General features: G+C 40.8%; 1 protein-coding gene, 1 long non-coding RNA gene and 1 pseudogene across 5 annotated transcripts; 2 read left to right on the forward strand and 1 right to left on the reverse strand.

Annotated features, from left to right (window-relative positions):
- The first annotated feature begins 19,198 nt into the window (after positions 1–19,198).
- LOC119003534 (uncharacterized) lies at positions 19,199–25,420 on the forward strand. Its single transcript, XR_005069982.1, has 3 exons — positions 19,199–19,603; positions 20,699–20,874; positions 25,326–25,420. It is a non-coding gene; the product is annotated as an uncharacterized LOC119003534 (long non-coding RNA).
- On the reverse strand, positions 21,096–86,938 carry ABCA8 (ATP binding cassette subfamily A member 8). Of its 4 annotated transcripts, none has more exons than XM_037069974.1 (40): positions 86,721–86,938; positions 72,852–72,953; positions 71,553–71,626; positions 70,817–71,021; positions 67,446–67,607; positions 66,295–66,398; positions 65,467–65,693; positions 63,716–63,857; positions 63,224–63,409; positions 61,809–61,956; positions 58,814–58,982; positions 57,034–57,092; positions 56,203–56,313; positions 55,272–55,447; positions 54,693–54,812; positions 54,306–54,444; positions 53,308–53,398; positions 50,053–50,192; positions 47,718–47,837; positions 45,068–45,266; positions 43,640–43,806; positions 43,256–43,389; positions 42,630–42,767; positions 40,482–40,586; positions 37,195–37,368; positions 36,880–36,993; positions 35,109–35,228; positions 34,249–34,314; positions 33,678–33,769; positions 32,582–32,702; positions 31,428–31,545; positions 30,684–30,775; positions 28,307–28,467; positions 27,765–27,840; positions 27,593–27,687; positions 25,770–25,889; positions 25,430–25,570; positions 23,518–23,597; positions 22,147–22,202; positions 21,096–22,009 (listed from the first exon to the last, which is right to left on the reverse strand). In XM_037069974.1, exons 2-40 carry the CDS (start codon positions 72,877–72,879, stop codon positions 21,911–21,913), a joined length of 4,869 nt encoding a protein of 1,622 aa, XP_036925869.1. In that variant the 5' UTR covers positions 72,880–72,953; positions 86,721–86,938; the 3' UTR covers positions 21,096–21,910. The 4 variants fall into 4 exon arrangements, with proteins under 4 accessions (XP_036925869.1, XP_036925868.1, XP_036925870.1 ...); XM_037069973.1 differs by lacking the exon at positions 86,721–86,938 and adding an exon at positions 80,442–80,745; XM_037069975.1 differs by lacking the exon at positions 71,553–71,626.
- LOC119003554 (mitochondrial import inner membrane translocase subunit TIM14-like) lies at positions 26,505–27,266 on the forward strand (annotated as a pseudogene).
- Positions 86,939–104,473: the final 17,535 nt, after the last annotated feature.

Below are 104,473 nucleotides of genomic sequence, written 5' to 3' on the forward strand. Positions count from 1 at the left end.
AAAGAAGGAAATCTTACCTTTTGCCATAGCATGGATGGCCCTGGAGAGTATAATTTTATCTATTTTTTTAATATAAATTTTATTTATTTATCTTTAGAGGGGAAGGGAAGGAGAGAAGGAGAGAAACATCAATGTATGGTTGCCTCTCATGAGTTCCTGCTGGGAACTGGCCTGCAACCCAGGCATGTGCCCTGACTGGGAATTGAACCGCGATCGTGTGGTTCGCAGGCCCGTGCTCAATCCACTGAGCTACACCAGACAGGGCACCATTTTATCTATTTTTAAGCATATAGTTTAGTAACATTAAGCTTGTCCCAACGCCGTGCAACGGTCACCACCATCCAACCCCAGAACTCTTTTCATTTTGCAAAACTGAAACCAACCACCATTAAACACTGACTCCCCATGCCCCTTCCTCTGTCTCGAAGTCATCTTGAAGTCGAAGGCATTTGGGATCCCATGCAACGTGAGATTGGCTTCTTGCTAGCTTTGTGATTGGGAGTAAGTCCCACACCCTTGCCAAGCCTTATTTATTTCTTCTTCCTTCTCGCTCACCTACGGGGTTGCTATGGGATTCAAATATGCTGTAGGAGCTCTTGTGAATCTTAATATTCTTTACACAGTGTTTATAGAAGCAGGAATGTAACCACACAGAAACTTCATTTCTTTAATAAGAACTTTTCTCTTTTCTTCCCTTTTGGTTCAATTTGGCCTCATCCCACACCCTGACTCATCCACCTCCCTTCTTCCTTGCAAGTCCACTCCCTTAATCATCAGGCCCTCTGGGTAATGGAGGCCCTGATCAGCACTGAGCAATTTCAGGAACAAAGCCTGTGGTCTGTTGACCACAGAGACAGAGTTTCAGTCAAACTAGAGATAACATCTAGGCCTCAGCTGTTTTTTTGGCTTCAGAACAATACTACCGACCACATTCTTGGGAAAGCAGAAGAGGCACCCCCACGGCTGGCATCAGAACCAGATGCAATGATCAACCAACCCCCACCCTGGTGCTGACCAATCAGTAAGCCAACGACTGTGACCGTGACCCTAACTCCCAGTTCCCTATGTAACCCATCCCCTAGAAACCTTCAGGGAGCCAGATTAAAACATTTTTTTATTTATTCACTTTTGAAAGGGAGAGAAACATTAATTTGTTGTTTCACTTATTTATGCTTTCATTGGTTGATTCGTGTATGTTCCCTGACTGGAAATTGAACCTGTAACCCTGGTGTATTGGGATGATGCTCTAACCAACTGAGCTACCCAGCCAGGGCTGGAAGCCAGCATTTTTACCATTAGCCCATCCATGCCTCTGGCCATGGTGCCTCTCTTCAACCCTTACTTCCTTGGCTGTAACTCCTGCTCGTGTCTTACTGGGCTTTGACGTGCACAGGAAAATGGGCCTCTTTAGTCCAGTAACAGGAAGTCATATGTAGCTATGTGAAGTATTTGAAATAAACTAACCAGAGGGGCTGTCTGATAGACACTAAACTTCATTGTCAAATAGGTTGCAGCCCACTAAGTGTCTGTTCTACTCCTGCCAATATAGAGATTTCAGACACTGGCTGATTGATTGACTAATTGAATTTTTCAGAATAGAAGACCACTGTTCAGAGAAGAGTAGTAACACAACCAAGATCATAAAACTAACTAGTAATTAGCCCAGCTGGGATTAAAACCCAGGTGGGCCTAGGATTGAGCCCATGGTCTCCCTGTTTCACAACAGAGCCAAGGGGGGTGTACGATATACTACTACCGAAAGGATCCCTCACTAGGTTTGCTATGCCCACCGCCAGAGAAAAGCTGTCTCTCAATGCCAGAGATTTGTGAAAAGGAAAGGAAATATTTATTTAAAGCTATACAGACTTAAAGTAGTGACCCAATGTCTTCATTAAAATATTAAAGTCTTTTAGGACACCCACAGATGCACACAGTCCTTCCTTCTCCCTCTGCCCTAATCTGTGGTACCAGGAATAGAAGGAATAACTCAGGAATAGAAGTAGAAGTCCATGATTCAGGCTCCCAGCACCATCAGCTGTGTCGCCACCAGGATCTCCAGTTAATCCAAAGCCATGTGACACCTTCTCATGGCTCACCAACAAGAGTCCTTTCACCCCTTTTCTTCCAGGCAAAGTCTCTCCTGTTTCCTAAGCCACGTGGCAAAAGGAAGCACCCTAAAGCCACATGGTCCTCACGCTCGCCAAAGCCAAAACCGCAGGGTGCCCACTCTGCCAAAGCCATGTGGATCTCTTTTTACATGGCTGCTGTGCCTGGGTTTCAATCCTTGCACCAGCCTTCCTCTGCACCCCCATTTCCAACTCCTCCTACAATTACACCTGCCAGCATTCCTGTAATCTTCCAAGTTTACTGGGCTGCCATTGTAAGTCTGGGCAGGTGTGGCCCCATATCATGGAGCCGATCTTCTCCAAGCTCCCACACAAGCGCTGTAACCACGGGGAGCTGCCCCCCCCCCCCGTTACATCTTGAGTGGAAGTCACTTCCATCCCTTTAGCTCAAAGCACAGCCACCGCTATTTAACATATCTATGAAACCAGTTGAATGTTATAGATATGTTAAATGACCATGCTAGAGGTTAGCTGCAAAGTTGTTGCTGTACAAAATAGCTCTGCATGTTCTTGTTCCATTTGTCCCTTCCCCCAACTCACATGTGCGCCGGGGAGGAGGGAAGACATCCTATATACCTTTCTAATATTTCCTGGCCACCTTGAGTTCTGGACCCCATTCCAAATCCCTATTTGGGGCCCCCCTCTGGGCTTCACCCTGTTACATGCCCACCACCCCACCATGCTTGGACACTTACCAAACACTGAGTGAGAGGAGAGGGGACCTAGAAAACCCAGTCTTTCTCCTCAATTTCCTCACCAATTTATCAGGAAGACAAATGATAGATCCTTAGTGCAAACCAAGGAAGAAAGCAGAACAACATACCATCAAATGTTTCCTTGCCCAGTGTTAAAAACAAAAACCAAAACGACAGGCCCCAAATGGAGTCATTTGCTCCTCTGACAGCAATCAAAGACTTATTTGCATTTTCCATCCCTCCCAGGAATGTGACCATACAACCACCAGCGTGAGATTTCCTGATAAGCACTAGTGAGGTAATCTGCAAGGCAAAACCCCAGCACCTTCTCCCCCAAAAGAAGATGGTCAGGCCTGAAATAATCTCTTACTTTCTCTTGTTAATGATGCCTGTGTGCCCCACCCTCCTGCCTACAGCAGCCCTCTGCTTTGTACCACCCCTGGGAGGCCCTCTCTGTTGGTTAAAATGGGATGCTGCCCCATTGATGAGTCACTCAATAAAGTCAATAAGATCTCAAATTTACTTAGCTGAATTTTTGCTTTTTAACACTAGACCCATGAGAAGAAGTGTGTCATCAGTGAGAATTTAAAGGAGAAAAATACATTGCAATCCAGACAGAGCCGACAAAGCTTTTTGATAATTAGACATTTGAGGTTGACTTTGAAGAAAACGTATAACTTAGGTGGGGAAAAGAAAAAGATAATCTGGTCCATGAGAAGCCAAAAAGTATAAGAGCTGATAGTAATTCTTCAGTAATATTAACAAATAGTTGCTCTAGGTGCACTACAAAGCTAAAGCAGAAAACATAATTCTGATGTTAATGAGGTTTTAATTCTGGTCAAGTAAGAAAAAAATGCTGTTCAAAAAACCATTCAGGATCCCATTACATTACTGATTGTTTTTCTTGGAGGAACAAAGTCCACTTCCTAGTGGCTCACTCTGAGAAAAGGGGAATTCTGGTCCTAGAACAACCTGCAAGAGATGGCTAATATAATCATTATGGTAACAATATGGACTCATTTTCACTTTCTTACCTCCATTCTTGCCCCACGTCCCCTGGGAGACACTTTATGAGCTTTGAATAAACTAGGAACTTCCTAGTGTCTCTGATTTGCTAAATGAAGAAGCCCAAAGAGGCTTGTTCTGCATAAGAAGGAGCTTGAGTGTCAAGGGGGAAGTGGGGCAAAGACCTGAGATATGAGAGTGGGAGCCAGGAAGTGCATGGCTGTGGGGACATGGTGATCGAACGCGAATCCACCCTGTATAAGATCATTTTCAGTGCCCTTTTCCATCGACTCCCTCTTTTACCCACTGTTTTCCCAGTGCCCAGCCTTTGAGAGTGTGGTGACTGCACTGTCTGCTCAGCCTGGTGTCTTCTCCAGCAGTGTTTAATGTTGGTCAACATTTGCCAGAGACACAAAGACAAAGAAGCCACACTCTGGACCTCAGTTGGATCATATTTTGGTGGTACAAATCGAAAGGGGTCAATAAATGAGGATTATTACTGAAAAAATTCCTGATGGCCACATTTGGAAAAACATGTACCATATTTTGCCATGTATAACATTTTTAACTCATAAGCATAAATAAAAGAATTAAAAAACATTTACACAGTTATGGAATCAGTACTACCCTTGTATAATGTGCATCCTTATTTTACTCACACAAATTTGGGCAAAAAAATGCACATTATACATAGCAAAATACAGTAACTGTCAAGGGTATGTAAGTACAGAGGATGCTATAACAGAAATATTGGTCACAGACATTTTAGAACAAAGACTAACAGCAAACAATAAATGCTTTCCCTAAGGAATGCTCCCAGAAGCCTTGGTTACATGACCTGAGGGCACCGATATGATCCTGACAGTGTTATTTCCTTCAACGCCTTTTAATTTTGTTCTCACTTTCCTTAGCTGTACAACATGACAGGCCATATTTTCTCCTTCCCCAAACAAAACTTTCTTCAAGTTAATTTTGAAGCAAAGTGGGATGATCGCTGTGTTCAACTACCCTGTTTAATCAAAATGACATAAATTTGGATTTGCAAACTTTCAACTAGCCAAACTGGCTGGAGATGGAGATTTACTTATCACTTCCACGCAGCACTGAGAAGCAAAATAGGAACAGGAGGGTAAGACCTCTGATGTTTCCAGCCAGTATGCATTAGAGATTTTTCAACAGCTGCAGGAAGTCAACAACTTAATAAGAAACATCACAAATACTTAATCCACCCAGGGTGACCACAACACTAAATTCCCAGATCAACAGAAAGACGACCAAAATGTTTTCTGACCCAAGCAGCATGAATCTAAGCAGATGCTAGCCTCTTCCTTTCAAAACAGAAATTAAGGGCTCAGTGCCAAGATGAGGCTACTCTTGATTGTGTATCAACTTGGTCAGGTGTCAGAGGCTAAGTAGTTCATTTATTTCCTGCAAGATGGAGACAACATCTAACCGTAAATAATTTCTGAAATCCAATAGGACAGCCACAGAATCTTGTGCTCTCCATATTTCTGTTCCCTTATTTGTATTCCAGACCACCAATGTAAATGGATTCAAATTTTAACAGTGAATATTAATTGTGGATCGAGTGAGTTCTAGATATTTTCTGTGCAGTGAAGTATCACGTGGTATTACCTTAGTGATACAAAAGAGAAAGAGTAAGTGAATAAGAAAGACTACATGAATAATGATAAGAAAATTGTATATATTAGGATTTTTCTAGCTTGTGATAATTGGAGTAGCTATATTTTCTGGGAGCTACTGGGCCACTCATTGAGTGAAAACTAGAGATAAAACTTAAGAAGGATCATATCTGATAGTGTAATTATTTTTACTCCCTGTCCCACATGCTTTGGTGATTTGAGAATTATAAAATTGCATTTAATAAGACAGGCTGTAAGAACATCCGTACTCTCCTTTGATATTATGGCCAGTTAGGGGAAAGAGATGGTGAGGAGCAGAGGGGCAAGGGCTTCAGGGAAGAACTATTAGCCCCTTCTTTGCTTTCCTACATACTAGGCACATTAATGATAGCATCTAGTGTGTAAATATCTATCCTCCCCGGAGGACATGTTTTTATTGGTTTTCCAGAGAGAGGAAGGGGATTGAGAGGGAGAGAGAGAGAGAGAGAGAGATCAGAGCATTGCTACCCTTCATCATCCTGACTGGGGATTGAACCCACATCCTAGGTATGTGCCCTGACCAGGGATTTAACTGGTGATGTTTAGTTTTGTGGAATGACACGAAACCTACTGAGCCACAAAGATCTGGGCATGTCAGTGTAATTTGATGTCGTGATGTCACAGGAGGTTCTTGGTGATTGGGACAAAGACTTGAACCGAATACCCAGGGTTTATAGCAGAGATTGACCTCATGGGCTGGGGGGATTCTATTCTTACAGGGTGAATCCTTCCTGGCTAGTTTTGGTGGGCTTTTACTATGCATGAGGTCTCCCATGATTTTCCTTGATTGGCCCCCAAGGAAGGGGGTCCCACAGTGTTATCGAATGGACAGCCCTTCTCCTGGGGTCCCCCTGTACTAGGTCCGCCTTGCCCATCACCAGAGAATTATAGCTCTCCATGTTAGAGATTGGTGAAAAGGAATTATTTATTCAAGTTATACAGACTTAAGAGTAATGACTTAATGTCTTCATTAAAATCCCAAAGTCCCTTAAAACATCCACAAACACACACAGTCCTTCCTTCCCCCCACTTTGTCTGGTCTGGGGTACCATATCTCAGGAAAAGAAATAGAAGTCTGTGGCTCAGGTAGCCCCCAGTTCTTCCCAGTAATCCGCGCTCGGCTGGTAGGCCTACCTCGGTTCCCAGCACAGTCAGCTGTGTCATTGGGATCTCCAGTTCTTATTCCAAAACCATGTGACACCTTCTCATGGCCCACCAACAAGAGTCCTTTCACCCCTTTCCTTCCTGCAGCATCTCTCCTGCATTCTTCTGGACTGCTAAGAGAGAGCTCTGCATCGCTGCTACATCTTGCTTTCTAGCTTCCTAAGCTGCGTGGCAAAGGGAGACCCAAAGCCATGTGGTTCTCTCCCATCAAAGCTGCATGGCAATCCTCTGCCAAAGCCACGTGCTGATTCTTGTCATGGCTGCCGAACCTGGGTTTAAATCCCGGTGCTCATCTTTCTCTGCAGCCCCATTTCTGACTCCTCCCACAACTAGCTACATTTGCTGGCACTCCCGCATTTTTCCAGCTTTACTGGGATGCCATAGTAAGTCCAGGCAGGTGTGGCCCTATGGCATGAATCATCTCCAAGCTCTCATGCAGGCTCTGTAACCAGGGGGAGTTGCCTCCCAGTTACATCTTGGGTGGAAGTTACTCCCTTCTCCCTGGCTCAAAGCATGGCCACAGCTATTTAACATACTGTGAAACCAGTTAAAGGTTATAGATATGTGAAATGACCATTCCAGAGGTTAGCTGCAAAACTGTTGCTATGCAAAACAACTCAATGGCCCTACTCCATGTATCCCATCCCCCAGCTCAGACTTGTGGGGGTGAGGATATCTCATATTTTTAATATTTCCTGGGCACCCTGAGTTCTGGACCCCATTACAAATCCTTCTTTTGAGGTCCCCCTGGCTGAACATGATCCAAGTCCTTTTTCCTATGAATGATACCATTTTAGTTAAAGGCCATTTAGGAAGGCAGAGGGGTATGGGTTCACTGACTCTTGCTGCTCCCTGGCTTCCACCAGGAAATCTTCAGATTTAAACACTCCTGTGCCATTTACTCTCCAGTAAGTGCATTTCCACATCACACAGGTTACAAATTCCTCTCTGTAGGGCGAGAGGAATTTGTCTTGCCTTGACTATATTGTCTCTATTGACTATACTTTTCACGGGGAATGCTCATGGCTATCCTACCCACAGCTCTTGATGCTTAGCTCTCTGTGATTCACATAACATGATTCTATCCCTCGTCCCCAAGTGGCCCAAAGCTACCTGAACACCAATGTCATGCAGGCGCAGAGTGAGCAGTGAGTCACAGGTTGGGGGAAAATAGATGTGTAGACTATTGTTGGCTTCTTAGGGCCCTCCCTCCAGTCTTTGCACTTTGGAGGTCAGACAATGATTTGGGCCAAGATTATGCTCTGGACCAGGGGTGTCAAACTCATTTTCACCAGGGGCCATATTAGTCTCTCAGTTGCCTTCAAAGGGCCGAATGTAATTTTAGGGCTGTATAAATGTAACTACTCCTTAACAGTTAAGTGAGAGCTCGATTCTGCCGCTGGGTAGAAACTAGGTGCTGGGCCTGATAAGACAAGGCGGAGGGCCAGCTTTGGCCCATGGGCCTTGTGTTTGCCACTTGTGCTCTGGACACTCTGAGCCTGTAACTGCCCCCCGTCCCGTGTGAGCTGTGTGAGCTGTATGTGAGCTAAGGAATGCATCCGAAGTGTTCAGTAGGCTCTCAGGACTCCCTTAGCTTTCCCGTTGTTGCCGGGCTATCATGGCACTCATAGGGACGTAGACAGTTGTGCACATGTGGTGAGCTTGTTTTCTCCCTCATTCTGTGGCCTGCTGGCTTCTAGCATCTCTCCACTAAAGTTCTAGCTGCTCTGCATTGAGTTCCCTGCGTTGGGCAGCAGAGCTGTGGGTCTTTGCTGCCAGCTCTGAACTGAGTTCACCATTTCCCTCCTCAGTAAGGCTGCAGGCCCTGCTGTCTCAGCGTTTGTGGAAGGTGCGGGGATCCCTCCAGGCAAACTCGCCCCCATCCTCCCGTGTATGGTAACACTTTTTTCAAGGGAGTCATGTTCACAGTTTATCTTCTTTTGGTCATTTTTAGTATCTCGAAATGGTTGTTTCTAACCATTCTGTCCGGTTTTATACTTGTTTTCTGTGAAGGAGAGTCTTCTGATCACCTCATACTGCTTTTACTGGAAGTAGTAAGTAGTCTTACTATCGCTCTGTGGTCTGTGAAAGACACATACATTTTTATGTCAGTTCTTCTCATATGCCAGTGTTTATGTTTGTATAGGAAAAATGAAATTTTCCCCAATAGCATGTCACCATTATGCAGTTATTGTCCTGCCTAACTTCAAGCACTATTTTTTACTTCCCTTTTGTTTTGTGGAATGTTCCAGACTAATACGTCTTTCTCCCAGAGGTCTTTTGCAGCTGCAGTATTTTTAAATGTTCATTTATTGTGAAATCTGGCCAGTCAGATGAAATATTCCTTTGAGATACAGCTGCAGTCATTTTTAATGATAAAAAATTATTCAGTTCTCATTTAGAACCATTTGCAGAAATGGAATATCATTGCACATTAGCCTAATTTTTCATCCATCCCTTTTCTCCTCTCACTGAACGTTTTCTTGGTGGTGGTGTTGTTTTATTTTTCTGTTCTTTTACCCTTGTGTTAATAGTTTGGTGGTATTTTATCATTATTGTTGGCCAGCTCAACTCCATTAATCAGTATGAGATGACATGAATAACTAAGAACAAACAAGAAAATTATATTCAATAGTTCTATCATTTAAAAAATCCTTGTACATTTAAGATAAAGGCACATTCCTTGCTAAAATCTATTGAATAACCCACATTATCTTTTCTGCATCTGATACTTTAACTGAGAAGGGATAGATAAATCCTTCAAGTCCACGGGGCTCTCAATTTTTAAAAAATCCAAGTTCCCTTTCATTGTGCAAAATATTCTGTGTTTTTGATGTTAGGTGAAATGTAGAACAAACCCAGTACAATAATCTTGTCTAACTTAAGGATATCTCAGTCTATCAGTTTTATATCTTTGTCCCCCAACTGAGGAGAAATAATTCGAATACCCTCCATTAGAACACTCTCCAACTTTATATTAATTCACAAATGCAGTTAGATGTTTGAGAAAAACATTTTAGCTGTCTTGACTTGGTGGTATCAAAGTTCTAAATGCAAGAATACACTGAGGTGGGCAGAGAACTCTGCCCACTAAAGTGACCTGTTGATAGAGGGTGCAGCCAAGAGGGGGCCCTCCAAAAAGATTTGGAATGGTGTCCAGAACTCAAAGTGTATAGGAATATTGGAGAGACACATAAGATGTCCTCACCGACCTCCCCCAGATGTCAGTTGGGGGGAAGGGACAAATGGAGCAGGGCCATTGAGAGTTGTTTTGCATAGCAACAGTCTTGCAGCTAACCTCTGGAATGGTCATCTAATATATCTATTACCTTTACCTGGTTTCGTAGATATGTTAAATAGCTGTGGCCATGCTTTGAGCCAGGGAGAAGGAAGTGGCTTTTACCCAGGATGTAACTGGGGGCTGATGCTCTGAGACAGCGCCTGCCTGCGTGAGAGCTTGGAATGGATTGGCTCTACGACATGGGGCCATACCTGCCCAGGTGAAAAGGGGGAGCCACGTTGTTTTGGAACAAGGCAGATGCAGCAGTCATTGGAGGGAGAGCCACGTGGCTTCAGCAGAGTAAGGGTCCCCTCTTGCTCAGGTAAAAGGGAGAGCCATGTTGCATTCACCAACCGCGAGAACAAATGTCAGAGACGTTCAGGGTTCCAAAGATGTTACTTTATTGGCCAAGTTTAACCTGCGCAGGGGCGAACTCTCCAAAGTGTCTGGAGACATGGTGCCCACAAGGGCTGCAAATGAGAGTCGCGCCAAACGCTTACAGGCTTAGGGTTTTATGGAGGCGCGCAAGCAAGCTGGATACAGAAGCAGATGTGGCGGTTAGCGGTTGGCTCAGGGGCACAATAGGGTTACTGATTATTGGTGAGTTAACTCGTGCACTGGCTCGTGCTCCTTTACTTGATTAGTTGAGCTTGTGCACAGGGGTAAAATCCCCCCCCCAGTAACTGTCCAGATGGCTATCTGCCTGACTAACCTTTGCTCTTAAACCACATCCTGGAACACACCCTGCTCTTCAGGTGTGTCCCGGAGCCTCTTTGCGTTAGTTAGTAAAACACCTTTTGCTTCCTTACAGCTATGTTCTGGCTAGTTCCCCTTTGCCCTCAACAAGCCATGCGGTTTCAACAGAGTTAGGACCCCTTCTTTCCCAGGTGAAAAGGGAAAACCATGCAGTTTTGCCAGAATGGAGATCCCTGCGGCCAGGTGAAGAAGAAAGACACGTGCTTTTGGTGGAGAGGCGCACGCGGCTTTGGGGTGCTCCCTTTGGCCGAGTGGCCTGGAAACCGGGAGAGACTTTGACTGGAACTTGGTACAAAGGACTCTTGCCAGTGGAAGGTGCTGCATGACTTTGGATTAATTGGAGATCCTGCCTGGACAGGCAGGCGACACAGCTCACAGTGCCAGCGACCTGAAAAACGGACGTGTGCTCTTTTCCTGATTTACGGTACCCGGAGTTGGGACAGTGGGAGAAGGGAGCGCTGTGTGTGTGTGTGTAGGTGTATACCCTTAAAGACTTTCATATTTTAAGGAAGGCATTAGGCCTGAATAGCATTAAATAAACATTTTGTTTCCTTTTCACAAATCTCTGGCATTGAGAGATGTCTTTCCAATTGGCGGCCGACAGAAGAGCCCAGTACACCGTCCTTGGGAGGGGCCTCTGTCCTGGACCCTGTTCAGTAACACTGTGACGTTACTATTAACTCTATAATCACCTGTTATGGCAGCCCAAAGGCAAAAAACCAGTATTAGACGAAGCCCTTTTAAAATACTTGCCCAGGAGTTTCTGGAGCTTACAATTAAGAAGCGTGGCTTAATAAAAATAAAACAAAAGCAATATTATTTTTGAAGTCCTGGTAAGCAGAAGTAACTTGCATGGTGTTTTCGAATGGGTGTTGAATTACGATATTTACCCTAAATTGCTCTTCTCACTAGTCTTAAAGGCTCCAGGAGCTTAACGCACTTTCCCTGATACCTTTTCTTCAAGCTGCTCAAACAGTCATCCTTCCAGAGTTCTGGCAAGTTTTTGCCACCTCCCCAAACGGCAGCAGGGCAGCGCTGACCTTCTCCAGCTCAGGGTCTCTTGGCATCAGCCTTCTCTTCCCAGAGCTCATTTCCTCCCACTCTGTGTTCTTTGCCAACATCGTTCTGCCCTGCTGGGATTTCTTAAAGAAGTCAGGCACATCAACTTTCTGAACCACAGAACATAGTTTCTTCAAAACTTCCCATTTTTGAGTAAATATGCAGCACAGAGTCTCAGAAATCTGTGTGCACATGGAAGTAGCAATTCCCCTGTGTTTGTTTGGAAGCGTCTCTGCTATTCCCCCTTCCAAGAAAACAAAGGAAGTGGCTGTGCCTAACGGAACCCACAGGGTTGATGACAAGCACAAACTGGCTGTGTCACTGCTTAGACAGCTGCAACTCAATCTCCAGAAGCTGTGGTTTGCGTTTTGCCACAAGTCCACTAAGATATATTGAATGGCCACAAACCATGGCCATGCCCATTACATAGAAAATAACCAAAGGGCACACAGGTCTGAAAAAAGTGACCCTAGGGATGTTTCCCGTGTCCTCTTCTCAATACCCTCTCCTTCCATTTTCTAGGCAGTTAAAATAATTATCTTACAGTTTATGGGTCTTGGTATTCTCCACATTGGAATGGGAATGGGATAAACCAGTTCACGGCTCGCTACCGTTTCACCTGCTTTTCATTCTTCCCTGTGATGACTTGTCGTATTCCAACTCATCCTTTAGGACCTGAGTTTAGGGAAACCTATCCTGGAATTTTTTTTTTGCTTCAAACTTTGCACACCCTCCCAAGAACAGCCAAGAGTTAATTCTACAATTCTGCTATCATTTTGGCTTTATGTGATTGTTTGCATTGCATTTGTCACATTCCGTTTTCATTCCAGATTCACCGAAATGATCATGGGGCTCTTGAACAAGATAGACTTACATTCCAATTTTAGCTCTGCCAACCGTGTGATTATGAAATGGGATGCAGAATGAGGAGTCCCCAAAGCCCCCACGGTCCTTGGTTGGAAGATGGGGAGAGGAGACAATACAGCAGTTGAGATACTTCTCATAACAATGGCAAGCTGATGGTTAGCTAATAGCTGTGTTACCACCACAGGGCAACTGTTGTATATATGACTTGCAGAATGTATGGTGCCTCCTGCACAGCCAGGGGCTTGTACAGCACCTGCGCAAGAGGCAGGGAGGCAGCCCCACCTGCAACACTGAGTCACACTTGCCCTTGTAACAGGGCGCGGCCAAGAGGGGGGCCCCCAAAAAATTTGGAATGGGGTCCAGAACTCAGGGTGTCCAGGAAATATTAAGATATCCTCATCCCCCCCACCCCCCAGGTGTCAGTTGGGGGAAGGAACAAATGGAGCAGGGCCATTGAGAGTTGTTTTGCATAGCAACAGTTTTGTAGCTAACCTCTGGAATGGTCATGTAATGTATCTATAACCTTTAAGTGGTTTCATAGTTATGTTAAATAGCTGTGGCCATGCTTTGAGCCAGGGAGAAGGAAGTGGCTTCTACCCAGGATGTAACTGGAGGCTGGTCCCCATTACATCGCCTGCGTGAGAGCTTGGAGTTGATTGGCTCCACGCCACGGGGCCACACCTGCCCAGACTCACAATGGCAGCCCAGTAAACCTGTAATAATATGGGATTCCTGGCAGGTGTAACCAGTTGTAGGAGGAGTCGGAAATGGGGCTGCAAAGGAGGACTGGCACGGGGATTTAAATCCAGACATGGCAGCCATTGAGGAGAGAGCCATGCAATTTGGGGCAGAGTGAGGACCCCCTCTTGGCGAGGTGAAAGAAGGGGCCACGTAGTTTTGGCAGAGTGCAGACCCCCTCTTTCCCAGATGAAAGGGAAGACTACACAGCTTTGTCAGAATGGAGATCCCTCCAGCCAGGTGAAGAAGAGAAACACGTGCTTTTGGTGGAGTGTGGACCCCTGCAGCTTTGGTAGAAGAGGCCCACGTGGCTTTGGGGTGCTCCCTTTGGCCACGTGGCCTGGAAAGCAGGAGAGACTTTGACTGAAAAACTTGGTGCAAAGAACTCTTGCCAGTAGAAGGTGCTGCATGACTTTGGATTAATTGGAGATCCTGCCTGGACATCAACACAGCTGACAATACCAGTGGCCTGGAAAAACGGACGTGTGCTCTTTTCCTGATTTACGGTACCCAGAGTTAGGACAGGGGGAGAAGGGAGCACTGTGTGTTGGGGGGGTGGGTGTATACCCTAAAGGACTTTGATATTTTAATGAAGGCATTAGGCCTGAATCGTATTAAATAAACATTTTATTTCCTTTTCACAAATCTGTGGCATTGCCCGATGTCTTTCCTTTGGCGGCAGCTGGACGAGCCCAGTAGGTATTAGTATACCTTCCTTGGGAGGGGCCCCTGTCGTCTGTAACAGTTTTTGGCATCCCTCGGTGGGCCAAGTATTGCTCCCCCTCCTTGGACCTCTGTTCGGTAACACCCTGACTAAAGATGGCAGCCAAGAGAATGTAAACAATATGGGAAACCGGCACATGTAGCTCAGTGTGGGAGGAGTACTTCGGAATCCCTTTAAACTAAGGGTGGGCAGACAGAGAGAGGCTGGTCTGCTGTGAGGGCTGAGAGAGTAGGTAGCAGCTGTGCTGGTCTCTAGTAAAAAGGACAGCCACGTGAGAGATTCAACTATGCTGCTAGTAGTGAGATAGGAGCCATGTGGGCGGAGTGGGTGTAGGGGCGGAGAAGGTCCGATGTAGCAGCTAGGCAGTTTGTAGTCAGGATTTGCCCAGGTGGCCTGGTGTAGTCAGAGGCACGTGCTGCTGCTCTGATGGTGCCTGTTCTAGCTGACTCAGAAGTCATCAAGGACTCTGCCTTGCAAAATGCTGACTCTTGGGACACACAGAAAGGCCACACTCATGGGACTTGTGCCTTTCCTGGACTTCACCACGATCCAGTGCAACATGGCACATGCTTTCCTGGACTATTACATGGAGGCTGAGGATAACATACCCCAGATCCCGAAGGGGAGAGCTGCTGTGTGAGGATGGCAACTTTGAAACTTAGGAGTGTACTTTTCAGAGGGACTGTGAACTCTGTGCAGCCAGCTTGAGACAAGAATATGGGGAACTGTTGGGCTTGGCTTTGGCTTTAAGCATTTTGGGGAGCAAGGGAAGTGCTGGGTCTTGGGGAAGAACAGAGCTCTGAGCAGGAGTGCTCCCAGTTCCCCCACCCCAAGGTTGGAATCTTATAAATAAAAACCTGTTTCTCTCAACACTGATTGTTGGGTCATGCACCAAGGCACCACATGAATGGGCCCTTGTTTTCTCAGTTACAAATGTAGGTGAGTTACTCAAACTCTGACACTGAGTCCCCTCCCCTGTCAAGTGGTAACAATCATCCTTTTAAGGTAGTAATGTGAATGCCTAGTATATGAGAAGATGCTTAGTAATATGAGTCCTCTTCTTTCCCCTTCCTGATAGTGTTTTATTTATTGTGGTATTCCTGTAACTGTGTCAGTGTTTGGCACAAAGTATATAGTTACTAAGGAAACGCATCAGTCCTCTCTGTGAGGTAGATTGCACATCATGTATTTTTCATCTTGAAATAAAGCAAACCACCCATCTCGTTTGACTGATTTTCTTAGTCATGGATTTTCTATTTATAGTTCAATTTTTCAGACTTCTTTGGACCTTAGAAGGTCCCAGATTGTAACCAGAAGAATTAGTCACTATTGCTCAAATGTCGATGATCTTTGGTCAAACAATATTCAGGTTCATTTTGGCCCCACATTTTATTTTAGAGCAAGAACAGTTTTATTTCAGAGTAAGAACAGTTTATCTTAAATAATCCCAAGCCCCCAACATCTTTTGTTTTTAGTTGGAGATGGTATTTTAAGTAATGGCTTGGCCCATTCGGTGAGGTTCCTCAGTGTTGGGCATCTCCCTTGTATACGTAGTTATTTGTGTTTCTCCTATCGACATTTTTATTATGCGATGGGGTCTAGCCAAGAACCTAGAAAGGTAGAGATAAAATTACTTTTCTTCCCCTACACTTCAAATAGTGATCATCTAATGGAGAAAGACCTTTGGAGACAGGTGATTATATTTCACAGTAATAAGTGCTAAAACAGAGAGAAGCAGGGGGTGTATTTAGGTAGTTGATTAATTTAGTAATTACTTAGTGGTTGCCCTATTATGGGGCAGGTACTGTTCCAGTCCATGGGAAAATATAATAGTTAATGAGACAGGTAAGATCCCAGCACTCAACAGAGGTTGTCTTTAACTGGGGGTATGGGCGCAGTGCGGGGGAGAGAAAGAGTTTATTCTCAAATAAATAAATACATCAACTAGACAATTTAAGAAGAATAAAGCAAAACAGATAGTGAGAGGGCCTGGGAGTGACTTCAGATTTGGTGGTCAGGGTGATGGTTTTGATGAGTAGACAACCGAGTCCCATGAGGCATTAGAGGTAATCAGGAGCCAAGCAAGTGGATGTCCAGGAGAAGAAGGGTTCGGGGCATAAGGAAAAGCAGATGCAAGGTCCTGTGGGAGGAAAAATCTTGGCGATTTTAAGGAACAAATAAAAAGCCCATGTGGCTGGAGTCTCAGAGAAGTGGGAAGAAGCCACATCATAGAAGGATCTATAAACTTGAATGGGGAGTTTGAATTTCATGTTAGCGCAATGGTGGATTTTAAAAGGGCCGTGGTGATGTAACCACAGCACCCGCCCAAAATGGTCCTACCCTATTTGACGAGACACTGAGCTGCTGTTCAGAGACAACAGACCGAAGCCGCATGATGTGCCCCTGAAGCATGTGCAGAGTAGGGAGCTTTGGTCTCCCACTGCACTCTCAACTGAAGTCCCATATTCCCTCCCCTGCAAAAATACCCCACAGGGGCTGAAGGACCGAGGCGTAACTGGAACTTGAACACTGACACCTTTCAGAAGTGGAGGGTCTGTTGTCCAGGAAGATCTAGTACTGAGGCCTTTTACCATAAATGGTCAAGTTCCAAGGTCTTCCGATGAAAACTTGTCCTGTCAGCACTTCTGTGTACCTGTTGCCCCTAACCCCTAAAATCCCCTCAACCTAGACCAGAGAGCATGATGGATCTGAGGTACCAGTAGGTCTCCCATCTTCTCACTTGGGAATCAGTAAACCTTTCCTTACTCCATGCTCTGATGTTTTGACTTTTGGCCTTTCGAAGCACAGGACATACAAACTTGGGCTCAGGAACAGTGACATGACATAATTTGTGGCTGCTGCATGGAAAAAAAAGGACAGAGTGCAAGATTGGAGGCAGGTCTCCCAGTGTGGAGGCCAGTGCAGAAATCCTGATGAGAACACCCCAATTATGGTGGTAACAGTGGATGGAAAGAGGTAGATAGATTTAGGATAAAGGTTGGAGGAAGGTTCAGCTGAGGGGAAGGAGGGAAGGGAGAAATCAAGGCTGGCTCCTAGGGTGTTGCTATTTACTGAGATGAAAAAGGCTAAGGGAAATATACTAAGACTTCCTTTTTAGACATGTTTGGTTTGAGTTGCAAACTAGTTATCCAATTGCAAGTTGTTGGCTCTATGAGCAGAGCTCAAGGGAGAGGCCAGGGTTGGAGATATGTGAAAGTTTTGATGCATTTGAAAGATTAGATTCCAATGTTTATTCCACCCTCCTTCCTGGAGTTTCTAGTATTGGAGTTTTAAAATGCTGGAGTCTCCTGTCCTCCACTTCAAGACCACCCCAACCAGTCCAGGGAGTCAGACTACAAATAACGAAGATAAAAAGAATCACTTGCATGTTTTATGCATTGTTTTCATGAGTTCTCTGATGATAGCCAAGCAGCTTCAGCCTACTTAGACCCTGGCTACAAGCCACCTTTCAGTCTCCAAACCAAGACTTGAATCACTCAGGCTTCCAAAGGTTAAGATCTTAACTTCAGTCTCTATTTAGCTTAAGTCTCATGTAACTCATTCTTTGAATATGAGAGTAGGATGAAAATACATATTTTAAATTACCAAGGAAAAAAGTAAGGAACTTTGGACTTTGTAAAAAGAATAGTAATCCTCTTCCCTTCTAAATGCTGCTCTTTCCTCTGTATTATGTGGTGATGATAATTTCATCTCTCCCCTCCATACTTTCACAGTGAAACAGGGTACAGAGTGAGAGGTCCCGGAAGCAGAGATGTTCCCCCACCGCCCATGGTTGGCGGAAAGGGAGAAGGAGATGATGTGGTTTAAGATGCTCTTCATAACAATGGCAAGGTGATGGCCATGTCTTTCCTGAAGGGAAGCTGTGCTGCCACCTGGGTAAAAGGTCTACGTGACTTTCAGAATGCATAGTGCTGAGTATGAAGTCATACTCTGGGTCAGCATTTAAAAATGAGGGTGGCCAGCCATGGGGGGGAGCCATGAAACAGAGAGCCATGGGGTTTGAAAGGATGTAGAAGGGCCCCTCCACCCCCTACCGTCTGCCATGAGGCCTGGTGTGAAGGGAGGTGCCATGGAATTTTGGATTAAGAGCTGGAGTAAAAATGAGGAGGTCCACTGGGAAATCCGCCTGGAGAACATAGGGGCATGGTAACTAGAAATTGAGGGAACCAGCCTAACCAAGCACAGATTAGTGGGAGATTGCTGGAACACTGAACTGTGACCAGGAATGCTGAGCCGCAGACTTCTGCTTCGCTGAAAGATGGTACCTCTGATTGGTGTATTTGGAAACTGGCCTGGTTTGGCAAAGAAGGATAGGACTATGTGTTTTGGGGTGTTTTAAAAGAAATGGGACTTAACAACAGAAACCGGCCATTATTCTGAATCTGTATAACCTTTAAATATAAGTCCCTTTCCTTTTTCACCAAACTCTTGCACTGGGAGTCATGCTTCTTGGTGGTGGGCACTAAGACCCCACAGCTGTTCCAGAACAGCATAGACTGGGATTCTGTAACAAAGCTGTGAATGGTCTTCTTGTCTGAAGTAGACAAAGGATGTCTCTTGAGGCATCAGTTCCCACTGTCATAAAGATATTTCCCACCTTCCCTGTTCCCTTTCACGTCTCTCATTCAACATAACATATTATGTGGCTCCTCTGAGATCTTGGAAGATGGTTCATTTCTTTTTGTAATTGTGAAAAAAATCTTCCCCCACAGTTTTAATTCAACAACATCTTGGAAAAGATTTTGGAAGTGTCACAGACCTAGAAAGGAGAGGAAGCAAACATGTGAACAGAAGAGGAATCAAAAGCACAGAAACTGGAATAAGAGGGAATCTGGGACAAGGAGACAGAAGCCATGTTTCCTTGACATTGTACATCTGGTTGAGAAATGAAGATGTTGGTCATTAACCAGACATTTCTGCCATGCAAACCAATTTATCTTAAACATTTCCCTCGAATATAATTGTGTTTGGTTTCTATACAACTAGAGAAAAAGCAAAACAAAGAAAGTTAAAAGAATATTATGTAATACCAGTGAGATGAGGATTTAAAAAATGAATGGATAGAGCATGACTGACCATAAGGAGCAGAAAGAATGAAGTTTTGCACAGTGATATAGTTCCACCTTCTGTGGTGTATACATGTAAGTGGCTGGGACCTGTTGAAGGTAAAATCTACATAGTTAATCTCTGCTTCTAGTTCTAGGTTTTCTCATTGGCCTCAGAAACGTCAGCTACTGCCATCTGGCCACCAAGCATTTCAAAGTTTATCATCCTCTAGGTAATGCCAGATTTGTGATAATGGATTTCCTTTGTAGATTGAAGGGCACCGAAAGTTTTGCTTTTTGCGATACTGATTTTAAGCCGTTAAGAAAACAAAGACTAAGAGAGAAACTTTGACCCTCTCCCTTTCCCCGCCCAACAGATTCAGATGATAAAACCTGCTTCAGGAAGGAAGTCTTAAGATGTCCACCTTAACCTAACTTGAAGTAAGTATGGTAAATGGGGAGGCTTCAGGCAGGGGGACCTGTTTGCGAGAAACCCTGGGTCTCTTTGTTTCTGATTCCCTAGCAAGAATTTGCCTGTGCTGTGTGTTCCACTCCTTCTTCAACTACCTGTAGCCCCCTGTTCTCACTTCTGAAACTTGATAATCCATTCTCCCCCTTTTCTCCTTTGTCTAAAATAACATATATACCCAATGATGTTGCCTTGCTGTCTTTGCCATTGTCATGCTAATGTCAATTCCCCATATGCACATATTAAAATTTGATTTTCTCCAGTTAATCTCTTCTCTGCTAATCTGATTATTAGCCCAGCTAGAAGAATTTAGAAGATGGGAGGAAACGTATTACTTTTTTTTTAGCCCCTACACAGATATATCATTTGAAGCCAACAGCAGACTTTGGTCCCACATGGAACCACATAAAGAATTGGGCAGGCTTGTCCTTGCCAGAGAGCGGATGAAAACCCAAGGTCAGGTTTGACACAGTTGTCAGTTTCATTTTTTCCCAAAGATCTGGTTGTCTGATATTAAGGCTGGGTCAATCCATAGGCTGAATAAAAACCCACTTGAGAGCTAAAACTCAGCTTGTCCCAGGATCTCTCTCCCACTCACCTGCCAAAAAGCTTAAAAAACACCCAAACCCAACCCCCACCCCTCTGAGCAAATTTGTATTATTTCTTTGGGTTATAAGGTGAAGTCTTCCATTAAAATAAGTCTGTTTAGTGTACTATTTACAGATACCTCCTCTGGCAATGGAGGAATTTTGATGTGTCCTTGAGAAGTAAGGGATTAGGAGAAAGGAGGGGGCTGGCCAGGTTGTGACAGCCTCTTGGAGTCCCCTAGGCACTGGTAAGAGCCAGGCAGCAGTTCGGGGCTTTTGTTGCCTTTGTCACTTTTGGTTGTGACAGTGACCCTCTGCCGTGGGTACTGAGATCTCCCTCTCACAGATGAAGAAACAAGGTCTGCACGGACAGTAACCTGTAGATCCAAGACTGAATTTAGGACATGTGCTAAATCCCTTTGCCACGCAGCTGCATTCACTGAAGGTAGGAACTGAGTTGGATCCTTCTTTTCTTCCCAGCACAAAATGAATAAACAGACCTCCCAAGAGCCTGGGCAGTCAGTCAGGGGAGAGGCGCCCGCCAGAGCAGAATTATTTGGGATGCCAAGAAGTTTCTGCAAGGGATGAAAGGAAGCACTGGTAACAAAGCCCAGAGAGTCATCTCACCACTCAGAAAATCGTACAGTTCATGCATGGTAAGCTCAGCCAGTAGTTTTGGGTGACTTTTGTAGGAAACATTTCTGCTTGCCACCACTTTTTACTTCCTTAATCATGGTGTGGTCTTTTCTTCTTTTAGATTTTGGTAGCACATCGATTAAAGCAGCAAACTTGCTCTTACATTAGAAATGATTTTCAACTGGGTTACAACACACTTGTAAGTTGGAGGCCACTGAGTTGAAGAAAAGGACACATGAAATTAAAAAAAAACATTTCTAAACTACACATACGAGATTTATTTTATCTTTTCTACCAACATGGTCATTTGACCTGTTTATAATGTTTGTCAGCCTTCTGAGATGAAGTTGCAGATACCCATAAAAGATCAGTTACAATATAAGCAACTGTAGTAAAGATTTAAAAATACAATGAAAATAGAATTTTGCTGGTTTATAAAAATAAAGTATAATAAATTCCTAATAGCCATTTTGTAGTCTTCCAGTCTGTGTCTACATGATTGATAGTGTTACCAGAAGATACGTTATCAAATATACTGATATCAGATATGACAACCAAAGGTGTTTTAATATTTTTAGTCATAAGAAAATACATTACAATTTATTTCACTAAGTATGGTACTTTTTGACACACAGTCGCTTAAGTTATTACTAAAATATCAGCTGTACAAAGTAAAGCCGAAGAGTAAATATATGCATTTCTCAATCTACATTAGAAAAAACTTTTACATTTTTGACAAAAAAATTTAAAGTTTGCATATCATATTCAGAGACTGAAACTATCTCATGGAAATAAGTTTATTTATTCAGCATTAGGCAGAAAAACGGGGTGAGAGAGACCTGCAGAAATAACAGAGGCCGGGCCTGGGAGGCAGGCGCAGCCGGGCCCTTAGTGCCTGCTCTCAACTGCGCTCGCCTAGCGCTCACGCCTCACCACCACACCCAAGCCCTGCCAGGGCCTACCAGATAGGTTCTAAAAGTAAACACTGATGCTCTAAACGGAAATGTCTTAATAAACAGCCACAGGCTCGAATGGTGACACAAGGTATTTGGGGCTTCATGGCTCTTCCTGCAGGAGGAGCTTCTGTCTCACAGAAGGGCCAAGTTCCTCATCAAAATTCTCCAGCTCCTGCTCCTTGGACAGCTCCAGGAAAACCTGAAAGGGCAGAAGAAATATAGAGAGAGAGAGGGGGAATTCACACTGCCCCCTGTAGTTCCAAGAGAGTGAAAAGTGTATCACTTGTTGTACGTTTATACTCCACGGGGGATATAAAATCACTAAAACCGACTCACCTGCTCCAGGGTAGACTGCGAGAGGCTGTACTCCTCCAGGTCGAAGCTCTGTTTAACTGCAGAAGGATGGACATGCATTAGGGGTTTATACGTTTTTCTACACAGGTGGTCTTAGAAGTCAGCACAGAATACAAATAGCAATTTTTTAAAACATGAAATAAAAAGATTACGACAGTAATCGCCGATGTTTAAGTACAGCATCCAGCTAAAAGAACTCCAATGCACTCACAAAGGTTTGAGGAAAAGGTGCTGGTGTTATGCCTGCATGTTGCGCAGGTTTGGAGATCTCTGTTTAAGGGAGGAAGCGGTGCTGAGGGAGCCTCCTTCCCTGCAGGTGAGCCAGCACCTTCCGCACCGGAAGAGGTGGAAGACAGACACATTTTGAAAAGGGTCACATCAGAAGATTATAGAAAAAGATGTCTGTGGTTTTCTAGGGAGCAGGTCATCCTCAATCAGCTTCTTTCCATCAATGCAGTGTGAACCAAGTCAAGCTGAAGTCCCTTCTCTTTGGCCAAAGTGGACTGGAAAGGGTAGTTAGAGCCCCAGTAAGAGCCCAGAAGACTGGAAACACACCACCAACAGTACCAGATGGGAAATATACCAACGAAGGTACTAGGCTACTACTGGCCACCGTGCCAATCTGGGGAGTGCTCACACTCGGGGACACTCTGTTCTGGGAATGGAAAGAAGAGGTGTCACTGATCACAGATGCTATCAACAGGAGTAAGAAGAGTCTTCTAGAACCAAGAGACTTGAATCTCTTCTTGAGGGAATGTGATAAGCAAGCAAAGAGGTCGCTGAGCGGTGACAATGAAAGAATGCAAGGGAGGAAGTTCCAGCTAGCACAGAGGAGTGTGGCAGAGGTCATGGGCCCGGATGGCAAGGACAAAGTGAGTCTGGTGACGACAGACGCAGTGTGGTCAATTTCAAAGTGCAACAGACATAAGGAGATAATCTTAATGACCAGACAAGAGGACAGTTTCTTAACATAGAGCCTAAGACAAAAAAAATGCAAGTCCACATAAAATTTAATTTTAAATATGTAAGCATCAATAGTCAAAAAAAAGTATTCTTCTTAAATGCACATATGACTGAGTTTTGATCTAGCCTGTACCAGTTTATATACAAAAAGTCATGGAAAACCCCCAGAAAGCAAGAATAAAACTCCAGAAAGCAAGAATAAATGTCCCATTACCCCAACCCCACAAACACAATTCCCCCACTTCCTTGATATCACGCTCCTAAAATTCCACTTGAGATTTTTAACTTTTAACACATTATATCACATTTAGTTTTTGTCACGAAGATGGATTCTTTTATCATTTGAAATGATCTGCTTTCAGGCTCTATTTCAAAGCATACCACTCTTACCCCTCTCTAATTTGAAGAACGCTTGGGCTAAAGGTCGCACGTCTTCCACCGGCAACTTGTAGACCATCAGAGATGAGTACCTGGGAGAGGAGGGGAGACAGGCTGACACCACCTGTGACAGGTGTAAACAGACTCAGACATCTCCCTGGTCTTTATTTCTCTAAGTGTGGTTTGGTGTAGGTGAAATACAGGGTGAATCCATAGTAGTGAAAAAGAGGCAGCTCAGCAAGAAAAACAGGGATGGGGAATCAGACTCAGACAGTTTAGTACTCTTGGTCCCTTGAATGGAGATGAGCAGGTACAGTGCAAATTGCCAGAGTTACCTTCTACCGTACTTTCTAAGCTCCACACTTATTCCTCAGCTTTGTCCTCCAACCAGGCCCTGACCCATGCAGTTTCTTCACGTTTCCCAACTCAGGTGGAAATCTAAGTCTATTCTCCGGAGAATTCATACTTCTCCTACCTGTCCCCACCACCTCCCCCTCAAACTACTTTCCTGATGCAGGATAACATAATTGAGTCTCTGATTAGGAGACTAGAAATCTCTAGGAATTCAAGCCCCAAAGAATGTCCAACAACTATTTTTAAAGTAATTTGTTTCTTGGATAAATTTTTCTTCTCATGAGGAAGATTTAGACTTCATTTCAGAAGGTACTATTCCACACCCTGGCTAGCGTAGCTCAGTGGATTGAGCGCGGGCCTGCAAACCACACGATCGCGATTCAATTCCCAGTCAGACACATGCTTGGGTTGCAGGCCAGTTCCCAGCAGGGGACACATGAGAGGCAACCATACATTGATATTTCTCTCCCTCTCTCCTTCCCTTCCCCTTTAAAAATAATAAATAAATAAATCTTAAAAAAAAGAAGGTACTATTTCACATACTTATGGAGCAATCATTCTCATCCATTCTGCTCTTCCCTGTACCTCTGTGACATATTTCTAGTTAGTCTTGGGCTGCACGTTGAGTTACAGCATTGCTTCTATATTTATATTCCACTGTAGATTTATATTTTTTGACCTTGACATTGTGACTTACTTCTCTTCTCCGTTTTCTCCCCTAACTCATAAATTATCTATCTTCTGAAGTAAACTGTAGGTGTTAAAAATGACCCTAAAGTTGATCTTTGCACTTTTTTAGTGTACTACTTTTACGAGGATTGTTCCACTATCAGATTCTACGTAAAATCAGAAATATTAATATATTTGAAATAATCAGCTTTACATCCCTATTCTGCCACTTGTTAGCTATTATGTGATCTAACCTATCTACCGATTTCCTATTTATAAGGGTAATAATTCCATTGATTAATGTCCTTGTAAAGGCCAGGCTCTCACAATGCCCCCCTTTTAAAAAGATTTTTAAAATTGTTATTCTATTGCAGCTGTCCCAATTTCCCCTACTTTGCCCTGCTCCACCCATCCCACCCCCAGACTCCCCCAGTCAATTCCCACCCTGTTGTCCATGTCCACGGGTCGTTCACACATCCTCTTTACATAGTCCCTTCCTCTTTTTTCCACCATTATCTCCCTCTCCCCTCCCTCCTGGTCACTCTCAGTCTGTCCCTGTGTACAGGCATGGAAACATGGGACAGACTGACAATGCCCTTTTGAAATCATGTAATTTTTCACTGGAATACAGAGGCCACTTTAGAAAGTCTCAGTGAGGATTCAACAAGATAACCTAAGACCAGGACAGTACCTGGCACACAGTAGGACCACAACATGCAACGCCAGCTTTTACATCAGTTCTTCTCTAGTTTACTTTCTGCAATATCCAACAAGTAAATATCATTTATTTCCTTTAGGTTTCCTTTGGGGCCATATGCGGATTCAAAGGATTACAAATCAATGAGCCTGACAAGGAAAAGTTAACTTTGGATACCAGATCCAAGCCAGCCACCATCTTTACCTTTCCTGCCGTGCAGCCTGGGGGAAAAGTCTCAGAATTTCCGAGTGGAGGGGCTCCACCTGCGTGGGAGTCTTCACCTTCATCTCTAGCAGGTAATCCTTGCCAAATTTGCTCTTCAGGTGCTGGATGGAACCGATACATCTGGAAGGAAGGAGGAGGTCATAGTAGAAAGAGAGAAAAGACGCAGGATGCAATGTTTGAGACTGATGATTCACTGCTAGCGCTGTCTCAGGACGTCACTGGTAGACCCTGGTGATGTGGCTCCAGTTATTCCCAGTGTCCTCTCTGCCCACAGACAAACTCTTCCAGCCGTGCACCTGGGGGTCAAGGGCACACCCACCTCAGCCTTCCAGACACCATGATGGCCACGCGGTCACACACGGCCTCAGCCTCTGCCATGTAGTGGGTGGTCAGGAGGACGCCCCTTTCCGTGTTTTTAACGATGGTCCGGATCGCCTGCCTAAATTGCCAAGAGAATATTTGCAATTAAGGAAGTCATCGAATTAGTCAGAGAAGAGGATTTTCAAGTGGCATGAATGTGAATAATTAGCAAAAAGAGATTAAGCAAGGGCAGGTGGGAGGAGGAATGGCAAACCAGGTGACAGCTGTTTCACTGGAGGCAGGCGTTAGAAGAGGGGAGTTCACAGAACACAGTATTTATCATGAGGTTGTGTTGAGGGAGAAACGCTGAGTAAGAGACTCTGTGAAGAGGCTGTGCAGAGGGAGACAGAGCTGTCATAACCTGGTAGGAAACAAGTGCACAAGGAACACTCAGGACAACATCAGGAACCCTCGTTCTGCCTGCACCTGTGCATCCTAATGAGAATTACCATCTTCATGAGAAGTATGGGACGCTGTGTGATTGTGTCATAATGGGTTGCAGAGATGCAGCAGACCTACCTGAAAGATCAGTCGAGCGATTACAATACTCAGACTGAGCATGCTGGAGGCCTGGCAGTGATTATTTTTCCTTTAACGAGAAACGGTTAGGAAGTGTTATCTGGGTAAGATTTTTTTCTTTTTTGGCAAAGTATTGGTTATACTAATGATAGAGAGGTTTTATCAGTAAGGGACAGTGGTCGCCTTGCTTCCTGGTAGAGCTGTGGGGTGGTGGCTGTGGCCTCTGGGCCGGGTGACCCACGCTCTTGGTGGGGGCCACGGCCAGCACAGGTGAGCAGTCGCACTGACCGTCGCTGCTGCAGGATTTGCTGGCCGCTGTGTTTCACAAGCCATGAAGCACAGGGAGCCTCAAGTCAAAGAAGCTTTCCCAAAGCCTACCGAAATCTGCCTTCAGTGGTGGCTATTACAAAGGTGGGTCTGAACCCGAAATGACAAAATGGGAGGCAGCGTTAGTACCAGGTCTAAGTTCTCTTGCCAATAAAGGGGAAATAAGAGATGCTCTTAGACAAATTATGCTTTCAAATCCCCCAGACAAGGGAGAATCTCCTTATATAGAAGCCAAAATCAGTGAAGCTAAATATTTACTAAAAGATCAAGCTGAAAAAGGAAGTAAATGGACGATGAATTTTAAATTCTTTTTAGTTATGTATATGAGCACCAGCTTTTTATAATAAGATGTTGTGAAGCTACAAATTTTAAAGATGACTTTGCAGAAACTAAGTTAAAGCCTTGGTATAAGCTCCTTCTTTATATTTGAGGATTTTAAATCAGATTATAGAATATTTGAATACTAATGCTTAATAATACAGATCAATACATACTATGGAATAGAACATGACGCAGTTGGCAAATAATTTGGTACCTACTTCAAGGCAAAGTGAACGCGAAAGTCGCAGCTCTCAAGAAACCTCAATCTAAAGGGAGCCTGATGAACTAACTGGTAATTAAAATACACTGTGATACATATCATGATGGCGTCAGCACAGGTTGTTAGAGTGGACTCATCTCATTGGGAGGAAATGCTGTCAAGGTGCAGAGAGCTGGCTCAGCTGCTTGGGACTGGGAATTTGAAAGTGAATGTAGCCATATCTTTGACCTGAGGAATGGATGTAATCAGTATATCATCGACAAAATTCAGATTCCATACATTAAAAACTCAATAGAAAAGTAACAGTTTAAAAGACAGTTTTTTACAACAGTAAAACAATTCACGGATTTCCTGCAAGGCATCCACGCTGGCCCTGACCAGGTCGGGTTACGCACCACATCTGCTGCTGCCCCTCGGGGTCCATGCCCGTGGACGGCTCGTCCAGCAGCACCACCGATGGGCTTCCCAGCATGCTCAGCGCGAAGCACAGCTGGAACGAGAGGAACAGCAGCACGTCTGGCCCCGCCCTGTGGGCTTCGCAGAGTGACCCCCGAGCCCCGCCCCTACCTTTCTCTTGATTCCCTGGGACAAGGCCCTCACGGGCTTCTTCTGCTGGTCCTGCAGCTTGAGCGCCTCCACCAACCTGCGGGAGACACAGTGGAGCCTTATGGGTGTCTCAGCGACGAGGAAACTTGATGGCAGAACGGGACCACGCAGGACCAGGATGGGGAGCAGGGTTCAGAAGTGTGGTTTTGAAAAGACGCTGGGTCGTGTTAAATACGACTGGTTTGACCCCACCCCCCAAATTAGTTTAAAAAAAAGAGTTTAAGCACATCTCATGATATCTGAATAGCTGTCTTATCATAGCTCATACTTAAATTTTAGTATTTTTGATAAATTAACCCATGAATCCTTTTCCATATTTTATATGAGAAAATAAATAACACTTTAAAATCGGGGAAACCAGATGCTAATTGCAAATCTACCCATTGCAGTCCGGATCAGTGCTGACAGTCTCAGGCAAAGTCCTGAGTTTCCCAGAAGGTTGTCATTCTGAACTGTCTCCGGGACCCCTCGGGTAGAGAATGGGTGCGTCTCCCCCCACGCACCGTGTGATGGCGACTTTGGCGTCCGCCTTCCTGAGCCCTTTCACCGCTGCGAACACCTCCAGGTGTTGCCTCACGGTCAGGTTGGGCCACAGGGCGTCCTCTTGAGGGCAGTACCCCAGGAACTTGGGGATGTCCCCTTCGCTGCTGCCTTTTAGAAGCACCTGCGGAGAAAGGTTCACTCTCAGACTCTGACCTGCATTGCTTCTCTGAGTTTCCATAACCCCTTTCTCCCCACAAACTGAGAAAACCTAGAGAAATCCTTGGGTCTCACTGACTTGAGTCACCTGCAGCCATTATGCATTGGAGGAAGGCTGTGGTGTGTACCTATGTGAAAACAAACAATCGCACAGCCAAATCTAAGCTGAAAATAAATATCTCACCATCCTGGTGCCTTGCTATCAGGGCCAGCCATTCACATCCAATTTTTAAATCACACTCAGAAAAAAGTATGTCCATTTAATGACTCACTATTGAGCTCCACTCCCTGCGGAGGTAACAACTCCTGCGCTGCCTGCTTTGGGTGCAGTGAGCAATGGAAGGGCTAGAGTCTCAATGACTTGGTGTTTTCATTCTACTGAGCAGATCAGGCAGTAAACAAGTAAAGAAATGAGTAATCAGAACACTGACAGATTGCAACTGGTGCAGTGATGAAAATATTCAGGAGGCCAGGGTGGACAGTAGCAGGGGAAGTGACTTTGAGGATGGTGACTGGAGAAAGTCTGATGAGGGACTATTTCGGCAGAAGGGTGACAGGGCACCTGCAGTGGAAAAGGCCAGGAATTTGGGGCAGGGCAAAGCCCTGTGGAGAGATGATGCTCTATATGTTCTTGGACCCTAGGCAAAGGTAGGGGACCTGGAGCAGAGTGGTCCAGGGGAGAAGGGAGAAAGGTAACAACAGGGACTTGGAAATCAGCTTCTGACCAGCAAGAGAGGTTTCCTTCCTGCCACGGTGCCATGAGAGGTCATTGAGTATTTAAGCAGGACAGTGACATTGTTTATAAAGATGACACTGGCCCTAATTAAAGCTGATTTCATGACACCCAAATAGTTGTTGGCTTTATAATTAAGATCTCACTTAACCTTTAAAAATGTTTCATTCTGATACATCAGTGAATGGTTATCTCTTTTTTGCCCATGTTTAAGGAGAAATAAAATACTGTTTTAGGGTTCATGTGGTGATTGACTCAGAAGGTGGTCTCAACTGAACTAAAGAGTCCAGTTGGGGTCAGCTGTGACCACCAATGTCCCTGAGAGGCCCCCTTCAGGAATGCCTGCTCTCACCTTGGCTTCAGAGTGACTGGGAATATGTTTTCTCCTTCCTCTGTGTTGGGATACACCTGTCAGTCATGTTCCTGGAGGTCTTTCCCCATGTGGGCTTGACCACCATGCCCTTTCCCATGGTCTGGTTCCACAGCCTTCTGCCTTAAGATTCTGTCCTTCATTTCCCTTGGACGTACTTTCCAAGGGATTTCTTAAGGAAATCCCTAGTTTTGTCAAATCCCTGGTTTTGATACCAACATGTTAGGGGATTTCTTATTTATCTAAGGGATAGACAAGGTTATCTATCTTCTGCCATAGAATTTTGGGGAAAAAATTTTATAACTCATGTTTTCCCCCTCTGATAAACTGAGCTCCTTTTCTGTTTGCACGGCCTCCTTATGCAGTTGAATTGCATGCACAATTCTGTCGACTTCATATCCCTGCTATTTGGCTTGAAGGCATTCCCTGAAAACACTCCTCCAAGAGAGTGGATTTGTACCAAAATACGTGTTCCAGTAATCAAGAACTTTTTGAAAGACAATGGATATGATTGCTTAATAAAGTTTTTTTTTTTCCATAAAAAAGCATTTTATTGCTCTGGCTGGTGTAGCTCAGTGGATTGAGTGCGGGTCTGCGAACCAGAGTATCGTGGTTCGATTCCCAGTCAGGGCACATGCCTGGGTTGCAGGCCAGTTCCCAGCAGGGGATGCACAAGAGGCAACCATACATTGATATTTCTCTCCCCCTCTCCTTCCCTTTTCCCTACAAAATCTTTTAAAAAGCATTTGATTCATATTGGGAGGACAGTGCTCATTGAAAGTGCAAATCCATGGGTTTGATGGTACTATAAATAGAATGTATATGAATTTTGAAATTGACTTCTGACCTGAGACTGGACAGTCCCACTAAATGCCTTTGAAAGCATGAATAATTACCCCCTTTCAGTGATTAGTTTTGGTGTGTATTAAGGGGATAATGTGTGATGTGTTACTCTGCCACAGGAATCACTTCAATCATCTGATGAGTCAATGGGACTTCGCTGTGCATACTATTTGAACATCTTATAAACTTTAGTTTGAGCACCCCTAGGAAACTATTCTCAACAAAATTCACCTACCTGTCCAGCAGTTGGTTTTGAGTCTCCAGTTATCATCCTAATGGATGTACTTTTACCAGCTCCATTGTGTCCTAGTAATCCTAAAACCTCACCTGAAAAAAGAAAATGGTTACACTTAATACATATTGATTTTAATAGTAAAATTAAAAAAGACACAGTCTGAAGTTTCACTTTGTGACAAGTGTTCTATGGGCTTTATACATAGTATTTCATTTAATTGTCACCACTCCCTTGAGAGGTAGTTACCATAATCCTTTATTTCATATTTGGGGACAACAGCTCATAGAGATGAGGTTAGCTGCCCAAAGTCACACTGATGGGAAGTGACACTACCACTCTCGGGAGCTAGGTGTGTCAGACTCTGTCTCCTGTGATCCCAAGAAGTGTACAATAATATCACAAAGTGAGGTCACCTATCATCTGTGGGCACATCTGTTAATTTTCTTGTGAAAAATAATGGACATTAGGCAATTCATTGTGTTCATTAAATAGAAATGTCATGGTTGCAATGGCTCATTTCAACAGAATGCTTATGGTTTCCACGTAGATGTGCCTAAGCCCCTCTCCACAGGCATGAGTTAATTAACTTCCTCAGAGATGAGCCATGTGGCAGGAGCTGCCAGGGCCACCTGCTGATGGTTCTGTGTATGAACCAAGAGGTGGTGTACAGAATGATTCACCTCAGGAAACATAAAGCTGTAAGGAGGGCCCTGAGCCCAGAGTGGAAGAGCCTCCATGCCCAACCTTTTCTAACACAGAAAGAGACATTTCTTGTGGCGATTTTCTTCTTCGTCTTAGAAAAGCAGCATTTCCTCTTCCCTACATACTCCTTGCGTAGACAGCTGGCAATAATGACTGGTTTCTGTAAATGGCAGGAAATTGTGTCAGGCCTTCATACTGTCTATTGACCTGGAAAAAGCCCTATCCTCCCAATGCGCCAGCCCCTCCCTCTATGAGCCTGCATCAAAGAAGACTTTCTACTAGGTGACACATTCATTGGATATCCTCCTGTCTTAGCACTTCTTTTTGGAGAGAAGAGACTATCGTTTTCCTCTCCTACAAAGGCATTTACTTGGGAACACATTAAGTGGAACCTTGATTCTCGAACTTAATTTGTTCTGGAAAATTGTTTGAAAAAGCAATTTGTTCAAAAACTGAATCTTCTTTGTTTGTTGTCTGAGAGACATGTGACTGATCATACAGGTATTGGCATGAAAGGGTTGTTGGCTCAAGGGTCAAGAATCAAGACCCAAAGTTTTGTTAGACCACCAAGACGTTTTTTCCCTTGAACAACTTTATGGAGAACTGTTCGAGAACCAAGAGATTCGAGAACTGAGGTTTGAATGTATTTTATGCAGTCAGCCCATCTCTCAGAAAATAAGCAAAGAGATTTGAAGAAGCACCAAATAACCCTCGAAGGACAAAACAGCATGCTGTGGACTGGACTTTGCCCTGAATTTTTGTACAGTGTAGTTTCTCCAAGGAGCAGTGATTTACAGTACTTCGCTCAGTTTCTAAAATTCACAAGTTCTTTCTTGGCTTCTGTAATTTTAAATTCACTCCACTTTTTTGTTTTATATTCTATGAAAGACAAAGCAATCGAACATGATTTTTTTGGATTCTTACCCAAGGATACGTTTATTGATGAGAGAGAGAGAGAAACAGATCTGTTGCCTCTTGTAAATGCCCTGACCAGGGAATCAAACTCTTAATCTTTTGTGTGGGATGACACTCCAACCAACTGAGCCACCCATATGTAGATGTGAACTTAATCAATAGTTGTTAAAATCAAGGTATGAATTAGAGAAACTCAAAGTCATTTGAGAGTTGTAGGCAGGCCACTTTAACTGACAAACCTATGTATTATTTAATGAAATAACTACTGTGTATGTTTTTACCTCATCAAAGTTGGTGGAATTCAAGGCGTTCATTGTTCTCACTCTTTCCATCTGCACATCTTCATCCTCTGCTCCTGGATCTTCTGGGTTTGGGCATGCGTTGCAGCTTCTCGGAGAAATTCTGGGAGTCAAAATCATCCATTAACAATTGATTTGGGGTTTTCATCCTGTATCAAGAACACTGCATTCTCTAAATCTTAACTCTATTTAATGACCAAAACTTCCTACATAGATTTCATTCTACTTCCCTATGGAAACATTATTTTTAGAAATACCAATAAGTAACTTAGTACCTGGTATATGACAAAACATTTTGCTATCATAGCTTAAGAAATTTTTTTTTCTGGGCAGCCCAGTTTTAACACCAACATGTTAGCATTATTATATTTTCATAGGGAGATAAGGTCAGAATATTTGGAATATGTGCTAGAGTCACTCTACTCTCTTCTTATTCTGTCTCTCTTACTTAGAATATAATCTCATTCTATTGTCCCTTCAAACTAATGTCCCATATTGCTATTAGAAAATTTCTTCTTTTATCTTGGAAGTCTCCCATCCAATGGTCTGTGATACTTAAGGATAGAACAGATGTGGTGTGGGAGACCCAGAGGGACTAAGATGCTTATGGTCATGTTCTTGAATAGTGAAAAAAAAGTGTCATGTTTTGAGTTCCATTGATAACTGAACCAGTCTATGGTCCACTGGTTGGCCTTCTTACTAACATAGGAAAAGAGCACAGTTATTACTGTCTTTGACTTATTGATCATTCTGTTCTTCCTTTCTGGACCAATAGCGTTCCTTCAACTGCTGATCTGTTCAAATTAACTGCTAAACTCGCCACGTGTGACCTTCCCTAGTGTTCCTCTGCACAGTGTCAGAGAGAGTCCTTACTCTTCAATGTCTCAGATCCATTTGCTCCATTATTAATCATATTTGATTTGGGTACCTAGATCTCTACGATTTGTATTGACACAGGGTGTCTACTTTAGTCTATTCTAGCACTTGGCATTTCTTTATTAATGGGTTAATTTATACATAAAAATATTTAAAAATATTGATCACTGAAATGAGAGAATCCAATTTATTTTTTTCTAACCGAAAGAAGGGATCCTTTCTCATTGATTTCTTTCCAAACTTCCATTCCAGACATCGAAGAATAAAGAGGAAGATGATAAAATGAAGAAAAGGCTAGGAGTAAAGAGATGCACAATTAGAAACACTGAAAGAACATCATTTCACTAAATTACTAATGAAAAGAACATCATTTCACTAATTTACATTAGAAGTAAATTAGGAATAATTGGACTTCGGCAAAGATGCATTTGGCAAAATCATTACCAATTTCCAATAATCTATTCATCAAATTGTAAAACTAGCAAATTCACTCTCAGTGTTGTTTACAGACACATAGGCAACAAATATAGTTATGGGATACCATTACTTTAAGTCATTTTCTCTAATAGTTGTACAGAGTTCTTAAAAATTGGGAAGCATATTATCTGGTTAGTTGATCTTTATAAAAATGTTCTATTTTACACAATTCTATCTCTATGGGCTACAGATACCCATATATCCACCTTAATAAAAAGCTTTCCGTGGTTATAGGAATTAAGATGGTTTAGTTTAATAAAAGCCATGAAAAATTGTAAAGAAGAATGTGTTCTTACAATTAGGAATACCAGAAAGGGCTCTATACCTCCTGATTTTTCACGAAGCATAGAATACATTGCAAGCTGCAAAAAGAAAGATAACAGTTAGACATCGAAAGTTTTGCTTTGTGAACTTTAGCAATATGAATGTGAATTGGCCCGTTGAACAGCCCTAGAGGCATGTTCTCTGATTTCACCCAGAGTATTGACTAAGTGTCCATTCTGAAATGTGTAGTAAGAGGCTGTCTTCCCTCCTACCAAGGTCTATGAGCCATTGTGCTTCAATTTGAAGCAGTAGAATCTAGCAATTATTCATCGCCTGCTAAGAGAATCTTGGGTGTCTATGCTAGCCTCTCCAAACACTGAGAGAGAAGCAGAACTTATCTTCATCACACATACCTCCACACACCTTCCTGTGCCCACTGTGCCTTCTAGAAGGCCCCTTTCTTCCCTTTCCCATGGACACCTCTTCACTCCCGTACTGTACCTTCCTTCCATTTGTAGAAGTACGGGTACCAGTCAGCTAGGAAAAAGGGATTCTATTCATATTGAGAGCTTCTCTAGAATCCTGAAATCCCTAAGATTAGGAACATTTCATTTGCCTCCTTCTAGAGCTGAACATGCCCAGGAGTCTAGAAAGCCCAGAATGTAAAGGCTGTTCTATTTCTCGCCATCCACTCTCCTTCATCCCTGCCCATCAGTGAGGGCCAACTCTTCAATTACAGTTCAGCTGGAGTGTATTGTCTTATCTGGGAGAGACTCGGTTGGAATCCACGAAGTACAATCTTCAAATACCATGCCCATTTAACAGACTGCAGAGTCCCAACCCGGAGCCCAGCTTTCCCCACTGGTTGTGAGTTCCAGGTGGTGTTACTTACATGCAAAAATATGAATATACAGATAAGTAGTGTGCTTTGTGGTACTAGAAAGACAGTAATATACATTGTATAAGGTCCAAATACACCCATCATCGTTATAAACACACAGAAGTTGGTGACCTAAAGAAAATACAAATACGTATGTTAACCACTCTGAACTTCAATAGATGCTCCAAATTAAGATGGCTCATCTTGGATCCGTTCCTAATCTACACTCCATCCTCAGAAAACAAGCTGAAATCAGCATCTCTCACTGACATTTTCTTTTGGTGATTTAGCTGCATTCCTGTGGTCTAGAGTATCATGAATGAGACATCACTGGAAAAATCTAGAATCTAATACATAGAGCATCTTATTACAGAAAAGGAGAAAAAGTGGTGTATATTGTTTTTGGAGATAAAATTCAGAATGGTAGATAAGCAATAATCATAGGTAAAAATTGCAATTAATATCTAATAGGAATAAAGCAACAATAAAAGGTAACTTCTGTTAACTAAAGCAATGGAGAACTCAAAGCATTTAATTATCTGGAGTGGCTTGGCAGAAGTACTAAAATACAAAATTCAGGGATAACAGAAAGTTTTAAGTATATCTGATGCTCTCAGACTTTTTCTTCTAAAGTATGGCAATGCCTCCTTAAAAGTTTTGACACTTCAAATTTCTATCTGTTACAAAACATCACTTTTATGGCTTCCAAAAAATATTCTTCCATTAAGAATATTCTTCCTAAAAGTGTGTCTTTGAGCATATTTTTTTTTTCTGCACTACACACCACCCTGGCTTCCCACGGTCCACAGAATAAATTCTTGGGCACATTACTTAAGGCCTGTCATGGTTCCAACCATTATGTTCACCATAACTAGGCGCATGTGCAGGCTGCAACTTGCTTTCTGTGGATATTCATTGTCAGATTATTACCAGCAGCTAGGTCTTTCTCCTAGCCAGGACCTTCTCCCCTTTGGGTTTCTGCTTATTCATTGTTTCCTGTTTGCACCATCACTCGTCTCCAGCTGTTGGAATTTTACTCCTCTTCAGGGTTCACTTTCTAAAGGAAATCGCTGCTCTTGTCTTTACGAATGACTCTCTCCCCTTTTCTGATTTAATAGCCCTCTTTATTACTCAGTTGCATTAGACTTTTAAAGATGGAAGGCATCTCAATCATCTTTGCCTTATCTCTGTTTCAGTAAGTGGCTGTTTACTCACCCATTTACCCTCTGAGTGCTCCTTCAGTGTTGAAACTGTCTCCTTTTCTCTGTCTTAGTTTGTGACATATTGTTGGAAGCCAGCGATAGGTTTGGTGAGTTAACAACTTGCTTTTTGGCATCCCAAATGACAGGAAATTAGAATAGATGCTTATAGATTACATATATTTTTCCTCCTAATTTATGTAAAGTAATTGTTGCTTTATGGAATTAATTCTTAGAGAGTTAGGGAACTTGTTTCTAGTTTTAACTATGCTAGTGACTTGTGTAACTTCATGGAGATCTTTGGAGGTATTCCTTTTTCAGTGAAAAGAAAATGCAGATAGTGTCTAGGTTTCCTTTTACTAAATATTTTATGGTTAGAAAGAGTTTTGGCCACTTGTCAAGAAAGACAGGGTAGAAATAGGAAGAGAAAAAGGTGCAGAATTTTGAAAATGATCCATAGATAACGTAAACACAAAATATTGTAGCCTATAATACTAATTTATCCTATTGAGGGTGAATTTTTAAAGTATTAGCTCAGAATCCTATGTTAAATATATAAAATAAATGTCCCCAAACATACTTACAATAAAGAAGCAAAGAGACCAAATGCCACTGTTTTTTCTCCCCTTGCGACAGATGAAGGAAATTATGTAGGTAAAGAAGATAAGGGACATGGCATAACCAATGGCACATGGGATCTGAAATGAACAGAAGTGCTATGTTTAGTGAAAGGCAAATGCCATCTAGGAAAACATTTCAGGTCCAAAACATTGTCATAGCACAGGATTTTAGTTACTAATAATTCCCGACAATGCGAGTGTCAGTGAAAACAGTTTGCATCTTTAAAGTTTCTAATTAAATTGTACAATGACCTTTGTTCTATGAATATTGTAACTTACTTGGGTGATCTGAGTGAAACTGAAGAAGATACGCTCTTGAAAGACCAAAATGAAATCCATTGAATACATGAAAAGGAACATCAGCCAGTACAGTGGAACGTCAACCAGCGCCTGCCCAAACCAGTAAGCCGAAGGGAAGAGCCCCGAAATCCGTAGCTGGGACCAAGCTCTGCTCTGATTAGGAGAGAGCAGAAAAATACAAATGGTACTTAAATGTGAGGTTTAAGAAAATGTGGGTTATGTAAGAAATATCAAAACAAAACATCCCTTTGTAATAATTCTGCATCATGGCTACACATGTTATCTGGACCAAGGGAGATGAATTGTTCCCAGTGTAAGCAGTCAGTTTGCTGCTTTAATAAACAGCATTGATGTTCATCAGACTCATAATAGAACACATGGGAAAGGAGATCTCAGAATAATCAAGGCATCAACACTTGGGTAAACAGGGTGGTGATTAATGGCTTACGGGTCAGGGTGGGATGGTTTATCTGGGCAGCTTTTTATCAGGGTTGCTTCTTTGACTCAGTATGAACTGTGCTCTTGCTCTTTTTCCTAGTATTGCATTTAAATATCTACTTATATATATGCTTTAAAATATATGTACATTTGCTTTATTCTTTTAATCAAAGTAAAGGATGTATTAGGATAGTTTTGCGATAGCACACATTCAAATATTAATTGCCCATCCAAATATTTGTATGTGTGTACATAAACACAAATTCCTTCACAAATATAGAGGTATTTTATATTCCTTGTATTCCCTTTGTATTTATTCTCTGAATAAATTTCTAAGTTACATATTTTAAAAACAACTTATATGGTGATGTGGTTTGGAGCACAAATTATATTTTAAACTTCATAATTTTGAACATGTTTTTCTTTGAAAAATATTTACATTCATTTGTTGACGGTCACTGATCAGCTAAATAATGCTCCTGTCTGAGACATAGTTTGACCTAAGGATTCATATCAAAATCCCCACACAGATCCACTCAGGTGGTAGAACTGAAAAGGATTTGGTGATCTACTCAATATGTGGGTGAAGCCCCTAGAGAAATGAAGGATGTTTTCAGATGACCAACAAGATAACTGATGCATTGTGCTGACATTTATGGGGACAGAAAATAGGCAGGGGAACACGTTTAAGAATGTCATACATTTACTTCGGGAAGGTGAAATTTGAGAGTCTGTGAGGCCTCCAACAGAAAAGTGGAGAAAGGAGCCTGGGTCAGCATTGAAGGTGAAATCACCAATTAGAGGTCTGAGCTAGAGTCCAGTCCATGAGTGATGAGGCAGTAGAGGGCATTTGAAGCCCTAGTGTCAGATGAGCTTGCCGGGGAGAAAATGACATTTGACACGAGAGTCAAGGGGTTGAGACCTGAGGATTTCCAAAATTTAGAGATGAGATAGAGAAATAGGATACTTCAAAAGAGGGAGGGAGGGAGAGGGGGGAGAAAGAGAGAGACAGAGAGAAAGTGGCCGCAATGTTGGGAGAGACATGGTGAAGTAAGGACATCACACAGCCTGCAGACAGAAAGTGTTTCTGTTTTCCATGGGTGACATTTCAAGTTGGGAGTATGTTAATGCTAAAATGACTAATTGTCCCATCGGGCCAGTACATGGCCTTTCCCTAGATTCCTGGAGATTCTACACAAGAAAGGGAACATTGCACAGATAATACTGTTTCCTTGGGCAACAGGATTATTTTGGGCAGGAAGTGACATTAACGGAGATGGTAGTGAGTAAACAGATGCTTATGCAAGGTTTCATGGGTTTTGCCTCATAGAGTTACACAAATGAAGCTATTAAAGGGTATCCTATTGAAATGTGTGAGTAACGCTAATGGCCTGTGTGGATTAGTCACATAAGCTTGCCACCCTGTGATTACTACTCAAAATTTGTCTCCACTTCAGAACTACTGAATCAGAATCTTCATTTTACCAGGATGCTCTAGTAGTATGATTTGTAGATGCATTAAAGGGTCATTTGGATTCACGAAAGAGCGTCTGTAAAAGGAAATTTATAAATAGATTATCAATTAAACACTGGGATTTTCTTTTTATTTCTCTGAGTCCTCGACAGTTTTCAAAATATCATTTCCTTTTGTTTCAACAATCTCATTTTTATTAACTGTATAAAAATGTAATTTTTGAACAGTAAAAAGTACCCATATGAAGTACACAGTTGTGTGCATTCTGATGAATGTATATGTTACTATATCACAATCATAACCAAAGTATAGAACGTTTCTATTCCTCCCTCCCACCAAATTCCCCATGCTCCTTTGCGGTCGGTAGCCTTCTTTGCTGTTACAAGAAACCACTGGTGCTCTCGGCCATTAATAATTAGTTTACCTTTCTGAGTGCTTCATATAAATGAAAAAAATTAGTGTTTACTTTTTGTGTCTCATTTCTGCTGGTAAATTTATGAGCTGCCCCTTCTTTTGTATGGCTGAGTGGTAGTCCATTGTATGATTCTACCAGAGTTTATCAGTTCACAGCTTGATGGATGTTTGCGTTGTTCAGGTAGTTAAAAATTCTTCATGTTGTTGACATAAATCTTTTACTGACATAAGCATTGTGAATATTTTTCTCTGAGTCCACAGCTTTTTATTTTCTTAATGGTGTTTTACAAAGAACAAAAGGTCTTAACTTAGATGAAGTACAAGGTATCCTATTCTTGTGTGGTGTATGCTTCCTTTGTCCCAGGTAAGAAATATTTGCCTACCATCAGACCTATGATTCATTTCAGAATAATTTTGTGTATGGTAGGAGGTGCATGTTGAGAACATTTTTTTTCATAACAGTATCAGGTTGCTTCCATACCATTTGCTGAAAGGGCTAACCTTACCTCATTTGAATTCCCTGACAGTTCTTACTGGAAATCAGTCGATTATATATGGATAGGGTTATATCTGAAATGTTGACTACATTTTACATATTTATATGATTATCCTTATTAATTCAACACATTCTTAGTACAACTAGAGTAAGCCTTGAAGTCAGAAGCATACCTATTCCAACTTTCCGTTTTTTCCAAAGTTATTTTATTTTCAGTTCTTTTCAAGCTCACATAAACGTCAGAAGCGTTCTGTATAGTCTAGTTATCTATATATTTATGTTTCCACTTATAAAACTTCCTTTTGTTTTTACAGCTGAGGATTTATGTCTGAATTGGCTGCTCAATGAAACATGTATAAATAGCCTCTTGAAAACGCCTGTAATTACATTACGTTCAACATGTTCTCATACAAAGTAAGGAAAGTTGCAGTTACTCATTGTTACCTTATAATCATCAGTGCTAGACATGGCAATGTAAGGAGCACAGCAGGATAACAAAAGCAACCAGGACACAGAAGGCATCAGGAATCCCAAAGAATAATTCAGATCCTTTTGAAAAGACAAAGAATATAATGAGCTGAATGAACAAATTCAAAATTCATTTTCTGGAATGCATTTTAAAAAATATTAAACAGATTACATACAATCCTGCCTTATGCCCCTGTTGTTACCAAACTCTCTCACTATCCAACCAGTTTTGAAGCTTGACTTTTGGCTTGATTCCCATGTTTATGGATAAAGAAAGTGATTCAAAGAAGGTGAATGAATTGCTAATATTACAGAGTTGGAAAGCAATGAGAGTAAGATCTTTCATTTTCTTACTTTATGCTTTTAAGTGGAGTCTGATGCTAAGTAATAAACAATGATAATTCACAGATGAAACATTCAGTTTTCGAACGGATCTTTATAATTGTTTTAAATGTAATAGCTTACTCAAAGATTGTATCACATATTTTATGAGCACAAGGATAGTAAGTGGTCTTTTAGGCACAACGCGAGACAAGGTAAGTATTGGATGAGGATTCAAAAGCAGAGATGAGGTACTAGCAGGGAAGTGAAATCTCCAGGGAAGACTCATGTCCTTGGTTATACATACAGCTGCTCCTGTTTACACCATCTTTAAGGACAGAATATTCACAGACCTTCTTGGAAACAGTCATTGTTTCATGATTCACAGAGTTGGGTTTGAGCAAGCACATTACTGAAAAGATGTCGTAACCAGAGTCATTTTTAGCCTGGACACCAGAGACACACTTGCTATGTACAGAAAGGTGGGACCGAAATGTATCATCAGACTCTTCCCACAACACCCGCATGCTGGGTGGGTTTAGTTCTCTGTGGCAAATCCATTGCCTTTGGGCAGGATGGAAGTGAGGTCTGAAATTACTGGTGTAACGAGTAGGCAAATTAATAGAGTATAAAATGAATTGCTGGAGATGCTGGGCACATGAATATGGGTTAACTGAGCTGGATGGTGTCATCATACTCACCCTGTCTAAACAGGACATTTTTACAGATGAACACCCCAGGCAATGTCTCAGTTATTATATCCTTCCTCAGAAACCAGAACATTAAAAATGCCTTCCTAGTTATGTAGGAGGGGTATTAAATAAAAACACACTGTATATTCTAAAATTAATTAATATTTGATGGGTGACTGAAATTTTTTGCTTTCCTGATTACATTTCTTACATACCCTTACTGAAAGGAATGATTTCCTGAGCACACAGGGAGAGATGTTGTGAGAAAATAACTCAAGGTCTTTCTGAAGCATGCGAAAATAATGGTGGATAGGTCCATGGTCCATTTTATATATGTACGGGTAGATGGCTGTTAGCCATAGACATTATCATAAAACCTTACAGGTGAGTGGAAAATGGATAATTTTCTGATCTCTAATATTGATTTTTGTGTTTAACAAGTAAGGAATTCAGGACTTTTCATGTTCTAGTCCCTCTCTGATACAAAGGGTATTATATGTGCTAAAAATATATGCCAACAGAATGCTTTAAAAGGAAGAACTATATTTAGCGAATAATCAAAAAAGAATAATTACAAAGTCTGATAGGTATTCTGGTTTCCAAACCTAAAGGGCTCTGTACATTCCAATCACCCGGGCTTTTTTCAGAAACAGAATTTTTTTTTTACCTTTATGAAAAAGCTGCTTTGGTCTAGAGTGGGCCTTAGGAATTAATACCTTTGACAAAGAACTGGGGTCATTCTAATGTAACCAGTCTTCAGCTCTCGCCTGAATTTGCTCTATTTTTTTCTTTTGTGGCATTTATAAAAGTAATAGTAAGACTTCTATTTTTTCCTCTCTCTTTCCTTTCTTTCATTATTTTTGTAGTCACAGTGCTGCATGATTTCACTTTAATTTCCTCATATTCTCTTTGAAACTACATTTTGTTGGTTCTCTTTTGCACTAAAAAAAAAAAAAGAGAAGCTTTGAAAACCACATGGATTTCCCAAAGCATGAATCCAGATGCTAATTTATCACGCAGTAGTTTCCTCAATGAGCATCAAATTCCAGTACTTAAAAGCGTCATTTGGGAGATTCTCGATAGAGGAGAGTCACTCAGATTATCTACTTACCCCCTGAAATGTAGTTCTGTCTGTTTGGATGCTTGCTGACGGCTTAACCATTTTAAGTAGCCCATTACTAACAATATGCATAAGAACTGGGAAGCAATTCAATCTTTTGACATTGCAAGCTAGTGAAAATCTGTAATTCTAAAACATAGAAAGCAAGGTTATAAATTGTTAGAAATCTTCATGTTTTTTCTAAAGAGGCCAAAATTCAATATTTTATTTTAAAAAGTCATGTTTTTAAATAGTGTTAAATAATCAGAACAAAAATGAACACTGTGTAAATAAACCAAAACATGTGTATAGGCTGTACATAATTTTTAGGACACCGGTTATCTGTCTTACGGCTAGAATCAAATATTATTATGGTTTAAGGATAAAGCAGATGTTTCAGAACATATGTACTTGGCAGTGGGTACTGTATAGTATTTATTTTGCTACTGTAGACCATTTGTGTTGGTAGACAGTGCTTGGTCTATGAATTATTTATCATACTAGTGACTACAATTAAGTAGTGAATGAAAGCCATATTTGTTTTTCACTGTGTCTCCTAAATCAAAGGCCTGAGCATATTGATAGTTTATTAGCTCTGCACACCTTGGGGGAAAATTACTACATAAAGACCAGCATACCTTCTCGTGACCAGACACTATGATGACTCCATTATAAGATGGATCATCTAGGCCATTCCCAGTTCCAGACACATCCACATTCAGCGCTATGTTCTGATGCTCCACGGAATGTATAAAGTCATCAATGCTTGCTCCTAAATGGTAGTTAAATGTATTAGGTATCACAGACACTAAGAAAACCAATGTCAAGTTCTGCAGTGAAATTAAAATTAGAATTAAAAATTTTAAATTAAAATTGTATATTTGTCATCTCCCAGCCTCAAAAATTGATTTGAACACATGCTGAAGAAGTAAAAAGGTTCATTTTTTTCTCTCATATTTGTTTTCTAAGTCATACCCTGGACAGAGAATGTTTTGGAAATGAAGTATTCACCATATTATTACCTGTTTTATTGATGATTAATAATTGAGTGAGAGGATCATGTGGTTGTTGTCCAGGAGCAAGGAAGTATAAATGAGGAGTAAGTTCCCAAGTATAACTGCTTGTATATAATTTAGAGATGATGAACTCCCAAAGAAGAGGTATAATTGCAATTCCTAGAATCAATAGCCTACACAGGAGAAAAGTGCCGATGTGAATGAATGCACAGTCATTTCCTAACCTTTTAAAACTGTCTAGGCAAATGATAATTGAATGAGATCAAGCAATTACGGAAATTAAACATATAGCTCATGTTTATTTATTTATGGAATATTTTGATTTTTAACTTCTAAATTAGACATGATAAAATATAGATATATCCTTTTGTTAATATCTTGTTCCTCTCTAGCCATTAGCACAATTCCATGGGATATGAGTCCTTTAACTGTATGTTCAGATTCTGCATCTTCCTGGGGTTCCAGTGTGGTGTTAATTCATCAACACTTCATACTCAACTCCCTTCATGTTCAGTCCTCTTCACATAGTCCCTATTGCTGTTAGTGATGACCGCATGATTTCCTGACTCTCCAGGTTTGAATGTTCAATTATTTTTTACTCTTTATTTTCCTCCATATAAGTTGAAAAATTTTATTATGCTTTCATTATATCTTATTTTGGAATCTTTCTCCATTCCTAATTTCTAATTTTACAATATTACATCTCATGTCAATTCTTGCTAATTGGCCGGCATCTCTCAAGACACTTCCACAGCGTTGCCAGATTAATTGTAAAGATTCTTCTTACATTAGGCTAACCTCCTTATCAAAGATTCTCAGTGAATTCTCATTACTTATTTATGCAGCAAGGATTTATTGAGATTCTATGATGTACCAAGTTTCCTATTCCTTTGATGCTTAATCAATGTATTCATAGACAAAGCACTGACGGACAGCCAAAGTTCTGTGGACACCAGGGTGCTAATGAAAAATGCTGGAACAGTGCCCATTACGCATGCAGCAGGTATGGAAAGGGAGCTATTGGCACTTAGTAGGGGTGGAGGGAAGCCATGAAATCTAGTTTAGAGCAAGTAGGATATAATGGGAGAGTCAGGACTTCCTGGGAAGAGTCAGCAGCATGATTAGACCACTGGCATATGAATACTGGAAAAAAAGATTTATATTCCAATGTGTCCCTCGCCAGCCACAAAAAATTGAAAGGAGAGCCAATATTACATTACTCTAACTTTTCCCTAAAATTGGCTCTGAGATAGTATACCTTCCACCTGCTACTCTGCTATTAAATAAAACAAGGACCATGAACTAGACTGAGTATTGTACTTTATCTAGTTTTGTAGATGTAGACATTTATTTTCATTTGTTTTCTCTTGTTTTTAGACTTTGATTTCTTTTAACACATTGACTGAACAAAAGCTATGGCACTCTGATACTCACAGTGTTAAAAGGGCTTTTCTTTCATGCTTTAGCTTTAAGAAGCGGACCTTTGCAATTGCAAGGATTTGCTGTCCCCACAGAGCCACGCCACCTACTGTTTCTCTCATCTCACTAAGTGAAGAGGGAAAAAGTTCCATCTCAACAAGTCTTTCTGTGTCTCCAGCTCCTTCTGCTTGTGCTTCTCCCAAAGTGGCAATATCTACAAAACACAAAATAAGGCCCTGGCTGGCGTAGCTCAGTGGATTGAGCACAGGCCTGTGAAGCAAAGGGTCACTGGTTCGATTCCCAGTGAGGGCACATGCCTGGGTTTCAGGCCAGGTCCCCAGTAGGGGACACATGAGAGGCAACCACACATTGATGTTTCTCTCCCACTCTTTCTTCTTCCCTTCCCCCTCTCTAAAAAATAAATAAATAAATAAAATATTTTTTAAAACCCACAAAATAAGTAATGCATAAAACCCCATTTCAGATCAAGCTGACTATAGGCATTTGTTTTACCAACGACATCACAGGTAATGTCTTCCACCTAACTGTAGGCATTGTTTGGTATTATTGGCTTTTGCCATGAATTGAATAAACAGTGGGAAGTTTCATTTCTTGAACAAAAGGACTGGAAAGGTCTTACATAACTTAGATATAGATAATACATTAAAGAGGTTAAGATAAGTATGCAAGATCATCATAGTGCCTAGGTGTGGCTTGGAAACTCAGTAATGAAAACAATTATCTTAGGTATTCATCTGGTGAAACAAGAAACTGATGTGCTACCAACTGGGGGTTAACTATGAATTAAACTACAGCAATAACCACATTAAAAATAAATGGACTAAACAAACCACTATAAGAAACATTGTAAATGTAAGAGTAAGCAAAATTTGATGATATGCTGAATTTAAATAAAATGCACAAAGAAGTTGATTTTAGATTGAAAGTACAAGTGGGTTGAAAAAGTTGTTTAAAGAGACAAACACAAATTGCATTAAAATTAAAGCAGTTGTGTTAATACTAGACAAACTGGGCTTCAGGATAACTGCCATAACCACAGTTTTAAAGGGGCCATTCGTAACGATAGTGAAGGCAATTAATCAAGAAGACATGCTAATCTTAAATGCATATGTGCTTAATAACAGACTGGAAATACATGGAGTAAAAAACTTACCTAACTGAAGGGAGAAGAAGACAAAAATAGACACATCTAGAATTATAGTTGGAGATTTTTACCACCCCTCACTTGTAAATGATAGAAACTACAGGCAATAAGAAAATCAGCAAGGGCATAGAATATTTGAACAACAGTATCATCCAATTAAACCAAGTTGATATTTATACAACGTGCCTTACAACTGAAGTTCTGTAAATATGTATATTTATAGCACAATATCACCACATTGATCAAACCAAAAGTGACCATGCTGAACTGCCCTGCCAGAGGGTATACATGTAGAATGTATACATGTACTATATATACACATACCATATATACTATATATATTACATGTAGTATACACACACACACTATATATACTATATATTATATATAGCACATGTATACATTTGTATATATACACATACACATATACACATATATACATACATGCAGTTCATGTATACATTTGTATAAACACACATATGCATTTGTATGTATGTGTGTAAAAATGTTTTTAAATAGAAAATAAATATTCACCAAAATAGTTGAAATACTAATTTAATAACACACTTGTGAATCTTTAAGTATGACAGTAATGTCTCACTAAATAGGGCATGCCAATAGAGATTGAAAAATTATTGAAAATAGCCAAATATATATTTTGTATTTGAAAAGTATAATAACTAAAAAAATTGTTGAAAAATAAAAGCTCAACGGATTTCATCTGGTGGAAGATATGATTAATAAACATGACAAAAGGTAAATGGAGATTATTAAGTCTAAGAAACAAAAAGAAAAAAGAATGGAGGAAAGTGAAATTTCAAAGACATGTGAGACACTATCAAGCACACTAACATACACTACCGCATACAATAATGGGAGTTCCAGAGGACAGTAGAGAGAGAAGTGGGCAGAAAGTGTATTTGAAGCAATAGTGTCTAAAATCTTCCAAATGTGATGAAAAAACTCTAATCTATACATACAGGGAGCTTAACAAACACCACACAGGATAAATGCATGGGTGTCTACCCCCGAGGACATCTTTGTTGAATTGTCAAAGTCAGAGTCAGAAAGAGAATCTTGAAAGCAGAGAAGAAAAACAAGTAATCATACAAAGAAATCCTCAATAAGATGTACAGATGACTTTTCATCAGAAACCATGGAGACTAGCAGGCAGTGTGATAGCATATTGAAAGTGCTTAGAGAGGGAGATTTAGAGTAAGTGTTTTGTCTGAAATTGTCCTTGGAAAATGGGATATGATGATGGTTATGAGCCTTGGGTAGAAGAAAATGGGCCACCTTTAATTCTAAGGCAATTGGCAGTGGAGGTAACAAATGTGGCAGGGATGCATTTCACCTTAATAAATTCTTGTCTAAGAATGGCCTTAATCATTGAACCCAACATTTTGTAATCATGTCTTTGGAATGGTCTCTTCTAGAAGTATATACTGCATTCGATGTTATGAACATATTTACATGATACTTTTCATGCATTTTAGTTACCTGGTTCGTCAATGGTTGATTCCCCTTCTAGTTTCAGGAACACCTCGTTCAGAGTTGTCATAGAAACACCATAAGTCTCAATCCCCAGGTCAGAATGGAGATCAAGATCCTCATAAAGTTCTGAAAAACACATACACAGTAGCAAATCAAAACAACAGAAATCACAAGTGAACTGAGGACAACTTTTTAAACTCAAAAGCACAAATAATACATAAGATTATACTTATAATAAGTCAGGAATTTTAAAAACTAACATTTTATGATAAGTAACATTTTCAAATCTATATTACTCTTTTGGTATTGTGTTACAGCCCATACATTAACTTCTTTTGATCAAATATTAATTTATATTTCTATTAAAATTTCATTTTAGTTTTTTTATGACTTGCTTTTAAAATTTAATTAATAGTGAAACTTCAGATTTTTCAACTCTAAGACTAATTAATTGAAGAGTCTTTTTCAGAGAACAGATACAAAAGGGACCCAACAAAGGGATAAAACTAATTTTGTGAGAATTAGTTGGATTGTGTAGAATCTTCTTCAGTTCAGAAAATATCTGTCGCAGGAAGTACACAGGATATAAATCATTTTTAAAAACTACTGCTTTTGACTATAGAAGAAAAATTCACAGGATCTCATAGACAGAGAATGAAAAAGCAACTCAGAATCTTCTTGGAAATGTAAGAAATTGTCACAGCATTTTCTCTAGCAACTCTGTATCCATTTATTCTTTAGTTCATTTACCAATGATACTTTTGCATCCATCATTGTTCTTAAAAGAAGAAACAATGTCCCTGTCTGCATGAACTTGAATTGTAATTTTTAATTAAATGAAGTTTAAATAAAAGTCTAATTTAAAATCCTGGTATGATCACAGAACTCCTGTGGCTTCAACCTGGAGCTTGTCCCTGGGCAAAAGGATATGTCGAAAAGCTTTCTTGAAGTTAAATTTGTTGGGGTGACATTGGTTTATAAAATTATCCAGGTTTCAAGTGCACAGTTCTATGATACATCATTGGTATGTTATGTTGTGTGCCCACCACCCAAAGTGAAATCTATTTAAAACTTTGTCTTGATGAGTGTCATATACAGAGACATGGAGAAGTAAGATTTAAACTGCTAATAAGTATTATGCGTCGTTCTTTCATTTCCCTAAAATTATACAAACCTCCTGTGAATGCTAACTATTATGAAAGCACATTGATTAGGGCTTGATTAATGTTTTGCCTGATGGTTCTAAGGACTAACTTGTGTTGTCACCATGAAAAGTGTATTTGAATGACTCTGTGAGGGTAATTTACATGTCCTTGTTTCCCACACATATGGTGGGGTTAACTATTTTGACCATTCAGGGCAGGCCCTCATCGGACTGCATTATAAGAGAGCAGACTCTTTGAGTGATACACACAACTAGGAATTTTTAAAAATACTAAGCTCTTTAGATAATTTTAGATTCACATGCAGTCATAAAAAATAATACAGAGAGATCTGTCTACTCTCTTCAGTTTCCCCCAGTGATAGTGTATTAAAAAGCCAGAGTGCAATATCACAGCCAGGGTACTGTCATTAATGTAATCAAGATCTGGGACACCGCCATCCCCACTGTGATCACGCTAGCCAGTAAGAGCCACATGCCCCTGGCTCGTCAAGGAGAGAACTGATGAGAACCACAGCTGCCTTCTTCTCCCTTGGGATAAAAGGGGTTAATAGAAGCCTTTGGACTCTCTGACCAGGCTGATGGGTGGGGACCTTCTCTAGCTCCATCCTAGTCTGTGAAGACTGGGAGAGGTGCCTGCTCTAACTAATGCACACACATCCACCCAGCAGTCAAAGGAAATGAAAACTCATCAGTCAAAGATGTTCTAACAAAGGAACAAGACAAATCTCTAGAAACTGACCCCAATGAAATGAAACTACTTACCTGATGGAGAATTCAAAACAGCTCTCAAAAGTAAACTGTTATTATGCATTGGCTTGAAAAACCCAGAGTTCTCACAAGTCTTGTCAAGAGAAGAACAAGCTATATCATGGGGTTGTTTAACATAGTAAGCCAGAGGTTTTCAACCACTTCTATTTATGAGTGATTATGAATATTCTGCTGTACAGTATAAAGGGAATGAAGACCTAAAAAAGCACCTTAAAATGCTCAGGCCTAATGCAACCATTAGAATATAATATTTCCCATTGTAGATAAAATAGTCTAGTTATTTTACATCATGTTTTAAAAACCTGGACACATTGTAAGTCCTCGGTAAATGTTAGTTATAATAATTATCAGTGATATTTTTATGAATAATATTTACATATTTCATTTCATGATGCTCATGTACATTACCTGGAAATTTATTTGTTGTTTCCAAGGGCAATGTATAGACAAGTTTTCCTTCGCTTTCTGCTGATAATTTGGCATCAGGGATGTGCTCGGTAACAAGGGATGTTATTTTTTCTTTAACACACATTTCATTCAACTGCAAACTGTGGTTCAAAAAAAAGATGTATGTTATTTGGCATCATCTTCATTCGCATGAAGAAAATTATTAGTCTCTATGAGACAAAGAAAACTCAAATAAAATCTAATGCAAGAAATAGGTCATCCAAAGAAGAAAAATGAAGACAAAACAATCAGACTATATACATGTGATGGGGGAAATCAAAGAATGAGCTAACCAGAATTACAGGTCAGGTTATTCAGAGATGATGCCCAGAGAAGGTCAATATCGATTCAGGTCATTAAGGGGAGAATAGTTACCAAGATACCAGGGATACAACACAGCCAAGTCAGGACACTGCAAGATGGAAAATGTTTAGGATTTTTCAAAGGGAGTTTAAGTTGGCTGAACAGGATTGTGGGACTGGGTAAGAACAAGGGACTTTGGATAGGTAGGCCTAGGCACAAAACAGGTTCAGTTCAATTTAATCATCCAATGTAAATTTGTGAAGTTCTTAGCATGTGATAGAAATGATCCTAAATGCTGAGGGTACAATGGTTAACAAAGCAGCATTGTCCTCATTGTCCTGCTCTTGTGGAGTTTAATTTCTAATGGGAGTGACAGAAAGAAAAGAAGGAAACCAGTGGATAAGTAAAATAATTACCAATAGTGGCTAAGTGTTATGAAGGGAACAGGGTTACAGGCAGAAACAAATTATGGATAAATGTGGGTTTGGATTGGTGGGATAACTAATTTTTCAGTTTAGTGCTAACTTTAGAGCTTTGATTAAGAACAAAGTAACATTGAGAAAGTCAGTCTACCCATATGAAAAAACACCAGTGTAAAACCGTGTCCAGCTGGTTCAGTTTGTTGGAGCATCATCCCAACTACAGGTTGTAAGGTTGCAGGTTTGATTCCTAGTCAGGGCATATACCTAGGTTGTGAGTTCGATCCCTAGTTGGGGTGCACACAATAGGCAAACAATTGATCTTTCTAACTCACATGCATGTTTCTCTCTCTTCCTTCCTCTCTCTCTAAACAACCAACAAACATATCTTCTAGTGAGGATGAAAGAAAAATACTCAATGTAGAAAAACAAACAAAAAATTAACCAAGGTTATGAAGTATACAGTAGGTGAAATAAGGGCAGTAACTTGACTTTGGAACTTGGTTTTGCCACTTGAAACATGTTATTTAACCTATTTGAACAGTTTCCTCCTTAGTAAAATGGAATAATGATTGCTAACATCTAGGGTTGTTCTAAGAAGTGGATATTAGTGATGCTTGCACTTAACAAGCCCTTCAAAATTGTAGCTGTTTTATTTGACCAAATGCTTGAGTCGAAATTATTCTATTTACACATAAAGTATTATAAACATGTAAGAACAGCCACTTTTAGAAGCAGTGAAATCTACTGATGGAATGAAACAAAAAAATATTACAGTTGTTCTCCATGATGATGTTCTCAATTCACGAAATATTTCCTGGCCACGTAGAAGAACTTGTGCTGAGTACTAGGGAAGACTGCATGAACAGTACAAGTTTAGCTCAGAAAAGGGTGTCAGCAAACTTTTTCTCTAAATAGCTAGATAGTAGGTACTTTAGACTTTGCAGGCCAGTAGATCTCTGTTGCAACTGCTCATCGCTGCCCTTGTAACGTGGAAGCAGTCCTGCCCAATATCTAAATAAGTAGGCGTGGCTGTGCTCTAAACTTCATTCAGAAAAACAGGAAGTGGGCTGGATTTGGCCCATGGGCCATCCAAATTTAGGAGAAGAAATAGGGCAATTATACAAATTATTGTCCAGGAGACTCACGACTTGGTCAGAGATCCCGGCCAGCATTTTTTAGTTTGAGAACACATTATGTGGCCATGCAGTGTGCCGGTCACCATCTCATTTATTTTTCTACAGCCTTTATTTGCAACTAAGAATTATTACTCCCACTTGTAAGTGAGAAAACTGAGTTTCAGAGAGTTTATTTAATTTCCCAGGAGAGATTAAAATAGAGTGCCTTAAAAAATCAAAAGATTGGGACACTACACAGAGATGTAAGATTAATAAAGGCTACATGAGGTGGCAATCAAATAACTCTCTAGGACTTGAATAGGTTGAAATAGGCCCAAGAAAATGCCAGATTCGGGAAATAGTTTCCAACAGTGAGAAACATAGGCCATGCTATGGCCTGTGCAAGGAACAAGGACCTGCTCCTTCCATACCTTAATGAGAGGGTATGGAACTGAGCAAGAGCAAAGGATTTGGAGTCAGGACAGTGGGCCACACCAACAACATTTGGTTATGTAGTTTGGACCCTGGTCGGTAAAATCAAACCACCGGAGATTTTTGTTTGCTTTGTCTTGTTGTTGTCATACGTTTGGTTTGGTTTGGTCTTTAAAGTGTAGATGGTATAAATCAGAGCTGTATTTTAGACCAACTGACCAATTCTTGTATAAATTAAAAAGTAAAGTATGTATTTGGATCGTAAACTTGAAATTAAAACCATACAGGTTCCATTCCTGATGCTTGCACTTATTTGCCTAGGGAACCTATAGTTGCACCTGTAGAATAAAGGTAATAACAGTTCCTACCTCGTAAAGTAAAAAATTTAAGTATATTTTCTCTGAATCAATCAGTCAATAATAGCTAGAATATGCTACTATTTAAAATAATGATAAAAATAAAATGAGGAAGTTGGAGAGGAGAGAAAGCAAGAAAGAAGAGGAGAAGCGAGGAGAAGGAGAAGAAATAAAGGGCCTACTTGAGAGATTATGTTAAAATCCTGGTTGACAGACGATGAGGCTATAAAATACAATGTCAGTTGAAAAAGTTCCCTCAACACATATCTTCCTTACCAAATAATGTTTGTAGGATATATTTCCTATCACATTCATCTAAACTTTTTTTGTGAGGTTATCTTTTATTCTTGATCTCTACAGTCTACCAATCAATAGCTCTTACATACACATCCTAACTCCATATATCCATGTCTCTCTGTCTCTATATATCTGGGTATTTATCTCCATATAAGTATAGGTGTGAATGTGCCTATGTATATACAGACACCTGTATATAATAATAAAAGGTTTCCCTGCATGTTGTAATGTGTTGCTTCAAGCATCATGCCTTGTTTTATCTCATTCTTTAGCCGTATCAAGTGGCTGTACCTTAAGTGATATCCAATCCCCCATTTCTTCTTTAGAAACAGGGACGAGCCTGCGCACTTCAGCTTCCCTTTGGAAAGAAACACTTTCCTATCTGAAAGGGAAGAAGCAAAGAAGAAAGCTTGTTGAAAAGGTGCCCATCCTTTCCCAAGAAAAGACAAGTCATTCATTGTCTATGTGACCCAGCTACAATTCAGCAACTTCTACATTTTCAAATGTGGGCTTCAGAAAAGACTCATGGAAGAAAACTGTACTTGAACAATAATTAAAATAAATAAATAAACAAAGGACTCATTGAAGTAGACATGTTTTAATCTTATTTATAGACTTTTGGCAGTTTTTCCTTCCAACCAGCCAGGGAGGTGATGTGTATAACTTCTAACATAGAATATAGGGCATCACCACAGCAGGCATATTAATGGACCGAACATCAAAATTATTTTAATATGTCAAGTCAATTTATTTCAATTTTGAGTTAAAGGATTAATGCTTTTGAATATAGACTCTAACTTACTTCGAAAGAAGTGGGTCTCCTGGCACAGTATACCCCTGTAGAATCCAATGATTCAAAATNGGCAGTTTTTCCTTCCAACCAGCCAGGGAGGTGATGTGTATAACTTCTAACATAGAATATAGAGCATCACCACAGCAGGCATATTAATGGACCAAACATCAAAATTATTGTAATATGTCAAGTCAATTTATTTCAATTTTGAGTTAAAGGATTAATGCTTTTGAATATAGACTCTAACTTACTTCGAAAGAAGTGGGTCTCCTGGCACAGTATACCCCTGTAGAATCCAATGATTCAAAATTCTAGGAGCTACATGGAAGTCTTTGGAAGTAAGAGTCTCAGGCCCAGTTTGTATCATTACCAGCTTGTCAAATGGGCAGACATAACTAGATGACCAGCCTACACAACACAGCTGCTCAGCAATAATCCATGTTTTTCGAATCTCATAAAGTCTCCATCATGATACGTAAGGGAAACCAGCAATTACCAGCCAGGATGTCGGCCTCATCCATGAACTGAGTACTGAAGAGGATCACATGGTCCATTTTCCGCCCCTTCAGCAAGTTCCACACTTGATGCCTTGAAAAGGGATCCAATCCAGCAGTTGGTTCATCTAAGAGCAAAACCTGCAGGAAAGCGGTGTATGTAAACAGGTTTTCCAACGAGGCATATAGTTCTCCCAGAAAACATGCTGAAATCATACTGCTTATATTTTAAAGGGCATTGTGTTTAGGATTTTGTTTTTATACTTAATATCCCATCATAAATATTTTATCACAGATCTCCTCGACAAATAAGAGGTTTGAACTACTATCCAACCCCAAAGTTCCACTTAACAAAATTTGAATTCATCACTAAATTTCCTCTGACTTACCTGGGGATCTCCTAAAATGGTAATCCCAACGGTGAGCTTCCTTTTCTGTCCACCACTTAAGTTTTGAGCAAGGACATTCTGAATATTTTTCATTTCCAGTTCCATCAAAACTCTTTGTATCTAACCAAATGACAACAATTGTGTCACAAACCAACAATTTCTTTTTTTTTAATATTTAAAATTTGTAAATAAAAGAGTGTAAAGTATAACAGTTGAAAACATGGATACTTAGCCAGACTGACTAGGTTTCAACACCATTCCACATTAACTAGCTGTACAGTCTTGGTCAAGTTACCTGTTCTCTTGAACCTCAGTTTCCACACATGTAAAATGGGAATAATAATAGCACTTACCTTCTAGAGTTGTGAGGATCAAGTGAATTATTGTATTTAAAGTTAAGAGTAATACTTAGCATATTGTACATTATATATACATGCTAGATATTATCTAATTATATTTGTCTAAATTTCATGCAATGATCTTGCTCAAAGAAAATTTAATAATAGCATAAAAATTCAGTGGAAATAGAGTTAACAATTTCATTTTGACCAATATATTAGTTCTAACATATTTATGTACCTCTTCTTCCACTCCCTGTGGCTGAATTCCTTTTATTTTAGCAAAGAGTCTGAGATTTTCTTTCACAGTAAGGAAGTCAAATTGCACATTGAATTGCGGGCAAATTCCAGTGAGCTTGCTGATATTTTCTAGGTCAGCCATTTCTGAAAGTTTATTGTTATACACTGTGACTAAACCTATAACAAAGATTAAAAGTTAATATCAGACTACGTTTAAGATTTTTCTAAATGAAAATTCACTATATAGTTATTACCTATATTCTAGATACATGAGTTTTTTCTTCAAGGTTTAGACAGTACAATTCAGGCTATATATTGTAAACTTCCATTTTAGTTGTGTGGTATATAGAGGGGAGGCAGGTCCTTTCTGCAGCTTTTCGCATTAGGATATAGGCTATTTATCCATCCCTCACAGTTAGGTGTGGCTCTATAACAAATAAAATTTTAGTAAATGTAGTATAAGCAGAGGCGCCTCTACCCAGGGATTGCTGTCTTTTTGCTTCTGAGATAATGGATATCAATCACTGGGTGATGAATCCCTACCCAGCTGCCTGGAGGATGAAATGCCACGTAGGAAGAGAGATGCTATGGTCCTAACTGGAGCACCATGCACATGAGTGAGGCTATGCTAATTTGTCCAGCCCCAGCCACTTTAGTCCAGACAGAGAAACTGCCAGGCAACACAAAGAATCATGAGAAATAAGCAAATATTTTTATTTTAAGTCATTCGTTTCAGGGATGCTTGTCTTGCTGTAAAAGCTAACAGACACAATGGTAACTAATGGTAAAAACTGCATACCTTTATAGCCTAGTACTATATCAGTTGACTTCCATTTTTCCCTGGTAATCTGTGTTTGTGACTAATGATCAAAAGAACTTTATGTTAGCAGCTGATTTATTTGTCAACATGATTTTGGAGAAAAGCCTCTTACCTTTGGTGGGAACTGATAACCCACTAAGGATGTTTAACAGTGTCGATTTTCCAGCTCCACTGTGACCAAGTATTGCAGTGATTTGGCCTTCATATATGTCAAATGTCAGATCTAAAAAGGAAAAAGTAAAGGAAAGAAGGATGGAAGAAGGGAAAGAAGAAAAAGAGGTAGGTAGAGAAAGAAAATAATTAAAATTACAAGTTGATTGTGGAGGGAAATTTGCTTTTTTTGTTTCTTTGAATGGCTATATTTTTAAATATGAATGTACTAGGTTATTAAACTCAAAATTAAAAATATACCCTTTAACAAATTGGTATGTTGATCCTGTTTTGAAATTTTGAAATTACTTGTTTTAAAGCCAGGAAACATGTCTCATACTTCTAGGCTCACTAACATTGCCTGATTTATGGTAGGTGGATGTTAATATTTACTGGCTTAAAGGATAGATTAATAATTCAGTAAATTGTTATGCAGATAAAAATCCTTTGATGTATGACTTTTTTCACACAAAGTAAAAAATAGCAATATCAACAATAGCTCTGGAAGTACAGAAGAAAAAAATTGAGTTTATAGAAAACAACCCAGAATAGCCTTAGACTACCTCAGTATTACACAGTATATCTTTCAAATATGTATATATAGCTAAAACATACTGCAATTTCTCTAATGTTTATACCGTAGGAATAAAAAGTTGGAAAGGAAATTTTATCATATGGCTAAATAACTAACTTCAAATCTGAAAAGCACCAGTAATTTCTCACCGTGAGTAAAATCAATCAGTCTATCAATCAGAAAATTAAGATCAATATGACAACTAAATATATTTTTTACCTTTTAAGGCTTTTATTTTATCAGGCTTTCCTTTATATTCTTTTGTAACATTTCTGATTCTAAAATAAAGAAAAGAGACTTTGAGTTATGACCACGTTCTTCAGTTTGTAACTCTAAGTTTGGATGTAATTCTAGGTTTGGATAAGCCTTCTCTTCCTGGTGTAGGAAGACCTGGGATTTTACTCTCGTGCAGTCCTGCCAGTGTGACAGAACCAGTGAGAGGATTTCCTCCTGGCCCTGGCTGCACATTAGCTTCACCTGTGAAGGTGTTAAAACCTGCCTGTGCTTGGAACCCATCACCAAATCTTATGATTCCAATAACTGAGATGTAACATGACATTATTATTGAGAACCAGAAAGCTAGACCAAGAGATAACATGGGCATCAGTCACTGATGGACTCCTGTGAACTACTGACTCGGGTTGGGGATATCTTTGGTTATATATTGAGTCAAGGTTGGGGTGGGTAAGGGAAAGAGGCTAAGGTCATACATAATACGAGAGCATAGGTTTTACAGTTCTACCTAACTGAGCTCATCTCATCTATACCATTTAGTAGCTCTGTTACCTTAACCAATGTACTTATTCTAGGTAAATTTCAGCTTTTGCAACCTGGAAATTGGGAGTGCTTCAGAGTTATGTTGGAGGGGGGAGTGAAATATTTCATCTTGCATGCATAGTGCTTGGTTCTTGGTAAATAATTCAATGATGATTATGGTAACAGGAAAGAATGGAATTAACACATTAGGTGCTATTATAGATCTGGAATCCTAGACATTTTATCTATTTTGTTTTATCGGGTGAATATATAACCCATAAACTGAGTCAAATATATGTTTCTTATTTTATCATCTATTCATCAGACAATTCAGGTTCCGTTCATATGAACTGTTCAGATTTTCTCACTTCTGTTTTAATCCCATTTTACTATCATTCTATAGTATTTATAGTTAGGTGAAGTGCCAAGGAGACAGAAAAACTTATAACTACATCACATAAAGCCATTGCTTTGCTCCAAGCTGATCTGCTGGAGGTGAAACCTACCTTTGGTCACAGGATGAATATAAGCATGAAAGATACATATGGAACAGATGAAAACAAAAAATATGAAATGGTTGTAGAAGCTTAGTAGGCTGGGGTAATCTGAGACAGTTCACAGAGGCCTGACTGACCTATGCTGGCCACAGATGGATCAGTAAGATTTGAATAGTCAGGGATGTTGAGAAATTTCTTCTTCTTTTTTAATTTGGAAATAAAATGACCAGATTCAAGCGAAACATTCTAAAAGGCACATCTCCCACAATTCACTTTGTGATTATCTCTGGGACCTTTTTCCTTCTTCTTCCCTGCTCTTTTTTAGCTCTTGAAAAGGCACTAAACAGAAGAGAAAAGAGATATTTGAAAACTGAGAGAAAAAAATAGGAAGTATGATAAATGAGGCTGAAGACAATTATGAATAAATGAATCCAGGCAAGAAATGAGTGAGGCAGAGGCTGAGGTTGGAGAAGACAACAGATAAAAGGTTGAGAATCTAGACAAGGGTTTTGTCGAAGTATCTTTGTGGGTGAAATCTCAGTTTGTATTTAATGTAAGCGTCAACAACATAACACAACCAAGGGTAAAGGAGTATTTCTTTAAACTTGGCCTGGGAAGCGACGGACTAGCATGGATGAGGTTAGGTGAGAGCCATCTACGGGGTACGAAAGAGAGCTTTGCTTGTTTCAGGGGCGAGCTAGTAGCTCTTCAGCCTTTGGCCTGTTTTCCACTTGCAGCCTTATTACCTGATAGCTTCTTTCCCGTGGAATTCTGGAGACACTGGTTCAAAAGAGTCAGTAGATGAAGGATCACAACACACTGCGTCGTCGAGGGCCACGTGACCAGCATTACGTTGTCGTGACCAAAAGGAGGACTTCAGGAAAAACAAGGGCGAGTGTTGATGTCCATGTTCATCTACATAGCCAGGAAACAAATACGGCGTCAGTCACCACGTTAGGGGAGAGCGGCACCTCAATGCAGCCTAGCAATGCAAACTTTTGCCGGTAAACCTGAATCCATGGCTGACACAAGGAAATACATGTTTTGATATGTATAACCTCATAAGGAAAAAAAAAATCATTACGATGTCTCTCCAGGATGATAATTGTTCTCAAAGAAAGAAACCGAAGCTGTGACTTTAAAACATTCCAGAGGAACTTAAATCAATGTTAAGACCCTCTTAACCTCAAGAAAGCCAGATATTGTGATATAAGTGCAAGATACGCTGGGCATGCTGAATTCTATCTAGGCGTCTGGGTATTACTACACTGGCAAAGGAGGAAGAAAGCGAGAAGGGGCTATTGGATGCATAAAACCAGTGTTCTGAGAGAAAAGGAAATAGGATTTAACAAAAGTCAGTGACATACTGTAAGAAAGGGAGACAATGGGGCAAAAGGATTTATTGAAATTTAACACAGAGAGGAATTTTAAAAAGCTAACTTGTATTTATGCTTTATCTCATCTCTAAATTATAAATTTCCTCTGAAGCAAACTGGTGATCGGCTTTTAGAAGATATTGCCTGTGAACTTTTTTCTGGAAAGCAATCCATAGAATGTTTGCACTTAATTATCACTTTTGTTTTCCTATGTGTTAAGAGACATTATGAAATGGAAGAATTATATTTCTCTAATATTCTATAACTGACCTCAACTGTAAAGATTGATAGGTTTTAAACTTCTGTTTAGTTTTTATATGTTCATTCATTCATTCATGCAATAAATATATACTGAGCACTCTCTCAATACCTGGCATATGGCATATTATTAGTTTGTACCTACCTTTTCCCCTTGATTAGGAAGCCTCACCAATAAAAGCTGTAATTGGATACATTCTGTCATGAGTGCTTAGAACGTATGATCACTCGTGATCGTGATCATAACTGATCATGATCTTATCGTTTTATATACTAATTTTCCTTTCTATCACTCATACTTCTTATCTTTAAAATTTTTTTAATGAAGTCACCTCATTCAAATTCAGGCTTAATTAAGTATAGGCTTAATGAATGGATGATACAAATAATTCCAATGGTATAATAAATGTATGAGCCCAGCATTGTAGATCCTGGCATCTATTTCCCTGGACTCTTCTCCAAGGCAGAGATAGTTATTGTTCCTAAGGGATTATCTAAAACAGACACAACACGATCCAGTCGCCACTTTAAGACCTTGCTCTGTGTCTTCCCTCTCACTCTTTCCCCTTCTTCCCTTCCTACACATGTTTAGTCAGTGATGACATTTTGACCTGCTCACTGTGCTTATTTCATTAGTGAGTTTCATAATTTTTCCAGCTTTACTGAACTATGATTGACAAAAAATGTATATATATATATATATATGGTATATGATGTGATGTTTTGTGAAATAACTACCACCAACAAGCTAATTGACATATCCATCACCTCATATAGTTTCCCTTGTTCTGTATGTGTATGTGTAAGGTAAGAATGTTTGAGGTCTATCTTAGCCAATTTCAAGCATACAGTATATTAACTATAGTTACCATGTTGTACATTAGATCTTCAGATCTTCACCTTGTAATATTTATGACCTTTGACCATCATCTCTTATTTCTCAACCCATCCCTACCCCCAATCCCTGGTAACCACCATTTAACTCTCTGTTACTGTGAGCATGACTTTCTTAGATTCCGTCTATAACTGAGGTGCCATGTTTGTTGACGTCTGGCTTATTTCACTTAGCAGAATGTCCTTTAGGTTCATCCAGGTTGTTGCAAATGACAGAATTTCCTTCTTTTATAAGGCTGAATAATATTCTACTATAGGTAGTAGATAGATAGACAGACTGACAGATAGATAGGTGATACATTTTCTTTACCTCTTCACTCACTGAGGAACACTTAGGTGGTTTCTGTGTCTGGGATGCTGTGAATAACACTGCAGTAAACATGGGACTACAGATACGTCTTTGAGATGGTGATGTTATTTCCTTTGAATATATACCACAAGTGGGGTTTCTGGATTATTTGGTATTATAAAGGTCCTTGGTGTTCTGTTTTGAATAGGAAATGCAGAGGTAAAAGACACAGACTCTGCCTTTGATTATAAAAGGAGAGAAAAAAAATAAACCAGCATTTCAGCCACAAATATTTCCTGAGTCCCTAGCATGCACCAGGTACTTAAGTGCTTGGGGTCCATCTGTGAACAAAACTGACCCCTGCTTTTGTGAAATTCATATTTTTTATGTTGTAAGGTGATAAAAATGGAAATTTATCACCTATTGACTATCCTATTGTGAGACTACACAGAGACGTTTAAAAATATAGATGTCCTGGTCCTACCACTAATTAAATAAACCAGAATCTTTTGGAGTTGATCTGGGATTTGAAGTTTTTTAGGGTTCCCTGGGTGGTTCTGATGTACAGCCAGGGTTCAGAAATGCTGGGTAAAGTAGACAAAGCAGCAGCAAATTTCCATATGTGTTAAGCCAGACCCACTTTAGAACTAGCTTCCTAAGCATCTCTTCAAAAAGAAACAAGCCACACACTTAGGGGAAAGTTAGGAATTCTATAAACAAAATTCAGCCTTTACTTCTGACCAGTCAAATATCAAGAGAGAAATAAAGAACTAATTTGCTCAGTGGCAATGAACTTGCTCATGTCAACGACCTTGATGCACACAGCAGTTCTTAAAATACATAAACCAGACATGTGTCAGGAAATTCGTTTTAGGAAATAAAATTGTTGAAATGATGCTCAATTTTAATTGTATCACTACTCACTTGGCAAAACTTTTTCAAAATAAATCATCAGTGCCAGATAGAGGAAAATATCAAAAGCCAACATAAAATTTGTTGCTATTATTCGATTTGAGTAGTCCGATGAATCAGGATGTGCATTAGAATTCAAATCATAGTCCACACGAAGGAGCTGAAAGTTAAAAAGGACTTCATTAAAGGAAGTTCGGTTTATGACACATTTTAAACAGGTTTACCATAAAAATAAAATAGCTACTCTTTGCCCCATACTGGCCACACAAAGAATAAGACCTGAATAAGACCGCCTACTTTACAATTCTCCAATCCATTGGAAAGCATGCACATGCCACCAACTATAATGCAACTTAGTAACTGCGATGGTTTAAAAAACGTTCCAAATAGAAGGGGGGCATCAGGAAGAGATGGGAAAGTGTGGGAAAGGATGACATTTGAGCTGAGCCTTAGGTGAATTTTTACCAGCGAGAACAAGGGGGAAAAGTGTGATGCTCCTTGAAAATGGCTCGTGAGAGAGAGTTTACCTCCTTGGAAAAATCCCTGGTGTGTTTAAGAAGAATGAGTGTCAGAAGGGGGCTGGCCTATAATGTTCAAGAGAACATTAAGGAGTACTTTTTAATTAACAGTCCTTCTGTGAAGCACTAAATAATGGATATGAAATGACTGGCATCACCACTTAATTGGAGGGATGGCAAAGTGAGGTCAGTGTGAGACTCACAAAAAGAGAGATGACATTTTATGAACAGGTATGTAATTTATGACTCAATGCATTTTCAAGGCATTTTTAATTTTGAATTTTCTTTTACTTTATGGTTTTCATGATCATGTGTGCTGGTCAATGACTCAGACAAAATAAGAACTGGATTTGTTTAGTATTAGATTTGTAACATCATGCTCATATTTAATTAGTAGCTGAAGAAAAAAACATTGTAAAGAATTATACATCAGCCTTCTATTTTTTTCCACACTCACCCCATGGCTTAGTTTAATGGAGCAAATACTTCTAAGGCTTTTAAAAGCTTCACAAGAGTCTCTAATAGAGTTTTATACCTTATAACGCTGACCATGAAAATGACCACAGACAATTAAATTCCAGAGAAGAGACAGATATAGGGTTAATACATAGTAAAGCAATAGTTCATTTTTATTTAAATTAAATTTATTTTATTTTATAATCTCATGGTCTGAGATTTGACTTACTCCTATGCCTCAGGGCACAGAGCATTATAATGATTGTGTTTAAGGTAATTATTATCTCACCAGGATATTGTGTGAAGACACTGACCTATGATTGTATAACAAAGCTAACCAAGATTTAACATGTTGGTGTCTAGTTTTAATAAAGTAAATAGTGTAACACAAAAAAATTCGAGAGGAAAGATGGTTCAGAAAGGTCATTAATAGACAATTAGATGGCTTCTCACCTGGACCATTCCAAGCATGAAGGCAAACGGGCTGAAACACCCTAACAGCCACTCCAAGGATGCAGGAAGATGTCTGTATAACACCGTGAATCCTACACATCCCCAAAAGACGGTGAGAAGGAACACGACCAGGCCAGTGAGAAAGGATTTCTTTATCAAGACGCTCATTAGAAAAGCCAAAGCTATCTAAAATGAGAGAAGATGTAGTTGGTTTACATTTTTCCACAAATTATTCCTAGCATAGTAAAATAGGAAATTGAATATACAAAATCAGAGTTATATAATATTATTAGCCTATGTATGAAATGCAAAACAGTAATCTGAAATGTGCACTACAAATTGGCGTTACAAAACACTACAGATCAAATGCCAGTCTACAGACTTTCTCATGCAAACACAGCAGACAGAGAAGTAAAGGGATATGGAGACTTGAAAACCAACATTTGATCCTTAGGGTAAGAGCTGGAGGGGAAAAAATATTCACCAACTCACCAAAGACAATCCATAGAGGAAAAAGTGGGTGAAGACCACCATGAAGCCAGCCCGAAGTAAAAACTGGACAGATTTTATAATAAGCGCCAAGAAAAGGCTAGTAATGAAGATGAAGCCAGCATAGAGCAAACCCCAGGAGAGCCTGAAATGGGAACAAAATGTTATTTCAGTATTTCATGTTCAACTGGAAAGGACCTACCATGGATTCTAATATCACTGATTCATTCATTCTAAGCATACCTTCAGTTATCCAGCAGACATTTATTGAGAGTTTAGGATGGTAAATACTAGGTAAATGTTTTAGAAACATTCTTTTCCCTAAAATTAATTCCAGAAACACGCACATACACAAACGCACATTATTATGAGAAAAGGAAAGAACAGGCTTGTAGTCTGATAGATTTGTTTTCTACATTTTCTCTGCTGCCTCCTTACTCTGTGACCTTGAATACACTCTGTAACCCCCCTAAGTCCTGGTGTTGTTCTGGACACTTGGAATAACACTACAGCGAGGACTCGAACAGGTCATGTCTGTGTAGGACCCTGACTGAGTAAGTGGTAGCTTCTCAGTGAATCCCAGATCCTTTTCTCTTCTCTGGGGGTGAGAAGATTCCTGAATTTCCTTGGAGATAAAAGATTTCTTTCTTGTATGTAATTCTATCACTTCTTTCCTCCAACGCTGTTTTGTCTTTTCTCTGAGTGTGTATACCAAAGAGTCTATGTACTTGCCTTTCGCTTTATTCACTTTCTGTGAAGCTAGGATGGTTTACTTTCCTTTATTCAATTACTTTACCTTGTTTATTAATATTCTTTGAAGAGCATAATGAAATAATGTTAAAAACAAAAACAAAATGGCAGTTGAACCAACAAAATAATAGCCAACACCTTTAGCAAATATTCTGTGCTGGATAATGTTTAAGGAACCTAGCGAATATTAAATCATTTATTCTCACAGTTCAATGCAGAAATACCATTATTTTCCTCATTTTATAGACAAAGACACAACTGAACAAGGATGCTAACTACGTTTCCAGTCCAGGCATTTTGGCCGCAGAGTCCTTAGAATTCATTGTTTCACTATACTTCCCTTTATTGACTATCAATTTGATAAAGAGGTCAGTTTCGATTTGTAGGTTTTTCTTTGAGCCTCTGAATTTGTTTCCATCTGCGTAATTCACCTGGCTCTCACACCTCTCTGTTATTTCACTTCCTCCTCACTTTGAACATCACCTCTCCGCCCTTTCAGCCTATTCATAAGTTCTCACGCAGGACCTTGTCCACACCTGGAATTACTAAACTTCTTACACTTTATGTTCAAGTTACCCTGCCCCTATTTACCATCCTCTTCTGCCAGTTTGCTCCCTCAGGTATATCCGTCACCCCTGATCTCCAGAGAAAGAGCTTCTGATTCTTGATCTCTTTTTTTTTCCCTTTGAATCTCATCCTGGCTTAAATCCCACTTCCGGCTTAGACACCAATGCCTATCATTTCTCCCACACTCTCACCTGCAGGTTCACTGGCCATCTCCCATTACCTCCGTTTTGCAATCACCCAGAATACACAAACCTGATGTTCTTTCCTCAGTCAGAGATGTACAGGCCCCAGCCTTAGCCTGGTAAGTGTCACAGTAAGGACAGTTTATTCCAGTCATAGGGAAAAGGTAGAAAATCATTGTTTCAATAACGATGCTTTAAAGAAGTCCACTTTCCCTGAATTCCTACATTTATTTACTTGTGCTACACTTTACTCACCAGAATGCTGCATTTTGAAGACCCATCATCGTCATCAAGCCCTTCATCCTTTTCCTCTCTCTTGTAACATTAAGAGAGGCATAGTAAACAAATGGGGAAAAGGAAACAATGCAGAAGAAAATGAAAAAATCAACCATTAATCCATCTTGACTAACGTAGGGATGTATCTTCATATTCTTTCCAGTAACTGACATCAGTTCCTCCATCACTGAGTGATTTGTTGTGACCTGAAGAAGGACATTGATACTCACGTTTGTATATTCATGGATGACAGGCTCTGTTTTCTTTCATCCTCTCTTTCCCTGTGACCACGTAATGGGCCTGTGTGCATCTGAGGCCAGCCCACCTTTTCACTTCCATGTCCTCCCCCTGGCCCACGTGGAGCCTCCACTCCAGGCATCCTGAACTACACACCGCTCCCATCATTTGCGCTGTGTTTTATCACTTCCCTACCTAACATTGCCTAATGATTTGCTTGACATGTCTCTGCCAGCAAGCCTTTACCGCAAGCTTCAGTTTTAAATGTCATTTTAATTAGGAATGCTTAGCTTGTTTACATATAAGGACATTATTAACATCTCTTTGATAACCCACTCTCCTCTTCTAGGGATTTTCTCATTACTAGAAAATTTCTTCTTTGAGGAGACAATTTCTCTTCTATTTATGTATCTTCCTTGTGGCACATAGAAGTTAAGTAAACTCTGTTGTAAAGAAGCCATTGAGTAAAATGAAAAAAACAAAGCAACCAATTTATGTTTTCTTTGATGAAGTTTTTGATACCATTAATCTACATTGAACATTAGCTTGCATTGGCTATTTTGTACTCACTTCTATAATAGCAGCATTAATGACAGCCTGAAGAGTCACTATACCATTTTTCCAGAATTGTGTAACTTCACAGTGAACGTCTCCATAGGATTCATGACAAGGGGCTTTAAGGGAAAAGGAAGCATAATTATATGGATTGGTTCAATCCTCATGATAGGAAACAGTAAACTTTACAAAGGCCCTACATTACAGCTGTTCTTATTTTGACTCAGGACTTGTGAAAGCATAAACTATAGTAATGAGTCTTATAGAGGGGCAGGGAGAGAACGCCTAGGAAATGGTACGCCTCGAGTGATAATATACACGCTAACTTGCTCACATTCTCGTTGTGCTTCTTTGCCTCAACAAGCTGAGGTTGCGTTTTTCTTTAGAAGATTTATAACCTCTTTTGCTAGGCATCCCAGTGCCTGAGCAACCCAGGTTCACTTCCTTTCTATTTGTTGCTGGAATTTCTCAGCACAGGCAGTTGGGGTGGATGAGAATCCCAACCTCAAGGGAAGGTGGAGTGAGAGCTACAGATTCTCCATGTCATCCGAAGGCCATGATAAGACAAACAAGCTTCCTTTTGTTCTTCCTTTGTCAGCAGGTAATTTTTTTCTTGTCTACTCTTTCCCCGAGTATATAGCCTCTCCAGGTTCCCAATTCATACAGGAATCTTCACCTCATGTAAACTCACTTGTCCTCAGGTAGCTACTGAAACCTAAACCTCTGGTTAGTGAGATCAGCAAAATGATAGGGCGTTAACGAATCCTTCCAAATTTGATGCCCTCATCATGTGGACCCCTTGGGCGTTCTCTTTGCTCTCATGTACACTTGCTCAAACATTTAAAGAGCAGTTTGTTCTATTTTATTCATAAACAACTTTATCTTCCTTTACCAATAATATTTTACATGTACTCCTATGTATACATGCATATGTATCTATACAGATATATATATGTAAATATGAACACACATATATCAAACCACTATATAACATAGTATTGTATACCCCTAAATCAATGCACAGTTTTGAAATGTGTTGACTGGCCTCTTGACATCACCATCACAGATCACGATTTTAAAATTCACTGCAGTAACATCTGTTCCCACATATGGCTTGTAACATAGTTGAAATAGAAAGCAGTGGAATTGTATAGCTAGAAAGTTACCTAGATGGTCCTCATGTTCCTTCCTTGTTGGAATTCCATGTCTCAGCGTGAATTTCAAGTGATAGGAGAATGTATTAGTAAAGATGACTCTTACTACTAACCCATAATTATCCTCTAATTCTTCAATACTGTCTTCATCAGACAGTCCAAAGACTTCTTTATCTGCCATTACAAGAAGAGAATATTATTGTTAGTAAATTACTAGGAGACTGTCTTCAGGTTTCATGTTCAATGGCTTTTACTAAAGTTCTTTATGGAAATAAAATGAAATCAAATATTGATTTGGAGTAAGTCAAGCACAATAAAAGTGGAAGAGAGACATTTCTAAAATTTTATCCAGATAGCATATAATCAGAAAGCATACATGAAAATTATTTTCATATGTTGAAATTATTGAACCAATTTCAGTTACATATAATATACCATATCAATTTAACTATTCACAGAAGAGTGAGCATAATAGTAAATCTAAAATGGTACATGTATGTATATATTTAAATCACAATTAAGTACTGGTTTGTATCAGGTGGAAATAACTATATAATTTTGTTTTTCTTTAACAACCCTCACAGTATGGTTAATATACTTTGGAAAAAAGAGTAAAAACTTAAAAAATACATCAAGTGACTATGTTGATATCACTAAAATAATCCCTCTTTTTCACTTTTTCTTTTTTCTCCTTTGTTTTTAGTAATCCCTCTTTTTTGTTAGTATCATGTTCAGTGCCACTCAGATGCTTTCTTAAGACTAAAAAATGGGAATAGATGAAAATTTCTAGATTGGGGTAGGAATGTCAAAGATAGAAGGGGAGGGAGTGCCAGCATGTATTTTGATATAATTAGCTTTTCTTTTTCTCTCAAGTCTATTCCTTAAATATGTAAAATCATGAGCAAGCCACTTAATCTTTGTTATTCAATTTCCATATTTATAAAATAAATATAACAATATCAATTATTAGTAGTAAAGAATATTAATGCATAATACAAATATAAATAGAAAATAACACTATTATTATTACAGAATGATATTCTATTACTATAAAGTCTCTAAAAATCTAGCATATAGTAACATTTAATGGGTATTTATTGTCATAATTGCAATTATCTTACTTGTAAAATAAAGAGAATAACACATTCATTGTAAAGACAAATTCTATGTAAAGATCTTGCACACAGTAATCATTTAATGAATATTTATCATTACAACTGTATGTGACTTTTAACAAAGAGGCAGTTGAGAAGCACAAGTTCATGGCATTGGGGCCCTCAGGAAGACACTGTGAAACAGGGTGAGAGCAAACACATCTCAGAAGAGACTGAGTGACCAGGCCTTAGGTGGACAGTAGGAGCAGGTTAAGATCTTGAATCAAAAGAGGATTCTGTGTTTGCAGGCAAGATGCACACTGTAGATGCTCAGATTCAAGTGCAAGTAATGGTGTGACTTTTGGTGAGGTATTACGGAAAAGCTCGGGATGTCTACATTCATCCACCTGACCCATGTGCAGGGAAGCAAGGACAGGAAGGAAAAGTCCCACATAATCTGGAACTATGGTCACAGAAACTCTAGATGGCAAGAGACTGAACATAGACTATAGAGTGGGTGGACTTCTGGATACTGAATTCAGATAAAGGGTCAGAATCCAAATGCAACATTAATGGTTACCTATCCTAGAGTGGAATCATGGGCAGAGGTTGACCAAAAAAAAAAAAAAGACACATTATATAACTTCCAGTGATTGGGTGAAGCAAGAGTCACAGGTTCTCCTAACAATAATACTCTCGGGTAGGGAATTATGGTGCCTAATGGTAATACTGAGTACCTTCTAGGTCATGTTTTTAAATTCATTAAAAAATTTGAGATTTAATTTCATGAACTTCATCCTTTTACCCTGTGCAATCTCATGGTTTTCAGTATTATTCACAAAGTTGTGCAAGTAGTCAGCCACTTTTAAATTATAACTCACTTCACATTCAGGGGACAATCACCAGAGATTCCCCTTTGAAGTGTGCCTTTGTATTTGTAAAGGACAACAAAAACCTGTTGTTTTGTTTGCCTGACAGCCAGTCCTCCTCCTGATAAACACTCTAAAATTCATCCAGGATACCACCCCTCTTCCATTCACAAACCATGTGGTTTGGATGTAATTCACAGGGTAACCTGGGAACCCACCACTGGGCAATATAGTACTTCATCCCTCTATCCAATGAGATTAATTCTTGAAGGACTAAAATGAAGACTAATCTAAAGTAGATCATTTGTTTCAATGGGTATAATCTCTGGAATTATTTTGAACTGTAGGGAACTATCTGTACTCCTTTCACTGGAGTTGTTTGTGTGGTAAGGCTTAAACTAGGAATTCTGAAGACCAGCTCTGCATCTGTTTGGGGAGAGCCAACCTGTGAATGAAGGCAGCACGCATCACTATAGACCTGAGAAGCAGAGGCATTTCTTCCTTTCTCGTTGACACTTCTCTGCCCAGCTGTGCACTGATAGTTTTTTTCTTTAAGCTATACAAAAGATGCCCCTTTTCCTTAAGACAAGATGACTTGGGATTCTTTCACTCTCAACTGAACTACTCATGAAAAATATAGTATCAATAACCTTATTTTGAATATGGTGGTAGTGAGACTCAGACAAGTTGACGCCTTGTGAAATGTACTATAGACCTAACACAGAGGTACATTAGCCAAGGGTTCTCTGACTCTCCATCCAGTCCTCTTGCCTCTGCACTGGGCTGCTTCTCCTCAGATTTCAGGAAGTTGTAGAGACATGATCTTGACTAAGAATGCCCATCTCAGTTTTCACTGGTAAGGACTGTAACACTGGAGGGGGAAAACTTGAAACACAAAATACTCTTTAATAGAATCTTCAACTATACTAAGACCATCTTTTTGTTAGTAATAGGTGAGGATAAAATTCCTATATTCAAATTTAAGGAAACACTGACTGTTTTTTTTTTGCAGATAATAATAAGCAAATACTAGAGCCACAGTCTTATTCTAGTAATGAGGCTTCCACAGCTACAAGTCAACAAATCACTAAACACCCGTACTCTTCAACGTCTCCCGGTTTGTGTATGCCATGCACCCCCAACGCTACACAAGATCAGTGGGTTTCTTCTTTGAAAGACTGTGTACTTCAAGTAGTAATCCCTTGCTTGGCAAGAAATACACTCACAGTTTTGGCGTCGATATTGGGTGATGGCCTCTTACTTTCAACAAAGGAAAAATACATTCACATCACATATAATCTAGAAATTGTGACGACTGACAAGGTCTATCAACTGAAAGCAAATTAAATGCAGGCTTCTGCAGTTGAAAAAAGCAAAGATTGACATCAGAGATTCTTCTTTAGGTTGCTAGAAAACTTACCATTTACAAAGGAGGCTGAGGCAACTTTATTCATTATCTGTTGGGTTGCATTGGTCACAGGTGCGTATGCAATAGCAAAATCAGATAGGTTAAATGAATCTACCCGATTAAGGTCCATGGTAGGCAGTGAAGAAAAGTCATCAACTTCATGACCAATAGGATATAGGTACAATAAAAGTAGTAGGAACAATGAGCACAACCATTCCTACATAATGCAAGATAGAAGAAAAAAAGAAAAAAGAAAACGATGATTTCAAATTAGTCATCCACAATTTGGTCATACATTTGTCGGGTTCACTTTTTTAATTTGAATATATCCTACATCGTAAACCATTCAACTTATGGACAGCACAAATTTCAGCAGTCTCTGCAACTCTAATGAACTATTAATAGAAATTCAATTTTTTTGATCCATAGCACCAGTCTAAAGCATGCACTAATCATGAAAATAGGAGAGGCAACAGTGGCAAACCATTATAAATTATTATCAGCTGCTATTACTGTGGTGACTGACTCATGCTATACAGGAAAGCAAGGTTTGCCTTGGAGAAGCCATCTTGCCTGACCAACAACAGGAAGAAAGGCCTGGAAGGCCTTGCCTTTGAGCAAGGCAAACCTTGCTTTACTGTGCTCTGCTTTACTGAACTTCACAGATGGCACTTTTATTTTTTAACAGATTGAAGGCAAGGCCTTCCACCAGCAGAAAGATTATGACTAGCTTTATGGTGATACTCACTTTATTACAGAGGTCTGGAACTGAACCTGAAATACCTCCAAGGTCTGCTGTATTTGATTGGATTCTGCCGAAAGCTTATGTGTTACAAGAGACAGTTTCAAGGTGTTGTTCAATTAGTGGTGATACACTGGTTTTGGGCCAAGATTCTAGTATTGGAAACTCAGCAACATCTGAGAAACACTGTCTCGTTTGATTATCAAAACTAGTCTCTTAAAAACTTCTGATAAGAAATCACTCTATTCCCTAAATGCATGAATGTAGGAAAAAACTCACAATAGATATACAGTAAAATTCCAACATAATTAAAAATGCTACTTACCTCTACCTATCTGATGTTAAAAGGCACCAAAGTTTAAGCCACATTTTTGTTATTTGGAGTGATTACAAGTTCTAATACTTATTTTCTTCTTGGCATTAATCACATTTCCAAATTATCTACAATTTTTAAAAAAATAATTTTTCTTGCCCTGGCTGGTGTAGCTCAGTGGATTGAGTGTGGACCTGCGAAGTAAAGGATCGCAGTTCGATTCCCAGTCAGGGCACATGCCTGGGTTGCAGGCTAGTTCCCAGCAGGGGATATACCAGAGGCAACCATACATTGATATTTCTCTCCCTCTCTCCTTCCCTTCCCCTCTAGAGATAAATAAATAAAATCTTTAAAAAATAATTTTTCTTTTTAAAAATATTTTATTTATTTATTTTTAGAGAGAGGGGAAGGGAAGGAGAAAGTGGGAGAGAAACATCAATGTCTGGTTGCCTCTTGTGTGTCCCACACTGGGGACCTGGCCCGCAACCCAGGCATGTGCCCTGGCTGGGAATTGAACCAGCAACCCTTTGCTTCACAGGCCCATGCTCAATCCACTGAGCTACACCAGCCAGGGCCCAAATTATCTACTATTTTTAAAGAGAAAAATTTACTTTTTCAAAAAGAGAAAGGTTCAAAAGAGGAAATGCCAGTTATCTATTTCTACGGGTTAATTTGCTTGCCGTATCTTCGGAATACCAGTATCTTAACCTAAGTACCTATGTGTGGGACTGCTAGTAAGAAGTGTGACCATAGACATATAAAATATTTATTGGGTTTTCTGTTGCTGACCAGTTCCAGTGCTGTCAGACCTCAAATTACCAGTCTGTTGTAATTAAAATACCTTGAGAAAGATATGTGATGCGAGGAAGCGCATTATCTAGTGCATAAAGGTGCTTTTTTTTTTGAGAGGAAATCAACAAAGCAGAGATACCTCCCAAAGAATGTACACGTCCTTATCATAAAACAAACAGACACAGATACTGGATGCATACCATTAAGGACTCTTTTTTCATTCTCCATTTTTTACAAAAGTTCTTGCATAGTAAGGCCCAAGTCTGTTGACAAACACTTATCATTCTCTCATTCATTTTGCCCTGTTTAATAAGCAAAAAGGGGAGAAGGTTAATTAAATGCAAAGATCTTAACGAGAAGAAACATCCTGCAAACACAAAAACAAGTAGCCTGATAACCTCAGTGTCCCCAGTAAGTGCTTAGCCTCTGAGTGTTGCACAGTTAGCATTTTACTACTAGTATCTGCTTTCCTTTCTCCTCCACTTTTCTCTACCATTTTTTTTTTTTTGTTACACACTGTGCCAGTTACCATCGGCTCTCAGTTCCACATTCTCCCTTGAATTTGGAGCCTGCTCTATAAAGATGGATCTGGGTCCTGTAGATATTTTTCTTCACCAGCTGGCATGATGTAAATTTGCCAGGAGAGGGAACTGGAGAGACAACCAGAAGAAGAGATCTTCTCCCTGGTATCAGAGTGGTTCATTTGCCTGATACCTAGAGAATGTATTTTTTCCCCTTACTTGCTCACACTAAATGACTTTCTCCAGTACAAAGTGCCTGAAGAGTGCAGGTTTTACTGTGTGTTTTCTCCAGCTCTTAAGTCAAGGAGAAGTCATCTTTCCTGATGACTTTCTTCCAACAGCAGGAAGAAAGCTGGAAGGTTTACAAATACGTTGGTAACTAAAGAACGCACTTCTGAACAACCAGTGGGTCAAAGAAGACCTCAAAAGGGCAATCAAATGACATCTTGAAACAAATGAAAATGCAAACACAGCACACCCAGACCTACGGGATGCTGCAAAAGCAATTATAAAAAGGAAGTATAGTGGTAAGTATTCATGTTAAGAAAAAATCATCAAATAAACACCCTAACTTTATGCCTTGAGAAACTAGAAAAGAAAAAAATAAACCCAAGGTTAGCAGAAGGAAGGAAATAACAAATATTGGAATGAAATAAATGAAGTGAAGACCAGAAAAGCAACAGAAAAAATCAAGAAAACTAAAAGCTGTTTTATTAAAAAGGGTAAACAAGGCTGACAAACCTTTAATTAGACTAAAAAAAAAAGAGAGAGAGAGAAGACAAAAATACATAAAATGAGAAATGAGAGAGGAGCCATTACAGCTGGTATCAGAAATAAGATCATAAGAGACTACTATGAACAATCATATGCTAACAAATTGTTAGCTAACAAATAACCTGGAAGAAAGGGATACATTTCTAGGAACATATAACCTACTAAGACTGAATTATGAAAAAATAGAAAATACAAACAGACTAATAATGAGGAAAGTGATTGAATAAAAAACCTTCCAACAAAGAAAGACCCAGGACCAGGTGGCTTCACATTGGTAAATTCCACCAAACACTTAAAGAAGAATTAACGCCAGTCTTTCTCAAACTCTTCTAAAAAAGTCAAGGGGAGGAAACATTCTTAGACTTATTCTATGAGATCAGCATTACCCTTACACCAAAGCCAGCTGATGACACTGTAAGAAAAGAAAACTACTGACCAATATCCCTGATGAATACAGATGCCAACATTATCAACAAAATATTAGCAACCTGAATTCGATCACACATTAAAAGGATTGTACCCCATGATCAAGTGAGATTTACCCCTGAGATTCAAGGATGGTTCAACATAACGAAAATCAGAGTTATATATCACGTGAATAGATGAAAGATAAAAATCATATGATCATCTGACCATATGATCAAATGCAGAAAAAGCAATTGACAAAATACAACCCTTTCATGATTAAAACCCTCCAGAAGTTAAGTATAGAAGGAACATACATCAACGTAATAAAGGGTATATACAACAAACCCACAGCTACCATCATGGTCAACGGTGAAAGGCTGAAAGCTTCTTCTCTAAGATCAGGAACAAGACAAGGGTGCCCACTTCTGACCATCCTTATTCAACATAGTGGCCCCAATTGGTCACCTTGACTTGTGTCAGACACCCTTTGTCTGGTAACTTTGGAGTTCCTTCCATAAAGGTGGAAGGCAACTTTGACCCGTGGAAAGAGGTCGGAGTGAGGATGTTCCATTTCTGAGCCTGGATCTTACAAGGTTTTGAGTGTATCTGCTTCTTTCTGTGGCTCTTCCACTGCTAACTGGGTTCCGGAGACTGAAAGGCACATGAAACAGCTGTGTCATCCCAGTTACCCCAGGACAGTGGCGTCGGCATCAGAGGACAGAGAGTCAGTTAGGGCAAGCCTGTGCAAGTTCAGCAGAACCTCTTTCAAATCACCCCAGGCATCCAGCTATAGATGCCCATTGTTGTGTGTTATTTGTTGCTTTTATTTTCACAATGCAACATAAATGTCGCTGTAGACCACAAGTATGGATAGACTTAGGATTGTCTATTGATGTTTCTTTGGTTTTCATAACTATTTATTTTCAAATTGTAACTTAACCATGTTGTGGTCAGAGGAACTATATACTATTCTGTGAGATACTATTCTGTGAAATTCCTTGAGACATTCTTGGTGGTGCAGCCTATTTCAATATTTGGAAATAGTCCATGTGTATTTAAAAATGTGTATCACCTTGTAGGTTGTTTTGCATGAATTATTCAATTATTTAATTTTCTTCAAATCTTCAGCATCCTTTTCTTAGGTTACACTTATTAGAATAATCATTTCATAACAGAATTCTATTAAATTTTCCATTCTGGTATAGGTTTGCCAATTTCATGTTCTATCTTTGTTAGGTCTTAGATTGTGTGTTTAAAAGCTAAGTTGTGAATAAAACGTTGCTTTATTGCAGAGACATGAGTTTTCTTCAGCTTAAAATGCCCTAATGTAGCACTGTTTGTTCCTTTATTTTTAACCTTCTGCTGAATTTTTAAATGATTAGTGTGTAGAAAATTCATAATTACTATATTTTTAAAAATAAGACTGATAAATACTATATTTTTAAGAAGTGGTTTTAATCACGTGCAAATTCCCATTTTTGAGCATCTTTCACTGTGTTTCATTCTCATGTTAAAGCTGCTTTTTCTTTGCTTTAGTTTTCTCTACATTTTTACCTTGTATTAAACTTGATAAAGTTTTCTTCCTCCATCCATATTTTTCTTCTTGTCCCAAAGACATAACAATATTTATATTTTTTTCATCGTGACTCTTAAGTTTGGGACTCTCCTTAGGGAACTATCTTTTCTTTTTAATGAAAACTTATTCATTCATAAAAACAACAACTTTCTAGATACTTTACCTCTGCTGAATTCTAATCTGGAGCATAGTGGTTATTACTGAAATTCGGTTCAATCTTTAATTTAAAGGATACATAAGTTATATATTTTTTTACCACGTACATAGTTAATTGGATTTGCCAATAGATTATTTAGGCTCCTATGGGGAAGTTGTCATGTATTGGAGCTTGGGCTTGAGAAGGAGGGTAGATAACCCATATGAACTGGGTGGCCTCAGATAGCCTTTAGCTGGGGTAAACACCCAGAGCTCTGCCTTCTGTATAAGCTAACTCATTGTAAAAACATTCCATGCACTCTACCTAAAAATGTCTGTGGAAGGCAGTGTTATTCTTCTGTAACCACTAAAAGAATATAAATATTTTTTATACCAGGAGTACAGTGGCAGAACACAACCTGGTCCAAGCAGCAAGTCACAGTTCTGCTTAAGGCATATTTAGCCTTAAGCAAATGCCATATACATGTGTGTCTGTGTGTGTTGGAGGAGTTGTGGTGGTGAGGATTAAGTAGGGGAATTTGTACACACTTGTTTTTTTTATGCCAAGGGCACAAAACGCCTCCCCAGAAAGGGATGTCTTATTGCATACCAACCATACCACATCTTTCCATAGCCGTAATCAAGCACTATTACACAATATGATTTACTGAGCCTTTTCTGAAAAAGTGTGGGAGTTGTGTGCTTGCAAAGATCTTTATTGCAGGAGGAAACACTGCATCTAGGTTGATCTGTACAACGTAAAGAGATTCTGGAATGGTCACCAGTGTTCTGGGAGGCATGCCAGGTGACCTGAAAGAATGGGTCAGTACTTTTGAGCAGAGAGCAGCATCTCCATTCTAAACCTGACTCTGAATTTGGAGCAAGCAGTCTCCTCCCTCCACGTGCATACCATGTGGGCCAGGGATAGAAACCATGTGATTGCCATGAACTCCTTCTTTGTGGTAATGAGTGGGTGTGCCCCTGCTTGAAGCTCTCGTTCCATTCATGAACAAGATGTTGCTCATATTTCCTAGAGACAAAGCTCAGAAAATGGGTCGGTCCAGAAGCCAGTTCCAATGGGAAGCATATTAGCCAAGACAGCCTCAAAGAACACTGTCCAAGGAAGAACCCACACACAGATGCTTCATGAGGCCAAGAGTCAAGTCTATACAGAAGCAGACTGAGGAAAGAGCTTAGAAAGCCCATGGAGTGACAACTGGAGAGAGGAAGAGGTTCCAAGAAAAAAAAAAAGCATTAAGTCAGGGTGTCTAGTAAGAAGGGGTCGAGGATTCCCGTTGATTGTTCCTAGTGCAGAGAATTCAGAGTAGTCACTTTTAAGGGGACTGTGGAGGGCTGTGCAGGTGGGTACACTGATCAAGCAGATGATCTCCTGTCTGTGAAGTCAGCCACAGCCCAGGGTAGTGTGAAAGTGTCAATCTGGCTCCACCCCCTTAGGTTTTCCATTGGGAATCAGCATTGCCTACTCTACTTTCCCTGAATTCACATGATGTTCTGTAGTTTATCAAAAGGCGAACAGCCACATAAATTCCTTTTTATAATCGTAATAACTCTGATTATTATCCTGCTATATGGCTGTTAAATTCAGAACAAAATGTTTATACTGTAGGAGCATGAATATCCTGTTTACTGGGAAGCAAGGTGTATCTGAAACAACATTGTGATAAGAAAAAGCAACATTTTTCACTCTGACTCAATACATGATGTGGAGTTAAAAAAATCCTGAGGACTTTCAGTCAAGATGGCAGCATAGGCAGACACGGCTCACTTCTTTACAAGCCACATCAAAATCACAGCTGAAATATAGAACAACCATCACTCAGAACTGTCAGAAATTGAGCTGGATGGAAGACTGACAACTACGGAATTAAAGAGATCACATCTATCCAGACTGAGCCAGCAAGCTGCTGCCATATCTGAGTCTCCATTATCCTGGGTAACATGGTTTGACCCACCACGGAAATCCCCAGAGACTCTGCCCTACCCAAGTTAGGGGCCCCCCAAGCTGCTTTTCCATATGAATGGCTGGTCTTGGCTCATGATTCACAACCTCCTAAATCCTATCGAACTACCAACAACTAGCTGCAGTGAGCCCCAGGCCAGGCACTAGCAGCAGCCAGCTTAGATTCACAGCTTAGATTTGTCTGGGAATCTCCAAGCCCAGCACAAGTAGTAGCCATTTCAGATGGCTTTATAGCATAGGCAGGGTGGCCCTAGGCAAAACACAGGTGGTGGCTAACTTTGGCCTGCACCACCCAGGAAACCCCAGGACCAGTGAACCCAGTGGGCAGCTACAGACTACACTGGAGAACTACTACCTTGCTCCTACAAAGCTGACCCTCCACAGAGGACAGAGGTTAGTTATCAGTAGTCGCAGCCAGTCCTTACAGCTGACTGACCTGAGGAAAGCCCTCCCATTGATCTGCCAACAGCAACCAAGGCTCATACAAAGGGCACACCTCAAGTACCCAGCTTGAGTGATAGAGCAAGCTGTGCCACTGGGCCCTACAGGACACCTACTACATTGGGCCACACTCCAAGACAGGGAGTCATAGCAACTCTATCTAATACATAGAAACAAACACAGGAAGGCTGCCAAAATGAGGAAACAAAGAAATATGGTCCAAATGAAAGAAGAAATTAAAACTCCAGAACAAGATGTAAATGAAATGGAGATAAGCAGCCTATCAGATGCAGAGTTCAAAACACTGGTTATAAGGATGCTCAAGAAACTTAGTGAGAACTTCAACGCATAAAAAAGATCCAGTAAGAAACAAAGGATACACTAATTGAAATAAAGAACAATTTACAGGGAAACAATAGCAGAGTGGATGAAGCTGAGAATCAAATCAATGATTTGGAACACAAGGAAGCAAAAAACAACCAATCAGAACAACAAGAAGAAAAACGGATAAAAAAAACCCCAAACAAACAAGAATAGTATAAGTAACCTCTGGGATAACTTCAAGTATCCTGACATTCACATTATAGGGGTGCCAGAAGAATAAGAGAAAGAGAAAGAAGTTAAAAATCTATTTGAAAAAATAATGAAAGAAAACTTCCTAATTTGATGGAGGAAATAGACATACAAGTCCAGGAAGCACAGAGATCTCAAACAAGATGGATGCAAAGAGGCCCACTCCAAGACACACCATAATTAAAACGACAAAGGTTAAAGATAAAGAGAGAATCTTAAGAGCAGCAAGAGAAAAGAAGCCAGTTACCTACAGGGAAGTTCCCGTAAGAAGCAGATTTCTCAAAAGAAAGTTTGCAGGCTAGAGTAAATTGGCAAGAAATATTCAAAGTCACGAAAAGCAGGGACCTACTGCCAAGAGTATACTACCCAGTAAAGCCATCATTTAGAATTGAAGGGCAGGTAAGGAGCTTCCCAGACAAGAAAAAAACTAAAGGAGTTCATCATCACCAAACCAGTATGATATGAAATGTTAAAGGGAGTTATTTAAGAAAATAAGATCAAAGCTATGAAGAATAAAATGACAAAATATATGTATCTATCAACAATTATACCTAAAAATGAAACTAAGCAGACAAGAACAGAGACAGAATCATGGATACAGAGAACTTTTTGATGGTTGCCAGATGGGAGTGCACAGAGGGAGGATGGGTGAAGAGGTGAGGGGATTAAGTACAAATGGGTAATTACAGAATAGCCATGAGGATGTAAAGTACAGGATAGGAAATGGAGTAGCCAAAGAACTTATATGCATGACCCATGGACACGATCAATAGTGTAGGGATTGCCTGAGGGAGCAGGGGGTGCTGGGTGGAGGGGGGGGCAAAGAGGGAAGAATCAGGACAACTGTAATACCAGAATCAGTAAAATATAATTTTTTAAAAGTCCTGAAAACCATCTTTCATTTCTAAAATTCTTAAAAGCTGAGAGTCAGAGATAGGAAAAATAAACACATATATTTCTGTAAGTGTTTTTGGTAAACAGTCAAAGTTAGAAAAATTTTATCCAGAATGCCCCCAAGTTATTGTGCAAAAAAGTAAGAACTTCAAAACAATGCAGGTTGGGAAGTTAATTCTCAATACTCGTAGTTCTTCAAAACCCATTAGCAAATTTCAGCTTATTCCTACACTCAGTTTCTGGCTTAAAACTGTGTAACAGTTCCATAATTTTTAAAACTTATGTTTTAAATTAATGCTTTCATCTTTACAATATTAAATACCAGATGTCCAAAAATATCCAAATAGTCCATTAATTTGCAAAATAGTTTCTTCACAGATGGTTGGCATTCAATTCCTAAAAGCTTATTCCTAATTTCATGATAGAAAAAAGGAAAAAGAAAAAGAACCTCCACCCCAAACAAAACAGAAAAAGTCAATGAACTTACCTTTAAAAAATTTGAAGCATGTAATCTAGAAAACATTTTATCCACTGAGCCCCTTATTTAGAAGAAAATGTTTCATATTTTTTTCCTGGTCTCTACTGCAGCTCTAGAAATTTAGAATGCTTTAGAATCTGTAGAATGCTTTAACTGTTTTGACTTCTGCTTTCAGAAGAGGTTATGATCTCAATTCTGTTCACCAAGCCAAAAAATCACATTCACGTGATTGCCCTTGGACTATTTGTCTCCCTCTTTTTTTCACTGAATAATCATATTTACTTATAAATCTAGGAATGCAAACCTTTTATCTTCATTGTCGTTGTTTCAGCTGAGCTGACAAGCATGAGAGTTTCAGACTAAACATATTTTTACCAAATTGCAGACCAAAGAAAAAGTTAAAACCATTTTGAAAGTCTATGTTCCCAACAGATTATCCTACTTAAAAATCAATACTATCTCACAGGTAATATTCCTTCTATGGGCTCAAAAAAGCAATAACTTCATGTAACTTTTTTGTTAGAGTGCACTTCAGTCTTTGATAGTAATCTCTTGTTAGACAATTCTGATTGCACAATAACTCCCCTTTGCCCCACTTTCCATTAGCTACTGACCCTGAAGAAGAGATAGGAAGCACGCTTCTTATTTGAGCTTCATTTAACACTTCAAGATCTAATGAAGGATTTTGATCAAAAACAAAAATATAGCAAATTACTTAGTTAAGTATGCGATCATTTTGAGATAGAAATAGCATCATGGAAGAGTTCATTAAAAACCAGACAAACTATTTCATGCTTGTACAGAGATTAAAGGTTCATCTGCCCTGGCTGGCATGACTTAGTGGGTTGAGTGCCAGCTTAGGAACTGAAAGGTTGCTGGTTCGATTCCCAGTCAGGCCACATGCCTGGGTTGTGGTCCAGGTCCCCAGTAGGGGGTGTATGAGAGGCAACTGATTGATGTTTCTCTTGCACATCAAGTTTTCTCTTCCTCTTTTTTCCCTCCTTTCTCCCCTCTCTAAAAACATTAATAATACATTTTTAAACGTAATAATGTATTCTCTAATTAATACTTTGTTTTACTACTTTTTTTCCAACATAGCTTTAAAATAATTTTGCTAACAAAAACTAATATATCCACTATATAGTAGAAAGTGACATGAAGGGGAACTGAACCAGAATTGTAGTCCTATCCCTTCTATGCCCCCTCATGGACCAAGTGGCCAAACAGTGCCTTGCCACCATCTCAATTCCCCACACCCACCCCTGGCAACATCAAACGGCCAACCACAACCCAGGAATGGATTTTCAGTTTTGTCACTAAAATCCATGATCCTGTTTCCTTACTATCTTGCCAAACTGGTTTCGCTCCACTTACATTTCTGAGACATAATACGGCAGGCCTGTATACAAACAGGTCTGTACTGTTTGCACAAATAGACAATTAGGTCTTATAGTGGAAGAGGAGGACCAAAAGCCAATAGTCTCCTTCCTTTAGTTTTATTTTTGTCTTTTCAGTGTATTGCCTAAACTCTCTGGAGTTCCCAGGAGGCTGTCTTACCCCACCGCAACTCTGTAGTTGAAAGAGTGCCTATGTAGTGGTATTGCACAGTGGTTGCCCAACAATTGCAAGGCAAAAGACTAGCAGTTTGGGAAAGAATAAGAGAGCCCAGCACATTCAATGGAAAGTTTAGCCTCTGCCTACCTTGCCAATCAGAAAACACAGTCAATAGCAATTGACATCATCTCTAGAGTGTGATCCCAGGTACTAGGAGGGCTGGCATCTTGGAGCTGATATTTTGGGTGAGAGTGTGGGTGGATGAAGCCCCGCGGTTCAGCTCCAGATTTTTATCAATCTAACCCCAGTTGTGGAAATGGAAAAGTCTCCACCCATACTTCAAATGATCGGTCTATCCATAAAGTCCAGAATATCGTGTTTAAATGTGTCATTTGGTCACTGATATACAGGGTAAGGTTCATCTAGAAATAACTGTCAAGACAAGCTTGGTGGGGAACCAGGGATTAAAAGGTGAGGGTGTCTTTTCACTGACATGGGGCCAGTTCCTTTACACCTGGCTGCCTGCCCGTAGCACGGTGGAAAGAGCAACCATGTCGAGATCGGAAGCACTGCCTCTAAACCACGAGAAAGGAAAGGATTTCATCACAGAAAAGCTCTTCTCGATACAGAGCTCCAAACTGCCTGGTTGACATCATCCCCTGGGGAATCAGGATGTTTCATTCCTGTTTCTTGTTTTCATTCAGTTTCGAATTTTCTAATCTCCCTCAAGACTCCCTCTTTGACCCAGGCATCATGTAGAAATATGTTGTTTCATTTCCAAGTGCCTGGAAATTTTCCTGTCATCTTTACGTTATTGACTTTTACTTTAATTCTATTATGGTCAGAACATTTATTTTGTCTGTCAAATTTTTAGGACTTGTCTTATGACCCAAGATATGATCTATTTTGGTGAATATTCCAAATGCACTAGAAAAGAGATACCTTCTGCTATTGCTTGAGGGGAGTATTATATTAATGTCTATTAGATCTAGTTGGCTGTGTTTTTGTTGGGTTTTCTGTCTACTAGTTCGATTGATTACTGAGAGAGGAGTATTGAAGATTTTAACAAGACTTAGAGGCTCTTTTTTTTTCCTCTCAGATCTAACAGATTTTGCCTCATGTAACTGGAAGCTGTGGTATTGGGCACATACATACTTAGGACTGAAATGCCTTCTTGGTGTATTGGCCTTTTTATCATTATGTAGTGTTCATCTTTACTCCTGGTAACTTCCTGTGCTCTGAAGTTCATTTTGTCTGGTGTTAATATAAGGGTGGATCCCCCCAAAACCAGAATTATCATTTGAAGGCAGGTCCCTTTTAGTATAGGCTTCCCACCTGTATCAGTGTACCAGCTGGCATGGTTATGAGAAGTTGTGCTCGGCTTCAGTGGATTTCTTTTGAAGACTCTTTCAACCCATTTGTCCATTTCATGATGGGTGATTTACAAGTGCACCTGCCCATACCGCGCTGAGTGTTCAGGACTTTTTGACCAAAAATGGCGTGACCCCCACGTCCTACCCTCCTTAGTCACCCAATTTCATCCTGAGCAACCTTTGTTTGGTTTGAAAGAAGTCCTCAAAGGGAAACATTTTGCTGATGTGAAAAAAGGTGGAACAAAACTTGCAGAAGCACTAAAAGGCATCAAAATTAATGAGTTCAAAAACTGTTTTGAGCAGTGCAGAAAAGACCTTGATAGGGGTATTGCATCAGATGGACAGTACTTGGAAAGCGACTGAAGTTTAAACATGCAAGAATAAATACACACATTTTTATAAATTAATTCCGTTTCTTGGGTCCCCCCTTGTATATCCATTCCCCACTAGCTTTGATCAACTGGCCAGATGACTTCTCTGTCATTTCAATATTCTTTGCTGTAATCAAATTTCCAGTGGACACGTTAATCAGAATGTGCTACAGTTCATTTGCTTTGATTCTTTGTTTCCACATGCATAAATGATTTATAGATGGTTGAGCCACTTAGTTCTTAGTACTGTGTCCTTTTGCAAATATTCACAGACCCATGAACTTCAAACAGAAGTTGGCTTCTGGATTGGGATAGATGTCACAGACTATGTCGAATCAATGTTTCTACCACAAAAAAGCCAGGTAAATTTCTCATTAGAAATCAGGCAAGCCAATAGCTAATGGAGCCACATCATTACAGTAAAGAAATTAGTTCATTTTGATTTCTAATCAAGAAACTATGTACCAAAAATGAAGACAAAATAAACACTTTTCAGAAAAACAAACCTGGCTGAGAGAATTTGGCACATTGCAAAATACAAATTGTTAAGGATACATAACGTCAACCCTAAAGTAGCAGTAAAAATAATAAATACATACATAGAGAGGTACATAAATAAAGCTAATATGCCAATAGTATGAAGCGGAATACCAAAAGTATAAAATGGTACCTCTAATCCAACCATTTTCATAATTAAATGAAATACACAATACTCAAAACACTCCAACTATAAGAGATTCTCAGACTTAATTTTAAAAGTGTGACATAAACATATACTGTCAACAAAAAGAAAGCCTACTTTATTTATTTTATTTTATGTTTATTTATTTTGTTTATCGATTTTAAGAGAAGAAGGGAGGGAGGTGGGGAGGGGGAGAGAGAGAGAGAGAGAAATTTGTTTCACATCATTTACACATTCATTGATTGCTTCTTGTATGTGCCCTGACCAGTGATCAAACCTGCAACCTTAGTGTATCTGGATGATGCTCCAAACAACTGAGTTACCTGGCCAGGGCAAAAGAAAGCCCACTTTACTTATTTTTTTTAAAAGATTTTATTTATTTATTTATCTTTAGAGGGGAAGGAGAGGGAGAGAAACATCAATGTATGGTTGCCTTTCATGTGTCCCCTGCTGGGAGTTGGCCTGCAGGGAACTGGCTTGCAACCCAGGCATGTGCCCTGACTGGGAATCGAACCTCGATCCTCTGGTTCGCGCGCAGGCCCACGCTCAATCCACTAAGCTACACCAGCCAGGGCTAGAAAGCCCACTTTAAATGTAAAGATTGAAAGATGAAAACTGAAACAATGAGAAACGATATACAATGGAAACAGGAAACCTGGAGGGCTATATTAATATGGTACAAACTATGACAGGAATTGTTGCCAGAGATCAGGAAGAATATCCCTTAATAACATAGGGGTTAATTCATTAAAAGACTTAAAAAAACCTAAATGTATCTAGAACTAATAGAAGAGCTTGAAAATTCATGGATGAAAAACAGAACTGAAAAGGCCAATTAATGAATCCAGTTATAGTGGGAGACTTTAACATTTATATCTCAATAATTGATAAAAATCACTGTTCACTCTGGCTCAACGTCCCACAAGTGAATTACCCTATAATATATTCTGTTACAGTCTATGGCACAGGTGGCGAACACAAGGTCCGTGGGCCGAATCCAGCCCTCCACCTTGTTTTATCTGGCCTGGCACCTTGCTTTTACCCGGCGGCAGCACTGAGCTCTGGCTTCACTGTTAGGGATTAGTTACATTTATACAGTCCTACAATTACATTCAGCCCTTTGAAGGCAACCTCAAGGCTGATGTGGCCCTGGTGAAAATGATTTGATACCCCTGGTCTATGGAGTTGCTTGCTTCGGTCAGAAGCTACATTCTCCTTCTGGGGGTCATTAACTTTTGCCCCACCTTAGGATTCGTGTGCCTTATAGTTGAACTATTTCTCTGCTTTGAAAATTCACATTAAGACTTCTATCTGGAGGGAAACTGTGATTGCAATTCTCTTGGCCCGAGAACACTGAATGCAAAATTAGCTTTTGAAAATGTTCCAATGCTGATTAGGTTAGCTAGAAAAATATGTCAGTCCAAAGGTCCGGAGCCCCACTGGTGGAGAGAAAAGACTTTTCTTGGACTAAGCTGTTCGTTCACTTCCATATTATTTAAAGACAGTAGGGGGTTTTTTGGGTTTTTTTGGTGGTTGTTGTTGTTTGTTTTTTTGTGGCAGTTTTTCATAAAGATAGTATTTTATATTTTGAAACCAGCCACTTTTTTCAGAGGCCTAGAAGACAGCATGTTAAAATATTAGAATCCCTCTGTAAGATACCTCTTTACAACATAACAGAGTCAGCCCACCAAGCACAGCTGGGGGGCAATACGAAGGCGATTTGGCCAAGAGTAATCAATGTTGAAATGCTGAGTCAGGTCAGCTAATCAGGGCTTGAACATTTTGAAAGGCAAATTCTGGATTCCTTTATGTTTCCCATATTACCTCGTCCTTCCCTATTTTTTCAAAATATTCTCAGGATAATGCTCAAGATAAAGTACAAGAAATCCCTTTGTCTAGGTTTGTAACTAGGTTACAAAATCCCTTTGTAACTAGGTTTCCTTTCCTCCCCCAACTTCACCCTGACACCAGCTTGACCTCAGGGTGGTAAAATTACCAAGCCATTGGTTTAAAGGCACATTGTTCTAATGCGGGGGTGATTTGGACAACGTGGGAGATGTTTTCCATTGCCATACTCAGGTACAATTGCTACTATGCTGCTGAAAAGTCTACTACAATACACAGGACAGCTCCTCCTTCTTCCTCCCACCCCCAACAAGAAATTATCCAACACAAAATGCCAATTGTGCCAATGTGGAGAAACTCATATCCGGTATAAGAATAAATAAACCTAGTATCATTAAAATTACTTATTCATAATTACTGCCATGTTTTCATTCATCTAGTCCTTTGAATAAATTATTCTTACCTTCTACTTTAAACACTGCCAGCATTTACTCAATGTACATTTTGTATATCCAAATTAGGCCATCTTTGGAAGCTGAAGTTCCGGAGGGATATTTCAGCTGCCGGTGGGTAAGGGGTGGGGCGAGTTACCCCCAAGAAGTGTGGGATCTAAACTTCAAGCTGAGCTACCCGGCCTACAGCAACAGAGCCTGAAAGGAACCCAGGTAACATCTGGCTGTGAAAAGCAGCAGGGTTTTTCTCTGCCAGGGAGAAACGGCTGGAGACACCGAGACTCTCTTAAAGGGCCAGCACCCAAAATTTCATTTGTAGCTGGTAGAGGGAGGGCAGAGTGGACTAGAGACCCTTGAAGTGAGTCTGGGTCTGGTGGCTTGGAGGGGGAACTGAAGGAACAGCTACAAGGATCTCTGTGTGAGTCGGTCACCATAACGCAGGAGCCATCTTTCTCAGGCAGACTATATCTCTCCAAATGGCAGCAGCCTGAGGGGACGCCCTACCTGCGGGGATTACTCTGCCCCACCCTGTGGCACTTAAACTCAGCTTCTGATTACTGTTTGATTAGATTAACAACGGATGGGTTTAACAGCTGGTTAGCTTAGCGGCTAAAGCAGAAAATACAAAGAAGTGGCCAAAATGGGAAGACAAAGAAACAGATCTCAAATGAAAGAACAAGAGAATTTGACAGAAGAACTTGATGAAACAGAGGCAAGTAATTCATCAGATAGAGAATGTAGAGTCATGATTATAAGGATACTCAAAATCATGAAAAGGACATAGAAATGATAAAAACTAGTCAGAAATAAAGAACACACTCTCTGAAATAAATAATACACTCAAAGGAATAAGCAGTAGGTTAGATGAAGCAGAGGACTGAATTAATGATTTGGAAGACAAGGTAGAAAACAACACCCAGGCAGAGCAGCAAAAAGAAAAAACAGTTTGATGAGGAGAGCTGTCTTGCAGACTGTCAAGGTGAGGCAGGTTCACTGGGGATTCGGACAGATGGGAGAAAATTCATGGAGCTGTGGGAATGCCTGGCATGCCTTTATTCAAGGCTGTGACAGTCCATGCTGCCAAAAGCTGCCTGTCACACAGTGGGAAGTGCCAATTCCCTTATATACTAAATGTGCACAAAGTTGGCAGGATGCCTAGATATTGTATTACACAGCGTGATTCTGTGCATGTGGGCCCATTCAAGGCTTTGGGAATACTGTTTTTCCTTCTCAGTCTCAAGGCTATGGGACCACTGCTCACCTTAGTTGCCCAGACATCTGAGTGAGGGAGCCTGACTCCGTTTGCACTACAAGAGCTTAAGAAACATTTTGGACAACATGAAGCGTAACAACCTCTGTATCATAGGAATCGTGGAAGAGATTGAGCGAACCGGAGAGTGAGCAAGAGATTGAGAACCTATTTGAAGAAATAATGACTGGAAACTTCCCTAATTTGTTGAAGGAAAATATCACACAAACCTAGGAAGTTCAGAGAGTCTCAAATAAGTTGGACCCAAAGAGGCCTACACTGAGATACATCATAATTAAAACGACAAGGTGTAAAGACAGGAAGAGAATCCTAAGAGCTGCAAGAGGAAAGCAGGTAGTAACCTGCAAGGGAGCACCAGATTACTGGTGCATCTGATTACTGAGTAGCATCTGATTACTCACAGAGACATTTCAAGCCAGAAAGGAATGGCAGGAAATATTCAAGGTGATGAAAAGCAAAAAACTATAACCAAGGCTACTTTACCCAGCAAGGCTATCATTTAAAATTGAAGGGGAAACAAGGAGCTTCCCCGACAAAAAAGCTAAAGGAGTTTCTTACCACCAAACCAGTACCACAACAAATGTTAAAGGCCTCGCTTTAAGAAAAGAAAAAGAAGAAAAAGAGAACAATTTAACAGTAAAATGGCACTGTATACATATCAAGAATCACCTTAAATGTAAATGGCTTAAAGGCTCCAACGAAAAGACAAAGGTTAGCTGAATGGATAAGAAAACATGACCTATACATATGCTCATCAAAAGATACACACAGACTAATAATAAAGGGTTGGGAAAAGATATTTCATGCAAATGGAAAAGAAAAAGGAGCTGGGGTAGCAGTATTTATATCCAACAAGATGGACTTTGAAACCAAGGCTATAGTAAGAGGCAAAGTGGGACACTACATACTGATAAAGGGAACAACCCAAGAGGATGTAACACTAGTAAACATTTGGACCCAATGTAGGAGCAACTAAATATGTGAAGCAAATCTTGATGGACAAAAAGGGAGAGATAACAGAAATCCAGTCATAGTTGGGGATTTTAATACCCCATTGACTTCAATGGATAGATCTTTCAGGCAGAAAATCAACAAGGAGACAACGGCCTGAAATGACACACTAGATCAAAAGGATTTAATTGATAATTTCAGAGCATATCACCCCAAAGCAGAATATATGTACTTTTCAAGTGCACATGGAACATTTTCTAGGGTAGACCATATGTTAGGAGACAAAACAAGTCTCAATAAATTTAAGAAGATCGAATCATAGCAAGCATCTTCTCTGACCACAGTGCTATGAAACTAGAAATCAATCACAAGAAGAACATAGAAAAACACTCAAAGACATGGAAGCTAAATAACACGTTATGAGACAATGAATGGGTCAACAATGAGATTAAGGAAGAAATAAAAAGATACCTTGAGACAAATGAAAGTGAGGACCCAACAACCCAAAATCTGTGGGACACTGGAAAAGCAATCTTAAGAGAAAAATTCATAGCAATACTGGCCTATCTCAAAAAGTAAGAAAAAGCTCAAATAAACAATTTAACTTCACACTTAAAGGAACTTGGAAAAGAACCACAAACAAAGCCCAAAGTGAGTAGGAGGAGGTAAATAGTAAAGATCAAAGCAAAAAGAAATAAAATAGATTTTTAAAAAAATGATATAAAACATCAATGAATCCAAGAACTGGTTCTTTGAAAAAAATAAACAAGATTGACAAACCTTTAACCACACTCGTCAAGAAAACAAAAGGACCCAAATAAATAAAATAAAATTAGAAATGAAAGAGGAGAAATAATAACTGACACCAAGGAAATACAAATGATTGTAAGAAAATATTACAATAATTATATGCCAACAAACTGGACAACCTGGATGAAATGGATAAATTCCTACAAACATAATATTCCAAAAATGAATCAGGAAGAACAAGAAGATCTAAATAGTCAGCTACCCCAGTGGAAGCAAGGGAGAAGGATGGGGATGGCTGGGGCAGGGGGAGTGGTGGGGAGTAAATGCAGACAACTGTAACTAAACAACAATAAAATAATAATAAAAAATAGGCAGATACACCTAATGACATTGAAGCCATAACCAAAAAACTCCCAACAAACAAAAGCCCTGGACCAGATAGATGGCTTCAGAGGTGAATTCTACCAAACATTCTGAGAAGAACTAACGCCTCTCCTTCTCAAACTATTTCATAAAATTCAAGAGGAGGGAAGACTCCCAAACTCATTTCATGAGGCCAGCATTATCCTAATTCTAAAACCAGATAAAGACACTACAAAGAAAGAAAATTATAGGCCAATATCCTGGATGAACATAAATGCTAAAATTTTTGACAAAATATTGGCAAACCAAATATTAAAAAAGGTCAGAATGGTCATCATAACCAAATCAATAAACAGCAAGTTCTGGCAAGGATGTGTAGAAAAGGGAACCCTAGTACACTATTGGTGAGAATGCAGACTGGTGCAGCCACTGTGCAAAACAGTATGGAATTTTCTCAGAAAACTAAAAATGGAACTGCCTTTGACCCGGCAATTCCATTGCTGGAACTATACCCCAAGAATCCTGAAACACTAATTGAAAAGAACCTATACATCCCAAATGTTCATAGCAGCACAATTTATAATAACCAAGTGCTGGAAGTAATCTACATGCCCATCAGCAATTGAGTGGATCAATATATGATGGTACATTTACACGATGGAATACTACGCAGCAGAAAGAAGGAGCTCCTATCCTTTGCAAGAGCTTGGATGGATCTGGAGAGCCTTATGCTAAGTGAAATAAGCCAGGTGGTGAAGCACAAGTACCATATGACCTCACATATAAGTGGAACCTAATCGACAAAATAAATTATCAAGCAAAATATAACCAGAGAAATTGAAATTAAGAACAAACTGACAGTGATCAGGGGGAGGTGGAAGGGATAGTGGGGGGTGGGGGTGGAATGGGGAAGCTTTGTCAAGGCACATGTATAAAGGGTACATGGACAAAGCCAAAGGGGAGTAGGATTGAGGGTGGGAGGTGGGGAGTTGGGGATGGCTTGGGTTGGGGGGAGTGTGGGGGGAGGGGAACCGATACTACTGTACTTGAATAACAATTAAAAAAAGATCATACACCATAATCAAGTGAGATTTATTACAGGAATGCAAGGTTGGTACAATATTCACAAATAAACATGATTTACCACATAAACAAAATGAAGAAGAAAAACTACACGATCATATCAACAGATGCAGAAACAGCTTTTGATAAAATCCAGCACCCATTTATGATGAAAACTCTCAGCAAAGTGGGACTAGAGGGAACATATGTAAATATAATAAAGGTCATATATGACAAACCCACTGCTAACATCATGCTGTATGGGCCCAAACTACAGGTGTTCCCCTTAAGACTGGGATGTCTGCTTTCACCTCTCTAAGTCAACACAGTCCTGAAAGTCCTAGCCACACAATCAGAGGAGAAGAAGAGATGAAATGTATCCAAATTGGAAAGGAGGAAGTGAAATCGTCTTTATTTGCCGATGACATGGTGCTGTACATAGAGAACCCCAAAGGTTACACCAAAAAACTACTAGAACTGATCAATGAATTCAGCTAAGTAGCAGGGCACAAAATTAATACCCAGAAATCAGTTTCATTCTTATATGCCAACCACAAACTAACAGAAAGGGAAATTAGAAAAACAATCCCATTCACAATTGCTTCGAAAAGGATAAAATACCTAGGAATAAACCTAACCAAGGATGTAAAAGACATGGAAAATTGTAAGACACGGAAGAAAGAAACTGAAGAAGATACAAGTAAGTGGAAGCACATATTGTAAACAAATATTTCAAAAATTTATATGGAACCCCAAAAGGCCCCACATAGCAACAGTGACCCTGAGTGAGAAGAACAAAGTTGGAGGAATTACTCTACCTAGTATCAAACTCTACTACAAAGCCATAGTTATCAAAACAGCCTGGTACTGGCATAAAACAGCTACATAGATCAATGGAACAGAATAGACAGCCTAGAAGATCAGAGTAGCTGTTACCCAATATATAACTCCCTCAGCCCACTACTTCTGCACTTGCTACTTATCTCAGGGGTAGGAAGCCAGAAGGGTCAGGGAGATATGAGGCTCCACCCCTAGTATGTCCCGCTGGACTGAGCTTCTCCTTCTTTGGTAACATTGGGAATATGAGTGTGTAGGGTAGAGGAGAAGTTGTAGGTGTTGACACAGGGGTCGAGTCTATGGGCTCTGAGGCCTGCTAGATTCCCCCTGAGAGACAGGTGTGCTAGCTCCCCACTCCTCCCCCTGAGAGACAGGTGGGGAACTTCGAAGGGGGTCATCTAGAATGTCATCAATAGACCCCTAAGTAGATATCCTTTGACCTGGAACAATGAAATAATACAAAAAAAAACTTGTATATAGAGAAGCTCCAAGCACTTGCCCAGCTTCTGACAGAATAGAGGTAATTGGAGTGGAGGGTTGTGATTGATACTCCCATTTTGGGGCCATATTTCCCAGCTTATACTGAGGTCAGGCTATATTACACAAGAAAATTAGACTCTTTTTCTTGAGAGTTTCAGGGTCAACCTTATCCCAGTTCCTGAGAACGCATCCCAACGGGGATCCTGGGGGCGGAGAGGGTGTCTTTCCCATCTGGTCTGTGGCACAGCTAGGAAGAGAAAACAAAGACTAGAACTCCTGGGCTCCCAAGAGACATCCCCGGGACCACCCAAAGAGCCTACTAGTGGATTACAGGGCGTTTCCTGTCTTCCCACCACAAAGCTACCAGACATCTCTGGTGACACCAGAGACTGAGAGAGAGACTAAGAACTAAACTTACGATGGACTTGTATCTCCTTTGCTGTTGGTGAAGTCGACAGCTTTGATGAAACTGGACCCTTTCTGCAGATCTCAAGGCTGTTTTGAGTTGGGCTCCTTGAGCCCCGAGGAGCTGAAAAGAGGAAATGGGATTAGTCATTTGGTTCATTTCCTGCCAGGATTGGAGGGCAATATGATATTGTCACAAAATCAGAGTGGTTCCCCCTGTGGTGAAATATTTGCCACCTATGTGGCCCTGGCTTGCTCCAGTCTCGGGGGTCTATTGGATTAAAACACAGAAGGTATCTGAGGAGGAGAGGCAAGCCCACCTTTGTAAAATGCCAGCGGGGTCGGGGAGTGAGCTGGGAATTCAGAGCGCCCCTCTTCCTGCTCTGAGGCTAGAGAAAGGGGGAAAAATGTTCTTAGTGATTACAGTATTCCTTTAGTGTACTCAAAGGTGGGCTGTTTCAGTATCTATGACCTTGGCAACCTTTGCAGAGCGGAGGGAAGAGGCAAGGGAGACACCAAACTTTGCATGGCTTCTTCCCGGGACTCCAGCTCCTGGACCTCCAGGAGAATTCGGAGCGTTTAAAAGACTCATTTTTCTCTTCCCCAGTTTTACTGTCTATCCAATGGGGTCTCCGATGGGATCAAAACCAAGCCACTCCTTTTCAGAACAGAAAATGAAATCTGAAGCAAAGACAGAGTTTCAAGGACGCTTACCCGAGAATCCTATCTCATGCCAACCAGTACCACAAACAACCCTGACGAGTCCAAATGCATGAAGCCCAGATGGTGGACAGAGAAGATTCCTGGAGTATGCAAAACAGCAAGATCAAACCAAGTCCCGCAGAACCTAAGAAAGCAAGCAAAGGATAACTGTGCTTGCTCCTGTGAGGAGCGGGGGCAAATTTACAAAATATGTGTATATATATATTTTATATATTTATATATGTGCCAAAGGGATATATATATATATATATATATATATATATGCCTTTGTTTTTGTTCTGTGGTGGCTTTTGGTCTTCCTTCTCCCTTTATTTGCACAAGAAAATTAGCCTTGTTTATTAAAAATATTGATGGCTATATCTCTTAGTTGCTCAGTGGGTGAATGTATTTCTAGACTGCTAGGCCCTTGGTAGACTTAGGTTGATGTTTATACTTTTGTAAACCTTAGTTAATTGCCCCTGAAAAAAAAGGTAAGGTTTTATTCTTCCCTTCTTGTTCTTCATTTGTCCTCTTTGTGTTATTGTTCTTTATCCACGGTGTAGCAGGGGGAGAAAACAACCCGTCAGGCAGTAAATGAAGGTGTATCAGGCTGAGAAATCAATTCATTTGTCCCCAGCTGTCTCTTTCACCTGGGTTAAGGCTAGCTGGCCCTAGAGTGGCCTCCCCATCCATTTCTGATCTGCTCAGGAATCTGGAGAAACATAAAACAGCGGAGCGATCAGGCTCAGGTCTCAAGTGGCTGTGAAAAACAGCTTGAGTTTTCAAGGCATATATATATCTGTGTGTGCATATATATCCGTTTTTCCTCTGCATTGGAAAGACAGGCACCCGCTGTCCCACACGCTCTATTAACAAGTTTGAGTAATTTGCGAAGTTTCAAAGATGTACACGCCCACTTTCCTTGTTTAGGACACAACCTTCTAAAATATGAACACCACGTTCCCTAAAACTTATGCCTGATTAGCTTGCTTCCTTGGAATTACCCTATTGTTCTCAGGACCCGGTAGCTCCTAGGTCTAGAAATTTATGGTGTTTCAAAGTCTTATGTGCTCACTTTTCCTCCTTATTTCTTATCTGCTTCCAATGTCTTTCTTCCCTTGCCACACAGGGATGTGGCATACAGCTCTTTCCTTTATTCCTTCTTAGCCTTCTCCTTCATAGCCCTTCACTTCCTAACTCCTTCTTTCCTTCACTCTCTTAATGCCTCCCTTTTCCTTCCTTCTCCCTACACAATCCCTCTTCAACTCACACAGACCTTCTGTGGCTGACTTGAACCGTTGCGATGTACATACCCAACATTCTAAAGTAAGCCTGCCTTTATTTATTTATTTGTTTGTCTATTTATTTATTTATTTTTTGCCTCTAAAACCTAAGCCTGATTAGGCTGCCAAACACTTGACCTACGTGTGAGATGAAGAGGGAAACTTATGACTGAGGCAAATTTGAGTGAAGAAAAGCACAACTAGGAGGAAAAAAACCCTGGAAAAGCCAGCACTTCCCACGAAGAGCTAGAATCTTGTTTTCTCCTCTCCTGCACTAAACCCAAGTGGGGAATGCGCCACAGCAATGGAACTGCGATTGCTTTACACCGTGCCTCTTGCTGCGTGGACTTCTGCTCGCAGCTCGCAGGAAACCTAGCGTTCTGTCTGGGTCCCTGTCCCAGCCTATCTGCTTATGGGTGTCTTTGTTGCGGCAAGCACCCCAGTGGCTTTTAAATCTTTGGCCCAGGCCTGTGGGTGTGGCAGTTGTGAGAAGGAGAGAGCATTCACCTGGAAAAATGTAACATCACCCCTCCTGGCAGCTCTTGCAAGGAGTTTTTGGATGCAAATTGAAGTGCAAGAGAAGAGAGAGATGCTGCAAGAAAGCCACCTGGGGAGAGAGACACGAGAAACTTTCTAGGAGGGGGAAGATGCTGCAAGCTTACAACAGGCCAACGGTCTAAACTGACTTTTCTCCTGGCCAGTTTTAGAGGTGGAAAAGGCTGAGGGTGGTGGGTGATGGGAGTTCCCTATGAGGCCCCTGCATGACTTGGGGATTGACCTCAGACACCTCTGAGAGGCCCCCACTCGCATAGGGACGCCTGAAGGAAATGCTTCTTTTGTCTCTGGAAACCGGGAGCCTGGGTGCAACTCAAGCACTCATTTCATTATTTCTACCCCCAAACACAAGCCTCACATGTTTGAATGCCCCACTCCCACGGTGCAGCAGTGTCTCCTTTACCCTAAAGGGGAGAGACTGCACTCATTGCATTCTGAACGGCTGGAGACAAAAGGTAAGATCCAAGTCAGGACCCATGTTAGGTTCCCGGGTTTCTGCATCAGATATGTTACCAGAGAAACCCTGGTTCTTCTCACCAACGCAGTAAACAGTCTTAACTCTGCAAGCCTATTAGCGTGCATGCAAAAATTTATGAGTGCCAAGTTCTAATGGGAGACTAATAGCACGGTGGCAAGAGCAGGGGTGGCAAAAGCCAGGTGGCCAGAAGCCAGGTGGCCAGAGCTCAGATGGCTAGAGGCCTGGGTGGCCAAAAAGAAGTGGCCAGAGTTCCCCCTCCTCAAGGCTGAGTGGCCAGGGCCCTCCCATGTGGCGAAAGAGCCACTAGCCAAGAGATGAGAGTGAATCCCTTGTTCTGAGGATTTATACAGTTGGTGGGATGGAGGCAGAGGAGTTACATTTTGATTGGTGCCAGCTTTCCCCTGGGGAGATGTTGTTACAGAAAAATGAAGCGACCAGACACTGAGGGTTCAGGAGCACGATCCAGAGGAGAGTGATCTCCAAATTCTGAGCCCTGAACAAAGGGGTCTTGGGGTTTATATAGCCTGCAGGACCTTCCGGTCTCCGTAGCAAGCGAGTCACAGAAGCGGAATTCGGAAGTTATGTCTCTTTCCTTATTTGGGGATATCTGAGGTGCTGTGGCTCTCTTTGGCTGCGCGGCAGAAGCAGGTTACAGAAGCGGAATGTGGAAGTTAGACTCTCCTCCGGGGCGTTCTTAGGCTAGCGGAAAAGGGGCTTTCTCTATCATTTCCCCTTGTGGGTGCTTAGACAGCGCTTTCGTCTGTCTCAGCACCCAATAACGGGGCTCTCTGCTCTTGTTGCTGCTGGAGCATGAGAACGCGGCTAGTGGTCTTCTGTACTAGTGCTCCTTCTAACTGTCTGACTACTGTTCTGATGGCCCAGGGTCCTATGGTAATGACTAGGATGAGGATGATCAGGGGTCCTAGGACGGCAACTAGGAAGGAGAGAAGAGTGTTCTGCCACCAGGAGAATGCTCCCCTCCCGGCCCTGGGCCGTAGTTTGTCTTTAAGTTTATTTATGCGTTGTAAGTTCTCTTCAACTAAGCCACTTTCATTAACAAAATAGCAACACTCTTCTCCTAGGAATATACAGGTCCCCCCCCCCCACCCCTGCCCCCGGTCCTGGATTCAGAGCATTAATGAGGTTTCTTTCCTCATCATTTTCTTCCTCCTGTGATTAACTATTAGGAGGGGTTCTGAGATTCCTTTCTCCTTCTGGAATCACATAAAGGACAATGGACGAAGGTCTCATCTTCTTATAACTACTTCAGGCTGGACATGGACATCATCCTACCTACCCTTGGGTCAGGGGTACCCTGAAAGAGGAGGAGTGGGGTGCAGCATAGAGGGAGTCCTTCCTGCAAGGGGAAGGACCTTACAGGGTCCTGGTCAGTTGCCTGTCACCAGGAAGTCGCAGGCTTGGTGTCCAAAGGCTGGCATTATTGGACTGTTGGCCTTCTGGTCAGGTCATATTCTGGAGGTGACAGATTAGGCAAGAAATTGGAAGCACAATTAAATTATAACGATTAAATGACAAAGGCAGGGACTTCAATAAAGAATGGCTTATCTGGAGGGAGGGGTACAAGGCATGCTACACCTATCCAAGACTCTTGTGGCTTGCTATACTTCACTCGGACTGAGGGGAATACATTAAGGCTTCCCTCCTTTCAGATTTCTGAGCCCTTTCTGTCCAAGTTATCAAGACAGAAAAAGTAAAATCAGTTCTAAAGGGAAGCCCACAGACCACCCCAACTGTTTATCAACCTAACTACTTAGTTCAATCAAACCATTGAGTCTCAAGGGGGAGCAATGACAAAGATGGGCTCCTTAAGTGAGGCCTATATTGTAACTAATCATCTATAGGCATAGGCAGGTCATAGGCATATGGCCTATGAAAACAGAAGAACACACAGGTTAATTCACATAATAATCCCCAAACCAGTTGCTGTGCCTGTGAGACTGTCTTTTGGGATGACATTCCATTGCAAGCTCCTTCCTGAAATGACATTTAACAGTGGCAATTTGACAGGTCCTCTGCACCTGTGAATTGTACAATTCTTAAATGAAAATAAGACAGTTTTAAGACAGTTAGCTGTGCCATTCTGATATCCAATACTGAGCATATTGATTTTCCTTGAACTATAAATTTTTCTCCTTAAGATCACCCTTACTGTTATTATAGGGACTACTTTCAGTCCCACTTTTGATTTTGACTGTTCATTTGCATAAACACACCAAGAGCAGCCTGGATCACTTATGATCTTCAAGTCCGCTTTGCTGGAACTTACACAGGGAACCTTCAGACTGACTTCTCAGCCTGCCCCTCAGGGCACAGAAGCAGAGCCACACATCTGCCATCTGGCTTCACCTGTACCAGTCATTTCACTCAAGTCTTTGAGCCTCCATCGTGCCTACAGGTTCCTTTTAGCCATCTTTCAGGAAAGCAACCTTTGTTCCTTCCCTGGAAAGGCTGGCTGGAACCGCACAACCAACCAGTGTACCAGGTTTTTCTCGTGGGCTTTTGCTAGCTTCACAGGTCAATCCAGTTCCTCTGAGCTCTCTGGTAACGACCAGAACCCATACATGCCTCCTTCAGGCATGACATTCCAGTCAAAGTCCTGGTTAACAAAACCACTATTAATGACTGGTCTTATTGGTTTTATGCAAAGAAACCTTACATCATCATTCATTCCTTCAGAATGCCAAATTCTGGAGGGATCAGGTAGGGAGAAAAACACAAAGCTTGAAGGAAAATCTTTCTCCTTCTAATACCCATCAAGATGCATCTCCATGCCTTATACCTTCTATTACTAACACCACATAATTTCTTTCCAAAGCTTTCACATTTCCATTTATTTTATAACTTCCCACAGACTTTCTGCAATATTCATAAACCTTCTATTGCCTTTTTACCTATCCAGATTTATCCATAAACTCAGTATCTGGCAGCTAAAAGTCCCTAGATTCGCAGGGACATTTTTTCACCTTTCTGAAGCTTAGACCTTGCAAACGCCCTAAACCAGATGGTCGGCCTTGGACCTCAGTTCATGACTTTCAAAACCAGAGCCATTCCTATCAGAACTAGTTACACAGAGAATCTGACTGCTGTAGTGTCCACACAGCAGCAGCACAGAGCTAAGCAGGTTTACAGACGCAAGGAAGCAGAGCTGCCGATAGGGTCATATAATGCTCTTTTGTTCTTACTTCTTAGTTACTTAGTTGTTTACCCCTCCTTATCTTAGTGGCTCAGCAAATGGACTGAGTCCCTCTGACATGTCTGGGCTTGTCTAAACAGGTCTCCTGCTACATCTCCCCCCTTTATCTATTCTGAGGATGGGAGGAGGTCTCCTAAAGACTTTGGGGGGCATTTCTAATTCTAAGTAGAGCCAGAGGCAGCAAATCAGTCCAAAGTCGTCCAGTCTCCTTCTCGGTGAATGATTTTAGATCTCGGGCCAGGGCCTCTCCGAGGGGAGTGGGAGAGTTTCTGAAGCTCTGTGGCAGTCTCGTCCAAGTTAGCTGGGACTTTCCCCCAGATACTGGGTCCTCACACTCAAAGGCAAATATGACCTGCGACTGCGGGGCCAGAGGGATGCAGAAGAAGGCATCTTTCAAGTCTAGGCAGGTAAAGTGAGTGGCTGTTGATGGCAACTGTCCCAACAGGGTATATGGATTTGGGACTACAGGGTGCAGCATAACCATGGTTTGATTGACTGCCCGTAAGTCCTGTACCAGCCTATAGCTGGACCCATCTGGTTTCTTTACAGGGAGCAATGGTGTGTTCCATGGTGACTGGCAAGGGACTAGGATCCCTGCTTCTAGATGCCTATTGATTATCGGAGCTATGCCGTGCCGGGCACCTGTAGGTATCGGGTACTGTTTAAGGCATCTCCGTGTTGCTCCGGGCATGAGCTCTACTAATACGCTCCCGCCCTTTCGCCAGTCCTGGTGGGTTGTCCTCTGCCCAGACTCCAGAATAGGCTGTCCAAAGCAGGTCCTGGGCTGGCCCTACAGACTTTCTGCAATATGGAGTCTGTATTCTTCTTCTCTAGGTATTACTAGGGCAATGGTCCGTGGTGCAGGCAGGTCTAGGGAGCCCCCCCCAGGTCAGAAAGTGATCCATGCCGCCAGCTTGGTTAGAATGTCCCTGCCCAACAAGGGGATTGGGCAGTCTGGCAAGTACAGGAACTCATGGGTGATCTGGTGGCCACCAAGTTTGACCTTCCGTGACTGGCAAAACCTTTACGGGCTGGCTGAGAGGCCAGTGGCCCCTTGTACTAGAACCTCCTTTCCAGTTGGGGGTCCTACCAGGATGGTGACTACTGAATGTTCCGCCCCGGTGTCTACCATAAAGTCAATGTCTTGGCCCCTGACTTTTACTCTGACCATGGGCTCCTGGGGACCGAGTGCGATGGAGCCCGGTCCTCCTCAGTCTTGGCTGAACCCAGCGAGGGCTAATACACTGGGGGCTGGCGCCAGCGGGACTGCATGACTTAGATGACTCCTCTCACCGCTTGCGGGCTGGGCAGTCCCGCTTCCAATATCCTCGCTCTTTGAAGTAAGCACACTGATCTTTTCCTGCTTTGAAGTGCCCCTTTTTATTGCCTGGTCCACTTTTTGATGTTGTGGAGGCTGGTTTTCCCAGTGCGGTGGCTAAGAGGGTGGCCTGCAATTTTTGGTCTTCTAAGCGGGCGGCCGCCGCGGCTTCGTCTCGGTTTTCATATACTTTGTTGGCTACTGCCAAGAGTTGGTTCAGAGTCATGCCTGCGAGGCCTTCTAATTTCTGAAGCTTTTTCCTAATGTCTGAGGCCGACTGGGAGACGAAGGCCATGGCGACCAGACACTGGTTCTCGGTCGCCTCTGGGTCAAAAGGGGTGTAAACCCGATAGGCCTCCATTAGGCATTCTAGGAAGTCCCCGGGACACTCGTCTGCCTTCTGAATTATGGTGGCTACCTTGGCCATATTGGTGGGTTTTCTGGCCACTGCTTTTACCCCCTGTAGTAAGGAGTGGTGATACTGATCGAGGGCTGCTCCTCCCTGTTCTATGTTTGGGTCCCAGGCCGGCTGCTGCTCGGGGGCGGCCGTGCGAGCATAGTCAGAGGGGTCGAGGGTCCCAGGGGGGACATGCACCTCTAGGTAGTGTCGGGCCTCCTGTAGGATCTTTCTCCTCTCCTCTGTGTTAAAAAATGTGAGGAGGAGTTGGTGACAGTCAAACCAGGTGGGCCAGTGGGTTTGGAAGATTGAATCTACTAACTCAATTATGGCCTGCAGCTTCTCCGAAAAAGGAGGGGTATGATGTTTCCAATTTAGGAGTTCAGTTGTACTAAAGGGCTGGTAGTAGCAGGTAACCTGACCTGGCTGGATGGTCCCATCCTCATTGACTCTAGGAGCCGCCTGTACCTCTCAGAGTGGCATCTGGAAAGGTGGCTGATGCTGGCTTCTGAGCCTACTGGCCATGGGCTATGGGCCTGGTTGGGGCAAGGCAGGATACCAGACAGGTACCGGTTCTGGACTAGGCTGCTGCTCTTGTGACGAAACAGAGGGTGGCAGAGTCAAGGGCTCCTGCGGTGGGGCCGTGGGCAGCGCCGGTGGGGCCTGATAGGGAGGCGGCTGGTGAATAACTAATTCATCTTCTTGTGCCCGATCTTGGTGGATGGGGGGTCTGGCTCTAGCAACTAACACGGTCGGGGTTCCCTGTCCCTGGGGCTGCGCACAATACGTTCTCGAGCGTGTTCCACCTGAGGTCCCTTTGGGACGTCTTGGAGTTCCTGCACACTGGCTCAGCCATCTGGGCATGTCCTGGGCTAATTCTTGCCATCTGTCTATATAGAGGTATTGGTCTGGGTGACCTGGCTTTCCTGTAACTATGAGGTGAACTGCTCTAATGGTGGACAAATTTAAAGTTCCCTCAGGGGGCCAGCTGACCTCGAAAGTCGGCCATTCTGAAGTACAAAAAGTCTCAAGTTGTTCTGCATTCAGCGACGGGTTCTGCCCTCTAAATTTACTGAAGTTCTGGAGCATACAATCCAGAACTGTGGAAGGCCCGCCTCCCATGGTCTTCCTCCCAGTAGGCGCAGATACACAAAGGGTGGGGTTCACTCGCTCGTCCACCTGGCCTTCTCCCTTGCGGGATGAAGTCGGTCTTGGCTAAGGTTGCCCCAGCAGAATTCGGGGTTAACTGCCAACCGTTATGCCGAACGACCTGACACAGGAACCACAGGTTGGGACCCAATCTTGCTCCGTAGGTTTTTCGCCCATGGAGCCACAAACACACATACTCTCACTTTCACTCTCAGACACTCAGAAGTTAAACATTCCCTCCCTGAGTGAGGGTCTGATGATCGGACTCAGTCTAAGTTCCTGACTCCGATCAAATTTTCTGGCTATGAGAGGTGATCAGTCTCTCCCTGGTCTCAGGTCCGGTTCCCTGGGGCACTTACCGATCCGGCGCCTTCTGATTTCTGATAGATCGTGGTCCGAAACCCTCACTTCCCGTCTGCAGTCGTGGGTTGGCGTCCAGTGCCCCGGCTGGTCAGGGCCTGAGAAATCTCAGGGCATGTGCTCCCCCAGTCCGCATGAATTCGGCCCGAATTCATGTAAGGCCGTTTCCTGGTCAGGGAACCAAATGTTACAGAAAATGAAGCAACCAGACACCGAGGGGTCAGGAGCATGATCTTTATTACGTGCACGGGCCCAGAGGAGAGTGATCTCCAAATTCTGAGCCCCGGACAAAGGGCTCTTGGGGTTTATATAGCCTGCAGGACCTTCCTGTCTACGTGGCAAAGTGAGTGACAGAAGCGGAATTCGGAAGTTATGTCTATTTCCTTATTTGGGGATATCTGAGGTGCTGTGGCTCTCTTTGGCTGCGCAGCAGAAGCAGGTTACAGAAGCGGAATTCGGAAGTTCCACTCTCCTCCGGGGCGTTCTTAGGCTAGCGGAAAAGGGGCTTTTCTCTATCAATGTGGCTACCCAAATGTAGGTATGTGTGGGGGTCTGTTAGCCTGAATTCATATCTGGCTCCAGACTCTGTTTGTTCATTTTGCACATGGGACAGGGGGCAGGCAATTAACCAAAGCTGTTTCATGGGCACTATCGTCCCTGTCTTTCTCACTTCTAGCCCTTGGAAGGAATATATAGTCTCAAGGTTTTCCTTTTCTCAGCTAGTGGAGATGATACACCCAGACTGTCGAGGGCTTACCCCCTGCACTATCATAGTTTATTTGTGCTGTTTGAGATGCCTGTCAGCCTTACTGGAATGTAATAAGTAATCCTAGTAATTTCTATTCCTAGTAATCCAGGCTCAGGATTACTAGGTCAACAGGTGAGACATGTCTTCCTTTGCTTTTGGTCTCCTGTATTAAGTTCTTTGTTAGATCGCAATGGTGAGGGCTCTGCCTTTATTTCCCTTCAAGCTGCTCATTCTTAGCTGCTGCCTTGGTGTTAAAAGGCATTGCCTGGCAACCAGGATGCCAGCTGCTGGCCGGCAACAGCAGCATAGTCTCAGAGCTCTTCTGTGCTAGGTCCTGCAACACAGACACTGTGGAAAGCAGTGTGGAGACACCTCAAAGACTTAAAAATGGATCTGCCTTTTGATCCAGCTCTCCCACTTCTGGGAATATATCCAAAGGAACCCAAAACGCTAATTTGAAAGAACATAAGCACCCCTATATTCATAGCAGCATTATTTACAATGGCCAAGATATGGAAGCAGCCTGAGTGTCCATCAATAGATGAGTGGATGAAACAACTATGGGGTATTTACAAAATGGCATTCTACTTGGCTGTAAAAAGGAAGAAAATTTTACATTGTGCAACAGTATGGGTGAGCCTGGAGAACATATGCTAAGTGAAATAAGCCAGTCAGAGAAAGGCAAATACCACATGGTTTCACTCCTATGTGGAATCTAATAAACAAACTAAACTAACAAGCAAAACAGAAACAGACTCATAGATGGAGATCAGATGACAGCTGGTGAGGAGGAAGGTTGGGAGGCAGGGATTGAGCAAAAAGGAAAAAGGCCTCATGGACATGGACAACACTGTGGTGATTGCTGGGGGAGGGGGTACAAGGGGACTAAATGGTAATGGAAAATACAATAAAGATTAAAGTAAAAAATATTATGCCACCTTTGCCTAATTTTTAACAATATTAGGGAGGGTAGACTCATCCAAAAGCATCTTGGGTGTCTTGGGTTGGATCGTGTCCAAAGAGGGATTTTTGAAGTGACATTAAAGTATTTCCAAAACTTATAATATTTCCATTTCAAGAAAGCAGTTTTAAAACAGAAACAGACTCATAGATACAGAGAACAGAATGATGGCTGCCAGAGGGGAGGGGTTTTGGGGGACTGGGTGAAAAAGATGAAATGGTTGAGAAGTACAAGATTGGTAATTACAGCTCTGGCTGGTGTAGTTCAGTGGATTGAGCGCGGGCCTGCGAACCACATGATCGCAGTTCGATTCCCAGTCAGGGCACATGCCTGGGTTGCAGGCCAGTTCCCAGCAGGGGACTCACAAGACGCAACCATACATTGATATTTCTCTCCCTCTCTCCTTCCCTTCCTCTCTAAAGATAAATAAATAAAATATTTTTAAGAAGATTGGTAATTACAAAATAGTTATGGGGATGTA

The sequence above is a fragment of the Sturnira hondurensis genome, unplaced genomic scaffold, assembly GCF_014824575.4.
Source record: "Sturnira hondurensis isolate 20B ecotype Veracruz unplaced genomic scaffold, ASM1482457v3 Scaffold0018728, whole genome shotgun sequence".
NCBI classification, from domain to species: Eukaryota; Metazoa; Chordata; class Mammalia; order Chiroptera; family Phyllostomidae; genus Sturnira; species Sturnira hondurensis.

What these genes read in the sequence shown, in the direction of transcription:
- ABCA8 (XM_037069972.1), bottom strand. Translation starts at nt 80,477, where the DNA reads ATGTTTTCTAGATTACATGCTTCAAATTTTTTAAAG. An exon ending in TCCTCTATGGATTGTCTTTG is followed by an intron (nt 63,410 to 63,715) that starts GTGAGTTGGTGA and finishes CTCTCATTTTAG; the next exon opens with ATAGCTTTGGCTTTTCTAAT. An exon ending in GGTCTCTTTGCTTCTTTATT is followed by an intron (nt 35,229 to 36,879) that starts GTAAGTATGTTT and finishes TATTTTCTTTAG; the next exon opens with GTCACCAACTTCTGTGTGTT.